Genomic DNA, 125,331 nt, shown 5'->3' with positions numbered 1-125,331 from the left:
AGTTTTAGTAGTAGTAGTAGTAGGAGTAGTAGTAGGAGTAGGAGTAGTAGTAGTAGTAGGAGTAGCAGTAGTAGAAGTAGTAGTAGCAGTAAGAGTAGTAGTAGTAGTAGGAGTAGGAGTAGTAGTTTTAGTAGTAGTAGTAGTAGTAGTAGGAGTAGGAGTAGGAGTAGTAGTAGTAGTAGTAGTAGTTTTAGTAGTAGTAGTAGTAGGAGTAGGAGTAGGAGTAGGAGTAGTAGTAGTAGTAGTAGTAGTAGTAGTAGTAGTAGTAGGAGTAGTAGTAGGAGTAGGAGTAGTAGTAGTAGGAGTAGCAGTAGTAGAAGTAGTAGTAGCAGTAAGAGTAGTAGTAGTAGTTTTAGAAGTAGTAGTAGTAGTAGTAGGAGTAGTAGTAGGAGTAGGAGTAGTAGTAGTAGTAGTAGTAGTAGTAGTAGTAGTAGTTTTAGTAGTAGTAGTAGTAGGAGTAGGAGTAGGAGTAGGAGTAGTAGTAGTAGTAGTAGTAGTAGTAGTAGTAGTAGTAGTAGTAGTAGTAGTAGTTTTAGTAGTAGTATAGTAGGAGTAGTAGTAGGAGTAGGAGTAGTAGTAGTAGTTTTAGTAGTAGTATAGTAGGAGTAGTAGTAGGAGTAGGAGTAGTAGTAGTAGTAGTAGTAGTAGTAGTAGTAGTAGTAGTAGTAGTAGTAGTAGTAGTAGTAGTAGTAGTAGTAGTAGTAGTAGTAGTAGGAGTAGCAGTATAGTAGAAGTAGTAGTAGTAGTAGTAGTAGTAGTAGTAGTAGTAGTACAACCGCGTAGCCAGGATTTCATTTTGGAGGGGGCGGTAAATGCACGCGAAGCGTGCCAACACTTACAGAGCGCGCGAAGCGCGCTCCCTAGGGGGTGGGTGCAGGGAGGGGGAGTTTCCCCCTCCCGCGCGAAGCGCGAAGCTTTTGGTGTTTCATAAATTAAAATGAAAAGGAGCCGTCTCTCTTGTCTCTAGTGCCTATTTCAGCTCCAATTCAGTTGACTCATTGTGATTTTGAATATTGTTTTCATGAATCTAATTTGTTTTCAAAAAGTGATTGTGAACGCACAAAAAAGGAATACATTGGAGGAAATTAAAATAATAATACCCTCGCGCGAAGCGCGGAAGCTAAAGCGTTTTACCAGTTTTTTTGCCATGAAAAGGGTCCCGACTAAAGGGTTTTCTCAAAGATATATTGAATACTTCCCTTGGAAAGATCAGATTTGATTACAAACAATTTAGCGACAGTGCATATCTTTAACTCGCAAAATAGAGGAGAAGAAGTGTATATATGCCGGGAGAAAGATATTCAGTCCCGCGCAGAGCAATGAAACTCTGAAATTTCAAAGGGCGGACGTTTCATCAAAATAATGCAGATACGTCTAATACCACCATCGGCTCTAATTAAAATGATTTTCTAAGATTATTGAACTTCTTTATGAGGAAATAGTGCGCAAAAAGTTGAAACTTCTGTGATTTATTGAAATTGAATTAAAAAAAAAAGAGGATTCCTAATTTCTTTGACTTATCATCCTGAAGTGCTTCATTTTGAATAATAAAGAAACTTAAGTGTCATTCAAAATTTCAAACTGAGGGCGCAAAACAGGGCAGGAGATGAATGTGAAGGGAAATGACATGAAGTTTAATAGAATTTGATAAAAAAAATATTGTACTTCTTTATTTAATACGACGCGAATTTTAGGAACCTGTTTGCCCCAGAATTATGGTTGTTTGGTAATGAGCTGAAAAGCAGGAGAAGTTGACTTTATGGAGGTTGCGGCAGAAATTGATATAAAATTTTACCCGCCCGGAGCCGACCCGACCAGAAGTTGCACGATCAATTAAAAAAAAGATAACTTCATATACTTTGGCGTAGCCTTACTCTAATTCCATGCCCTAATGGATACATTTGAACTTTAACCGGTAAGAAACACATATACCTGAGGTGGAAAAACAGGGTTAGAGAAAGGGTGGGGAAACAATGGAGAATTGCAATATTGTCATTTAACCGCGCGCAGCGCGGAAGAAAAATTCATATATAAATTTAAAGCAAGAGTGATGGAGTTTCTCTTTTAAGAAAAAAAAAGAATAAAAAGAAAAAAAACACAAAGCTACCTTTCTTCCCTTTCCTCCCTTCCCTTATTCTTTTCTCCTCTCTTTTTTTCCCTTCTTTTTTTTCTTTTTGGGGACGTTTTGGGGGGGGGGGCGACCGCCCCCACCGCCCCCCAGGCTACGCGCCTGTAGTAGTAGTAGCAGTAAGAGTAGTAGTAGTAGTAGTTTTAGTAGTAGTAGTAGTAGTAGGAGTAGTAGTAGGAGTAGGAGGAGTAGTAGTAGTAGTAGTAGTAGTAGTAGTTTTAGTAGTAGTATAGTAGGAGTAGTAGTAGGAGTAGGAGTAGTAGTAGTAGTAGTAGTAGTAGTAGTAGTAGTAGTAGTAGTAGTAGTAGTAGTAGGAGTAGCAGTATAGTAGAAGTAGTAGTAGCAGTAAGAGTAGTAGTAGTAGTAGTTTTAGTAGTAGTAGTAGTAGTAGTAGTAGCAGTAAGAGTAGTAGTAGTAGTAGTTTTAGTAGTAGTAGTAGTAGTAGGAGTAGTAGTAGGAGGAGTAGTAGTAGTAGTAGTAGTAGTAGTAGTAGGAGTAGCAGTAGTAGAAGTAGTAGTAGCAGTAAGAGTAGTAGTAGTAGTAGTTTTAGTAGTAGTAGTAGTAGTAGGAGTAGTAGTAGTAGTAGTAGGAGTAGTAGTAGGAGTAGTAGTAGTAGCAGTAGTAGTAGTAGTAGTAGTAGTAGTAGTAGTAGTAGTAGTAGTAGTAGTAGTATAGGAGTAGTAGTAGTAGTAGTAGTAGTAGTAGAAGTAGTGAAACCACTCATCCAAGGTCCTTCGTTTCAAAAATACTTTTTTTCTACAAGCTTAGGCGGCGATTTGCGGTTTAGGTGCAATTTGCGGTTTAGGGCCTTAACAGGACGTACGAGCTGGTTATGTTTAATCCATGCCGTGACCTTGTTTAATGCAACAGTTAATTTTTCTTCCAAAACTGTCGCATCGTTCGCACTGACGGTAAGTGTCGTGTCGTCAGCGTATACCTTCATGAATACATTCAGGTAAACTATTTACATATATTGAAAATAAAAGGGTACCAAGCATTGAACCTTGTGACACGCCTAGCTAATTTGACGATTGAAGGGTGCAATTTGGCTCCTTTGAATTGTGTCATTTCATGTCGATCAAGTAAATATGATTTGAACCAATTACTACAACCAATGCAAGCTAATGGTCCACGGTATCAAAGGCCTTCCGAAGATCTATGACCGCACCTCCAGAAATTAAATTGTTATCAATGTTTAACAACCACTGATTTACAAGTTTTGCAAGGGCAGTAGTTGTTGAATGCATGTTTTGGCCGAAAACCAGATTGATTTGGGTGTAATAAATCATTCCAAGAATTCACTTAGCTGTTGGTGAACAGCCCTTTCTAAAATTTTACTCACGATTGGTAGTATGGGGCGGTAATTATTCAACGAAGACACATCATCATATTTAAATATTGGTACTACCCGAGCCTTTTTCCATTCACGAGGAACAACTCCAGTAGAAAGGCATTTGTTAATAATATCACAAAGGGACTCTGCGATAACATTTTTTTTTTGGTAATAATGAAGGTAAGATTATAGTAATAATAATTGATAGTAATAAAGTAGTAATGACGACAATAATGATGATAATGATCAATGATAACACTCATAATAATATCAATGGACAATTATAATGAATATACAAATAACAATGATAATAAAGAAACAAAAACATATAGGCAGTAAATGATTATGACACTAAGAACAAAAATGTTATTGCATATAAAAATATGCACGTTGTAAATAAAATGAACGATGAAATGAATTAGATATAGTAATAATAATCATAATAATAATAGTAATAATAAGACTAATCCACTGGGCCACAACGCTCCATATAGCAAAAGAGAAGAAAATAAGGATCAGCTCAAATCATGCTACAATACATAAATCGATAAAGTCATAAAAAACAAATCGATTGGAGATTATCAATCTTACGATCTGATATCCACTGTCTTCTCCTTCTGATGAGGTTTGCCTGATTCATTGTCAAGAAGAAGACATTCAGCAAAATAATTGTCAAAAGCATGAATCGGCTCATGATTTTGAAATGACACTGCTATACAGTCTGGCTCGATATCTGAAAATGATGACGTTAATCAGTAGGCCCTATCGTTCATTCAGACTGTGTAAAGATTTAGATTGGTTTATACTTAACATAGCCTGTAGCTCGAATAAATCACCAACAGAGTATCAATGGCGTAGCTACGGGGGGGCACGTGCTCCCCCCTGAGATTTGGTGTGCCCCCCCCCCCCCAGGTGCCCCCCCAGAAAAAATTGGCAGAGCAAAAAAAAAGAAAAGAAAAGAGGGAGAAAGAAGAAAGAAAAAAGGAGAAGAAGAAGAAAGACAGAAGAAAAAAGAAGAGGAAAATAAGAGGAAGACGAGTGAATGAAATAAAGTGAGGGGAAGACTTGCAATTATAAAAAAATCTTTTCATGTTTTACTATATACAATTTTTGCTGGCGCTTCGCGCCATAATTGCCTGTTCGATGGGATTTATATCTTGCTCAATAGGCTGATGTGGAGCAAGTTTTGAAGTCAATATGCAAAACACATTTTAGCTCGGACATCGAGCTTTCATTATTTTTTTTTTATTTACAAATTTAAGTGCTCTGTAATATGTCCGTTTTATGGTCAACATATCAGCATTTTAAGCTCACGCTGCGTGGTCACAATGTTTGATTTGCCAAGTTCATATTGTCTACGTGTATTCCATAATGTTCCATTAAACAAATGTATTCAGAATGCCCAGATTTTAGGTCTAAATATAAAACATGCGCAATAGCCTGCATGTTCTTTATTTAAAATGTACTTAAATTATCCAGTTTCACATCAGAATATCAATAATTGTCTGCTCACGCTTCATGATCGCATTATTAATGATACCCAATTGACTATATCTTATTTATGACTTATAAAATATGAATAGAGTGTCCCGCTTTTAGGTCTAAAATCTCAATTTTCTTCCTCTCGCGCTTCGCGCTCGCATCAATTGTTTAAATATATACCGTCTTCGTGGGTAACTGTAAGCCGTCCTTAACAGGTCCCTTTTTGATAATGCTAGAACAGTTGATAAAAAAATTCTGTTCGCGCTTGGGGGTATATACGAATCTTGTTCAGGATCACACATAACCGTTGCCCAGAAAATTAAATTTTCAGGAAAAAATATATTGAAGTAAAAAAAAAAAAAATCGCTCGCGCTTCGCGCTCGCACTTTTTATAAGGCTTATGAGATTATTTTATGTTTATGTTGTTTTATAAGAATAAAACTAAGAAGTGACTGATATAGGTGAAGATAATTTTGGGCCCCGTCCCCTATTGGCGAAAGTCGGATCCGCCCTTGTGGACACACACCGGGTATATTCCCGGTGCCCCCCTCCCTGAAAAAGCAAGGACCCCCCCAGTGCCCCCCCCCCGGGAAAAAAATCCTAGCTACGCCACTGCAGAGTATGAAAGTGGATGGATGTTCAAAGAAAAAAAGAAGAGAGAGAAATAGATCAAGGGATAGAGGGGGAGGGGAACAATTGATTTTTACTTCCTGCTCCATTTCTTTGTCCCCTTTGTAACATGTTTATGGAAAAACATGGAGCGAAACTGAAATTTGATTGTGACAATTCCAAACCAACTTAAAATATAATTATTTGTGCCAATCATTTCAAGAGAGCTGCTGACAGTATTTGTTTCATAATTGAAATGTTGCACTTTCGCACACTTGCACCTTCTCTTTTATCAACATGATTATAACTTCGTCGATCGTTTTAAATTTCCTTTCCCTTTCTACTTTTTTGGTAATATTCCTATTATTTTGTGCAGTAAAGGATAAGTCTCTTTTATTGCACTGTTTGTCTGATTTTCCTTCCCCTTACTGGGAGGAAATATTTCTTCCCGCGAATGGCTTGAAGCTCTGAATTTTTAGAAATTTCTTTGAAATTTTAACCAGCTCTAATTTTGATATTTCTATAAATAACACGAAGAAAATGTGAAAGGGATGATGCCCGGATGATGCAAGCTTGAAGGGGGACTTTTCCTTTGTATGCACACGAAGCACGAAAAATTCTGTGAGTTATTTCAAATTATGTAATTTCACTCAATCGCTCATATAATATTAAGCGCTTACTACTTTTGTATGATTAAGAAACTTATGTGATATTCAAAATTTCTAGTCAATGGCGCAAAGCAGGACAGGAGATCATGTAAAGTGATATAAATTTAGGATATAAAGCTTCATCGTACCAACGTAATTTGCATATATAGCACGGCACGAATTCATGCTCCACCTTAGAGGAGATACTTTGCCAAAAAAATTGCATGATATCGATTTTGTTTTTAATCAATAAATTTTGGCAGAGCAGAAATTGTATTTCTTTGGTCAAAAAAAATAAATAATAAATTGCATGCTGAAAAGCGGAAGGAATGGCATTTGGGACTTCCGGCCGAATCGGGATCGAGTGATCGTACAAATTAAAGTTTATCCGCTCTGAACAGAAGAGCCGAAATTTTGTGTCAGTGCAATTAAAAAATTAAAAAATATACTTCTCATACTCTTATACCCATGTATACTTTATAATTCTGGCAAGAATGCGATTCCCATGACCGGGAAGGAGAAAAACGGAGTAGCAAAAATATGTGGGAAACAAAGGGGAAAAGGCAATTTTGATATTTTTCTCGCGCGGAGCGCGGAAGCAAATTGTTGTATGAAGAGAGAGAAGAACATCTCGTTTACTTTTCTTCTTTTGACCAAAAAGAAAGAAAACACAATAAAGCTGTACCCTTCTTGCCTTTTCTCGCTTTTTTTTCTCCCTTAATTTTCCCCTTCTTTTTTTTTTTTGGGGGGGGGGGCGACCGCCCCCACCGGCCCCCCCGGGCCTTCATGGACGCGCCTGTCCATCCATCCATCATTCATTCATTCATTCATTCATTCATTCATTCATTCATTCATGCATTCATGCATTCATGCATGCATTCATTCATTCATTATATTCTTTCCTTCTTCATTCATTCATTTATTCTTTCCTTCTTTCTTTCTTTCTTTCTTTTTTTCTTTCTTTCTTTCTTTCTTTCCTTCATTCCTTCCTTAATCCTTCCTTCCTTCCTTTCTTTCTTTCTTTCTTTCTTTCTCTTTCTTTCTTTCTTTCTTTCATTCATTCATTCATTCATTCAATAAGCGCATTGCATGAGAGAGCAAGGTACAGTAGCTGGATAGATAGAGGAATTAGTTCTAGTAGGTCAAAGGTCATTACCGATTACCGTAGTTAAATTGGAGCCCTGCATCGCCATTGCCGCATCTTACAAGAAATAATAGGGTGATTTTATAGACCACGGACACTTTAAAACTTAGTTAACAATTATAAACTGGAATTATAAGTCATTAAGGCAGCGTTAGTCATTCGCAAATGAATGTTATGAAATGTGATCCGGAAAAATGACAGAAATCGCGAAGCTAGAAAAACCAGCAGATGAGGACACCGGCACAGCATCTCATGTCTCCGCCCAGCCGCCGGGGACGGGGACACCTGGTCCAAGTCTCTTGTACCAGCTTCGACGGGTCGGAGCGGCAGCCAGCATGCAGGGAGTCAAAGATGTATTTAAGTAAGTAAAATGCCAAGTTATTCGTGAACATTTATCTTAGAGGTGGTGATGCTTACGTATTAAAATATATCATCATGGATGATGGAGTCGGCCTCAAGCTTCACTTCAGTTCAGGCGAGGAAATTACCATTTTACGACTTACGATGCGACGTTACGACTTTACGTACTGTTTTGTTTACATGACTCAGTTTAAGTAGTAATATGAATGGGGTGACTAAAATAGTGAATTTCCAATAAATTTTTTTTACAGTTCACACAGTATTGATCAAAATCATATAGGCCTATACCAGACGGAAGGCAAGTCAAATTTGCTTGGCGGAATTATAGAATAGGTCTAGTCTTGAGTAGCCTGGGGCGTTTTGGGGAGTGAAAGTTATATACTGTACGTATGGAGTCACTCCCCACTAACGCATGGGATTCCTCCCTATACTTCCCCACATACGGGTACAAAACCAGAAACTTTCGCCCCCGAGAATTCTACTTTCCCTCTAAAAGATCTAGCCCTAAAACATGTACATGGGGTCCAACTTCATTTCCAACATTTCAGCGATATTGATTTCATTTTTAAAGAAGAATTCATTAAAAAAATGAGAGATTTGTTTTGAAAAGATGGAAAGAGCTTACTTCCGTGTTTACGTCGCCATCTTGATTTCTTTGTCTTCCGCTTGGCGACAGCACGCAAATCGCTGGATTTGGAAGTGTCGTTTTGAAAAAAAAATCATAGATTAAAAATGTTTATTATTAAATGATAAAATGTAAATACCGGTATTGATTGTAAATAATTATTCTTATAATCATTTTATGATTCATATGGACCTAGCATCATGGCTAGGTGCATGGAACTTTTCCCACATTGGATCTTAAAACCTTCTGTGGCTACCCGACTTTCAGATTGTATTTTGTTAATAAATATCACTTTTTTGTTTTAAACTTGCATCCATCTTGATAAGAGAAAATATATGAGAAATTTTGTACCTTAGTTAGACTGCAGTTAGCACTAATTCGTTTCAAATAATGATCAAAACACAGTCATCCTCAATCCTTTCGTTGGGCATCGTAAATTGCCATCGTAAATGATTTCATCATGGCATCACTATAGACATCTTTACTGGTCGCTATAAATCACAATTTATGTCGCTGTGTTGCCCTCATCTCTATATCTTGAATTTGTTTATGTGCGAACAATCAGAACTTGTCGCTCACAAGGAGGCGCGATACCTCAGTCGGTAGAGCGGGGGATTCGTATTCCGGTGACCCAGGTTCGATTCCCACTTGGTGTGCTAATGCCCTTTGGTAAGGCATTAATCCTCAGTACCAGGTCCTTCGGAGGGGACCTTAAGCCGTCGGTCCTCTGGTTGCTTGCTTACAACCATTCATGCTTTCTTAGCAATCAGGTAAAAAAAAATCACCAATAAATCACGCTTTCTTAGCAATCAGGTAAAAAAAAATCACCAATCAATCACATACATGTTGATTGGCCTGGATATCAAAAAGTCTATTCATTGAAAAGCCTCAATGAAAGCCGAACTACAAACATGACAGACTCTGCTGCTAGTTTTTCATCTCCGGCAATCAATTTTCTAAAGTAAGAAATAAAACATTGTTAACATATATTTTCAATATTCGAAAATCAATAGTATCAAAAGAAAGAGTATAATCTAAGAAAAATGTGGACCATTGTCAAAATAATATTTTTTTCATTTAGAACTAGTAAAATGGAACAAAAAACATTATAGGCCCGAATTGGGCTGACATTAGTACCAATGGAAGCTCGCACTAAAGTACTGAATGGGGAAGATAGTGATTAGTAAAATGTCAGAAATTGTTGAATAAATATCCAGAAACAACAGTTATTCCTGTCTAGATACACTGTATTGTGCAGGAAGCATTAATAAGGCAAAGCCTCAAATGATTTTTTTTTAAATTTCATGATTTGTTAACAGATTGGGGATTAAAAAAGACACATCACTTTTCGAGGACTTTTGTGCAAAACTCAAACCTACATGTAAACATTGCATGTTAGGCTGCCGTAGTAAGGTCTGCTCCCCCCCCCATCAATCAGTTTACAAGAGTGAACTGAACAGTCAACAATGAATAATGGCATGTTGCTCTTCTGATATTATTTTCTTATGTGAACAGACTAACCAAGCCCAGGACCATCATAGGAAGGAATACTTCAGAGGTGGACTGTTTCGTAGATTCTTCTGTTCACACCAGGCTCATCTCTCGCCAACATGTTGAGATCCTTATGGAGATGGATGAGAACCAAAGTCCAATACTCTATGTATTAGACAAAAGCCTGAATGGAACATTTGTCAATGATATTAAGGTATGAACATTTTGGTGCAAAGACAGATTAAAGAGAAATGCCAGTAGTTACAGTAAACACTGATTTCATGAGAAAGTCTGTAAAACCAGGCGTAAAGGTCAAGTCCACCTCAGAAAAATGTTGATTTGAATCAATAGAGAAAAATCAGACAAGCACAGTGCTGAAAATTTCATCAAAATCGGATGTAAAATAAGAAAGTTATGACATTTCAAAGTTTCGCTTATTTTCAACAAAATAGTTATATGAACGAGCCAGTTACATCCAAATGAGAGAGTCGATGATGTCACTCACTCACTATTTCTTTTGTTTTTTATTGTTTGAAACCAGGCTTATACAATATTTCAATTTTTACAAATTTGATGATTAGGACCTCATTGCCTGAAGCACAAACTGTTAAAATAATGGAATTACACGTGTTCAGGGAGGAATGAAACTTCATTTCATATGACAATGACGAGAAAATAAAAATATTTCATATAATAAAATACAAAAGAAATAGTGAGTGATGTCATCAGCTCTCTCATTTGGATGTAACTGGCTCGTTCACATTTCTGTTTTGTTGAAAATAAGCGAAACTTTAAAATGCCCTAACTTTCTTATTTTACATCCGATTTTGATGAAATTTTCAGTGTTATGCTTGTTGAACATTTCTCTTTTTATTCAAATCAAGTTTTTGTTGGGGTGGACTTGTCCTTTAATTGTCAGTATATCAGCGAGGATCTAGATCTGGTACAGTTACATAAACTTAACTTTGTGAAATCTTGAAATCTACGCTCAAAAACGTTCACACTGAAGATCACCAACACAGATAGGCACACATGGGACAGTGTATTATTATTGCTGGAATAAAGACCCGACGGAAGTGACCGAATCCGCGCTTATTTTGCTTATTTCTCAGCAATTACACAATTTCTCCCAGAATCCTTTGGCGCATATTTTGTATTCATACAAACAGACACCTGGGTGGTCATGATATTAGATTCTGTAAAAAGTCATTTTGAGATCGTTACCAAAACTGGAATTTACCTTTAAGGACAATAATAAGCAAGTACTGTATGTACAGCTGTAGCACCATTGATCTAGATATATTTCATTTCGAGGCACGCTTTTAGTATTATCCCAGCTTAAGCCCGAGCTGCCGTTTCCAGCACACAGTACGTTCAGGAAATTAATCCTCCAAGAATTCCCAAATTACGGGTTGAGCACAGCGAAATGTGTGAATATCCTGCGTAAGGAACACATTGGAAACAAAGAAATACCTTGCTTTGGATAAGCCAGTTCGTAGTTCCTTTCTGCGCATGATCAAGATTCTACGCATGATCAGAAGAAGGTCATTTGTACTAAAGTGACATGGTGCTTTAAAATCTAATGAGATAAGCACCAACTTTGATGTCATGATTATTCATATATTCTTTTGAATTGTCGTTTTCATTTACATCCACAAAAAACAACAATGCTTCCACGAACGACTGGTATTTCACAGTTCGTAAAGTACATTGTGCAACATGCTAAGATATGCATTCAAAGTAGGAATGCAACAAATACCTTCATTAAGTGCATTGTGTGCTATTCTAGTCACCTGGTCTATTCAATTTCTTCATCCTGCTATGTAAGGCAAGCTTACGTAATATCTTGCTTTGAAATCTGCCTATCATGATGAAAGAAATGAAAGGTCATTTGACCAAAATTGCCCATGAAGTAATTACGAACTTGTCTATTCAAACTCACAATCCTCTGATTGAAAGAGGGGGATCAGAACCATTAGACTACTATGCCACCCTATATTATGCATTTTTTACATTTGTCTCCTTATGACTGAATACTTTGATACTTAAAAAATGCCACATTTTTAGATTTGTTTTTTGTTATAGTTGTTGTTGCTATGTCTGAACAAAACTTGAATGTTTATTCCTTCCATTTCGGTATCAAAGATTGTGACTGTATTTGTAGGTAGCTTGCGGAATATTTTCTGTAACCCCCCCCCCCTCACTTTACTTTATAACCTGATTCCATAGCAAAATAACAACAACAACAAAACATTCTATAATGATCATGTATCTGTACTAATGTAATAACCATGTTTTTGCAAAATATGTTTGAAGTAGTGAGTTGAGTCAACTATTTTGTCTCAATATCTTGTCTTCCTTTAAGATCTCGTCGCAGACGAAAGTTCCCCTGAAAGAAGGAGACACCCTGACCCTTGGACATCTTAGAGGGGTCCAAGTCAAGCAAGGTACCTTTGCTGAACAGGAGACCTCAGAATTTAGATTCAGGGTGAGACTATGACCCGTATTCTGAAGTTGGGTTTAACTTAAACTCGGGTTTAAAGTTGTGGTTTAAGTATGGATGGCCAAATGTTACATAAATCAGTAACAGTAGAGATATCATATTTCTCCTCATTTGGCTCTTAAGATCATTCATTATTGTCTAGGAAGTATAAATAGATCATTGTCTCCACCATTGATGAATCAGGAAAGAGCACCGTAAACTTAAGAAACGTACAATATAATAAAAATTGTGATACTTTTGTCTTCTCATAATTTTAGCACATAGTGAGACCATGGTCTAAGTTAAACCTGACTTCAGAATATAGGCCTATACCTTTGTGTGTGTGTTTTTAGCATTTTTATTGATCTGGGGTGCATTTTGTGATAGGACTTGTCGGCCCTTTTATCCAACAAGTACTGTTTTATCCGACAGTTACCATGGTAACAGGGACTCATCAAATCATTCTCAAGGAAAGTTGTCAGACCTGACAACTTGTTGCATGGAAATGTTGATGAAACACTCCCCAGTTGATTGATTCTTTGTATCTTCAGATTTAAGGCACAATTGCTTTTATAGTTAACCTTCTATTAGTTCAATAATCACTTAAGTTGAGGTTAAACCAGGTTATGCACAGCATGTTGTGTAAATTTAATAAATACTTCCAAGTAAAAAGAAATTCTCTGGTTCCAAGATATTAAATGTACCATAAGCAGTTACACCTGTAATTCATTTCCCTGTGTGTGTGTGTGTGTGTGTGGGGGGGTTATGGATGGGCCAGGGGGGTGGGGTGGTATCTTGTTTGTTGGTTAAGCAAGGCTTAGGGAACATTTAAATCAAACCAGTTTATCTCCCATAAAAACATTTATACAAAATATATACACAGATACAAAAATGAATATATATAAAGTGCGTAAGATTGAAAGAAATTTACATCATTGTTATTACAACAAATGCGTTATTCAGTATTATTTATTTGTGAGTGTTAAACCATTTGTATGTTTTGTATTTCTTCATGAAAGCTTGTATATGCCCCTGTGGAAGAAGACTGCACCGAGGATGGCGAGAATACCCCAACAAAGAGGAGACGGAAAGATTCCCCCAAAGTGTCCAAGAAAACCCGTATCCTCCACCCACCGGACAGCAACGTCACCTCGCCAACGTCGCAAACTGCCAACAGAGCTGCCAGTATCCCTCCTCCGTTCCTTCAGAACAGTATCCACGAGGACGACTCGGAGAGCGGTGCGAAGATGGCGGGAGAGAAGGGAAAGACTAGGGTTGATTCCACGCCTGCCTCGTTCCTCCAAGACAGTGAAAATGAGACTTTGAAAGAGGAGGAGAATACCCAAACCTCAACAAAGCCAGATTCCTCGAGAGGGAGGCTGAAGAGAGGGCGGGGTAGGGCTGCCGTGATTGGAGCGGCGCGTGGAAGGGCAAGCACACTGAGTGGTCGAGGAAGAGGAAGTAGTAGAGGATTAGGGCGTGGTAGGGGGAGAGGCAGGGGACAGGGTGACAGCAGTCGGAAGACGGAGGGTGCACCTGTGTCCGGGAAGGATGCTAGGCAGGGTGCTTCAACAAGCAAGGGAGCTGAGGACACTTTTGAGTTCGAGTTAGAATCAGGTACATCTCATCATCTTTCTAAATTGTCTGTGTCATTGATTGACGAATATCGGAGCCTTGGAGATTGTCTTGATAATGCTGCCATCAAAGATAGGCTGTGCTTGTGACACCCTTACACATGTCAACGTCCATTCAAAATTTTGCTTTAAATTTTCTCAGCCTTTCTAAACCACAGCAAAATGTTGGTCTCACTTTTTCATGTGAGCAGGGTAGTGTGAATTCGATTACTGCTCTTAATGATTATGATAATAATTATATATTTATTTATATAGTGTCACCTATTCCGAGGTGCATTGTTTTTATTATTACCCTGGCATTAGCTCGAGCTGCCTTTCAGCACTGATGCATTCAAGGAAATAATCCTTCCGGATACCCATTCATCTCACCTGGGTCGAGTGCAGCACAGTGTGAATAAATTTATTGCTGAAGGAAAAAATATTTGAAAGGCAAGAATCAGAACCGCTAGACCACGACGTACCCGACGACGCGCTCTTCATTAATACCATCAATCATGAAATGTAAATCACTTTATTTCTATATTCTTCTTTTCAGATAGCGGAGGTGAAGAAAACTCCAACTTACACCGTCAGCTTGATTCAATATGTAAAAGTTTAGACACCTCGGATTCGGATTCAGTCAAGAGTAAAGCAGGGTCGTCAAGATCGTCTCGAGGGAGACCACCTAAAAATGCTGCATCTTCCAAGTCCGAGCCTAAGCACACAGATAAAAAGAAAGGTAATAACTAGTTTGGTTTTCACTTGTATTTTACACACATGTAAACTTGCAATTGTAGACCTTCCATTTGTCAAGTATTAGCCTGTGTCAAAGGATAAAGGGTTTCATCAACATTACTGTAGAGCACTTTAGAGGCTTCTGATGAAGTAAGTGTAAAGCACTTATAAGCAAATTATTATTATCATTATTATTGTTATTATTATTTTAAGTATAATCATATAATATTGACTGGCCTTGAGGGGAACATCAAATATATTGCCAGCAAAAGAATCATATTGGCCCGAGTCTTTAGACGAGGGCAATATGGGTCATTTAAGGGCAATATATTTGATGTTCCCCGAAAGAAAAGCTAGTCAATATTTTTATTATCATCCAAATCAGATATCTAGAGCAAAAATCATGATAATGGGGATATTTCTTTTTAAAATAGAGTTCTATTGTGTCATGTTAATATCGGTCTAGGCTCTGCACTTTACCATTATGACGTACTTGCAAGCGCTCGGATCCAGCGTTGTCTTTATTATGACGTATGTTGTTGGTGCGCAGATCCTTATGAAGCGTATCTCTTTATACGCATCCACAAATGCCCGGATGTGAGACCAGGGAAAATACAAAAGTATATTTTGCGTCTCTGCATGCAAAGTAAATACGCGCATTGAGACCGAGGAAAATACAAACAATATACCTACCCTTCCCGATATTCAGGAAATGTAGGGCAATACGGTTTTGTAAATGACCAGCTCAGATGTCTGATATGGGTGATAATTATTATTATTATTATTATGACATGCTAGCTGATCTGTAAGCTGTGTTACCAAACGTATCATAATTCTAGCTTGCTGGCTGTAAAGTAGGTATCGCAGATTACTGCAAGGTCTTTTTGTTTTTTCTTTGCTTATCTCAATGTGCAGGAGAGAGTGCTACTGCTACACAAGGTGTCCGGAAGAAGAGAGCGGCTGCCCCCAAGAATGATGATGATGATGTAGAATACAACTCCCAGCCTTGTTCTGCGGCTAAATGTTATCGACCTAAAGATCGCACAGTGACATGGGTGAGCATTGCTCCATATCTGATAGAATGATTTGATCACAGTGTTACTGGAATTTAGTACTTTGAGGAATTAAAGGAAGCCAAAAATTAAGGAGAGAATGGAGAGAGTAAAATAAGAGGCGCAATTTCAAACACGCTTTATGAAAATCGGTTATTAAAAAAGAGAGTTATGGAAGTTTGAAAAGTTTTGCAAAACTTTCTAGAGGGATTCTCAAATCCACAAGATATGTTGTGCTTAGAAGGAGGCAAATGCAACTTGAAGAATAATGTGGGAAAATCTAAAAATGTGTGCACAAAACAAATAAGAGTTTTCCACAAAATTTAAAAAACATGTTTGCCATTTTGAGAATCCTAATCAAAAGTACTGGAAGACTTTTTCAAAATTCCATAACTCTCTTATTCTATAACAGAGTTTGATCAAACTACTTATATTTTGCTCCTCTCATTTTACCCTTTCCTCTTAAGATTTATTCTCTCCTTGGGCTTGGGGTTTCACTTTGAGTTCTGTACCATGAATCAAGTTTACATGCACCATCCAAACTGCATGTCTAAAACATTTTGACGTCAATAACATTGTAAAGTTGCAATCAAACAAATGTATTATCTTTGAGACAATGATTTGTTCAAGATGTTTTGTAGAAATGAAGAAACTTTAGCTTCACGACACAAATTTCGTAATAGATCACAAAACACATTTTTGTGATTAAATACAAGTCGAGTTGCAAGACCCTGTACTAGCTTGACATTGCTTTTTCCTGAAATAAATGTTAGTTTTGATAACATTCGCTCCGGCAATAATTGCTCTGATGGAAAATCTGCATGTTACGCCAAACATAAAACCTATCCTCCAAGACTAAATAAACCTTAGTCTTGATCTTTACATTATTCTTAACCAAAAACTATATTCCATTCCAACCTCTAACGCTATGCCCTTTGATGTAATAATTAAGACCGGAGCAGTTGTCACAGGAGCAAATGTTGTGTCACTGTTAGTTTATATTACTCCAAGAACAGGGGGGATTTATCCCTTTGATTACTTTTTAAGCAGTTGAATAACATTAAACAGAGGAAATAAGAGAAGAAAATATTTTTAGAATATGGAAAATACTTTTTAAGAGTGCTTTTCGAAGCCCCATGGTTGCGCCTGGTATCCACTCGTCAATGGAAGTGCCCCTCCCCCCCCCCCCGGATGAGGATGGGTTATCGAATAACAAGGCTCCACATCGAGCATCAGAATAATCATACACATTTGTTGCCTTTGAAACAGCCCTAATGCACTCTGCCATGCCTTAGAACTCTTCAAAAAGTACCTCCTGTGTGTAATTCAATAATAATTGCTTGTGTATTGTTTTGTTTTCAGGTCCAATGCGATGACTGCGACAACTGGTTTCACGTGACATGTGCTGGGTGCGATTACAACAAGGTCAAACAAGCGGACTATCAGTTTTTCTGTGGATGCAAACCCAAGAAGTTGAAAAAGTGAGACAAACTCTATCATCATTAATGAACAGTTAATGAAGTGATCAAATGACTAAAGATTCAGAATAAAGAGTCAAGGACGTGCTATATCTCTAGACCTCCAATGCAAGGAAAGGTGTCTGCAGATCCAGAGTACCGTAATTTTGATATTCTGTTCTGATAAGATTATGCAATTTTGTGTTTGTCAATTCTGACATATACAAGTGTTAAAGGTGCTTTCTTTTTGCATTTGCTTTTTATTGGAATGACCCATTTAAAAGCTCATATATTTTTTTTGTTTTATTGCTCGAAGAAGAATGTAGTGTTAGGATGAAAACGTATGGAAACAACGGAAGATTAGTCAAAGAGTCTAATGAATTCTGGTGAGTTTTGAAATAATTTGTTTGCTTTGAAGTATCGGATCAAATTCAGTGTGCATTTATGAAACCATGAATTTCCCAGACTCAAGATGGGAAATATTTCATAACAAAAAGGAGTATGTTTCAAGAAGAAACATATTTCATAAAGGTATTTCACATTTACAGAATGTGTTCGAACTTAAAAGATTCCAATACAGGTTTTTACAGATGATAAGTTGTATTCAAATTTCATTTATGTTTCATGCAAATTTTCTAATAACTTTGCAAGTTAGAGCAAGAATGACACATTTGTAAGGTTGATGAATATGTATGTTTTAATGATGGTAGATTTCATTGCCTTTTTCTTGCTAAGAATATTGCGTATGGACCAAATTTCTTTTGTAATGTGAAAGTACTAATTATGAACCTTACTCTAATTATTTGCCTATTATCAGGCATTTCAAAGCAACTTTAACAGCTAAATGGGTTACTGTTGTAAATTTGAGCAGTTATTAAAAGGTAAAGTAAATTATAGTGGGAAATTTTCCCTTTTTTGTATAAGCTCTAAATGTTTAAAAGGTACTCCAAAGAATTCTTCTCCAAAATACAGTACAACTTATTGCATGTGAGTGATAAGAGAAAAACATAGCAAGGATATTTATTTTCTTTTTGAAGGAGCATTAATTCATGCATAATATCTGTGTGTACCATAGTTTCGACCACTTTATAATGAAAACTGCCTTTTTTATTTGTCTTTGGTAATCAAACACTATATTGTTTCTCAATGATAATTCAAAACAGGATACAATTATACTTAGATTTTTGGGTCCCTTTATTATTTGTAAACCAAAAGAGATGCTTATCAAATGTCTTCATTTAAAATTTTTGCAAATTCATTCCTTTCCTTAAGACAGGGGAAAAGATGGTGCAAGAAATGTGAAGTACTTGTATTTCTGTTTTGTATTATGTTTATGCACCTATTTCTGTGATCATCATTTCAGTTTTGTATGGAACATGTAAATAGTGTTTTATAAATTCTTTTGTAAAAATTGACAGGAAGAGGATTCCTTTTACCAATGAACACTTGTAAAAAGACCTCTTTATTTTGATGGGATGCGGATGGAGAAGATGGTGGTGTTGTTGATGTAACTGATAGGTGATAATGATTGCAAGTCCGTTTGACGATGATTGTGATGGCGACACTGATGAAGATAATAGTGGTGATTTTAAGTGATAGCATAAAATGGAGGTATTGATGATGTTGTGGTGATGATAGTGATGGCAACACTGATGAAGATAATAGTGATTTTTAGTGATAGCATAATATGGAGGTATTGATCACGTGGTGATGATAGTGATGGCGACACTGATGAAGATAATAGTGGTGATTTTAAGTGATAGCATAAAATGGAGGTATTGATGATGTTGTGGTGATGATAGTGATGGCGACACTGATGAAGATAATAGCGGTGATTTTTAGTGATAGCATAAAATGGAAGTATTGATGATGGAGATGACGATGCTGTGGTGATTATAGTGATGGCGACACTGATGAAGATAATAGTGGTGATTTTTAGTGATAGCATAATATGGAGGAATTGATTGATGATGCTGTGGTGATGATAGTGTTGGCGACACTGATGAAGATAATAATGGTGATTTTTAGTGATAGCATAATATGGAGGTATTGATGATGTTGTGGTGATGATAGTGATGGCAACACTGATGAAGATAATAGTGATTCTTAGTGATAGCATAATATGGAGGTATTGATCACGTGGTGATGATAGTGATGGCGACACTGATGAAGATAATAGAGGTGATTTTAGTGATAGCATAAAATGGAGGTATTGATGATGGAGATGATGTTGTGGCGACTAAGTCGTGATGGTGACCACGATGATTGTGCATTGAAAATTAGGTTTCTGACGATGATAGTTATCATGGAAGTGACGATACAGTAATTCACCATACAAGCCCTTCAGTTGTGGAAAGTGGTATTGATTTGCAGCGTAGAGGCCCTGACTGGACTAAAATTAGCAAAAGGTGTCTTTGTGCAAGTCTTGCGTGAAGACCCACTTGTTGATTTAAAGTTTCATCAGGGTCTGTATATGCAGACTAATGGTAGCAATGAATATGTGGATACTGATGATGAAAGTGATACTGATGGTGGTAGGCGTAATGATGAAAGGTACATGATGATGCTATTGATTTTGAGGATTGATAAAAGTTAATGCCAACAATGATGATAATATGACGATACATGCCATTGATAATATTGATGCATGATGAAGAAAGAGGTGCCGATGTGATGATGATGATGAAAAGAGATGATGATAATGAAATTAAGGAGATGATGATGAATGATTGTGATGACGACGATGATGATAATGATGAAGATAAAACACATGCTTATGATAAAGACACAATACTGATTAGTGATGCTGAAGATGCCAGTGATGATGAGAAGACACATACTATTGATGATAGAGATGAAATAAGATGTCAATGATAATGGTGATGATGATAAAACGCATGCTATTGTGTTATGGAGCCCTTGTCTTAAATGCTTTGCCTTCAGTAATTATCTGACTTATGCATACTTACTAGTACATCGAAATAACACAGAATCCTCACACAATTCATTGTATCAAATATTGTATCTAATTTTAGCTCATCTGTCGTATCTAATTTTCATAAATTATCATCTACACTGTACAAAAACTATACATATTCTTACACAAATATGACATTACATTTCAACAATATACAAAATAAAAATAATACAAGTATTTACAATAGTTCTCAATATATTCACAAAGATTTATGACCAGAAATTGTGTAGACATGGCAGTTAATTCCAATGCCTACTAACATAAATAAACTGTATACATTTACATCAGCCCTCAATCGATTATTACACAGAAAGGTCAATATTTGCAAATTTGTACTCGGTTGGCACAAGATGAAAATCGGCGACTACACTGATGGTTTCATATTGCTAATGATGGGCTGGTGGATTGAACATATCGTCGCATGCACCATCAACCGTCCTCTGCCCACATCGATGCGAAAGTTACTTTTGCAGAAAATGCATTTAAAGAAAAAAAAATTTAAACCAGCAATAAGTGCACCTACAAGGAGAGCAAATTATTTACCAGTGACTTCATTAAAAAGTTCAGGTTCCAAAGTTTCATCCCGTTTCTGTATATTTTCTTGAAGTTCATTATTTACCCCACAGTGGGCAACGTAACAGAGGGGACGATTCGTGGAATAGATACAGTGCGCTTAACTTTCGCATCAAAGTGCGCATAGAGAACGGTCCGTGCGAGGATATTGCTAATGACAGGCTGGTGGATTGAACACATTTCCTATGAAAGGGTAGTCATGAGTCTGAATCTCTGCTGAAATAATACCAGACTTGCCTTTACGCTAGGTGATTGGAATAAGCGATCGACAGAGCGCAATGAGGAATAACAAATTCATTCTAAAGATCATTTACCAAAGAAAAAAATACTACATAACTCACTGAAACAAAAGTCCCAGTCTTTTCCGAGCACCTCTATTATATTGCCGCCGGATTTGGAAGGGGTCCTAATGCTACGGAAGTCAATGCAGTGCAAGAAACAGCATATTCTGTGACATGATATCTAAAATCTATTGATATGACTACGAAATAAAGGAATTCAAGAGAACTCCAAAATCGCATACACTTGTGACATTTTTTTCCACTTTGTGTGAATTATTGCAGCCTCTATGAACAGAGCAGTAACAATGCCACATATTTTGACACTGAAACTGATACATAATTATGCTTTTCACACCACACTTTTTTTTCTTTAACCCCAGGAAACTGGTGGGGCTAGGGGGGGGGGGGGGTCTAAGCCCCATCAATATCCTGAGGTTAAGCTTAGCTCCTTTCGTTTTCAAACTGTTTTGGCAAAGTGGGCTAGCACAGTTAATAGAATGGTACTATCTGGCCCTGAAAAAAAGCAGGGTTAGCCGCCTTTAATATGGTGGTGCTAGGGGTTAAAGCTTGTGTATAGATTTGGTAAATCCACCAAAATGCACCTATCACTATTCCAATTCATTGCTAGCTAATATGAATGGATATGCCCTATAACAGTTATGATGTGGAGGATATGAAATGAAAATGTGTTTTACAGGATAAATTTTGCGATTTTACATGGAAATTTAACTTGATCGGGTCACCCGATCAAATTAAAATATCTGTGTGTTTTTGTCTTTCAATTAAATCCTATTCCAAATCATGGAATGGGCTGAAACTTTCAAGATATGTTCTTTGTCTGTAACTTTTGGATATCTAATCACTAAAAAGTGCTTGAATGCCCATTTTTTAAATTTAAAACAAGCATCGCCGAGAGAGGGCGCTATATATTCAAGATTTGAATATTTGAAATTTTCTCAGAGAAGTGCAGTTGGAAAAATATCAAACGGTCTCTATGCTTCAGTAAGACTGTCATAGATGATATTCGATTATCAATCACATTATTGACCCTTTACCAAAGCTATACACAGGTTTTAAGGAAATGCAGTGTGAAAAGCGTAAATGAGTGGTGCCTAGCATTATGACTCTTGATTATAGAAAAGGTTTGAGAAAATCTATCATTCTTTGAAATAATAATAACAATAATGAAATATTCTTGTATAGTGCACTACACATAGGCAAATTTTCATGTCTCTATTAAAGCCCTTTTTTTTAGAAAAGGAGTCTAGAGCACTGGGTTCCAAATTGTTTACAAATGCTAAATAAATGATACCAAAAATTCAACATCAAATTGCAGGCATCAAGTTATTGCAAAATATTTATTTTGTTTTCTTTTATATTTTTGTGTGTCTTATTTGATTACTACTGTTTCATCATGCAAACAGGTGCATCTGATATTTTCATTAAAATACTGAAGACACAATTGCCACAAACATAACGGCTATGGTAAAAGCCCATTTCTCTATCATCAATAGATTATTTTTACCCATGTAAATAGAAAAATCTATAGCTGTTTTGCACAGGTACAAATATCTTCGCCAAATAGGTGTGTCCTTTTCTCTGATGAATTTCATTTCACGCTTGGATGTCTTTCCTCCTCGAGGTTGAGATTCCTTTTTTCTTGACTCAGACAGCATTTCATCAACATTTGTCGTCTGACAGACAAGTTGTCAGATCTGGGGCCCGTCTTATTAAGAGTTGCAATGGATCCGGTCAGTCGCAATTTATCAGGAGAGCAGAGACCCAATCAACTTTTGAGTCTTACCTGAAGACCTTTCTGTTCCCTACTCCAACATTATTGCAAGAATAACTCAATTGTAGCATTACTAGGACAGTACTTGAACTGAATAATGATCCTAAGCACTGTTTGAAAACATTGAATTTTGTGAGATATTTCCTATTTTTGAGCAAGCGCCATGAGCGCCCGGCTGAGGCAGATACCGGCACTATACAAGAACCCATCATCATCATCATAATGTATAGCCATAAATTCATTGATTTCTTGACAATTTGGCATGTTCTCCTTTGTTTACAAAGGACATACTGCAAATTTCCTGTAGAAAAAAATTATGACAATGATGGATTTCCATAGAGTTACGATTGATTGGATCAATCGTAACTCTTTGTAAGACGGGGCCCTGGAAACTTTCCTTTGTTTTGGTTGGCTGAGAAACATAGGTGTCTGACTGTTACTATAGTAACTGTCAGATAGAATATCTGACAATCCCTTCATCAAACGCTCCCAAGGAAAGTATTTTCATCAACATTTTTTTGTTTAACAAATTGTCAGATCTGCGCCCCGTCTTACAAAGAGGTACTATTGATCCAATCAATTGTAACTCTGGAAATCCATCAGTGTCATAATTTTTATGCAGGAAATTTGCAAAATGTCCTTTGCAAATAAAGAAAAACACACCAAATTGTCAAGAAATCAATGAATTTATGGATATACATTCATATCTATAGTTTTTTTTTTTAACAAACGTGCATTTTGTATATAGACTTTGCTGACTTTCCACATTTGCACGATTGATCGGATCAATCGCGACTCTTGGTAAGACAGGCCCCCTGATAACTTTGATTGGCTGAGAAGCACATTTTTTCATGGGAACTGTCAGATAAAACAGACTTTGTTTGGATAACTGTCTAACAGGTCCTTGCATGAAACACTCCTCTGGATTTCTCGTGACGGAGCCCTTGTTCTTGGCTACATATTTATTCTCCATGTGTCCTTTTCCTGATGAATCTCATTTGACCCTGGGAGTCTTTCCTCCTCTAGGTTTGGGTTCTTTCTCTTTCTTGCCTCCTGGTTTGCTCTTGATGGAGCCCTTGTTGGATTCCCGGACTGAACTTGGGGTGGCTTTACCTACATATAAACAAACATCAAATGAGGTAGATCTCAATCTCTGTCAAGCACGAATCAATAGAGACTACAGAATTCGCATTTTTCACAATCCTTGCGCCCATATTACGACATCACTACACATCACTACAATTCTGAGAAATTGGTTTTAAAAAGTGTAATAATAATGATAAGCATGTTTTCTGAGGTGCACTATTATTTCTACCCAGGCTACAGCTTGGGCTGCCATTTTCCAGTGCTGTGCATTCGAGAAATTAATCCTGCTAGGTATGTATTCACTCCACCTCTCTCTTAAGCACGTTTCCCTGACTGAATGTAAACAAAAGATAATATTGATGGCACACTGCACCATATATTTATGAAAGAGAATATCATTTTGAGTAAAACTTTTGAAATATATGGCACTTCAGTGATTTTAGGTATTGACGCAAAATCTAAGAGCTGTTTATTTTCAATTATGCATTTGTAAATGTTCTCTGAAAACTTTGCTCTTTGACCTCAAAATATAATAAGATCACCATTACTCCCATAGCCAGACAGGAACCAAGTTTGGAGTTGATCTGTCGATCGGTTCTTTTGTTATCATGAGAACAAAAACGGGATAGACAGACGTACGGTTGTCTGTCTGTAAAAATGTACAGTAGTTCACATTTTTGAAGTCCGGTTAAATTCGGAGCTAAAATCATTGAAAGTCGAGAAAATGCCAACATTTTGTCAACATTGTATGTTTCTTACGTTCACTGCGCTCTTCCATCATGCGATATTGGCAAAGATAACTAATTCAGGTATCCTTCCCAGACAGTTCTGAATGATCTGAGAAACAGATGAGCCGATGAACTAAACCTGTACTGCATTCAAATTCATGCACCGATTGGCTTTCCATAGTAAAACCACAACCCTAGACCACAGTTTAAATCAAACCAGACCTCAATATACAGGACAAATGTCTCCCTCAACTGCCCACGTTGGGCAGAGGCATAAATGTTCAAAGTATAGGTTATTATTACAATTCTCTCACCTCTTTTTAAGTAGCTTTCCCTTCTCTTGCTGGCTTTACAACCATCTTTGCTCATTAGATGTCTCTTCCAGCTGTCCTCTCCTTCTGGTATATTCAAATGACAGTATGGACATCTTGCCGTTCCTGGTTTTGATGCTACATGGGAATAAAATCATACTAAATTAAAACAACGTGAATGGTTATTAAAATAACAGTATGGAATTGACGCTGCACGTGTAACTGACTTTGATGCTACACAGAAACTTAAAATCTAACAATAAATTAGATGCTCATTTGTGAAAGTTTATCATTTATTGACAGTGAGGATATGTAGCTATTATTGGCTCTGATGCGACACAAAATATTAAAAAATAATAATAAATTACTTTTTGGTTTAAATAACGGTATGGACATCATGCTGTTCCCAATTTTAATGCTACAGGGAAATATTTAAAAACAGTTATACCACATTGAATTAAAGTGAAAGGTTATCATTTAATAAGAGCATGAATATGTCGTTGTAACTTGCTTTGATCTGACACATATTTTTTAAAAAGTAAAAAAAAAAAACATTTGCCATCAAACTCAATTGTATGATTGTGACAATAGTTCCAAATCAGCTCAGAATGGAATAAGAACTTACGCTGGCAGAGTTTCTCTGATACATATCGATCAATGTCGGCCTTGCTATGTGTTTCTGAACAACGAGGGCACTGTGCAAAGTTGGCTCTCTTCTCACATTCTGTCAAGATATGCTCAGTCAATGTCGAGATCTCAACCACCTATCAATCAAACATTCAAAGACACTGGTTCACAAAACTATTTTATTACAAAAGCTGTTATAAGCTACAACAATTACAGCATTTCATTGGTTAAAAGAAAATTTTTATCAGAAATCTTTCATTTGTTATTGATACAAAATTTCAATGACAACTGACAAAATAAAAAGATTGCATTCAGGGATATCACAAAAATATGGGTATTATAATAACTAAACTGAAGCCAAATTTATTTGTAATTCCATTATTGTTTGTTCTCTCTTTCTTCAACATAGTATTTCGAAATTCAAACTAATGTGATAGCAGCTGAGTATGCGATTCGGGTGAATATTTATTACACTGTAGACAAAGTTAGACCTCCAAACAATTTAAGGGTGAATCTGCTCCAAAATACAATACAAACATTTCCTATTCATGTGGGAGGGTGTCATATAATGATCCAGAAAGGAAGGAAAACCATGTCATAACATGTTGAAAGTGGTCTTTTTTTTTCCTCGAAATTCTTAATGGTTAGGAGGCTTACTCTTACAGTTGGTAAGCATATTGCAATATGTAGTGTTAGTTCAAGCACTAATCTTTTATTTCCAGGGGCCATTTCATACAGCTGTTCGTAAGTTAATAGCGACTTTAAGAATGAATGGCGATCCTTTCTTGTGGTGAATGATATTCACCATTAAATGTTCATCATTGATTATTAAGCACGTAAACAATGTTAACCAGTCGTTCTTAAGGCCGCTCTTACGAACAGCTTTATGAAAAGGCCCCCTAGTCTGTTTCTGAAACAATTATGCTTGCTAAAAAATAAAGTGTACCTGTTTGCAATTTTGACACTTGGTGAGCATAGGGCAGTACTTCCAGTAATGGAGATCCAGACCCTCCTCTTTGAACTTAGGATCTTTCTCTCCACAGAAGATGCACTGCTGGTCGATGTCTTCACCATACTCCGAGGCATCAGCAATGCTTGGGGCTCTGGGTGGGATCTTCTTGTTCTGAGGGGCTGTCAAATAATAATAATAATGATGATTTTATATTGAAGACAAAAGGTGTTCACCTTGGAATATTACTATCCTCAAACTGTTACACATCCTTATATTGTTATTTTGTCTTTGATTCATGAATCCATTAGGCTATTTAAAAAAGGACTTTGAAATGCACACAAAATATTAATGATAATCCTTATGTACATGGGGCAGCCGCTGATCTTTCAGCGAGACCTGCATATCATTACTCTTCTCCATTCTCATTCGTCAAAGGCCTTGCAAGGAGCCGGGTGGGTGTTTGATAAAGCTGTTTGTAAGTGAAGAGCCACTGGAGATCCTTTCTTGTGGTCACTGGTATACACCAAAATGTTCATTAGCCATGGTTTAGCGTGTATGAAAGGTTCAACAGTCGCTCTTAGTCACTCTTTATCTTGCCAACAGCTTTATGGAACGGCTCCCTGGTCCCATTTTAAAAAAAGACTTTGGTATGACTCAGCCAGGGATAGGACCCACAATATCCCATTTACACGGCAGAGACCCTACCACTTTAGCCACCAGGCAAAGGCTGAGTTCAAGTTGATTTTGTAGTATCAAAACATCTTGCATTTATTGCACATGAGCTACATTGATGACTGCAAACAAGTTTCTTGGAATACATTCCAGTCATCAGAACAATCAAAACCATTCTAGAAATATTTGAATAGCTGTAACGTAAGACATTGAAAGCTGACCTGTAATCAAGAATGAAAATGCAACATAAGGCATATTGTCATATCTCAAAACTGGAAAAACAAATCTTGTTAATTTTCTTCTCAAATATCTGATAAGTCATAATTACCTTTCAATTTGTTCTTGTCATCGGAGGGAGCCTATATCGGATTATACAAAATGAACAGGAGAAGATTTGAGACAATTATCAGAAGAACAAGACAGAGAAGAAGCAGAAGAGAAAAAAAATAGAGTAGGAAGAAGAAAAAGTAAAGGAATAATGAGAAATGAGGGAGAAGATGATGGGTGTGAGGAGGAAAGGAAGAAAATATATATACTTGATAAAAGAATTCTAGTATTAATTGTAATAATTCAAGGTTCACTCATGATTAAATAATCTCAATAAGAAAACACAAAATACTCCCTCTCCTAATATAACATAACAAACATAACAATACAACACAAAACCGCCTGACACCATTTCATACTTCCTTGAGATATATGTTTATGTGAACACTGGATCAACTTTGACTATCAACAAGAAGTACCCGGTAGGATGCGAAAGATATTGTATGTTTGATTTTGCCAGCGCCATAATGAGGCTGCGATGAATGCAAGGAATGCTCCCCAGGGAGTGGAAATTGTGCACTTTTCGTGCGGGATTGAAATGAATCCAATGACCTGGGTAATAATATGCTGTAACGCGCTTTGAGCCATTCTGGGAAAAGCGCTCTATAAAAATTTGCTATTATTATTATTATTATTGGTATGAAACATGTACATGTATATATCACTTTATTCATAGGCGGTGGAAGCGGGGGGGGGGGGGGGGGGGGACAGGGGGGACGTGTCCCCCCCTAAATTTGATGTTGATGACCTTTTTTTGGGGGGGTTGTCAGTTTATTTGCCTACGTCCTCCCTAGAAATTTTTGGTTGAGAACTTTTTTTTTTTTTGCTTGTCAAAAAAACTTTGGTTGTCCCCTCCTAAAATTGTTGGCTTCCGCCGCCAATGACTTTATTAGGTTTCTAAAGCTCTGTTATAACCCTGGCTTTAGCACAGGAACCCCGATCATCAGCTTGGGCATTCAAGAAATTCCTTCCTACCGGATTCCCATTAACTACACATGGACCCTGATGCATATTAAAAAGAAAAAAATCTAGATTTCTCTTGGTCAAAGTTTTTAAACGTGTCAGTTTCAGTGGCACAATTTTGTTTGCCAGAGTTTTGTTTCATGGCAAAAGTTTTATGCAACAGGTCCCTGGGTGGAGAGTGGCAAATGCAGATAATCACCTTACCACAAGTTATTAAACATTACATTACCTTCTTGTCTGAGCCTTTGTCCACACTCTTAGCCACGTTTTTATCTGGAGTCTTATCGTTGTTCTTCTCGGCATTCTTTGCTGCTGCGGCTCGGAGTTCAGCGAGCTGGTTCTGGAGCTCGTCGATCTCCGCTTTCTTAGCTTTCTTCTCGTTGTCCTTGGCAGCTTTCGCCTGAGCCTACAGGAGAGAACGAATAGTAACATATAATAAATCCTTTTTAGGTACACTTAGAAGTACGGTAATATCATTATTTAAAGTGACTCTTGTCAGAAATTTATCTAGCATCACAATGATTTAATTTATCGAGTGAGCATGCAAGGCCAATGAAACTTATGAATATGATTTTGTTACCCTTATAATTTCTTCAGAATGATTGATTTTTATTTGCTATTCTATGTTTCCAATACATACAATCTCTTTGCTGGAAGGAGAGTATGGGTAAAAATTTAATAAGTTAGAACATGAGAGGTTATTATATTTATGAAAGCAAATAAACTTAAATTGAACAATTGAAAGTCAGCCATTTTAATGATTTAAAGAAATAGACAAAAGAATGAAGTTGGGAAATAGACATGTATGCTTTTCATTTGGTTTTATAGGACTTTTCACTATCTCTAAGACATAACGTAAGAGGTGAAGTAGGACAAATATATACATGAACTTCAGGAAAAGGAAATGAGCACGGAGTCTGTGAGTAAATCTTTGATTTTGAATATTTATGCTGTGAATAAAAACACTAATAAACAAAGGACAACCAGTGAAAACATAACTAAACAGTGATAACAATGAGTAAACAATTTATAAACTAATATAAAATACTTAAAGCATACAAATGATGTGAATTAGAGGGAAAATGAAGAATTCGATGGAAATAACAGGTTGGAATTCATATTACCACCACATAGATTTGAACTGCTATTGTACAATCATATTATTATATTTTTAATAGGAAGTTTTAACTTTAACCAGTTAATGTTTTAGCTTTCCAAAAGTGAAATAAACAATTCAAACTTCCTTCCAGGCATACAGTGCCTTAGCAGTTCATTTCCAAACGGAATCTGTTCCTATTTTTCAACAGCTAAAAACAAGATTATTTTTTTTTCCAATTTATAAGATTTTACCAAAAATTTTAATAGTAGGCCTATTTCATGTCGATGGAGATACATTCTATATAAAAAAACTAAGAATGCTGTTAACATTTTCATTTTGTCCTAGCCTTATATTCATATTTGTTGAACATGACACCATGAAACAATGATAACACGATGAAATTCACTGTAGTGTAAAGAGAAAGCGATACTTTCGAATAACACCAGTGTCATAACAATATCAATATGAATATAGAGAAATATGATTCAAAGTATTAATATGTACAAATATTTTTTAACAATTACTAAGACTTGTGAAGTGCCAAGCACTTGTAATCAGTGTACAAAAAATGTATATCATTCACTTACACATGACCGTTATGATGGCAGAAAGAGATGCAATACGAAGAAAATCAATTATGCTTTATTAGTCAAACCTAATTTTCAAACACTAAAGGGATAAGTCCTTGAGAAAGATATATGAATAAAGCATATGTCTAATGCATAAACATGAAATGCTTCAAACCAAATATCCCATTAAAAGGGCATTTATTTTTGAAAATTTGTCAATATATATATTTGTTTTTATTATATGTCGTCCTATCTCATTTCTTCTATGACTATACAGGCCAAATTTTAACATTTTTATCTTAAATTATTTTTGTATGATGTATTTGCTTTATTATTAATCTGTATACTTGATGTAAATGTTTTTAGAGATGATATAAATACGAACTGAATATGAACTGAACTGAATTACATTTAGAAATATAAATATATATTTTGTAAATTGACAGATACCATATGGTATTATGTATCTAATCCCACTAAGAAAACCACCTTTTTTTTCAAGATAGGGAAAGTATTTTTTTATTATCAATAATCATTGATTATATTTCTATCATCATCGTTCCCATCATCCTCATCATCATCATCAACATCACCATCATCATCATCACCATCATCATCATCATCATCGTCATCATCATCACCACCATCATCATCATCGTCATCATCATCATCACCACCACCATCATCATCGTCATCATCATCATCACCATCACCATCACCATCATCATCATCAATAATCACCATTATAATCATCATCATCATCCTATTTTCATTGGAAAAGATCAGTTAATCCATACAGATTACATACCTTAAGCTCAGCTCTGGTAGGTTTGCCATCAATCTTATCAAAACCATCATATATCCTGACATAGAGGGGGTTCTTCATGGTGGAGGGCTGTTCGGAGGATGGAAGATGGTTCATGACCTCTGACCCCTTGAGTTTATAGAGTTCGAAGATGAGGTTGATGGAGGCATCTCTCACGATACCAGCTGGATGCTCTAACCCACGATTTGCAAATTTCATGATACTGGATGTCGACATACCACTGCAGATAAATGAACCAAAACACATTGTAAAAGAACTGGAATCAAGTGGATATTCTAAAGGAGAAGTTCACCCTGATGATGGAGGTGTTTTAATACAAACAGAAAAACAAATTTGGTAATGGTTTGATGAAAATCTGTAAAAGAATGAGAGAGTTACGATATTCTAAAGATTTAAATTTGTTATGTTATATGCAAACAGCCGCTCTACATGTATAAATATTTTTTTTCAATGGTTGATGACGACTGAAAATGTTTTTTTTATAAGAAGCAGGTATGACATGATTTTTCTGATGATATAATGAATGCAAAAATAAAACATTTTCCTAACATCAAACTTTGCTCTCTTCAGAATCAATAGACGACCCTGATATCTTCAATCAATTACTGGTTATTATAGGTTATAAATTTGTAATACATCACGATTCAATTACATTAAACGGAAATAATTATGGCTCAGACAAGACAATTTCCACTTCGTCTTCTTTCTATTTTTTACCTCATTAAATGAAATTTGATTGGTAAACAATTCATCAAGTCATGAAAAAATAAGTTGTGTTAAACAAAGTGGAAGTTAGACAGAGTGGGTATCCTAATTGGAAATTAGACAAACTGGTACATGGACTAAATGGTTATTAGACTATTAATGGATATTAGACCAACTGGTTGTAGATGAACTAGGCTTAGATCATGTGGGATAAGACCAAACAGAAGAGTAGGCAAAGTGGGTGTGGACCAAGTGGTAATTTACCACATGGTTAGTAGACCAACTGGTTGTGGATGAACTAGGATAAGACCATGTAGGATTAGACCTAACGGAAAAGTAGGCAAAGTGGGTGTGGACCAAGTGGTAATTTACAACATGGTTAATAGACCAACTGGTTGTAGACAAAATAGGATTATACCAAACAGAAAAGGAGGCAAAGTGGGTGTGGACGAAGTGGTAATTTACAACATGGTTAGTAGACCAACTGGTTGTAGACGACCTAGGCTTAGATCATGTGGGATTAGACCAAACAGAAGAGTAGGCAAAGTGGGTGTGGACCAAGTGGCAATTTACCACATGGTTAGTAGACCAACTGGTTGTGGATGAACTAGGATAAGACCATGTAGGATTAGACCTAACGGAAAAGTAGGCAAAGTGGATGTGGACCAAGTGGTAATTTACAACATGGTTAATAGACCAACTGGTTGTGGATGAACTAGGATAAGACCATGTGGAATTACACCAAATGGAAAAGTAGGCAAAGTGGGTGTAGACCAAGTGGTAATTCACCAAATGGTTTAGTAGACCAACTGGCTGTAGATGAACTAGGATTAGATCATGTGGGAAGAGACCAAATGGAAAGTAGACAAAGTGGGTGTGGACCAAGTGGTAATTTACAACATGGTTTAGTAGACCAACTGGTTGTAGACCAACTAGGATTAGATCATGTGGGAAGAGACCAAATGGAAAGTAGACAAAGTGGGTGTGGACCAAGTGGCAATTCACCAAATGGTTTAGTAGACCAACTGGTTGTAGACCAACTAGGATTAGATCATGTGGGAAGAGACCAAATGGAAAGTGGACAAAGTGGGTGTGGACCAAGTGGTAATTTACAACATGGTTTAGTAGACCAACTGGTTGTAGACCAACTAGGATTAGATCATGTGGGAAGAGACCAAATGGAAAAGTAGGCAAAGTGGGTGTGGACCAAGTGGTAATTTACAACATGGTTTAGTAGACCAACTGGTTGTAGATGAACTAGGATTAGATCATGTGGGAAGAGACCAAATGGAAAGTAGACAAAGTGGGTGTGGACCAAGTGGTAATTTACATGGTTTAGTAGACCAACTGGTTGTGGATGAACTAGGATTAGACCATGTGGGAAGAGACCAAATGGAAAGTAGACAAAGTGGGTGTGGACCAAGTGGCAATTTACAACATGGTTAAAAGACCCACCGGTTGTGGATAAACTAGGATAAGACCATGTGGGATGAAACCAAACCGAAAAGTAGGCAAAGTGGGTGTGGACCAAGTGGCAATGTGCCATCCAACCTACCTGTTCTTATCAACCCCTAACTCTTTGATCAGCTTCTCAACGATCTCCACCCGCGTGACGGCCATCTTAGCTTGAGTGTTGTTCTTGAACGGCGTTTGGCAATGGGTGGGGATGGTGTGAAGAGGGCGCACTTCCGGAAAGCTGGCCATCTCCACGATGAAGTCGATGGCGGTTGTCTTCAGCTTGGCATTCTGTTGTTGGGAGAATGAGGAAAGATATCAACAACGCTGATGTGCCTCGACATCCTTCCATTTTAATTGGTGCAAATGTTAACTGCCACAATGCACCAAGGGATCAATAACCCATCAAGAAATTTCACAAGGCAATCATAAACTCCCTAAGAAATGTGTTGGTAGTAGATGTCTAAAAAATCATTTCAGTGACAGGCCATAGTTTTCTGATGAGCGGGTACACTTTCAGGGGAAGTGGGTGATTGACTGACTGGGATGTAATCTTTCTTTGATCAAAAACATTTCATCAGGCATCAGTATTCATATTATCTGAAATTCATTCATTTTTATTACAGTGATCATTATCAATACAGAAATTCTACAGAAACGATCTTGAGGATTGCAAAATGCTCTAACATTAAGAACACTTTCATAATATTTGTAGAAGATCTGCCTCTGAGATTCCGAGAGGGCAAATTTTTTCTCCAACATCCCAGCTTTAGTACTGCCAATATAATCTGACTAGTTTGAGTTAAGACAATAACATTATGTTGCTTCCATTGGAAGGGGATGGTTTCATGGACAGACTTGTCAGTGATTTTCATGGACACATTTGCCCCCAACCAATCATATGCAAGGATTTCAATAGCTTATGACAGTTAGAAGTGAAAACCCTTGCAAAGATACTCACCGTGTCACCTATCCTTGCCATGAGTTCTGGTAAGATCCTATCAACTCCCTGAGATGTTTCTCCTTTGCCAAGTTTCTTATGAGATGGGATGAACTCAGTGAAGAGGAACCGGGTCAGATCCACTGCATTGTTGAACACCTATGGAGAAACATCAACAAGTTCAGAGGGTTTGTAGAAACAAGGATGAACCTTCATGAATGGTTTCTTTTGTTTTACCACAAAGTTGCTAAAAAAACAGGAAATTAAAATTCTGCAAGTAACAATACGTTTGTTTCTTAATTTACACAACTATGTGAAATTTGCATTGTCGAAAACATTAATTTTAGCACATTTTACAGACTTTGTCATTGAGATCCTAGGCAGCCAAGAATAAGGCTACTTGTAAAATGGCAAAGACTTTTCAAGTTTACAAGTCTTTTAACTTATTACAAACATTCACTTGATATTTTTACAATAAACAGGAAATTAAAATTCTGCAAGTAACAATACGTTTGTTTCTTAATTTACACAACTATGTGAAATTTGCATTGTCGAAAACATTAATTTTAGCACATTTTACAGACTTTGTCATTGAGATCCTAGGCAGCCAAGAATAAGGCTACTTGTAAAATGGCAAAGACTTTTCAAGTTTACAAGTCTTTTAACTTATTACAAACATTCACTTGATATTTTTACAATAAACAGGAAATTAAAATTCTGCAAGTAACAATACGTTTGTTTTTTAATTTACACAACTATGTGAAATTTGCATTGTCGAAAACATTAATTTTAGCACATTTTACAGACTTTGTCATTGAGATCCTAGGCAGCCAAGATTAAGGCTACTTGTAAAATGGCAAAGACTTTTCAAGTTTACAAGTCTTTTAACTTATTACAAACATTCACTTGATATTTTTACAATAAACAGGAAATTAAAATTCTGCAAGTAACAATACGTTTGTTTCTTAATTTACACAACTATGTGAAATTTGCATTGTCGAAAACATTAATTTTAGCACATTTTACAGACTATGTCATTGAGGTCCTAGGCAGCCAAGAATAAGGCTACTTGTAAAATGGCAAAGACTTTTCAAGTTTACAAGTCTTTTAGCTTATTACAAACATTCACTTGATATTTTTACAATAAACAGGAAATTAAAATTCTGCAAGTAACAATACGTTTGTTTCTTAATTTACACAACTATGTGAAATTTGCATTGTCGAAAACATTAATTTTAGCACATTTTACAGACTTTGTCATTGAGATCCTAGGCAGCCAAGATTAAGGCTACTTGTAAAATGGCAAAGACTTTTCAAGTTTACAAGTCTTTTAACTTATTACAAACATTCACTTGATATTTTTACAATGAACAGGAAATTAAAATTTTGCAAGTAACAATACGTTTGTTTTTTAATTTGCATTGTCGAAAACATTAATTTTAGCACATTTTACAGACTTTGTCATTGAGATCCTAGGCAGCCAAGATTAAGGCTACTTGTAAAATGGCAAAGACTTTTCAAGTTTACAAGTCTTTTAACTTATTACAAACATTCACTTGATATTTTTACAATAAACAGGAAATTAAAATTCTGCAAGTAACAATACGTTTGTTTTTTAATTTACACAACTATGTGAAATTTGCATTGTCGAAAACATTAATTTTAGCACATTTTACAGACTTTGTCATTGAGATCCTAGGCAGCCAATATTAAGGCTACTTGTAAAATGGCAAAGACTTTTCAAGTTTACAAGTCTTTTAACTTATTACAAACATTCACTTGATATTTTTACAATAAACAGGAAATTAAAATTCTGCAAGTAACAATACGTTTGTTTCTTAATTTACACAACTATGTGAAATTTGCATTGTCGAAAACATTAATTTTAGCACATTTTACAGACTATGTCATTGAGGTCCTAGGCAGCCAAGAATAAGGCTACTTGTAAAATGGCAAAGACTTTTCAAGTTTACAAGTCTTTTAGCTTATTACAAACATTCACTTGATATTTTTACAATAAACAGGAAATTAAAATTCTGCAAGTAACAATACGTTTGTTTCTTAATTTACACAACTATGTGAAATTTGCATTGTCGAAAACATTAATTTTAGCACATTTTACAGACTTTGTCATTGAGATCCTAGGCAGCCAAGATTAAGGCTACTTGTAAAATGGCAAAGACTTTTCAAGTTTACAAGTCTTTTAACTTATTACAAACATTCACTTGATATTTTTACAATAAACAGGAAATTAAAATTTTGCAAGTAACAATACGTTTGTTTTTTAATTTGCATTGTCGAAAACATTAATTTTAGCACATTTTACAGACTTTGTCATTGAGATCCTAGGCAGCCAAGATTAAGGCTACTTGTAAAATGGCAAAGACTTTTCAAGTTTACAAGTCTTTTAACTTATTACAAACATTCACTTGATATTTTTACAATAAACAGGAAATTAAAATTCTGCAAGTAACAATACGTTTGTTTTTTAATTTACACAACTATGTGAAATTTGCATTGTCGAAAACATTAATTTTAGCACATTTTACAGACTTTGTCATTGAGATCCTAGGCACCAAGAATAATGCTACTTGTAAAATGGCAAAGACTTTTCAAGTTTACAAGTCTTTTAACTTATTACAAACATTCACTTGATATTTTTACAATAAACAGGAAATTAAAATTCTGCAAGTAACAATACGTTTGTTTCTTAATTTACACAACTATGTGAAATTTGCATTGTCGAAAACATTAATTTTAGCACATTTTACAGACTTTGTCATTGAGATCCTAGGCAGCCAAGAATAAGGCTACTTGTAAAATGGCAAAGACTTTTCAAGTTTACAAGTCTTTTAACTTATTACAAACATTCACTTGATATTTTTACAATAAATTACGAGCCTATCAGTTACAAAGAACTTAGCTCGAGGGATTCTCAACATCACGCAGTCCATATTCATGCCTCTATCATTACCAGACCAAAGATATATTACTCACACAAGTTCCAAAATTTCCAATGATTTGTGAACTTTGACCTTGTAGATCATGCTCAATCCCATATGCATACATGAGCCAAGCTACATTGCGATGTATTTGAAATCTTTGACCTATGGCCTTTGACCTCATGAACCCAAACTGTAATCAAAACATCATCTTATAAATATGCATACATGAGCCATTTCTGAAGTTGATCCCATAAACAGATCTTCATTCATTGTAAGAATTAAATACTTCACTGTATATGATCTATGTAACTTTGACCCCGAAATCTACTCTGATCATTGTTCTCCTATATGCTCTGAAAAACCAAATTTGAAGTTGATCCTGAAACAGATAATTAGTTCTCGTGGGAACGAACAATGCACTTTTGAGTATATAATGACTACTATGAAACTAATCTGATCCTCATCACTCCTATAGACATTATGAGGCATAAATTTAAGTTGATCTTTAGTTATTTATAGAATGAAATTTATAGAATTTATAGAATGACAACGGGATGGACAGATGGACGGACAACCTGAAAACATATTGCCTCTCAGCAACCACCTACAATGGGCGGAGGCATAAGAAAAGATGATGGGCGCAATGGTCTTACCGTGAAGACTTTATCCTTGAGCCCCTTGGTGGCCAGGAAGATGGCCGCTCGTAGCATGGCACGGACCTCCTCTTTGTCTTTGCCTTCTTCCAACTCTTCTACCTGAGAGCGGACATCTCCAAATCCTTCCTCTCTCAGAGCCCAGCTCTTCGAATATATCTTCATCACCTGTAATCGTGATGGATATGTTGAACAGTCATTTGATCAGGTAAATTGCTACTTGGCCGACATACACTGGACTGTATTCTGAACTTGGCTTTAATTCATAAATCTGGCCAAAGCTTTTCTTTAACTATGGACAGCCAAATGTGTAACAAATCTCAAACAGTAGAAATTCAATTTGACAGCGCATTTGATGTATAATTCATTCAAAACCTTTAGGAATGCTAACTAGAATAGTTTTCTTCACCATTAACAAATGGGGAAAGAACAGATTGATAAAAAACATACAATGTAAACACAATTTTAACATATTTCAGCTTCCCATAATTTTAGCAGAGTGAGACCAAACATACACAGATGTATACCATGACATGACATGTGCTCCTACATTTCATACTCTGGTCTCAATATCTCAGGGGGCATGCTTACAGTTAGGATTGTCATATACCTTTTGGTTCAGAATATTTAAAGATAAGGATTAGTAATATTGAACGAAACTTTATTTATTCTGATAGTGTAAACACCATCGAGTCCATCTAAACACATTGTTAAATTCTCAGCTTAACTTTAGTTTTGACCTACTCTTGCTTCTAACCAGTTGAGACTAACCTTATCCCGTCCTACCACCTCCGACGCAGCATCGAGCTCCCTCATGTTGTTCTCTGACATAGCACCAATCTGTTCCCCACCAAGGGTCCCTCCCCCTGGAGCGGCTCCTCCCGTGTCATCCTCTGTCCTAGCGGTCTCCGGCTCCTCCACAGGGGGCAGGTCTGGGGGAGGATGACGAGGTGAACTGCAACAAAAATAAATCAAAAGAAAATGAGCTTTTATTTACTCACCCTTTGAAAATGATTTCAAAGTTCAAAATGATTTAATAACACAAGTTGGCATCACACAGACATCCAACAGAAAGGTGAATTTTCATGTGATTCATTTGTATGCGATAGGCTTTGATCATTGAATTCAATTCATATTTCATGTGGAATGTGTGGAAATTTGTAGACTTAGGGACTTCTTTAAGGCCAAGTCCACCCCCCAAAAAATGTTGATTTGAATAAACGGAGAAAAATCAAACTAGAATAACACTGAAAATGTCTTCAAAATCTGATGTAAAATAAGAAAGTTATGACATTTAAAAGTTATTTTTCACAAAACAGTGATATGCACAACTCAGTGACATGCAAATGGGACAGACGATGCATCCCTCACTCACTATTTCTTGTTTTTTATTGTTTGAATTATACAACAATTCATTTTTTGCAGATTTGACAATAAGAACCAACTTGGCTGAACCATTACTACAAAATGTTAATTCCACGTTTTCAGGAAGGGATTTATCGTTGTTCCACTTGACGATGAGGAGAACATTAGATTATTTCATATTTAATATAATGAAATATAACGTAAATACTGAGTGGATGACATCATTAGTCTCCTCATTTGTATACTGATTGGGATGTGCATATAACTGTTTTGTGAAATTAAGCAAAGTTTAAAATGTAATAACTTTATTATTTTACATCCAATTTTGATGACATTTCCAGTGTTAGACTTGTTGGATTTTTCTCTTTTTATTAAAAACAACTTTTTGTTGAGGTGGACTTGTCCTAGAGAATTCTGATAACATTTATAAAAGCACTATATAAAGCAAGTATAGTTATTCCCATCATCTCAGGCTTACTTTTTGAGTGTAGGTAGTGGCCTGTCATCAGCGTTGTACATGAAAGAACCTGGCTGGAAGTTTCCGGAGTCTCTAGGGCTAACTCCTGGAGACTTGTGGTGCTCCTGGTTGTTGGGAGGTGGAGTAACATGATCCCTTGGGGTTGGCTCCTGCCTCCTGGGCTCTCTCCTGGGGGAGACCTCATCAGGAGCGGTGCTCTTCTGAGGATGCTGGTGGGTATTGGGCTGGAAAAAGCCAAAGAGAGGGGGATAATGATCAGATTCCTGTATCAGGTATTGTACAACGCCTACTTTAGCTTGTTGTATGCTAGCAAATGGGAGGCTGAATGTCAAACATTTGTACCATTGCAACTCCCATCTTTTAATGTCTTTTGGTCTGACGCGGCCGGGGTTTGAACCCCCGACCTCCCGGTTGTGAGACAGACGCTCTACCAACTGAGCCAACCCACCGAACTGAATGAGGATTCCAAGCACTGTTTAAAGACATTGAAACTTGTGAGACATTTCCAATTTTTTGTACAAGTGCCATGAGCGCCCAACAAAGGCGGATACCGGAGCTATATAAGAACCCATCATCATCATTGTGGTTGACAATTTTTTTCCTAGATTGTACGCAAAATAAGTGAAAATTGAAACATTAAAAAAATGTTTAATTGAACAATGAATCCCAACGCAGGATTAATCAGTAGAACAACAAAATACAACAAACAAACTACAACTACAAACCATTAGTGTTTAAATGAGGTTTGTAATCACTTTGAAAAGAGAAACATGGTATTAAGAGGCATGATATTGTAGAAATAAAATAAATGAAATATTTGGTTACTCATTCTCATGACATTTTCACTGAACACAATATAATATTTACTTCTGATGTATACTAATGCAATAGTTTGTTTCTAATCATTACATGTATTTCAAATGAAATTTTCAGACAATAACATAATTACAATCTAAAATGGCATGAACAACCATTTTCACTTGGAAATCACAAGAAATGACACAGATTTACAGGTTTGAATACAAATTGAAAACCAAATTGTTTTAATATTTGAAATTAAAAGTTAACAATTTTTAGTCAGACACGTGAAACAAAATGTGCAATGTTGGTGCCATTCCCAGAGGAAATATGAATTTAAATCTAACAATGCTGTGAGATTTCAAAAGAAAAAAGGTCAACCAAACGAACATCAAAGAGTCTACAGCATATTATTTAAAATATCCTGAATGGGGTGGGGGTGCATGTAGGGGAAGGCGGGGTAAGTTGAGCATAGGGGCAAGTTGAGCCACCAGCCCCAGGCCAATAATGAATGAGTCAGACATTGTGGTGGTGTCATGTATTGATGACCCATAGCATAACCCCTAACCCCACCATATTGTTTTCAACTTTGAAACAAAAAGTAGTTTTTTAGAGGGAAAAATATGAATTTCAGCCAAAAAAGTAAAAAAGAGTGTGAAATAGATAAGTGCTTTATAAACACACACGTCTTTGAATATAATAAAGACATGATAACAACATTATTAGTCCAGGTATGGATCTTCATTCTTGTCATAGTCTTTTATATGATGGATGCATAATAAATGTGTGGATACAAAATATCGCACTAAGTTCGGACTGGGGTAAGTTGAGCCAAACAGCATGGGGTAAGTTGAGCCATGGTAATTCCTATGGTAATGTATCTTAAAAAACAAACAAACCATAAAAATCGATTGAAATGCTGGTTGAAAGGAGCAAATTTACATGACTGCTCTTTTCCTTTCTAAGGATGTTAGTATTTATAGAGAATTAGCAAGTGAAAAGACTTTAAACAAAAAATTGACATGCTGGTTCTCCCCTCATACATTTTGTACATAGTGTTTGTGGCTCAACTTACCCCAGAAGGTGGCTCAAACTTACCCCATATATGGGGCAAGTTGAGCCATTTGACATCGTTTTTTTCAAAGGTCACGATGAATTTCAGTGTGGGGATAGAATTTTATATATAGGTGGAAAATATTTCAGAAGAATTAAATTTCAAGGCAAGGTAATTATTTCGACAAGATTATTAATCATATCAATTCTAACATGCAAAAAGCAAAAACTGTCACAACTTACCCCGCCTTCCCCTACTTATGTTCAGACTACCTTTTGAAGAACCGGTGAAACACTGGGTTAAATACCAATACCACTCTAGGGCAAAGAAATGAAGTTTCAAAATTCAACCTTGCTTGGATGTAAATATCAATATCAAACAGAAAAGAAAGAGAAAAAGAGGTAAGAGAGGGGGAAAAATAGAAAGAATGACGATAATAACAATAAAATTGATAAATGATGGCATTCATGGAAAGAAGCTATACTTTAGTATGCTGCGATATAATCATACAGATGCATGAAATTGAGGGCAGAAAGTTGGATTGTTAAAAATAATTCATGCATGTGTTATCAACGGTTTCACAAACGACGGCAGCAAATAAGATTATTGATTGATGAGTGCTATGTATTTAACGAGAAGCATAGTAAATAAGAACATAAAGATATGTGGTGGATAAAATTCTACCGTCAATGACAGCAAATGAAATAAAATAAAAGGGTAAGGGCACCAGCACACAATTTCTGCAGATGAGTCAAACAAAAAGCTCACACAAAACAGAGTTCCTTGGAACAACTTACATCATTGTTTTGCATGGACCAATCTTTAAGTGGCCATACAAGATTCTGAGTGCATGCAAAATAATAAGGATTATAGGATGAATAACGATCAAGAATATGAAATATGGAATGAGACAGGAGGTAAATAGTATATTGTTAAAGAAAACATAACATGCATTGATGCAAAAATGTACTAGATTTCTTTAATACAATTCATCTCTCCATACATATCTAGGTACACCATGCTCAAATACACCAGCAAAAAAAAAATTCTCCATCACAGGTAACGAAAAGGTTATATTACTTTACATTTCTTCAATTCCATCCGGAATATACATATCAGAGTTGGGAATATTCTTGAGCATTAATCATAACTTGATTGCAGGATAATTATGAAGAATACAAATTTTTAAAGAATGGTACATGGGGTTAGGCTATACATTGACTTTGTATGCTTTGAAGAATCCAAATGACTTTGCATCTACAGACTAGTCTCATGAAATATCATCCAAATTTAAAACTCTAATATACATATGTAAATTATTTGGCAAAGCCAGACTGCAACTAGAATAGGTAATGCCTTGCCCGAGGACAGTAGAGATGCAATAGGCCAAATAGCATTCCACTACAACTCATTCTCCACTCCTTGGGGAGCAATCAGTGAAGGCAAAATTAGAATTTACAAAGCTGATCTATTTCTATTCATCTCTCGTATTTTAGAAATAATTCCAAAAACCTGGGTGCAGGGTGGCAAATACACGTCAAACTCATGCCAAAGGACATTAACAGGCAATGTCATCAAATAATCAACCTTTTTGTGCATCAAACCTTTATTTTTCTCCATTCTTACTTCACTTCATTAACTGGTCAAGCCATAATCATTTGAGCTCTTTACAAAAATTAGAGACAGATAATTTCATGAAGGTCCCACATAATGGGGATGGGCTTACATAATTCCAAGAGTTGCCCAAGTGTCGTTGCAAATACGAAATATACTGTACATACCTTACTGATGTCTAGTAGATCGTAGAGTTCCAGCTGCTTGTAGATTTGTAATCGATATTCTTCCATCTGTATCTTTTTTACCTTTGCCAGGTCGTAATCCTCGGTCTCGATCGCTCGACGCTTCTCAACTTCATAGCGTCCTAGACGCTCTCCAACCTGCAAAGATAAAGGTGTAAGACAGTCAAGTGCTAGTTGAATAATTGTTTGTTGTATTTTGAGTTTGAAGAATATATGATTGATAAATAATAAAATGATGGAAATGGAGCACCATGATTCTTAAAATCGGGCTAAGTCATTTAAAAAAATAGATTGTTCTTCATTCCAATTTTTAGATGACAGAGTTTTGAACATAGTTAAAAAAAACAAGAAGAAATTCTAGAATTTTACAAGTAAAAAAACCCTCACCTTTTGAAGATCGGATACTGCCTGCTTCAATCTCTTGGCAAGATCAAACTCTTCCTCTGTAAAAATGACAACAACAAAAAAAAATGCAAGAATTTTCATTTACATGTACATGTTAAAAAGGTGATTTACCAGTGATACCAATCACAGCCACTCGAGATTGATCAAAACTATTATGTTATTTTCTATGACATATTCCGTGGGCCACTTCAAAGTTGGTTTCGTTGTTGCATAATCAGGCAAGGAATCTATTGGGGAAGAGGAATAAAACAGATTCCAACCCTTCATTTATATATTGTGACTGTCATTCATGACAAAAAAATGTTGGTCAGCTAAATGCAGAATATGTCAGACACTTCTTCTTCTCAACCAAACAGATCCAAAAAAAGTAATCAAATATGTCTACATGTACTTGCAAAGTTTGATAAAACACTCCCATTGTGTGAGGTAAATTTGAAAAGGGAGGTCATATTTAAAATTCCAGATGCGAGCAGTATATAACGCATCATGCATTGGTCAACTCAATGCTCAGTCAGAGGTGAAAGGTGAAATTGACCAGGGAGTGTCATATTCAAAATCCCAGTTGCAAGCAGTATTTAACGGATCATGCATTGGTCAAATCATGCTCAGTCATGCCTAAATGCCAACCTGCACACTGAATGGAACAGGTAACCTTAGAAATGATTACGCAGTAGTGCGTGTCCTCCTAGCATGATGTGACCAATGCAGTCATACAACATACCGCACACAAATGAGGATTTAAGTGTGATTTCTTCAAAAGAACGACACGATACTAAATTGAAGACAAAAATAAAGAATAGAACATAACATTTTAATAAACGGAGTGTGATTTATTAGCCAAACTTTAATCTTTGTGAAAATCCCCCTGGTTTATTATTACAGTCACTTCTAGCTTTCAGCTGAGGGCAAGTCACAGCAAAGAACTTACGAATAACAGCTTCGTTCTTTCTGTTGTCTAGTTTTCTGATGATATTGGCCACTTCCGGATCTTGGTACATATCAAATGCCAAGTCATCCATAGGAGATATGTAGTCTGGTCTGAAAGAAAATAAGAGTGCATTTTAGTAGAGAGTATATGATTTATAATTGCATGTATGTTTGAAATATGAGTGAAGTCATGTATAGGATGAGTGAAGTCATGTATAGGCCTACAGTGAGACGTGGTGAGTCTACTCACACACACACCGTCATCTGTCTGTCAATACCTTACATCTAAAAATTTCTAAGACATCTTAGAAAAGGCTTTATCTTGATAATGGCAATGGTAGCAACCTTATAGCACTCTATCTAAGCAAAAGAAGACTCACATTTGTGTCATAATTCTGAATGGCGCTGTTTCTGAGTTGTCCTAATTTTCTTTTTAATTTGTAGAGATAAGGTTTTACCAGGCCACCAAGGACAGAACAGTCACAAACACAAGTGTATTACACTTATAACGTTACAGTAGTCAACAATATATGTATCTACATTCTGGCTCCATTTTCCGTAAACAAGCAAGGTGTGCAGATTATATGATTTTTAATCAGTCGTATCTTACTTGTTGATAGCACCGAGGACCACCGGATCCACCTCCCCCGTCCTCCCCAGATCATCTTCATTGAATGATGAGCCCGGTGGCATGTGTTGGTTGATGACGTCATTCACACGATTCCCTCCCACGTCGTTCTTATTGTCATTTCCCAGCTCATCACCGATGATGTTGACCGCAACCAAACCAACCTTTTGATAAAAAAAAAGAAAGGAGATGAAGGAGAAGGAAGAGGATGAAGAAGTGCATGAAGAAGAGGGAGACAATGGTGAAGGATAGGAAGAATACAAGGAAAGGAGGAAGAGCAAGAGGAAAAAAGGAAGATAAGGATAAAGAAAGGGAAGATGGAAAGGAAGGTGAGCAATAACAAGAACATGAAGTAGAAGAGGTAGAGCAAGACGAGGATGGGGGGGGGGGGTAAAGAGGAAGACAAAGAAGGAGATGAAGAAGATAAAGAAGAGAAGAAAAAGAAGAAGTAGAAGAATAAAAAGTAGAAGATAAAGAGAAATAGGAAGAACAGGGAGAGGAGGAGAAAAAGGATCAGGTAAAGGAGCAGATCAGGAGGAGGTAGATGACAAAGACAAACGATAGAGTCGAGAAATATGAGAAAGGAGAAGTAAAACGAGGAGAAAAATATATGTAAAATGCAGAAAATGGGAAGGATATAATAAAGGAGGCAGAAATGAAGGAAAAAGAAGGATATATTACGGGAATATACAACAAAAATAGGAGAGAGGGACAAAAACAATATGAAAATATTATTAAAAATTGTAAATAAGAGAGATATCTCTTCAGACAAGCAAAGAGATACACCACCCTCTCATAAAAGCCAAAAAGTATCCAATAAAAAGTATTATATCTCTTACTTAAGATTGTTGTATTGAGAGTGTACACAAGGAGAAAAGAAATAGTTTTACACGTAAAACGTTTGCCGATGACACTCGGGAGAATAGTACTATGTGATGTTCCTTCGATGCGAATAGTTTTAGCCAGAGTGTCATTGTATATTTGTATACTAGAACTCAACATACCTGATTATAGAGATTATGCTTGTTGACATGGTTCTTGTAGACTACTAATCGAAGGTACTTTCCGACGGCATCCACGTGTACCGACTTTAGCTCTCTTGCTTTGAAGCTAGTTTTGGCATTGTCAGACAGGGTGATGTACCTGTGAATAAAAAAAAATTACCCAGTATGAATTGTTTTGGGGTATCTATTTCTTATCTCTTGTACAAACAAAATAATCTTGGATGGAATTTCGAAATATGGCCTCATTCGCTAATAAGCCTAGGATATTTTGTTGTTGTTGTTCTGTATTTATGTGAAAGAGATACAGAAAGACCTGTTTATGAAAAGGTGTGAAAAACCATCTAATGGAAGTCAAAACAAAATCAGGGAGGTACTTTGAGTCTTACAAGTAATTTAGCATGAGTCAAGAAGATATTAAAAATAAACATTCTTTTTTCCTGCTAAAAGGAGTATCCAGATTTGGTAGAGAATAGGTACCCGTGCTCATCCAAGTACCCCAAAATTGAACCCTAGGCAGCATTATCCCAGTGTAATCCCTGGAGTTTAAATTCCACCCTGAAATAGCGTAAATGGTGTTTAGACCGGGCATGACATTAGCAGTGGCCCGGGGTAACAAAAAAATGTGAGTTGGGCAACCAAAATTCTTCGAAACCCACACTTGGTTGCCCGATTTGGCCATCAAATTGCTTTGCGGGCCACCAAAAAGATGAAACTGATGATTTTGGTGGACTGATCGGGCCACTAAGAAAAAAATTTACCCTTAAATTTCATACATGGCAAGATTAGGTAAGAATTTACCCAGTAATATAGTGTAAAAGTTGAGGGACAAGCAAAAAATAACCCATTTCATTTAAAAAATATCATATTAAGACTGAAAAACACCATTTTTCCGAAAACTTGAGTCAGAAATCATGCCAGTCCGAGTGGGAATATTTCACAAGAGAAAACATGAATAGAAGTGTTAGCGTGATATGACAGAAAGTAACCCTTTCTTAGAAAGAAAATGATCTAATATTGTCAGGGTCTTGAGTCTTTCAGAATTCATGACCAACACATCTGTTTGTGGCAAGATCTTAGAAATGACATGAGCTAAAAGAAGACGGGAGTTGGCACCAAAAAGGTAGAGATTACCCACTCTAGGCGACACCGCAATACTTACCCGTGTTAAGAAACTGGGACTCCACTCACGCGCATTTGGGCAGCCCTAGCTTAGAACTAAGCTTTCTTTCCGTAAAAAATCTTTATTCTTATGATTCAATAAACGTTAATGAATATATAATTACTCTTAAATCGGTACTCACCGGTTCTTTTCTTGAATTTTCTGCCAAATTCCCACGCTTCTGGCAACAATTCTGCCTACGATTCTGTCGCCATAGACAGCTGTTCATGCAACTCTATTTATAAATGGAGCGCCCCTTACGAGAGTTGTTAATGCCGCGGAGAAATCGTTAGGCATTTTGGCCTGTGATCAAGGCTTAGCTGTTCTATTTTTTTTTATATGTGTGAGATCGAAATCACAGCGAGTAAACACTCTTCCATATGGAAGAGTGTTTACTCGCTGTGATATGATCCCGATAGGGAGGCGCAACACCCCCACCCACATGGGCGCAAATCCCAGGGCCGGGGGACATGTACCCCTCACCCAAAATAGTAGGGGGCACATTATGAAATATCCCCCTACTATTTTTGGTCATTTCATTCAAAATCGAAATAAAACATTTGGAAGAGACGATCTTACTTTTGGGATGCCCCCCTTTTTTTGCTTGTTTGCTTGTCAAATTTCTTTTGGTTAAGATGACCTTCTTTAGGGGGTGATAAACCTTCTTTTTTTTGTTTGTTTGTTTGTTTGTCAAATTTTCCAGCCCCTGGTCCCCCTACCTTTGGGGAGAGATTTCCGCCCTTGCAAGTAGACATACTCTTGATATTGTTTGCGAATCTGCACGGGCGTCGGAGGCTGGGGGGTGAGGAAAAGCGGTGAGACGAGAACAAAAATAGAAGCGGAAAAGAGGACAGAAAAAAGTGAAAGAAAGAAAAATTAATGGAAAATAAAAGGGAAGAGAAAATAGGGAGAAATGTGATGGGTAAAAAAAATTGGGGAAAGAAGACAGAAAAAAGTGAACGAAAGAAAAATTAATGGAAAATAAAAGGGAGGAGAAAATAGGGAGAAATGTGATGGGTTACGTCGAGATTTATGTGCCCGTGCAAAAAGAAATGAGCAGAGGTTGAGATGTTGTCCGTTTGGGCAAATGCCTAGCCTGTCTGTTTCTCGGACTGGCGCCCGTGTTGCAAAAATTATTACCGTAAGCTGATGGAATCACTGCTTCATACCGACAGTGACAGGATTTAGCGGTTGTAGGTATAAATCGCGCTCTAACACTCTAAAACTGTGTTCTTTATCAAAAAGCTGTCCTTCATATTCATTTTCGCAAAAGAATATAAAGTTAATTTAAATCATTGTCTGTAGTTATCCTGTTTATGTTTAAAATACTTAGAAATTGGGTTAGGTTATAAGGTTACCAAATTATCAGGGCAGAAAATATATATTTCTTCTGATTTTGCGCGTCGAGCTGGCATTATTTCATCTGTGAGATTATGTTTTTGATGACATTCATTGTGTTCACAGCAATAATTATTAAACATTGCGCACGCGCCGTGCGCTGAATGAATTATGTAGATCAGTGAATAACTTACCGCTACACACGAGCAGTTGCATAATATATACAGAGCAACTGCCCATGTTTAATGGTCCATAATATACCGACTTTTTTCTTTTTTGGAAAGAGTATGAAGTTATCTACTGATATACTGAATGTACAATAAAAGTCATTATCATGTATTTCTTGACATTTCATTTACTTTTTTTCCCATCCCATAGCTGCTCGGATAGACCTACGCCGTCACAAATAACAAAACAAAATCTCACTTTTTTTCTTTTTTGGTGGGGGATGGATTTTCCACTGGATACGCAACGGTACAATTTTTCAAATTATTTTTTTCTGCTATTTTCATAATAAACTTTAAATGATTTCGCCTGTGCACTATTATTTTTTTTAAGACAACTTAACAAAATTACATCTCGTCATCATCATCATAGCATCGTCACCAACTTCATTCTCATCTTCATCACCACTACCACCATCATTATCATTATCATCATCATCACCGCCACCATCACCACCACTATCATCTTCACCAAGATAATTTTCATCATCATCATCATTGCCATCATCGTCTTTCTTTTTTTCTTATTTTTTCCCCTTCCCTTCTTTTTTTCCTTTCTATTTTCCTCCTTTTTTTAGAGGGGCATACCACCACGCCCCCTCACTGGATATCGGCCTCTAAATATGTTTGTTGTTGTATATAAGTTGGCGGATGCCTCATGAAATGAAATAAGAGAAAATAAGGAAAAGGAAACTAAGAAGAAAAAAAACAAGAAATGAGGAGAAGAAAAAAGAAAGCCAAACAAACAAGAAAAAACAATATCAAAATTTTGTTGTAAAGTCTTCTACGTCAGTTTAATAATTATGTTTTCAGTGAAATGAGAACATAAAAGAATTGAAACAAGTAAGAAGGGCTATACATCGTAGCAAAGAAATAGAGGGAAGCTCCGAGACAATAAAAAGGGTGAGAAAAAGAAGACTTTGAAAACCTCACAACACGTACGAACATAATAAAAAAACTGGAATAAGCAAGGTCAAGTAGCTGAGGGACCCTCCCCCTATCTCTCTATTTATTTATCTATCAAACTCGCATATACAAGAACTTCTTACTAATCAAAATATTGCGAGCAAAAAGCACGAGCTGACATTTTTTTTTAAATATTCAAAACTTATAGAGAGACGCATTTTAAACATTATTCATGAAACTTATTAATCATTCATTTCCAATCATTCGATTGCGACAAATGATCTGAGAATTTAGTGTTTTTAGGAATTCATTAAAAGCATAAAGTTGTATCTCAACATTAAAATATTGCAGGCGCAACGCATGAGCTAAAGCTTTATACAAAGATTTTAAAAAATGACATTTTAAGTATTTTTGGTAATCACGAAAAAGATTGATATTTCATGAAAGAAAGCTCAAATCCCGAGGAGGAATATTTTTATGAATTGACTTTAAAAGCCGGGGGCCACTTCCATTCACGAGTGGATACCATGCGCGATCATGGGGTCTCAAAAAGCACCCTAAACACGTAATTTCCTGATTCTGAAAATGCACCCCTTAACAAGTATTGACGTGTACCGTACCCTTGACAAGAATTGGAAACAAAACGATACTCTTTAAATATTCCCTGAAATGCACAAGTACAGGAATGTTTATTGTTACGGGTCCTTCGGTCTTCGGCTTTTTTACCTTTAATTGGCTTAGTACGACCCCACCTAGCTTCTACACCTTGCGCAAATTGGACTCTAAACACGAGGTGTTGGGGAAAACAAGGACATCCTTTATAAAACATTTTAATCTTGTTTTATCATCCCCTCAAATTCGACCCTAAACACGTAATTTTCCTAGCGAAATAGATATACCCCTTTTCCATTATTTTTGTGTTTTTGACACCCTTATCACGTTACGTACGTAACGTGCCCTATAGTGAAAAAGATTTTTTTTTTGGTCGCGCATATGGTATCCACTCATGTAAGTGGCCCCCGGGCTTAAAAAACTGTGGAAGCCCCATTTAATATTTGATTATGGGATTATAAGTCGAATAAATAAAAGCTGAAAAAATAAAGTATTTTGTGTTCCTCTATCATAATTCTCTTTCTCTTTAACACTAGTTCCCTTTTTTTTTTTTTGGGGGGGGGGGTATTTTGGTTAAAAAAGCTAGGAGAGAAAAAAAAAATCATAATTTCTGGCTATAGTCGTTGAAGTGGTAGGGACACCCCCCCCCCCCCGTTGTTATGCATTACGCCAATATGGGACCAAATGATCCTTCATGTCCGGCGCGAAACTTATGCAATAAATTAAACTTTATTTTTTGAAAAATTTAAAGCTTGCGCTGTTAACTCCAATCGCTTTCACCTGAATTTGCGATGAATGCTAGCGTTATGAAATATATCATTATCAACGTCTGGCGAAAAGAATAACCAACCGATCACCTGACGAGAAAGCGTATCACGTGATCTGCATAACAGCTTCGATCGCGAGTCAGAAGTGAAGAGCAACTGCCAAGAAAATCAGGAAAAAGTCGTCAAAATGTAAGTTTCCCTTAATATCTTTCATTTTATTTTTGTTGCTTACAATGAATTTACGATCCTTAATTATAATATTGGCCAAAAAAAGAAATAGAGAGCGTACTTGTGAAATAATATCGAAATATCCTGTACTCAAAGATTTCTAACCCCGCAATTCCACTGATGTCGCCTATGAGGTCCATACATGTAATGTTTGGACCTCATTGGTACTAGGAAGGTGGAGATTACCAGGGATACTGAAAAATACAATTTGAATTTCTTACCCTAATCGTTTATATCTTTGTCCACTTAGACTGGTGATGTGATCAGGAGGCAGGCTTCCAACATAAAACTCAATTTTAGTTGCTGTGTGTCAAGAACAATGAATGAAATTCATTAATAATAAAAAAATACTGTTTAAAATTGAGATAGAATTATGATTTGGCATAATGTATAGATGTTTAGCCGCATGCTCCTCATCCTACTACTTCTCTTCAACCTCTTTCTCCTTCCTCTTCTTCGTTTCTAATTTTCTTATGATTTTCTTCTCCTCCCCCTCCACGTTCTTCCCTCACTGTTTTTCCTTCTAAAGTTCAGTTTCCCTGCAAACTATTTGGCAAGCCTTTTGCCTACTCAATACACATAAGGGTCAGGTGGTAATTGTCCAAAGAATATTGTAAGCACTACATTACATAATTCTAATTACTTCTCCCATTTAAAAAACTACCTGTACTTTTATCAATTTCAATCAACTCACGTATGAGGAACTGATGGGCCAAGAGTTGTAGCTTTCTAATCCTGGTCTTGTCCGGCATCCGCAGCACGATCTCCTGCGGGTAGAGGCAGAAGCGTCCCCCGACCCACCCCTTGACCAGCGGGTTGTGTATCTCCAGCTCTTTGCAGTTGAAACCCTCATCCGTACTGCTTGCATAGATCACGCTAAAAGGAATCTTATGAGGCATTTCACCTCGATGCAGTCTGATTCACTTTATATGTCTGTTCGCACCAGAATTTAAATGTCGTTCCACTCTAACAAAAATATGAACAGCTACATGTATGTCCTATTCATGATGACTCACATGATCCCCGAGTGAACATTCAATGTAGGTGTAATGACTATCATCTAGAGACTTCACATTGAATGCAAGACTTTAATGTTGCAGAATACAAGAGACTGTGTTTTAATTTGTATGCGATGGTATATGAAGAGATCTGCTCTCAATGAAGATTCAGCGGCAAACGAAGGAGGCTAGATCTGCACAGGGAGATTTAAACAAAATGAAAACAAAGGTAGACCTACTATTATTTCAAAGGTAATATGCCACAGTTTATGTGAAAAGCATCAGCTAGAGCCCCCAAATATCCGCATAAATCTATCTTTTTCATTCCTCAGAATTATATACACAGCATAATCTCATTTTGGAAAATGGATACCAAGAAGCCTTATTTGACAAGCTTTTATTCATCAGCAACGTTAGTGATTTTCACTGCTACATATTTAGGGACAGTGATTTTCCACGATCAAAATACACAGAATAGCAACAGAAATTACTCCAAAATAACAACAAAATGAGAATATTAAATGGCCACAAAACCCCAGAAAACACGATCTCACTTCGCTACAATCATGACAATTCAAACATCGTGATTGCTCTCGACATCAGCACACTCGATAGTACCCCGCGATCGTACCCGGCCGGCTGGATTGAGCTTCACATCGCTTCAGATCGCTCAACTGCATGGTCATGTGTTGCTGCCCTCTACGTTTGAAGATGTAACAGCACGATATCGTGGTCTTAAAATCCAAGATGGCGGATTGGCGAAAGTCGTTGACTGATGATAACGATGTCCAAAAAAAAACCCTAATTATCGATGAAATTTAATTTCACCATAAAATAATGCTAATTATGTGAAAGGTGAGGATGTACATGTATGCATGCTAAATCAGTTAAAAAAATCATTAAATACACCAGCATAGATCCGATTAGAACAGATTCTATTGTGTTGTTGGTACAGTAGCAGATACAAATTTTGGCCAGTGCGAGTGTATGCGCTTTGATTTTGCTATTCAATGTGTTAAAACGGAATTGTCACTTTTCCGTGTGTACAACGTCTATGGGAAAACAGAATTTCCGTTTTCTGACGTGCTGAAACGGAATTTGAGATTTTCTGAAACGGAAAAGGCAATTTTTTTAAACGGAAAATCACTGTCCCTACATATTCCTTTAGTTTATTACCATTCTGAATTCCCATAATTACAGCCAAGACTCATTCATGGCTTATATATTAAAGCAAATTTGAGAATATGGTCTTAGAATCATTGTATCAGAAATAAACATATGCAATTATCATAAGCGCTGTCATCTTCCAAATTAAAAAAGATTGTATCGAGGAACAACATTTGTCCACTGCTCACATTAATGTTCTACATGTACAGTCACTTCGAGTGTCTAGGGATGATAGTAAAATGTCAGAAATGAAGTAACAAACTGATGAATATATTCCCATTTAAGTTCTCTTTTTTAAACTAATCTACGCCTAATTTTTTCTTGCGTGTTGCTTTAAAATAATTTTGACAAGGATATACACCAAATTACCCAAATTTAAATTTGAGCAATCTTTCCATTAAATACGGCTCATAAAAATGTGACAATTGTCTGCCATTTTTGCGCCATTTTTTTATGTAGAAAGTGGTCACTTGTCCCCCCATCTCAAAATAAACGAAAAGTTCTCTCCTTCTACCCCAGTCTCGATCGGCCATTTTGTTATGATTCATAACAAAAATGGCCGATCGAGACGGGGTAGGAGAGAACTTTTCATTTTTTTGAGGTTCCAGTTTGTGCCCAGATGTCAGGAAACTGCCACTCGTTAGACCTTCATCCATATAATCGTGGTAAGTGCTTGATTTCTGTTTTAATTATTTATTTGGAGAATTATTTTGATCATACTTCACGCTAGTCTCGTGAGTATGGTCAATTACACGGTAAGGTCCTGGGCTCCCGCCCGCTACGCGGGCAGGAAGCCAGGAGTTCCCTGGGTTACAGCTGGGCAGACAGCTGGCAATGGCAGCCATCTGTTTTGAGGAATTTAATTTTTTTTATTTGTTTGAATTCTCCTCGTACACAGATAGCTCAAGATCATACATACAGCCGCCATAAACTTAAACTTTAAAGCCAAAGGCATTTTAGGGGTCAATGCAAAGCCACGGGGCTCATCGGTTTTTGTCTTGGCCATGCGTTTTAAGTTGGGCCCGCAAATAGGTGGTATCGTTACATTTGCACGACAAGCACAGAAATAATTAATGGTATAAAACTTGAAATACATGTGCTACATGGGTATATTTGGTATCATATTAAAGGGAATCTTTATACCAATTACTTAAAAGAAAAAGAAATACTTGAGATTACTTCGTTTACCAGTAATTAGCAGTTATGTAACATCGATTGGCCATTTTTGCATGGTGGTAGACGAGGGGAGCATGACGAGGGGAGCATAAATTTTCATTTCATTAAGAAACTAAATGTGTAACATCACAGTACCTAAAATATGTAATAGTTTTGGAGCTCACTAGCTTATTCTTCAGTCATAAGTGGGTCAAATTTGAACTTTTAAGTTTAAAGGGTACCTAATTAAGCTAATTAGTATAATTAATTGATGTAAAACATGAAATTAACATGATTGAAATTGTGACTGTCTGATGTATAGGAAATGAGGAGAGATAAATACAGTTGTGGGTTACACCTTGAATAAAATTTAGAAGCTGCATAAATTTCAAAAAGAAAAGCACAAACTAATTAAAGGCTTCAGAGATAAATCAATCTATTGTTTTAATAATCATGACCTCATGGTTTCAATATCGACAGCGTAGACCGATAGTGATAACTTTGTGTCAGAATCTTCAGATTACTCTGGTATCATAATAGATACAAATACACCTTTTATGCAATTTTAATTAATGAAAACTTGTTTGCTGCAATAAAGTCCTCATCTGATTCTATTTACTCTTTTCTTAATGTTACATCACACTGCTTCTATAAATCAGTAAATGACACATATTTGGCTGGCACAAAAGTGTTCAGAGAATATTTTTCCAAATTATAAAAAAATCTAAACAAAAAACTACTTGAGAATGAAACTGGTACAAAGATTAGAGGCAAATGTACCCATAGAAATATGTTCTGTGCATTGACATTCAATTGACCCAGTACCAAGAGACCATGTCCTGCAGAATGTTGAGCAAGAGGCACTCACACAACATGCGAGGTTAGTAATACTAACCTCGCACAACGCATGTGGTTTCATAGTGGACTTTGACGTTTTCATTCATCACACGAATGTGAGGGAATGAAAAACGCCAAACATTTGAGTATTTCTCCACTAATGGAAATTTGTTTTTATGATTTAATTTTTTTTTAATGAATTGGAAATTATTTATAAAAGTGTTTTTATCGCTTACCTCCAAGTCTCAACCAGGATACTCCGTTCGATCCGTCCTTAATACTGCGGTGGAAAGTACGCAAACAACAATCGAAAAAGCAATTTTTCGTATCGAACATTCTCAATTCAAGTCGTCAGCGCATAATAGGAAATTGTACCAAAAATCAACAGGTTGCATCTCATGTATATACTTATTGGTAAAGTACGCCATCTTTTGACAAGATGATGATGAAAGTGGATTGAACGAGCAAGAAAATAATGCTGATCACCTAGAATGCAGCTAGCTTGCAACACCGTAAACAAAGGTACCAAACTTGGTTCTTAAGTGCCTACCGACTTTGAAATAATATTGCGCGCCCTCTTTAGGCAAAAGTTGATATCAACGCTGATCAAGAGGCATCTACGTGAAGATCACGAAAAATGCTCTTATTTTATTAAAAACAACACCAAACAGAATTCAACAAACGATCCATATGGTTCGGTAAGTGTCATAGAATAAATATAATGCTTAGCTACGATGTAAAGTCACTTATTTTAGTAAAAAGGGTGTGAAAGATTCGCGTGCACCAGGTGCATATGAATCCTTCACACACGAGACGATTTGAAACCATGAGTGAGCAAGAGGGTATATTTAAAATAAAACACCCTAAAATAACATAAAGTATTTTTGCCAAGTGTCTGGATTTATTTATAACTTGTCAGTTGTTTTTGTTGACACTAATTTTAAATAAGCTTAAGCAGTAATGAGAACTTTTCATTGTGCATTCACATTTTCCCTATATTTGTTAAACCTGACTCTCAGTTGTCAACCTGTGGTCCACCGGTCTTTGAGCCAAGAGGTGACAAATCCCACAATTTGAGTCAATTGAAATAATTTTTTATTCATAATAACCACAGTAAATATATTATAATATACTGGTTAGTGTTTGCAAGTGTATTTATGCAACTAAAGGCAAGACTAATTAATGTTTTAGGGGTAAATCAAGCATTGATACATATTTACCCGCAAAAATTGTGATGTGAAATTTGGTCTTAAAAGATTATTGCGCCCAGTTATTTTGGTAGAGTTATCCCCAACAAGTTACATATCACTGGAAAGGTCTCACTCTAAAGAATTGAAATATGCATGTTATTTCCCTATAGGGTGTAAAATTTATCCGATTCTCAGATTTATTGGGAAGTATGTTTTTTTCAGTTTTCCACATATTTTGACCTTTAACTTTTTATGAAATTACCCTATGCCTTTTCTGATTGCATTTTTTAATTCCTCAGACAATTTCCTTTCAGAATATATATACTTTTATGGGTAAAGGATGTCAAACATAAGAAAAAAATACAACTGTATAAAATGGTGCGATTTTCGAAGAAAATTTGAGACCGAAATGGGCCCAACTCAAAACGCATGGCCTCTTAAAAAATAAAAATTAAAGAACTGGACCAAAAATATAAAGATTATTATTCCACTTTGACCTGGTAGTAGGTGAGCCAAACTAAATTTTTAATAATTCCAGCCCTAGATTTATTGTTTCTAGATCTTAAACTTCATCGTCTCACAGTCACACAAACGCGTTCGGCCAACACAAACGGTTCGCCAGCAGCAGGTCGCTACGCCGCCGCACCGGGGTCTCGCGTCATCAGCGACATGGATGCACGACCGAGCCCGAGCGGCTGCTGAGAACCATCCAACTTCTTCAGAAATGCAACTTATATCAATTTTCAAACATGAACTTATTATAAATATTTAAACAAAGGCACTTCTGTATCAATCAATCATAATCAAATTCACAATCTTACTTATATTCCATCAAAATGTCATTACATCCAAGCGTCAGATCACTAGCAACTAGATCAATCAGCGTACCGTTTCCAATGGTATTTCAATATTGCCAATCGGTAAGATTTTTTCTATTTAACAATTTTTTTATTTCTAATTATAAAAATATGTTTTTGACCATCAAATATAATTAATTTAGTGATTTATATTATTTTTAAATATATTGAAAAGTAAAATACATTAAAAAAATAATTTACCTTTATGAGACACCTCACTTCGGCAATCAGATCGCACTTTGTCACGTCCGTAAAGTATGTATATCAGAGTGGGCTACGCTCATAGAGATGTATACTAATCCAACTCTATCAGACCATTGATCAGACACATCATCGTGATTAATAGAGATGTAGGCCTATTACTAAGTTTGCTATCTCAATAGGCCTATGATGTAAATATGTCTCTCTTAGAGGACATTTAAGGGGGGGTCCGGGAGGAAAATATTCATGTCTAAATAGATTCACAGAGCAAACTGCAAATACTGCTGAAAATTTCATCAAATCGGATAACAAATAGCGAAGTTATTGAATTTTAAAGTTTACGCTGTAAAAACACTGCTTAAAATTTTAAGCCTGTCATTAACAACTACTGTTTAAACTTTTGAAACAAATGTTTAGACTTTTTAAACAACTGTTTAAAATTAAAAAAGTTGTTTAAAAAGTTTAAACAATCACGAAACAGTGCAACCTGTTGTTAGAGTGATATATAAGCTTAAACAACGTGCTATTTTTTTTAAAAGTTTGTTTACTGTGTATGATTATTTTGTTAAAACAGTCATATGCACATCTTCATGAATATTCATTAGGTAGGCTGATGTCATAGCCCTACTTGAAACCATTTCATTTTTTTCATATAGATGTGTAAATGATGTGTCTCATAGTTGTCAATCCAATTGTTTTAGTTCTTGGTAGAATTTTTTTGAATAAACCCAATTAAAACACAAGTGGGGATATGACATCATCAGCTAATTCATGAAGATATGCCTAGAACTGTTTCACCGCGGAATAATGAAAATCTTTAAACTTCAATAACTTTGTTATTTGATATCCAATTTTGATCAAATTTTCAGCATTTTGCTATGTAAATTTTACTCTATTTATTGAGATATAAATATCTCCAGCCTGGACCATCCCTTTAGGCCCCGTCTTAACAGACACCTTTTTTATTGCCATACTCCCGACAAAGGCAGGAAGAACAAATCACCCCTTCCTATATATATAGATCTAGATGAGGCTTGTAACGTATCGACTGTTCATGAGACATAATTATATACTAGTCTCTTGATTCAATTCGATTTCACTTATGTTAACAAAAATGAGAAGGAAGATGCATGCCTGCATGCCTACAGGAGGTGTGTGTGTGTGGGGGGGCGGGACCTCGATTAAGGTGAATGTTTTCTCATTTGAATAAAAGCGGTGATGTGAAGAGTAATCTGATCTAAAATTTACAACTGCCCCCTCCCGCCTCTCCTGGGGTGTCCCCTATAAATACATATGAATTTCATGGGGGGGGGGTACCCCTTGCATATACGCAACCCTTGTTTCAGGGACTCTATCTGATTTACAATTTAAAAGTTTCTATCAATGGTGGTACCTGCATGGCCGGGGGGGGGGGTGGGATTTGCCCCTATCAGGGGCGATCATTCCCCACATTTGCAAACCGCCCAACCGATTGTTTTTAAGACTGAAGAACTTCAGAGGTGTATAGTTAATGTACTTCTAGTGTATGTTGTCCCCACTTGCCCCCTCCTCCTAGTTAAAAACGATTCTGGTGCCGCCTCTGGGCTCTATGACTCTATGACACGATCAATCTTCACCAAGAGTATTTCAAGAATGCTACCCTCTTCGACAGAAACCTCCCTTGCTACCGCCCCCTCCCATTATTTCCATCATGCCCCCCCCCGCCATAAAAAAGACACTCGGTCCTTTCATTTAAAATATAGGCATCCTGCTTTTATTTAATTGTAATTATGGGGCATATTTCAATTAATAAGTATAACAGAAGAATTAACACTAACCCCCAAAATATGGTGCAGCTGCTCGTAGGCCTATCTGATAGCCCAAGTAAAGGTAATGTTTAACTTTGTGAATAGCCAATTTAAAAAATTCTTAAACCAAGATGAAACATGTGTACAAGTGCATGTATTAGAACTAAAAACCCTGAAACCAACCATTATTGAGAATGAAATGCTAAAACTACAAGGCAAACCCCGATTTTGTAAATAGGCGTCTTATAGACGCCTAAATAGCGCACATAAGTGTATGGGATGAAATTAAGATGGTGTTTCCGGTCACTTCATATTTCAAATTTTGAAGCACTAATTAATTATTTTCGAACACAATTTTTTCTGGGCTTCATTTTTGTAATATATCCTAGACACAGGTGACAAGTGTGGCCTTCCGTAGCTCAGATTTTTTAAAAGTCAAACCAATGTTAACCAATCACTTTAAAGTTCTAATAATTTCAAAAATCTTTGATAAATTTTCCTTAAACTTTCACCAATATACATATATATTCTGGCATTTTGTACAAAAAACTTTTCGTGAGCGTAAACTGCCCTTTTTTGTAGGATGAGCAAACTGATCAACACATTTCATTGCTATGGCCACATGTCGTATGATACTAATAGCTTTCTTAAACACTTTGGAGATACCATTCATAATAAAGAGAATATTAGTCGATATTTAAGCGTTATAGCGAAACTAAAATGTTTTGAGATGGAGAGTATCAGCTAATACTCTACATCTCGAAACATTTTAGTTTCGCTATTTGGCAACATAAATATTGCGGTATGAATGCATTAGTGAACTGGTGTGATATCTAGTGTAGATTACAAGACAATACTGCTTAGATTTTACAATGTTAAAACAATTATCCTTAAAATAAAGAAGTTCCTGCAGCAGAGTCTCGAGAACACCTGTAATCTTACCAGATTGCGTAATTTTTCAGGAAATTGGTAGGCCTATTTGGTGTATCTTAGAAATTTCCTTAAATAAAACACAATTTTTCCCTTTTCAAACAGACCTGTTCTGTTAAATTGCAGAAAACTTCATGTTTTATGAATTTACAGAATGATTCTGTTATTGCTTTCTGCAAAATCTCCCTTTTCTGTATACTCACATTTTTTAACAGTGTTGCATTATGGGTATAAGGGACCTAGCCATATTTGAGAAGTGGATGACTTGATGGTGCTATAGGTTATAAGGCTGCTGGTTTTGATTCGCTTTAACCTTAGTCTCCTCAGTCATGGGTGTCTCATTTATCCTTACGTACACATTCTCCTCTAATAAATCTGAGAGTCCAAAGTTCTGTTGTCTATTGCATAATCAGGTACACAGTGACCTACACGGAATCATAACGAGAATCGGATAATAGTAGGCCTCTTCAGCAAAGTTGTAGAGAATAGAGTTAATTTGGGTGACGATTAAACATTGTAAGTATGTAGCATAATTTTATTTCAACGACATATAATTTCTTAATTGTCGATTAGATTCACGTGGATAGGAAGTCATAAAATTTGTCCACCAACGTTATTTACAACTTTAATGCATGTTTATTATATAGCTGGTTTCGAAATATGATGTGCCACTTATAACAAGATTTATGTTCTAACTTCTTTGCATTGTTTCCGTACGTTGTGTAATTGCGAAATATGTGTTATGACTCATCTTAATTGCTCGGCGTTATCTTTTTAAGTTGTGATAATCGATTTCATGCTTTGAATGAAAGGGGAGTACAACTTGATTTTAATCGCTGAAATACATTTACTGTACAAGTCATTGTTGATAGCGAGTCGTCCGCGGTATGGAGGAGAAACAAAATGGCGTCGCTCCTGACATTGGACCCGACTTCGACGTCGAGTTCAAACAGGCGAATGGGAAGAACGGAACGGTGAATGGGGAGGTCAATGGCTCCGTCAACGGGACACTGGTCGAATCTAAAGAGAATAATAACGACTACGACAAGCATGGTGGTGATGACGATAAGTTAGTGAATTTTTTTATTTTGATTCTTTACATTTAAAGTAATTTGCCATAAACATATTTAGAAAGGACTCAATTGGTCAGAATAAGCATAACTAGGTACACACCTTAAGAGTCTTAAATATTTTACCCCCTCCCACATACAAACAGTAATTTTCGTATCAAGGTAGTACAATTAAAAAAATAAGAAAAAAATAACTCAGCGACAGAGAGAGTTATGATAACATATTCATTATTTTAATAGAAATATTAATACAAGTAGAATCAAGCTAACGAGAAAATAAATGGCATTTTTTGTTGGTGTCGAGAAAAGTGTTTGTTGTAAATACAATTTTTTTACCCAGTAGTATACATTAGAAATTGTGCAAGTAATTAATACTTGATTACATATTTTGGGGTATAAAACACGATTCATGTGATTTGTTTATCAGTGCAGCGCTATTGTAATTTTATTCGACGCAAGTGAATGTTTTCTTTGACAGCGGTCGAATGTTGATTTCTGTCGACCAATCCTCAATAGTAACATGTCCCGATTATCCCACACTAAGCCCTCCCTCGCTATTTTCTGTCTTTCTGCATCAAGCCTGCCTACTGTCCGTTAGTCTTATGTCTCATTTTCTTTGCCTTCTTTTCCAGAATTGATGAGAAAGAAGAGGATAAACCCAAAGTAGCTATGACAAGACTGGTATGTTTCAAAACAATGCCTCATTGAAACCGACTATATTTAGTGCCTTTTCACATAGTCAGGCAGCATATGTCATGATTTACCGGCTACTTCGACAAATTGGCTAAGTCTGATTTTTCACTTTTATGTGATTGGTGACATCACAAGGAACAACTTCCAACTTGGTGACAAATTTCTAATGGTCATCTTGACCATGTTAGGGGTCAAAATGTGGTCAATAGGGGTCAATTTTTTAAATTGCCCCAATTCTGTCAAATGACACATCAAATTGTTTGTCTTGTTATACTGAACAAAAAAATGTACACAATTATATACTCTTGACCTCCCGTTAAAAAGTTATGACCGGAAATGTCAAAGGTCAACGAACTTTTGTTCAATGGCAAATTACACTGAAGGTGTTAAGAAAGCTTATTTTTTCCGTGTTTTTATGCATGTGTGTACTTTTTTATTTTCGATTTTGATAAGTCCATCGTCAGAAGTCCTTATCCAGAAGATATAAAGGGTCAAGACAAGGTCAGGGAAAGGTCAAAAGATCAACAAACTTTCATTGGAGGCCAAAATACACGTCTAATATAGCGGTTAGAAGTTTAGAAGTCTTATTTTTCGTGGGTTTTTTATTTTGAGTCTATATCTAAGAAGATATTTTATATACAAAGGGGGTCAAATATGCTTATTTAGGAACAATATAGATAAACAGAGATAGACGTCAAATACATTCAGTGTGGTATGGTATTGCAGGAATACTTTGAAAAGACTTGACAAACCCTTATGCCCTTAAAATCTTATGATCTTCAAGATGTGATGAGTGCAACCAGGGTGTTTTTTATTTAGGAATTCAATTCAAGTTCAGTTCACTTTCCATTTTCTAATCTTTGATATGTAAAGAAGTATTTGCTTTGTACAGAATATCTTAATTAACAGAAATTATTGTAATGTATTGGGGTATAAGTATAATACTATGTTAACAGAAAAAACACATCGATTGATCAGTGCTCCCAGCTCCTAAGAAAGATGCCCAACATTTTATTTGGATTATCTTGCAAATAAGATAATGAGGTTAGGATTGAGGATGATAAGTTGGGCTCCAATTGCTCCTCAATTAATTCTAATGTCTGACGGTCATATTGTTTCTGACAAAGAAGCAACATCGTGTATGCATGCTCATTGTAGTCATGGATGTCCATTATGCTGATGTAATATATTCTGACCATTACTCGATCTCTGGAGTCAAGAAGGACTATATTCACATTTATGGTTCATGTGCTGTTCTAAGCTTATCATTGGGCCCTTTTGCATTTTGTAAAGTGAAAATTTATAAGGATTTCGTGCATACTTTTGGTCAATTGTATTTATTTTTTTAGTAAAAATGCAAGTCTTCACAATTTCTGGGGGCAGCTGCCCCCCCCCCTTCCCGCTGCGGTATGGCTGTGGTTTACTTCAATTATATAATTATTCTTTCTAGTAACATGCAGGTAATTCAGCAAGTAGGAAAAAAACAAGAGCGACAAAAGAACGAAAACAAAATCTGCATCTTGTATTAAGTTTAGTTTCACATTGTATACTCTGGAAACACACACTTGATAAAATAGTACAAGCCGCGTTAATGTCAGCACATAATCAGGAATGTGTAGTCGTTGGCTCCAGAGATCGAGTAATGGTCAGAACATATCACATCAGCATGATGGATACCCATGACTACAACGATCATGCATACACGATGTTGCCTCTTTGTCAGAAATAATATAACAGTCACACATTAGAATTAATAGCAATTTGAGTCCAACTTATATCATATCATCCTCATTCCTTACCTCATTATCTTATTCGTAAGTTAATCCAAATAAGATGTTAGGCATCTTTCTTAGGAGCTGGGAGCACTGATCAATCGATGTGTCTGTTAACATAGTGCACATAATTATATTCCCCAATACATTACAATACACTCTCTATTGATTAAAATATTATGTACAAAGCAAACTAAGTATTAAATGTATCTTTACATATCAAAGACGAGTAAATTGAAAATGAACTGAACTTAAATTGAAGTCCTAAATCCAGAAACTCGGAAAGAGCTGGTTGCACTTATAACATGATGAAGATGATTTTAAGGGCATAAGAGTTTTTCAAGTCGTTTCAAAGTACCACACTGAATGTATTCGACGTCTATTTCTGTTTATCTATTTTAAATAAGCATATTTGACCCCTTGGTATATAAAATATCTTCTTAGATATAGTCTCAAAATAAAAAACCCACGAAAAATAAGACTTCTAAACTTCTAACCGCTATATAAGACGTGTATTTTGGCCTCCAATGAAAGTTTGTTGACCTTTTGACCTTTCCCTGACCTTGTCTTGACCCTTTATATCTTCTGGATAAGGACTTCTGACGATGGACTTATAAAAATCGAGAATAAAAAAGTACACACATGCATAAAAACACGGAAAAAATGAGCTTTCTTAACACCTTCAGTGTAATTTGCCATTGAACGAAAGTTCATTGACCTTTGACATTTCCGGTCATAACTTTTTAACGGGAGGTCAAGAGTATATGATTGTGTACACTTTTTTGTTCAGTATAACAAGACAAACAATTTGATGTGTCATTTGACAGAATTGGGGCAATTTAAAAAATTGACCCCTATTGACATCATTTTGACCCCTAACATGGTCAAGATGACCATTAGAAATTTGTCACCAAGTTGGAAGTTGTTCCTTGTGATGTCACCAATCACATAAAATTGAAAAATCAGACTTAGCCAATTTGTCGAGGTAAATGACATATGCTGCCTGACTAACACGATGTGAATCCTTAATCATCATTTTAAAGATGATTGCAATTTGTCTTCAGCATCATCGGACCTTTCACATGGAAAATTCGTACCGTAATTTGAGTGAAACTTAAGTGGAAGTCGCCTCCGGAATGGAAATTGAATTCGTGATTGTGATTAGCGTTCGTGATTGTAGTTTGGTTTCACACGTGCTAAAAAAAAAATCGTCATTATTTTTCACTGGAATCATGAAATTACGATTTTTTACCACGTGAAAGGGCGGATAAAAAGACCAATTATCTATAATCATCATTGGTAATAAGGATGATAGCCTTTGTCAGTTTGGAGTTGGTTTCGCCTCCATTGAAATGTCGCAGGAAATAAGTCGCTTTAAGTCTCCACATCAATCATACACAGCAAAAAATGTGGTGTTAACCGGAGTACATAGAGGACCACACCAGTTATTTTACACCGGTGTTAAATTGGTGGTGTTAGTTTTACACCTATAGGTGTTATTACAACACCTATGGTTGTTACATTTACACTCTTTGGTGTTATGTTCAATCTCTAGGGTGTTAATTTAACACCTTAGGGTGTGGTTCTCTATTAACACCAATTGGTGTCAGTTTTAACACCACAGTTTTTACAGTGTAAGTGTAGCAATCAATTTCAAATTCGCAATATTGATCCCTGCTCTGCTTCTCGTATAAATAAGTATAAATTGGTTTGCTTTAGTAGAAATTGGTCGTCTATCACTTGTAAATTTGCAACTGAAATGATTACAAATATTTTCTTGCAACAACCCCTTTGACTGTGGTTTCAAATTGTTATACATGTATTTATTCAAATGATAGGCCGGCAACAAATTCACAACTGTAAATTACACTGCATATTCGTTTTTTTTTAGAATAAAAGCAAGAGCAGATTTACAGGGACAGGATATGGGGTGACTGCCAATCCCCAAGCAACGATCTTTCCAAATAATGAAAAGAAAAAAAAAAACACTTAGGAAAATTGATAATTGAATTTAAAAAATGAGACAGAATGAAATGAAGGTGAAAAAGGTTTTGCTGTGTTTAACCCGAATATAAAACATACTAATATTCTCACCAGGAAAAAAAAACATGTATTTTTATTCTGCTTTATTAAAAAAGATTGGTCTTTTCACTCGTACCTCAGTAAAGACTGCTTTACAAAAGAGCCCTGTAAAACATAATTTAGTCCTACAATATAAAATAAATCATAATTGGAGGAAACACAAACAAAATTACATAACATAATGATGCAGTCATATTAAACGAATTATATTTTTAAAAAATATCAAAGCCTTGATATGAATAATATTAAGGCTGACAAAATCGAAATAACCTTTTCTCCCCCAAACTGGAAATTAGACAAAGTGGTTAACGGGCTTACTGATCATGGCAATCAAAACAAGATGTTTGGTATACAAACTGATTTTACATGAATTAGAATTACACCAAGCGGGATGAGGTCAAACGATAAGCTGGTGAAGAATATGAAAATTTGCATATTCAAAAATATATATTTACTGTATGCCGAGTGAAACTCGGGCAAAAAAAAAGTTTCAAATTATTATCAATATGAAGTCAATTTTCTGTAAATGTACTTTCGACAAGCAACGTCATTCAATATAAATTTCGTTGTTAAGGGGGGGGGGGCAATAATTGTTATATACCAAACAAAATTAGGAGAAGAAACTTTTTTTTCAGTATATATTATGATGCTAAATTTCAAATATGTATTTTCCTGCAGTTTCGCTATGCAACATCGCTGGATGGATTTCTGATGTTGATCGGGTCGGTGGCTGCAATCGTTCACGGCTGCGCCTGGCCTGTGCTCAATATCATCTTCGGTGAGCTCGTCGACAGTTTCACCGACTTCGCAAAGAACGGTACCAACGTAACGACGACGTCCCCGACGGCGTCGTCGAACCCTGCGAAGGATTTCGATGACCAGATGCAGCAGTATGCTGTAATCTTCTCTCTCATCGGGGTGGCGACCGTTTGTTTTGCTTACATTCAGGTGACTCGTTTTTTGAAAAATATTTTCTTCTTAGGAGCGGATGTGAAATCATTTGTGTATTGATATAAGCCTACCGAAGGTACAATAAAAAACATTTTTCATTTTATGAGAAATGACATTTCATTTTTTACCGTACGATGATTCTGTAAGGAAGCTGCTCGCATATGACGTCACAAATATGATTAAAATTCTAATAACTTTTTTTTATTCTTGGATGGATTTTCACCAAACCCTCTCCTATATTTTTAAAATAATTTTTTCTGCTATTTTTACAATCACAATTGAAATCACAATTTTGGGTTTAAAACTTATGCCCTCTTTATCCTCATCGAATTGAAAAAAAAGTTAATAACTCCATTATCTCGAAGAAAGACAGATTTCAGTTCATTTCATATTCAGAGGCTTGCTTTATCTTTTGATATTTGCTTTGCCTTATCTAGGCATAAATGCTGTTATTTTTAGCTTGTGACTCATTGAAATATACGTGTAATGCAAAATTGGGAAAAATACTTAGTTTTCATTATTCATTGTAAAGTATATTTTGTTAAAATAAAGCTATTTGTTTATTGCTTATTAGAATTCTATGTGGACACTGGCTTGTGAGCGGCAGATCTACAAGATTCGCAAGGCATTCTTTGACGCCATTTTGTACCAAGAAATAGCATGGTTTGACGTTCATAAAAGTGGAGAACTCACATCAAGATTAGCAGAGTAAGCAAATATATTATGCTTGTGCTCAGTCACAACAATTAAATCGACTCCAAAATTTTAATGAAAATAACATGTATAGGCTATGTGTTCGACTTGGAGTCGATTTCGTATGTGACTGCACTGCGACATTAGTCACATCCAAGCGTCGAAGCGTCTTCAAAAACTTCCCAATTCGTCTACTGCAAACTCGTCCACTCACCACATGGTCCACCTTCATTTAGTCTAATGCAATTCCATCCATCAGCATTTCGTCTAGCAACCATTTTGGTCCAATCATCACTTCGTCTAATCACCAGTTCGTCTTTTTCGTCTCATAAACAGTTGGTCTAATATCCGATTTATTTTCATTTATTTTGCCCAATTAACACTCAGTATAATTAGACTAAATGGTACTGTAGCAACTGGCTATTAGATGAAATGGTGAGTGGAAGAAATGGCAGTTAGACCATGTGGATATTGGACGAACTGATGGTTGACCAAAATAATGATAGTAGATGAGATGGCAATTGGACGAATTGGCATTAGACTATATGAAAACCTCCAAACCCACTGCTGGAAATAATATAAATATAATGATTTATCATAGAACTTTACTTTACTGAATAATAAGCAAAATTGAGTATTTGGATTAACCAATCTACGGAATATTTAATCCTCCTGAATAATTTACCTTTGGTATATTGAGGTGTAATCTACTTAATACGTCAGTGGTTACGTACAGGCCTATGATAGTACATTTGATTTGGGGTTGTATTCTGTTTTGATTGAGCAAATACTATTCCATCCTTCCTTGAATGACTTAAATAAAATTATTCTCATTCATGTTTTGCTTTATTTATAGTGATATGGAGAGAGTGAAGGAAGGACTAGGAGACAAAATATCAATCAGCATGCAATATCTCGCCATGTTTTTCGCAGGTAAGTAAGGACACTACCCGGGGCTGCGCCAAGATAGGGGGGGGGGCAAGTCGATCTTGAGCTGACGTCATATTTTTTCCATTGAATAATTCATAGTTGCATCGTACAACCCCCTCCTTTTATACACCTCTTCCTTTCGTCCTCCTTTTGCTTCCATTTTCTCCATTTTCTCCTCTTTCGTTCTATTTTTTTTAATACTTGAAAATTATAGGGGTTGAGGGCCACTACAGGGAACACTGTAATATTCTTTATACAACCTATGGGATTCTGTATGGTAAGGAGAGTCCAACTAGTTTTTTATAGCGTTATTTACACAATCAAGAACTCATAGAGAAAATTAAAAGGCTCCTTGTCACACCCCTCCCCCCCAATCGATAAAGGTTCTGCCTCTCCTAGCATGTAGAAGAACCTAAAAGGTTCCAAATACGGCACAAAGAAATGTTCTAAGATTTTCAAGAGTGTAAACACTTATGTTACGGAGCTCAGTTTTTAAAATTCATCATTCCGTTTTTTCCATCTTCACCTGAATTTTAGGTTTTGCTATCGCGTTCTTCAAGAGCTGGGAGTTGACGCTGGTTCTCCTGTCAATGACGCCGCTGGTAGCCATTGCTGGAGCATTCATGTCTAAAGTAAGTCTTCTCGGTTTCATTGGGGGAATTTATAATCGATGAAGGGAACCATTCTGACTGCAGGCAGGAGAAAGAAAAGGGAGGACTTCAATCGAGCTTTAAAAAGTGAAGTAAAGTACAGGGGCCGCCGAACCCGGGGGGGGGGGGAGCTTCAGCCCCCACTTTTTTCCAAAACTGTGTACAAAAACGTAAAATGACCATATGATTGTGATTTTTATTAGCATATGGTCAGCCCTCCCCCACTTTTGGCTCAGCCCCCACTTTGAAAACCGTTCCGCGGGCCCTGAAGTCAAATTACCAAATGCATTGTTGGATGTTGCCTGTGTTTGTATAACAGGGAGTTTCCTCTCCGGGACGCAGAACACTTTTAAAAATATAGAAAGTATATTGTCAAATGCTCTTCATGACAAAGACTAACCAACGAGTCTTTGTCGAAAATAGGTGAATAAAAATACCAGTTTCGTCCTGGATAGTGTTTCATGAAAGAACCTGTCGGGACATTCTATCCAACGAGCCCCATTTTGTCCGACAGTTACCATAGTGACAGTGTTTCTCAGCCAATCAAAATCAAGGAAAGTTGTCAGATTTAACAACTCGTCGGACGGAAATGTTGATGAAATGTCTCCCCATAGCTGGACTCTGGAAAAAAGACATATTTTCAATGTTTCGTCAGCTCCGAAACCATGGACGAAAAAGCTGATCAGGTTCACCAATTTTCGACAAAGACCTCCAAACTGTTCATTGTCATTGGATGGGCACTTTCAATGCATTTACTGTGTCGTAGAATTGAAATCCCGCGATTATTTAGACAAAAATTGTGTGTTCTATAATGGAAAACCAACGCGTTAAGAATGTAACACCATGTGCTCGAGCAGCTCGACTAAACTTGAATAATTAGAATAAAGGCCTGGTCATACCGCCCGAGCGTTGTTGGAGCGGTCGTGGAGCGGTAGGGAAAGAGGGTTGAATTTCGCTCACAAAATTGGGGGAAAATCGAAAAAAAAAAAAAAAAACAATCGAAATCGAAAATAGTGAACGGTAGCGAGCGGTGATGATTTTTTCTCTCTGTTCCACGACCGCTCCAACAACGCTAAGGCGGTGTGACCATGCCTTTACAGAGGTTATGCAGAGGTCTTCGGCGTCATCTATTTATTGTCTTTCAAATTTACACCCCAAAACACACACACACACAACCACACACCCACCCGCACACCCCCACACACTCTTTAAATGATCTCAATTCAGATTCTGACATCGTTCTCGAAGAGAGAGCAGGAATCGTACGCCGATGCAGGTAGCGTGGCCGAGGAGGTTCTCTCTTGTATCAGGACTGTGGTCGCGTTCGGAGGAGAACAAAAGGAGGTCGACAGGTAAAGACCTTGGGATACATGGCTAGAGAGAGAGAGGGGGGAGGGGGGGGGGGAGGAGGTAGACAGATAAATACATCAATATTAGAAAGAAAATTAAGAAGGAATGAAAGAATGTCAGAAAACAATAAGGAGCAATATATGTAGATATATTGCTTTATAGAAAGAAAGAAAGAATGTTCGAAAAAATATAGAAATAAATAAATAAATAAATAAATAAAGAAGAAAGAATATATAGAAAAAAAACAGACAGAAAGAAAGAAAAAAGAGAAAGAAAGAGCGGTAGACAGATAGAAAGAGAGTTAGATAGATAGATAGAAAGGAATGGAGAGATAAAGAATGAGGCAGAGAAATAGAAAAGAGAAACAAAGGGGAGACAGAATAAGAAATTAGATGCATGTCAAGTAAAAAGACCTTTCTTCCCAAATCACCCTCCAAAAAACAATATAAAAAAATAAAAGAAAAACAATAATTAAATGAATAAATAAATAAATTCGCAGTACCGGTATGTCTGCAAAGGGAACTGCCTATGCTGTACTGCTGTCACTATTCAGGTTGTACCATCAGGTAATGAAGTTTTCAAGCAATGTTGTTCTGTTATGCATAGACCTACTCCTACAGACCTGTAGTGATGCTGTACTGCTGTCACTATTCAAGTTGTACCATCAGGTAATGAAGTTTTTATGATTACTAATTGAAACTATGAAAATAATATGATCACTGAATTCCTTTATTTCTTTTTATATATTATTTTTTTTTTTATTTATTCACACATATTTAAACAGGTTCACAAGATCAGAGATAAAATTACTGTTTTGCATCTTGGTCCTGGTGTATAATAAGACATGATAAATTTATCTCATTTTTAATTCAACAATCAGGTATGGGAAAGAACTTAAAACAGCACGTAATCTTGGCGTCAAGAAGGGAATGACAACCGGCATTGGAATGGGATTTACAATGCTTGTCCTGTATGGGTCCTACGGCCTGGCATTCTGGTAAGAATTCTATTTTATGTACTTAAAGGACAAGCTCACCACAGAAAAATGTTTATTTGAATAAATAGAGAAAATCAAACAAGCATCAAAAGGGCCGCCGAACCGGGGAAGGGGAAGTGGGGGGGGGGGAGCTGCTGCAGCCCCCACTTTTTCCAAAACCGTGTACAAAAGCGGAAAAATTACCATATGATTGTGATTTTTGCATGGTCAGCCCCACCCCCGACTTTTGAAACCGTTCCGCCGCCCCTGCACTTTACTGAAAATGATTTCATCACAATCGGATGTAAAATAAGAAAATTATGACATTTTTAAGTTTTGCTTATTTTTCATAAAACAGTGATATGCACAACTCGGTGACTGCAAATGAGACAGTCGATGATATCCCTCACTTACTATTTCTATTGTTATTTTTTCATTGTTTCATTTATATAACATTCAATTGACAGATTTGACAATAAGGACCAACTGGATTGAACCACACAGCCTTAAACCATCCTAATTGCACATGTTCAGGGAGGAATTAATCGTTGTTTCAAGCGATAACAGGGAGAAAGTTGTAATGTTTCATATTTCATGTAAAAAATAAATAGTGATGTCATCAATCTCCCTCTATTTGCAGACCGACAAGGATGTAAATATAACTGTGTTTTGTAAATAAAGCGAAAGTTTAAAATTAATTGACATCCGATTTTGATTGAAATTTTCAGTGTTATGCTTATTGGATTTTTCTCTTCTTATTCATATTAACTTTTTGTTGGGGTGGACTTATCCTTCAAAGGCCATTATGTCACTGCAAGTACTGTTTATAGCGCCATCTCATTATACATCATGGCAACCCTGCATCCTGGCCCAAGATGCAATATTTTATCCGGCACCCCTTAACATAAATGTTTACGATGAATTGCCCCCATAGGCGGCGGAAGCGGGGGTATGGGGGGACGACGTGTCCCCCCTAAATTTTTTTTGATAACCTTTTTTTTTCCTTTTTTTTTTGCTTGTCAAAAATTTTGGGTTATAGCCACACCTAAATTTAGGTTGATAACCTTTTTTGGGGGCGCTTGTCCAACTTTTTACCTGTGTCCATCCCAAAATTTCAGGTGGACACCCCCTAAATTTTTTGGCTTCCGCCGCCAATGAAAGCCCCCCCCCTCCCACAAAAAAAATGAAAGGACTACTGCGATGGGGTCCTGGTAAGACCTTTGAACAAAGAGCACATGCAGGGCCAAAGGTATGAGGGGCTCCGAGTTATAAAGAGTGAACCTTTCTATGTTATCATCAAATCTGTTTCTCCCCAGGACAAATTCAGCAAATACGAGGGGTGTGGGGGAGAGAAATTTTAATCTACATTTTCCACGATCGGCCGCTTAAATGAATAATGCAAGGACAAGCTAATTTTTTAAATATTTTTTTATATATTCTGAAAAATGAACTCAGAGCAACAGTCGTAATGGTGATCAAGATGGGAATCTAAATAACTTAGATCTAAATAATTTATGTGGATCCATCCATGCGAGCTGAGATTTGAAGTATACTCAACTGAAAACTGGAAAGGGTCCTGTTTAGGACTGTTACAAGTGACTAATGGAGAAGGTACTTATCTCACCAACCAAATAATACGAAAACAATTAACATGCTTGATATTCTGACTTGAGAACCTAACACTAAAAGTATTTTTTGTACCAAGGATCAGGATATTATCTGAAGAAACAATTGATGCGCGTGAGAAGTGCGAGCTGAAATCTGTAATAAACTGACCCGAAAACATGTGGAGCGTTGTGGCCCAGTGGATAAGTCTTCAGACTTTGAAACAGAGGGTCGTGGGTTCGAATCCCAGCCATTTCCTTCAGCAAGAAACTGATCCACAATGTGCTGCACTCAACCCAGGTGAGGTAAATGGGTACCGGTAGGAGTAATTCCTTAGAAAGCTGTGTGCGCTATGAACGCCTAGCTTAGCCGGTTAATATAGGAGCGCCTGGAGCACCTAGCAGGGTGTATATGCCCAATATGAATACCCTATATTATTATTATTATGAAAAGGGAGCTGTCTAGGACTGTTTGCAGCGACCCATGCGGAGGATAAATAGTCCACCGACCAAATAATGCGAGCGCGAAATGAATCTTTTTTATATTTTGACCTGAAAGCTTCACATTTAAACACTTTTTGTAGTAATGGTCGGGAGGGGTATCTAAATGACTATTGATGCAAACGCGAAGCACGAGCTGAAATTCTTTATATTCGATCGGAAAAATGACACTTAGCGGACGTTTTTAATAAAAAAGCAAGATGTACATTATTATCATTATTATTCATTATCGTTTGAATTTATTCATACAGGATAAAACATGATCAGCACAGCTGTATTACATCATGGTCCTGATACAACAGGTTCAAAATATCAATGTAAAAAATAGCAATATATTTCAATAACTATTATAAATAACAAAATGACAATAGGGAATTCATGATCGAAAATAAATGACAAGAGAACAATATGCAATATGTAACTGTAAATATGTTACAAATTAAAACAAAGTATATAAGTTCCGGGTTGAGTCATTAAACAATCTGTAGGAAATAGACAAATATTCAAAACGTGAGCAAAACAAACGATAAAAGAATATGAATTACATTAGTTAAAAAAGGCAGCTTTATATACACGTTTAAAATATTGCAGGATTTGATATTTTATGCACTGATTAACATCTAGCATCATTATGAAGAGGACCTTTTCGTTACTATTAATGATGCAAGCGCGAAGCGCGAGCTGAATTTTGGTGAGGGATTTAGATGTAACAACGGGTTATCTTAAGCGCCTATTGTAATAAGGAATAGGATGAGTATCTAACTAAATAATTAATGCGAAGGCAAAGCGGTGAAAATATAGATAGACTTATACTGATCTGAAAAAAATGATATTTCAAAGACTCTTATTTGGAATTCAGGAATGGGATAGGTATCTTGTTAATCAATTAATGCGAGCACATATCGAGACATGAACATTTTTACATTTAGCACTTCTGTAATCATGAGCAGGATGCGTAATTGCATATCTAACTAAAACAAAATTATGAAACTCGAATCGCCAGCAGAATAATTTGTGCATATTGACTTAAAACTAGATATTTTAAGCGTCTTGTTTCTTTCACCTTTCTTACGGTAATAATAATAATAATAATAATGAAAAAAAAATGATAATAGTAGTGCCTACATGAATAGCGCAGAGGTCCACCTTTCGGTGCTCATGGCGCTTGAAAAAAAGCCCTGCTATTATTTCCCCGGCTCAGCAAGGCAACCGATTAAGGCCCACACAGCTTTTGGAGGAATTACTTCCTGCTGGTACCCATTTACAGCACATGGGTCGAGTGCAGCACACAATGGATTAATTCCTTGCTAAAGAAAATAACGCCATGGCTGGGATTTGAACCCACGACCCTCTGTTTCAAAGGCAAGCGGCTGCATGGTTGCGCGGAACAAAGGAAACCCCTGGCTACAACTTACTGATCTTCATTGGTCACTGACCATGTTAGAATTTAGCAATATATTACAACTTTTATGTTACGACGCACTACACCGTTTCCCCCTAAATTAGTTCTACAATACATAAAACTAAAATGGTTTGTTTTATGTAGGATGAAAATTAGTTGAGGTCGAACACCATTAAAATCCAAACTGAAAGAAATTTAAGTAACCATACCAATACAAATTTTTTATAATGTTTTTGTCAATTCAAACATTATAGATTTGAAGAAAAAAAAACGAAACAAAAATGGCATTGCTCGTGATAACCCCAATACTTTGCATTCAATCCCGGGCATGCTCTGCCCCAGCCGATATTTCTATATAAATCTCACAATTCACCTGTGCTAGTTTCTCAAAATTATTGATTTATAGATATATCGTTCATTTAAATTGAACATTTTCTCAATATATGCAGCAGCAGGGTATTTTTATAAGGGCGGGGAAAGACGAATTAAGGTGACGTCATTTTATCTCCATTGCACAACAAGAGTTGTGCAATCAAAATCAAAATCATTTCAGAAAATACAGCTTATATAAAAACCTTTGGAAAAAAACATATGTAAAGAAACATGTGAAGAAGCTCATGTATATACTATGTGACGTCAGGAATAATTTCTTTTTTGGTGAGAAATTTGGCAGATTTATAGCTCCTGCCATTTCAAGACTGACTTTATCTATGCTCCGTGTTTCTGACTCAGTGGCGTACCGTGGGTCACGGTATTGGGGGGGGGCACCATCAAAAATTTTGAGTCACCAGGTATAGTGATATTTGAAGGACAGTGCCATTAAACGGATATGTATCTCACTGATCATGCGAGCGCGAAGCGCGAGCTGAAAATATTTGACATTTAGACCTAGGAAGGGACATTATAAGCAAATTTTTGTTATCATGTTACACACCTGTCTCGCTAAACAAACAATACGAGCGCGATCGAGCACAAGCTTAAATTGACCCCAATCAGGGACATTTTAAGGACTTTAACATATCTCACCATATTCATCTAATGCGAGTGCCAAGCACTTGCTGATTTTGTTAGAATTATATCTAAACACAGGAAGCACTTGCAATCATTGTAATCATGATTCACATACGCATTTCACTAATCAAATATTGCGAGCGCGAAACGCGAGCTGAAAATATAAGTAATTCAGACCTGAGGAGGGACATTCTAAGGCTTGTTTGTAGGAATTCATTAAGACCATAGTACGTATTTCACTAACCAAATGATGCGAGCGCGAAGCGCGAGCTGAAAATTTTTGATATTCAGATCAGAAAAAGGGACAGGAAATGTTTTATATTAAGACCTTAAAATGGGGCGATCACTTTAAGTAGTCATGAAAAAGAAGCATATGTCACTACATTAAACAATAGCTCAAAGTGCGAGGAAACATATTTGGTGTATATTGACTGGATTTGACAACATCACATCTCTCTAATATACTTGAAAACTATAGTATTCCGAAAAAAAAGACATGAGCCCTGAGCAAATCATGTTTCATAAAGTTATTACAAAAAAGTTTATGTAATATGCAGTAATATAACATAATTATGATATAATATAAAATTGATCATTTCTTCTTTCCCACTACGTTTCCCTTCCTTTCTCCCTCTTTTTCTCCCTTTCCCCGTTTTTTTTTTTGGCCAGCCGATTGGGGGGGCACGTGCCCCCCCATGCCCCCCCGTAGTTACGCCACTGTTCTGACTAATACTGCTACCAAATCAGCGGTGTTTCAAATAAAGCATATAATCTAAATGATATATCTTGAAAGGATGTAGCCTCTTGTCGAGGCCCTGGCGGCTGCTTCCCGAGCAAAGCGAGGGATTTCCTAATTCGCGAATTAGGCCTGGTGCGAGCCAGGGTCTCGCGGCGCTCTGCATCGCTGTATCCCTTTCTTCGCCATGTTCGCTCGGAAAGCAGCCGACAGGGCCTCGACAAGAGGCTAGAAAGGATGTGGACGTTGAACGAATTTAATTGAAAACATATTTGGAAGCAAGTGTTTGGCTAAATAAAAAAGTATTTTTTTTAACATAATCCTTAAATTTATTGTATCAGATGGCTTTAAGTAATTCATAAGTAAATTTTAAGAATCTGATCAATCGATTTACGACATACTGGGCACTTGGCGTTGTCTCTCTCTTGGAGTCTCAGGGAGCAATTATAGCATGTTTCAGTATGTCCACACGGTACCAGAGCAGCGTCTTTGACGTCCTCAAGGCATATGCTACAGGGAGTCTCTGTCTTCTGTTTCATCTTGGCCTTTTCATCCTCAAGAGCTTTTTGAGCCGTTCCAAGTTTCGTTTCAACTTCCTCGAGTTTCAAAGCAGTCGTATAATTTTGTCTCTTATGCATGTCATTTCTTCTAGTTTCACATTCAAGTCGGTTGCAGAGACTCTCATTCTCGTTCTTCAGAGTCTCCATTTCTTTTAGGGTTTCAGAGAGTTTCTCTTTGGCTTTTATCGTTTCATTCTGCTTTTCAGAAAGTTCAACCTTACTTTTATTGAAAGATATTTGGGTATCAAACAACAGGGATGTGAATTCGACCTGCATTTCATTATAGGCTTCATTTATTTTGCATAGTTCAGCCTCCGATCGTTGGAGTTGCAATCTTGTCTCTCGGTGGCTTTTACACTCTGTACTTAACTTTGCTTCATAAGTTTGGATGTGGTCACGTAGTATAATAATGAAAGTATCCTTATCATGCTGTTTAGCATCTGACGTTTCTCTCAGCTCAACCTCTGCAACGTAAAGTCGGTTTATTAGAAGAACTGTCCAAATGCACTCAACGAATAGCAAAAATGGATGACATGACACCATGTACTGCAGAAGCAGCACCATTACTGCACCTACATACATATAATTCATCGTACTTGCTCTGTCTGTTTCCATAGTTTATTATTAAATGTCCGTTTTGAAGATTTAGATTATTCCAAAGAATAATTAGCTACAATGATAATGGATCGTGCGCTAATGATAATGCCAGTTGTGGTGTAGAAACCTGTATAAAAACTACAAAGAGACAACGCCACCCTTTAACCTGATAACACAGATTTGCTATCGGAGAGGCATCTTGTATGTTGCATTTTCCTTTTTTTCTGTGGTAATGGGGGAATCTTATGCGTTTGTCCTTTTACTGTAGCAAATCAGACTCTTTTCATGCTGTCTTGTTAAGGAAAGAAGGCAGTGGGTCTTCCTGTCTTATATATAAATAGAAAACACCTTAATTACTGCTGGATGCTCCCTGTTGAAATGAAAATAAAGAAATCGTTTAAGAAAATCCTTTATGAGAAATTGAAAGAGAGGGATGGCATTGCTGTACGTCATTTAGTATTTACCAAATATAAAAGAAATTCGTTCTTAGAGAAATATTTCACACGAAGATTTTATAATAATTATAAAGCAATTCGTTTTGACTTGGAGAAATATTTCAGGAATTTCAAGAAGAATTTATTGAAGTTATTGATGCGAGTCTACTAAAGTATATCTTTGACTAATATTGTATGACAAAATGTGCAAACGATGAAATACTTCTATAAATGTTGAATAATATCAATTCAGAAGACCTGACGAAAAGTGTTACTATTTGGTCTTTATCTTAACATTCCACGACAATTACAAATTACTTATCATACTATCTATATGCAAGGTTGCATGCAGGTGTATAATGTCGGGGGGGGGGGGTCTTTTCGACAAGGATTTGTGACGCAAATATCTGAAAGTAATTATGATCTCAGGATTTGTGCAACATAAATGTATAAAGCAAATTTGATCCCAGTTTATAAACAAAGACGCGCAGCAAGACGGCTTAATAAGGCGTGGTGGAAGAATCAACCATAGCTTTGACGGATACGTAACCTATCAGATTTCGACTTCCATTTACTACAGTATTATGAATGTTTGAAATTCGTTTCATGTATACTTACCATGCTTGTATTCAATGCGATAATCGGTATTCCAGTAAAAAATGGTATTAGAAGGTTTATGTGCATTTATTCGGGAAGACATTCAGTTGGCTTCTCCAAAGTACAGCCTGCGACACAGAAACAAACAAAACTACGTGAAACATAATTTGGCCGTACTCTTAACGGGCCACTTGCTTTGAAATGCAAAGCAAAAAAAAAAATACTTTCAACAATTCCTTTGTGAAAAGACAAATGCTGGGAATACCCAACTTTACTTCCGGGCTTTACTTTTGTCAAAAAGAGCTTGTTTGCAATAATTATTGTAAGTCCAAAGTTCAATTCAATTAATTCTTTAAATTCATTCAACGGACTCCTCCTCACGATACATTCATGCCCCGATACATTAAATCATCAGTTTATATTTGGCACATGGATTACTAGTATTGCGCTTATATATTATATGAAATTTCAATGTTATTCATGAGGCTTTATACTAACGCGTGCACACGTACGTGCAATCCTGAAATCTTATGGGCGCCGCCATTAATTTTCCATTTCGTCGAACTTCGCGCTGATTGCTGGATCCTTTTTTGGTCTCATGAAATCTGAGCCAATCACAACCATCGTTTCCTTACAAACATGAATATGCATGATTATAAAAGAGATTTTCACCCTCTTTCTTATCATATATATTTTGTTATGGTTCTTCGTTAAGAAATAAATTAAAATATCGCTTTAAATGACCTATTTTTCTCAAGAAAAAAATTAGTTGAAATAAGGTATATTTTAATTAATCATATAAAAAAATGCAACTTTTTTATGAATTCTTTAAAAAAATATATTATTCTAAATGATCATCCCGATCTTTTTCTCATTTACAATTACAAGTGTTAAATCAAGTCAGTTTCTCCCAAGGACGAATACGAGGGGGCAGGGGGAGAAAATTTAATCTACATTTTCCACGATCGGCCGCTTAAATATAATGCAAGGACAGGCTAATTTTTAAAAATATCTTATGTATTATGAAAAATGAACTCAGAGCAATTTTGGTAATGGTGATCAAGATGGGTATCTAAATAACTTATAGATCTACACAATTTATGTGGACGCGAGCTGAGATTTGAAGTATACTAAACTGAAAACAGGAAAAGGGTCCTGTTTATGACTGTTAAGTGACTAATGGAGAAGGTACATATCTCATCAACCAAATAATGCGAAAACAATAAATATTTTTGATATTCTGACTTGAGAACCTAACACTGAAAGTATTTTTATTACCAAGGATTAGGATATTATCTGAAGAAACAATTGATGCGCGTGAGAAGTGCGAGCTGAAATCTGTAATAAACTGACCCGAAAACATGTGGAGCGTTGTGGCCCAGTGGATTAGTCTTCAGACTTTGAAACAGAGGGTCGTGGGTTCGAATCCCAGCCATTTCCTTCAGCAAGAAACTGATCCACTGATGCACTCAACCCAGGTGAGGTAAATGGGTACCGGCATGCAGGAGTAATTCCTTAAAAAGCTGTGTGCGCTATGAACGCCTTGCTTAGCCTAACAGGGTGGATATGCCCAATATAAATACCCTATATTATTAATATTAATATGAAAAGGGAGCTGTCTAGGACTGTTTGCAGCTACCCATGCGGAGGATAAATAGTCCACCAACCAAATAATGCGAGCGCGAAATGAATCTTTTTTTATATTTTGACATGAAAGCTTCACATTTAAGCAGTTTTTGTACTAATGATCAGGAGGGGTATTTAAATAAACAATTGGTGCAAGCGCAAGCACGAGCTAAAAGTCTTTATATTTCGATCAGAATAATGACATTAAGCGGACATTTTTATTAAAAAAGCAAGATATACATCATTATTATTATTTATCATTATTTGAATTTATTTATACTGGATAAAACATGATCAGCACAGCTGTACATCATGGTCCTGATACAACAGATTCAAAATATGAATATAAAAACTACAATATTATTTCAATAACTATTTTCCATAATCGATAATGTTGTTTACGGTACACCGTGTGCATGGTGTGGAGTATTATAGAAACAGTGGATAGAAGAAGAAAAAATGGATAGACGAGAGGGTGGAAATTTGAAAGTAGAGTAATCTTTCTTTAATGTAGTCCTGAAAAGGACTGTAAACTAGAAGAGATTGATGAGTTGAGAACAGCTTTAGTAGTAGGTTGGATGAGGAGATGCTGGCTTGAGTCGACGACTGAGTAGAGATAATGAGTTGAAGCAGTAGAGAGACTCGACGTTTCGGGAATAATTGAATGATTTTTGTTTAATCCACCCTACTACTCAAGCTGTTTCAACATTAAAATCCAAACTGAAAGAAAGTTAAGTAACCATATCAATACAAAGTTTTTTTTTAATGTTTTTGTCAATTCAAACATTATAGATTTCGAGAAAAAAATCAAACAACGAAACAAAAATGGCATTGCTCGTGATAACCCCAATACTTCACATGTAATCCCGGACAGGCTCTGCCGCGGACGATATTTCTCTATATAAATCTCGCAATTTATCTCAGCTATTTTCTCAAAATTATTGATCTATAATTGTTCATATAAATTGAACATTTTCTCAATATACACAGCAGCAGGGTATTTTTATAGGGCGGGGAACGACGAATTAAGGTGGCGTCACTTTATCTCCATTGCACTACAATAATTATCAAAATCATTTCAGAAAATATAGCTTATATATAGAAACCTATGGAAGAAGACTTAATATGTAAAGAAACATGTAAATAAGCTCATGCATACACTATGTGACGTCAGGAATAATTTCCTTGTGGTCAGAAAGTTGGCAGAATTATAGTTGCTGCCATTTCAAGACGGAAATTAACTATATATGCTTCGTGTTTCTGAAATAAGTCTGCTACCAAATCAACGGTGTTTCAAAGAAAGCAAATAATCTAAATGCTATTTCTTGAAAGGACGTGCATGGACATTGGACGAATTTAATTGCAGGCATATAGTTAGAAAACATTTGCTTGGCTAAACAATAAGGTATTTTCTTATAAGATAGCTCCGGTCAACGAGAAAATGTCGGAATACTCATTTTACAGAGTAGTGATGAAAGATACAAATGCATTTTTACATATCTTGGCTGTAGCGTATTCTCATTACAAGAAAATCATTATTTTCACCTATAATGTACATATAACTTCATAAAAAAAAACTTCAAAAAAGTTTCGAATCAATTCGATCGAGTCGAATTCAAGGAAACTGTATCTTTGAACCAAATAAACACTTCAGACAACATCGATGAATGAATGCTCAACACTGCTATAATGTATGAATACTGTTTTTTCACAAATCCTTAAATTTCTTTTATCAGATGGCTTTAGGTTCATAAGTAAATTTTAAGAATCTGATCAATCGATTTGCGACATACTGGGCACTTGGCGTTGTCCCTCTCATATAGTCTCAGGGAGCAATTGTAACATGTTTGGGTATGTCTGCAAGGTACCATAACAGAGTCTTTGACGTCCTGAAGGCATATGATGCATTTCATCTTTTCCTTTTCATCCTCAAGAGCTTTTTGAGCCGTTACAAGTTTCATTTCCACTTCCTCGAGTTTCAAAGCAGTCCTCTTATTTTGTCTCTTATGCATGTCATTTATTCTAGTTTCACATTCAAGTAGGTTGAAGAGACTCTCATTCTCGTTCTTCAGAGTCTCCATTTCTTTTAGGATTTCAGAGAGTTTCTCTTTGGCTTTTATCATGTTTATCGTTTCATTCTGCTTTTCAGAAAGTTCAACCTTACTTTTATTGAAAGATGTTTGGGTATCAGTCAACAGGGGTGTGAATCCGGCCAGCATTTCATTAAAGTCTTCATTTCTCTTGCTTAGTTCAGCCTCCAATCGTTGGAGTTCCCACCTTGTCTCTCGGTGTCTTTCACACTCTCTACGTAACTTTCGTTTACAAGTTTTGATATCGTCTTGTAGGCCTAGTATAATGGTTGAACTATCTTCACCATGCTGTCTAGCATTCTGAGTGTTGAGGCAGCAGCCCATCCTCTCGATGTCTATCACATTCGTTGTCTATCAAAATCTATGGGCAATAAGTCTATTTCGTTCGGATTAAGACTTTCATTTTGCATGTTTTTTTCGACGTGTTCGAGGTTACATTTCGTTTCTCTCAGCTGAACCTCTACGACGTAAAGTCGATTTATTAGGAGAACTGTCCAAAGGCACTCAACCAATAGCAACAATGGATGGCATAACATGTACTGCAAAAGCAGCACAATTACTGCACATAGGGCCTACATACACATCATTCATCGTACCTGCCCTATCTGTTTTCATAGTTCATTAAATGTCCGTTTTGAAGATATAGATGATTCCAAAGAACAATGAGTTACTATGATAAATGGATCTTGTGCTGATGATGACAGTTGTGATGTAGAAACCTGCATACAAACTACAAAGAGACAACGCCATCCTTTAACACAGTTTTCTGGCATGTTGCATTTTCCTCTCTTCTTGTGTAGTAATGGGGGTACCTTTTGCGTTTGCCCTATTCAATGTAGCAAGTCAGGCTCTTTTCATGTTGTTATGTTAAGGAAAGAAGGCGGTTGGTGTTCCCGTCTTAATAAAACAACACCTTAATTATACTGCTGGAGGCATCCTTTAGAAATGAAAATAATAAGATAGTTTTTTATGAGAAACTAGAAGAGAGGGGCGGCAATGATTTACGCAATGTAAAAGCAATTCGTTCTTGGAGAAATATTTCACGAGAAGAATTTATAATAATTATAAAGCAGTTCGTTCTTGGAGAAATATTTTCATTTTTAAGAAGAAATTATAGAAATTATTGGTGCGAGACTACTTAATCTATTACTAGTTACAAGTTGGTCTATATCTTAACATTCCACGACAATTACAGATTACTAATCACACTATCTTAATGCATGGTTGCTGATGTATAACGGCGGGGGGGGGGGGGGGGTTCGTCTCAACAGGGATTTATGTGACGCAAAAAAAAATTATGATCCCAGGATTTGTGCAACATAAATGTAAAAAGCAATGTTGATCCCAGTATATAAACAAATACGAACAGCATGACGGCTTATTAACATGATTAAGGCGTGGTGGAAGAAATGGACCATGGCTGTGACGGATACGTAACCTATCAGATTTCGACTTCCATTTACTACACGTATAATGAATGTTTGAAATGCATTTCACGTATACTTACCATGCTAGTATTCAATGCGATAATCGGTATTCCAGTAAAAATCTGGTTTAGATATGTATATCAAAAGGTTTATGTGCATTTATTCGGGAAGACATTCCATTGGCTTCTCCACTGTAAGCCTGCCACAAAGAAACAAGCAAAACTACGTGAAACATAATTTTGCCGTAGTCTTATAACGGGCCTCTTGCTTTGAAATACAAGGCAAAACAAAAATTAATAAATAACGAGTAGCGAATCTACTTAATCGATTACTAGTTACTAGTTGATCTATATCTTAACATTCCACGACAATTACAGATTACTAATCACAATATCTTAATTCATGGTTGCTGGTGTATAACGGCGGGGGGGGGGGGGGGGGTTCGTCTCAACAGGGATTTATGTGACGCAAAAAAAAAATTATGATCCCAGGATTTGTGCAACATTGTAAAGCCTGCCACACAGAAACAATCAAAACTACGTGAAACATAATTTTGCCGTACTCTTATAATGGGCCTTTTGCTTTGAAATACAAGGCAAAAAAAATAATAAATAACTTTCAAGAATTCCCTTGTGAAAAGACCAAATCTGGGAATACCGAACTTTACTTCTGGGCTATACTCTTGTCAAAAAACGAAACCTGTTTGCAAGAATTATTGTAAGTCCAAAGTTCAATTCAATTAATTCTTTAAATTCATTCAACGGACTCCTCCTCACGATACATTCATCCCCAATGCATTAAATCATCAATTTATATTTGGCACATGGATTACTAGTATTGCGATTATATTATATACATTTTCATTGTGATTCATTAGGCTTCTATAATGCGTGCAGCAATCAATGTAGATGGGTATGTGTGTGCGTGGTGTGAGAGGGTGGATGGGTGGGTGTGGGTGTGCATGTGTGACGACGGATGAGGATGAGCGTCAGTGCGTGACGATGACACGATGCTGCATAAAAAATGCTTTTATAATTTTGTTTAAGTCGTGAGTCAGGGATAATCATTTACGACTAGCTAGGCCTACCATGAACCTTAATTTCAGAAAGAAGCCCCTTCCCCTCCTGACATAGTACTCAAATTGATGTAATACCGTGAATATTTGAAATTACACAGATTTTATCAAATCATGAACATAAACTCCATTGGAATCTTCTTCTGATTTTTCACATGTGTGTCTAGTTTGTTGTTATTGGTCTTTTTAGATAATTCATGGGAACTTCATTTGTTGCTGAATTAGTCTATCATGTATTCATTGTCACAGGTATGGACCCACGTTAGTGGCAGAGGGACGCCTGACGGGTGGCGATGTGATGACAGTCTTCTTTTGCGTCATGATTGGGGGCTTGTCTCTTGGTAACATTACCCCATCGCTCTCAGCTATCACCACAGCCAGGGGAGCCGCCGTCATTCTTTTCGGCATCATTGATGCTGTAAGTCCACAACTGATCAATAATCAGGGCATATTTTGGTTATTTAACTCTTTGTTCTTTATGCATTCTTTAATCCCTTATATGACTTTTGTAAATCATGATTCATATCTGGGGACATAATGGGTAAATGCCAACTTAATTCTAATTCAAAATTTATTGTCTACTCTATTCTTAAACAAAAATTCCAAACCACAAAGTCTACAATTCTACATTATATACATGAGGATCGCCACCTCATTTTGAAAATGATTTTAGATTCAAATTAAATTATTGGAAAATAAACATTCAATATGATTTGAATTTTTTCCACAATTGTTTTACCATTTATATTAAACTTATTTCAATGGAATGTCAACTTATGACACGTATTGAGTTTTCTGCAAAGAATAAGTTTCAAAGATTATTGAAATAATAGACAAATTACCTGATTATCATAGAATCCTATGTAATTATCTATACAATCTAGGTAACTTCTTAAGTAACTTTAAGCTTTGTTACTCAAAAAGTTTTTGACTCGAGAAAAAGAATAAAGAATTAGCCATAGTATCTAACATGATCGAGGAAATATATAGAAGGTAAGATGAATTGCATAATCATTTTACCACAGACACCAGAAATCGATGCTCGGTCCAAGAAAGGGGTCATTCCACCGAAGATGACGGGCAACATAGAGTTCAAAGGAGTGAAGTTCTCGTACCCCACCCGTTCCGATGTACCGGTTTTGAAAGGGGTAGATCTGAGTATTAGCAAGGGGCAGACCGTAGCCTTGGTGGGGTCCAGCGGATGTGGCAAGTCTACGATCATCAACCTCCTTCTCAGGTTCTATGATAAACTATCTGGAAAGGTAATCAATCAATTTTATCTTCATTAAGTTTGGTCTACAAAGGCAGTTCGTCTTCTTCGCAGAAGCTTTGTAATTGTCATTTGTCTACACTCCCGTTGGTCTCATTCTTATTCAGCGTAACACCCAGGCAGTCTAGTACGAACTGGTTGTAAACAAACTCGGGGTTTTTTTTGGTGTAGACCGATCGGAAATTAACCGCCTACCCATTTTCAAGATTGGAAAACACATATATGATCTTAACTATGGAAAGCCAGTGGTTTCGTCATCTAGAACGTAATTTCAAACAGTTATCAGTCACTGGTCTCACTGCTTTGAAGGTAGTACCTACATGAGGTCTACACACCGAAAAAATAGGATTTCCATGATCAACAAAATTGCTTTGATCAATTGAAACTATTTGTAAGAAGAGGTTGAGGTCATGGAGGTTCCCATCCTATATTCGTCTTCTTCTTTTATTCATTTTCTTCACCTCGTCCTTCTCTTCTCCTTTATTCTCATATCATATTTCTATAAACATCAGAAGGTCTGCGTGCGGTGTCATGCGAGTCACAGTGAAATGGCTTTTAATATGATTGTTATCAATAATTACGTTTGTTACCAGAGTTAACCATCTTATATTTTTATTTGTGCGTCTTCCCCTTTGAAGATTTCAATTGATGGAAATGAAATCACCGAGATTAACCTCCGCTGGTTGAGAGAGAATATCGGTGTCGTGAGCCAGGAGCCGATCCTCTTCAACTGTTCCATTGAAACCAACATATCTTACGGACGAGATGGGGTCACCAAGGAAGAGATCATCCAGGCTGCCAAGATGGCCAATGCCCATGACTTCATCTCTAAACTGCCAAAGGTAGGGTGTAAATGTATCATCAGGTATCTCTCTTCCCCTGCACCTGTCACTCTCTTTCTCTTCCTACATCACCTCCTCTACACTCTTAAAACAAATCAGTGAAATTGACTAGACCAGTAGTCAGCTGGGAGCAACTGATATGGCAATCACTGATATTCACATTTCTGACATATTCTAGTCAGAAATAACTCTGTTCTAGTAAAATATGACTAGAAACAGTCAAATATGACTAAAATAACAGTTGCACCCAGCTGACCCTATTAACTAGTCATTTTTGACTAATTGGTTTTTAGAGTGTAGCTCGTACTCTCTCGCTCTGTCCCAACATTTCAACAAATGACTTAAAATGAAAGGGTCAGCTCGGTGTAACTAGTTTAGTCATATTTTTACCAGAATAGTCATTTGTGATTACAAAAATATGCCTAGGCACATCAGCTATACCAAGCTGACTACTGATCTAGTAAATTTGACCTATAAGTCTTTAGAGAGCTTCCACCCCTATCTCCACCAAGGGTATTCCTTCTATCTCTCTACCATCGCCATATCCTCTTACGATGTAATTTACCTTGGGCAATATATGACATGTCTTCATTAAGGCATATCCTAAATCATGTAATTTCCTATCTTTCTGTAGGGTTATGATACAATGGTTGGTGAGCGTGGAGCCCAACTGTCTGGTGGTCAGAAGCAGAGAGTAGCCATCGCCAGAGCTCTGGTCAGAAATCCACCCATCCTTCTACTGGACGAAGCTACCTCAGCCCTGGACAGGGAAAGCGAGAAGGTCGTTCAACAGGCTTTGGATAAGGTAGGCCAGGGTTGACATGTGGAGGTATTCATCATGATCATGGTGCGGCTGGGGCTTGATAGGTACACACGGTAGGTTCCCGGTATAGGAAGATCTCCTTAAAAATGCACACGCGCGTCTTTGCTCAGCAACCGTGCATGCTTAAGCCAGATACTTCAGAATTTATGATGATGATAATTGGTAATATTTACTCGCTGTACACTGATATTCCAATTGAAACTCGTCTTGCACGTGCGGAAAAGACACCGTATTTCATCTTATTGTTTTTCATGACATCATGCAGGCAAAATAGCGTGGGTTCTATGAAAAGGACGAACCTTGCCCTCCCCTCCATTTACCGCGAATACTTCCCGGGTGTGGCAACCATGTCATTTGGCGATGCCTTTACATAGTGTTGCTACTATTGCCACTCAGGACTGCCCCTGTAAAGTGGAGTCAATAGTTGTTGCTCGGTTGTCGGTTGCCAATCCTGACACATTTCTGTAACCATCAATTAGGCAAAGTTAAGAAGATGCACATCATTTCATACTCAGATAGTGTTTTCCAACTTCCATATGAGCCCTACCGCAATGACCGTTGATTGATACGCTTAAAACATGTTTAAAGTATGTCTGGCTATTCCTAAATTTGACGTTTTTAAACTTTTCATACAGGCCTCCGAAGGTCGCACAACCATCGTGATCGCTCATCGACTGACCACCATCAGGAACGCCGACGTCATCTACGCCTTCGAAGGCGGCAGAGTCGTCGAGTACGGTAATCACGCCGAGTTGATGAAAAGAGATGGGGTGTATAAACAGCTTGTGACACTACAAACTCTCGATGGGGCAGGTACTACTTCTGTTCATTGTTATTTTTTCTGGTTAATTTTGGGAACAGAATGTGTATCATTTGTTTTCAGGTTTATATTTTCTTTATCTTGTTGTTATCTCATTAAAAATAAATGCGGTTTGATAATGAAAGGCACCAACGAGGGGAACTAGAATTTGGGATCATCACGATCATGTTGGTGTACAATGTACAACATCACCAATACTGCCGACCTATGACCAAGAAAACCACAGCATGTTGATGCGCTTTAAAAAATATTCGTAGAGGAAATCGGGGAATAATATCACCGGATAACTTTGCATGCTTCGGCTCGAAAATACCTGAGCTGAATCTGGAATCGACCTTATGCTGTGCTGACCTTGATCTTTTCTTGTATTTAGGTGAACCGTCCGAAAGTCTCAAAGAAAAGATGGCATCCATCAGTTCACCTACCCGCCAAATGTCACGGCAGGCATCCAGACAGGTCTCAAGACAGATGTCACGCCAAATCTCGAACGCCAGTAGTGGTAAAGGCAGTCAAGTCGATGAGGTAAGTTCATGAATACTTCTTCAATTTGTCCAATTGGAGGAAAAATGAACATTAATTTGTTATGCAGGTGTACAGTCGTATGATCCACATAATGTCAAAATCTCGAAACATACAAGAGGCAGTACACAGCAAAAACTGTGGTGTTAACCGGTGTACATAGAGGACCACACCAGTTATTTTACACCGGTATTAGATTGGTGATGTTAGTTTTACACCTATATGTGTTATTACAACACCTTTTGTTGTTACATTTACACTCTTTGATGTTATGTTTAATCGCTAGGGTGTAATTTTAACACCTCAGGGTGTAGTCCTCTATTAACACCAAATGGTGTCAGTTTTAACACCGCAGTTTTTAAGGCGACGAGGTGAGTTCTTTTTACTTCGTAATAATATTTCAGTGCGGACTATTATCCTGTGTTGTGTAATTCCAAATAGCTACAAACATTAAGTGCGGGCGTGTTACATTTTATATATAAATAAATATTAAAATCGATATCTGAATCAAGTCATGACAAGGCATCTAAAGCATTATCTTTTAGAAAGGAAGTAGTTTCGATACACAGTCATGCTTCTGTGTACATCATGTATTCTCTTGTGGACATTCAAAATGTTAGTCGACATACTGTCAACTGTGTTGGGTAATGTATGTTGGTAAAAACATCTATTTTCTTGGCAATTATTATCCAATTGGGTTTATTACCCAATTATTGGTTTTATTACCCGATTCGGGCAGATATTAACAAATATTTATGTTGACAGTATGTTTCCCATGTTTGGTTAAAATTTTGGCACTTTTTGCCCAACTATTTTAAGAGTGTACGTTTGGTCTTTAAAGCCTGGCGACGGAAAGGGGGGGGGTTCCAAAACCTTCGAAAGAATATGAAAATTACCGTATGATTGTGATTTTTTTATATGGACAGCCTCGGTCCCTGAAAAACGGACTACTAAAATTCGACGCTTCGGGAAATAATATATATCAAGAACTTATGTATTGCGTAGATTTGTTAATGATTAATCCTTACTTAGTTTTATTTAAAAAATGGAAATGAATGTATTTAATTTTATCAGGTATTATATGCTTGGCAGTACCTTCCTGTAAACCAGCATATTACAATCACTGACGAAGCTACACTATACTCTATATAACATGATAAAGACGCATTTAACAAACCATGGATTTTGAATAAATCAATTGAAATCAGGGTCAACATTTTTAAAATGAAATTATCAAAAGGCTTTTAAACATATATATTTTTTTACTTATTATCTACGCGTAGGAGGACGAAATAGAGGAGGAAGAGGTAGAACGAGCGAGTTACATGGAGATCTTGAAGCTCAATAAACCTGAATGGCCATACATTGTAGTCGGGATCCTCTTTGCCGCTGTTCTAGGAATTGCCTATCCAGTGTTTGCTATTCTATTCAGCGAGGTTGTAGCGGTAAGAAACATGCTTTGAGACGCAATAATGATTCCAGTTATGTGTATAATGTACTTCTGACGTTTAAAGTACTGCTGCTATCACCTCTTCTTCTACTATACGTCTACTTCTACTGTAGAAGTAGTAGTAGAAATAGAGGCACAGATAGGAGTAGACAAAGATGTAAAGGTAGAAGTAGACATAGAAGTAGAAGTATACATAGAAAAAGAAGTAGACTAGACGTAGAAGTAGAAGTAGAGTAAACGGAGACGTAGAAGTCATGCAGAAATGCACGTATGTGTGTAAGTAGTAGAATAAGTAAAAACAGACGAAGACATTAATAAATGTAGAAATAGTAATCGAAATAGACATATAAGTAGACGTAGATGTAGAAGGAGATGCAGACTTAGTAGGTGTTGAAATAGTAGTAGACAAGTAAATACATATAAGTAGACGTAAGACGTAACAGTAGAAGTAGAAATTGACGTAGTATTAGACGTAGAAGTAGACAAAGACGAAGCAGTAGAAGAAGACGTAAAAGTAGATGTAGAAGTAGTGTAGAAGTTAGGAGTAAACGTAGATATAGAAGTAGACGTAGCAGAAGAATAAGGCGTAAAAGTAGATGTAGAAGTAGGCGTAGATGTACAAGTTAGAAGTAGACGTAGATATAGAAGAAGACGTAGTAGACTAAACGTAGACGTAATTGTAGACATATAAATAGACGTATACGTGGAAGTAGACGTAGAAGTAGGAGTAGACGTAAAAGTAGAGGTAGACGTAGAAATAGAAGCAGAAGTATGAAAGTAGACGTAGAAGTAAACCTAGATCAGTAGGAGTAGACGTAAAACTAAAATGGAGAAGTAGACGTAGAAGTAGAATTAGACAAAGAAGTAAAAGTAGAGATAACAAAAGAAATAGCCGTAGAAGTAGAAGTTGAAGTAGACGAAGAAGTAGATGTAGACTTCTACTTCTAATTTCACTTCTGATTTGACTACTATGTCTAAGTTTATTTCGTCGTCAACTTCTACGTCTCCATCTATTTCGACTTCAATATTTACTTTTTCCTCTACCTTAACGTCTTCTTCTATTCTTCTACTCTTACTTCCACGTCTTATCCTATTTCTATGTCTTTTTTCGGCTACCTTTACTTCTACTACGCCTACTTCTACTTGCAGCTCTACGTCAAATCCTACTTCTTCGTGTTCTTCTACTTCTAAATGTACTTCTATTAAACTTTAGCATCTAATTCTTCTGTTTCTACTTCTGTTTCTACTTCTATACTACTACTACTACTACTACTACTACTACTACTACTACTACTACTACTACAGCAACTACTACTACTGCAACTACTACAACTACTGCTGCTGCCGCTGCTACTACTACTACTACTACTACTACTACTACTACTACTACTACTACTACTACTACTACTACTACTACTACTACTACTACTACTACTACTACTACTACTACTACTACTACTACTACTACTACTACTACTACTACTATTACTACTATAACCTCTGCTTCTAATAGGATACTGCTGCTACTTTTGCTGCTGTTGTTGTTGCTACTAATACTACTACTACTACTACTACTACTACTACTATTACTACTATTACCTCTGCTTCTAATAGGATACTGCTGCTACTGTTGCTGCTGTTGTTGTTGCTACTCTTATTCTGATTTATATCTACAACTACAGACTAGTGACCTTTTGATAGTAATACTGATCAAGTATGAAAGATCTCTTCTGTGTTACTATGTCGGCGCTCTTTTCTGCTCCGAACCTTAATCTGCTTTCTGATTCATAACTTGTAGCTCACTCCAAGACAGAATCAAGGACCAATCATCGATCTTGTTTCGTTTTCTTTTCAGGTGTTTAGCCTCCCTCCGGACCAGATAAAAGAAGAGGCAACCTTCTGGGGTCTAATGTTCGTGGCCCTAGGTGGCGCCCTGTTTGTTGCTCATACCATGACCGGCATATGTTTTGCTGTATCCGGGGAGGACCTGACCCTGCGGCTCAGACGTAAAGCTTTCTGGACCATACTGCGTCAGGTTATTATCAATGGACACCAACTTACCTATAGGTTGGGGAGGGGCAGAGTGCACCGAATGAGAGCAATTCAATTACCTCCTTTTGTGACTAGGAGGGGGGGGGGGATTTGCCAGAATATATTGTGATGGCTGCTTCAGGAAATGACGAATGCCGTTGAATTTCTTTCTTGGGGCCAGTTGTTAGGAAATGTTTTCCCCTCATGACGAGGTCTTCCAGCTACCTCACTGTCAAGGGAATCACTCAAACAAGTGTTCAATGACGGAATAATTCAGAATATATATATATGAGAAACGTGGAGGGAGATATATACTTAGATCAATAAAGAACTTATGCATTCTATTGTTAAATAATATTTGATTATTTTAATCATTGAATAAAGTAATTTTAAAAGTAATAGATACGTTGGCAAATTCAGAAATTGTATCGCTTAACAATGAAGGTATGAGTGATATTCTGTCCAATTGACTAAAGGGAGCTTTCAGAACAAGACGAAAGTAAAGAAGATTTGACATTTAAGATTCAAGCATGATCAGTCCAATAAAGCATGTTCCAGTGTTCAGTCTCCCAACAGTGGGATTGAACATGCTCAGATTAGTGTCAATATGTGAACCTTCCGTTCTCTCTATCTCCCGACCTGTTTTCTACATTACCACGATGGTACAGTCACACAAACGAAACAGATTCCAAACCCCGGATCAAAACCGACCAATGATATGTCATTGGTCGTAGTAGCTTTGATCGGTCTGGAACCGGTTTCGTTGGTGTGATTGTGGCAAAAAGACACCACGGAATCATACGACTATGTTCAATGCAGGAACTACTATTGCTTTGTTGCAGGACATTACTTACTTCGACCAACCTTCTCACAGCACCGGTGCATTGGCAACAAGACTTTCATCCGATGCATCCAACGTGAAAGGGGTAAGACTTGTCTTCAGTTGGGGGAGCGTTTCAGGAAAGGACTTGTCGGATGTATATATCAGCCAATCCAAATCAATTGATTGATCAGCCAATCCAAATCAATTTTTTAGAGATGATCCAGAGGCACAAAGCTATGTTGGTTTATGGGCCACTTCTAAACTTTCTCGCGGAAATACTATGATTGCATACAAAAGTCATTGGGGAATATGAAAAAGGCAAGCTTGATAAGGATTACCTTTGACAAGATGCTAAAATAATCGGTGAATATATTCTTGTTTAGTAATAAGAATCATGGTAGTATCATAATACAAGTATAATTCAATTTCATTACAGCTGACGAAATATATCGAATGCCCAAATCGCCACCCCTCTTAGTACTAAACTTTCCGTAAAACAGACGCACATTTCTGTCCTATTTCAGGCAACGGGAGTTAGGTTGAGCACCGTCCTGCAGTCTTTGGTAACGATGACTGCTGCAATGGCTATAGGCTTCATCTTTGGATGGCAGCTAGCCCTCCTCATCTTTGGTTGTCTTCCGTTGCTATCGGCAACAGGAGCCATTCAGATGAAGGTGCTTCAAGGAGCGCAGGCCAGAGACAGGGCTCTTATTGAAGAAAGTGGAAAGGTAGGGTAATTACGATGATGTTGGTTATGATAATGATGATGATGATTATAATAGGATGATGATACTAATACTGATACGGTTGTTGATAACGTTGTTTCTCTTTTCTTTGAATTTCTAATGCTAGGACGATGACGATGATGCTATTAATGATGACGATTGTGCGCGGCGCTTATTGTTATTTGTGTTATCTCTATGGCGTCCAAACGAATGTGTCCCTTATTGCCAAAGATGATGATGATGATGATGATGAAAAGAAGAACAAAAAGAAGAAGAAGAAGAAAATAAGATTAAAAGAAGGAGGAAGAGGAGGAGTAGAAAGAGACGAAGAAAAGAAGACGAGGAAGAGTAGGAGGAGAAGAAGAACAACAACATAAAGAAGAATCAGGATGACCTCTCTAACACGTAACCTTTGTACCGTCTAAATTAGATAATTATTCTACTCCATCATGTCAATTGTAGATTGCCGCAGAATCGATCGAGAATGTCCGCACTGTTTCGGCTCTTAGTTTAGAAGACAGAATGATCAGGAATTACTCAGAGAAGTTGGAACAACCATACAGGTTTGTATTCCACAAAATGTGGTCAGATCACTTCCTCCGTATGAAAAAGGGCGTTGAATTGGAGAAGCTAAACGCCTTAAACTCAAATGGTATCATTTCATATCGTATTCATGTCTTTAAAGTCCATGCTAATTACAATCCAGTCCGAACGTCATCTGCGACAAATCGGATGTGTCAGACCTATTCTTAAGCTACTTGTACATCCAGTAATTCTTACTTCGGTCCTTGACGATGAGTGTCATTTGTATATTCTCCTTCCTCATTCGCCTTCAGACAAGGTAAAATCAACAGCCAGATGATAGGTCTAGGGTTTGGTGTATCCCAAGGAATGATCTTCTTCGTTTATGCCGCATCGTTCAGGCTAGGAGGGTATCTGGTCTCCATTGGCGAGATGAGTGGGGATGATGTTTTCAAGTAAGTATCGGGTTATCAAATAAAATGATAGTTTGATTCTTAGAATTGATAGATCAGTAGACAGATTGGCGGATGTGATAAAGAAATATAGAAAATGTGATATTCAAATATATATTTGAAGAAAGAAATCGACATATATTTTATATATTTCATAGAGAGAGAGGTGGCAAAGAAACCCAATCATTTCTTTAAAACAATTACTACCCTATTTTTGGAAATGTGACAATATGTATTTGATAGCTGATAAATTACTCGAGTGCTGCATAATGTTGGGCGAATGATTGGGTGAGCATAGTCTAGTGTGTGGACATGAGTATTAGCGGTTGTGCTTGCCGTCGTGTGCGGGAGAAATGCAAGAGAGGATGAATACGTTCTTTTCCCGTCAAGCTCATTAAAAAAACTGTTTTGGAAGATCCGACTTGAACATAAAAATTATCATCATCACAATCACCATCAATATCATCATTATTATCATTATCATCGTCATCATCATCGTCATTATCATCATTATCATCATCCTCATCATAATTTTTATGGTTTGGTCCTCTTTTTAGAGTTATCTTTGATGTGGCCGGTACAGGAATCTCCCTAAATAGATCAAGCTATGGTTCTACTCCCAGTTTACACGATTTGCTCCACATGGTCATAATCATGCACTCATCATTGTCATCATCCTCATCATCTTCACCGTGGTCATAGTCGACGGCGTTATCATCGTCATCCTCATCATCTTCATCGTCACCTTCGTCATCCCGGCACTCCTAAGTATCATTCAGTGACTTGATTCTTCGTTATTCTATGTAGGGTTATCTTTGGTGTGGCCTTTGCGGGGATCTCCCTGGGTAGAGCTATGGCTCTACTCCCAGACTACGCCAAGGCTCGCCATTCTGCAGAGATAATGCTTCATCTCTTTGCTACCAAGCCACTCATTGACAACTACTCCACACAAGGAGAAAAACCAGTAAGATTTTCTTTCTTATTTTTAAGAATCAATTTGTTAGATTCATTTCAACTCTCAAGTCCTACCCACAATACAAATAAACGTTAATATTGTTACAGTCCCCAACTAAAAATGTTACATTAACACGGCTTCCTTTTTTTGGACCCCACGACATTTGCCCCATGCGAATATTACGCCCTGATGAATATTACGCCAAACTATAGGCCCAAACTCAAACCAAAGGTTTACTTTGATTATACCACTTGATCCGAAACCCTACCACAACTCCCATTGTGTGACCAAAACGGCAATGCTATATCTTCAAGTAATACAGAAAATAGATATTGGTATCACAACGGCAAATCTTGGTTACCATCCCCTTCCCCGACCTCAAGAAGATATTGTAGACCATTGGGTTGTAGGAAACGAACGATATAATGAATTAAATTTCTCCTCTAAATGCATAGAAACAAGTGGAGGGAAGGATCGAATACAGTAATCTCAAGTTTGCCTATCCAACAAGATCTGACGTCACCATCCTCAAGGGATTAAATCTAACCATCAAACCGGGCCAGACTGTGGCTCTTGTAGGAGAGAGTGGGTGTGGAAAGAGTACTTTGGTATCACTTCTAGAGAGATTCTATGATCCAGAACAAGGCTCTGTGGTAAGATATCAAACTTATACAACATATGGGATGGATTAGAATAGATTAGATGAGATAATAGATTAAAATCAAACAACTCCAGACTGTAGCCTTGGTAGGAGAGACTTGGTGTTGAAAGAGTACTTTGGGATCACTTCTAGAGAGATTCTACGATCCAGAACAAGGCTCTGTGGTAAGATATCAAAATTATTCAATGTGGGATGGATTAGATTCAATTAGATTAGGTAAGATAAGAATAGATTAAAATTAAAAAACTCCAGACTGTAGCCTTGGTAGGAGAGACTTGGTGTTGAAAGAGTACCTTGGTATCACTTCTAGAGAGATTCTACGATCCAGAACAAGACTGTGGTAAGATATCAAAATTATTCAATGTGGGATGGATTAGATTAAATTAGATTAGATTAGATAAGAATAGATTAAAATATAAAAAAAACTCCAGACTGTAGCCTTGGTAGGAGAGACTTGGTGTTGAAAGAGTACTTTGGTATCACTTCTAGAGAGATTCTACGATCCAGAACAAGGCTCTGTGGTAAGATATCAAAATGATTCAACAGGGGATGGATTAGATTAAATTACATTAGATTAGATAAGGAAAGATTAAAATGAAGAAAAAAAATCCAGACTGTAGCCTTGGTAGGAGAGACTTGATGTTGAAAGAGTACCTTCGTATCACTTCTAGAAGGATTCTATGTTCCAGAACAAGGCTCTGTGGTAAGATATTGACATGATAATAGGACAAAGGATTAAAGTGAATTTACTTTTTAGACTATATTGAGCAACATTTATATCAAACAAGGACACACTCTAGCTATGGAATGATAGTATTGGTTTGGCAGTGGTATCCTTGACCCCATGAGAGATTTTGATCCAAGAGAGGAACCAACGTCCACGTCGAGGAAAACTGGCAATCATGTCTTGAGTGCACGTTTCATAAAAGAATGCCAACTGTTGTAACTTTGCCGTAACCGTAACGGCAACTTCCATGGTAACAGGTCTCAGCAGTTAATCACAAATTAAGGTTTTCATGGCAGTTTTCATAATGGTAAATTCGAAAAAGATGTATCCTTTCATGAAACAGGCCTCTGGACTGTGTATTTCCATTCTTTTATTAATGTAATTATTAATACGAATAAAATAAAATGAAGTCAAGATGAACCTTTGAAGACGTCTCTCTTTTAGAAACCTCTATTTGTATTACTCGTTTGATCATCAGTTTCACAATGGTGATTGCTTAACTAAAATCATATTTCTTCGGATAGAGTGTTGACGGAAAATCGATCAAGGACCTTAACATCCAGTGGCTTCGAGCGAACATGGCGATCGTGAGTCAGGAACCAACCCTCTTTGCCTCATCTATCGGGGACAACATCCAATATGGCGTCGACGAGCCGATGGCCAAGGCGGATATCGAGAGGGTTGCCAAGATGGCCAACATCCATGACTTCATTGCTTCTCTTCCTCTGGTAAGTACTGCCACAGTCACGCCAACGAAACCGACTCCAAACCGACCGATGGTCAGCCATCGGGTAATAACGTACTAACTTTGGTCGGTCTGAAATCGATTCGGTCGGTGTGGCTGGAGCATATTTCAGCAACGGGATATATTCTCTGATTAAGCTACTCTCCATTAGGGAAGGGGTTGACTTTTTGCTATAGCTTTTTTCCCGAATGCGTTATGATGTGCCACAACAGCCACATAAGCGAAAGCGATTCCAAACTAACAAACCCTGCTGGAGAAATTCCTTGCATGCGCTGAGCGCCGGTGATGGTAACTCGAACTTAAGCCGGGGTAATAATATCAGCGCCTTGTATCCCTCTGGCAAAAAGCGCTTTATAAATCCAACTATTATCATTATTGTTAATTCAATTTCTCTATTTTCAAGAGTGCAACCATCAGTCTGTTTTGAGTGTGTTTCGTTGATGTGACGGTATCGTTATTGAGGATTATGTGTTTACGAAGGGCTTGGGGATAGATGAATGTACTGATTTCTAGAAAGAGTTACTGTATGGCACGACGACCAAAAAGTCAATGAGTTAACCCTATCTATAGGCCGGGGTATTTTGGGAGTTCTTATGGCCGGGGGGGGGCCCTCCCAGGCCCATCCCCCCCCCCTAAGCACGTGGGTTGCCTTGGGCATAATCTACAAAATTGTATAGTAATTTATTTCATGCGAATCGCTATTAAGTAATTATGCTAATTTATGCGTAATTAGTATGCGAAATCATACTTTTCCCTCTAACTCCCTAAATAAAGCTCCAAATGTACTAATTTTTGGTACAGAAACTCTTTGTGGTGTCCTTAACAAGTGTACATGAAAAAAATTGTGATATCAAATCATTTTCTTATGTATTATATTGTTTTTTGCAATTTCTTATGTATTTCTTTGTTTTTTGACCTTTTGTTTTTCATTGTTTTTTCAATGAAATTTGTTGGGGACTCTTCTGTGATCATAAAAAGCATAAAATGAATACATTTAGACTAAAAAAACTAAAAATAATCATACATTTATGAATTTTGGTTGAAAACACAATTTGCATTGACTTTGTACACGAAATCACGTTTTTGAGCAATTTTCAGTCTGACATGCACTTACATAATGTTGCGTAATTTCGGAACCACGTACCCGGGTGATGCAAAATTGGTCTCAAAAGTTGCGCAAGACTTGAAAGTAAAAAGTCAGCGAGCGGCGCGGTCAAAAAATTTTGCACGGCGAAAATATCGCGCGATTCGTTGAGGGGGGGGGGCCTCCGAGGCCCCCCCCCCCCGGACGCGCGTTTCCGTTTTACACCCTGGCGAAGGCATTTTCCGGAAAAGTAGCCAAAAAGCGACTAGTGAAGAGTCTACACACGTCGCTGGTTGCATGCAGCGTGCGACACAGGCGAGTCCACCACCGCATTCAATTTGCACAGTTACTGATCAGAGCACAGAATTCCTCGGCACTTCATGTACAAAGAGAGCGGCAGTCAGGAGTGAAATCCGAACATGCTTTTGCAGTCGCGTTGTGTTTATGATAGTTTTTTTTTTCTAAAAATAAATTATTAACTAAATGAATTGAATGACAGACAAAATCAAAATAAACAGATACTTATAATGGAAAGACAAATTGGATTGATACACTTAGAAGCTGCCGAAAGATAGATATAGAAGACTGATAAATAGATAGAGACAAGATAGACAGATAGATAGAGAGAGAGAGAGAGAGAGGTGGATAGATAGAAAGAGAGAGAAAGAGGGAGAGATGGATGGATAGATAGAGAGAGGGGGAGAGACAGAGAGGTCGATATATAGAGGGAGAGGGGGGGGGAGAGAGAAAGAGAGAGAGAAGGATAGATAGAGAGGGAGAGATGTTGTAGATAGAAATATGGACAGACAAAGAGAAAGAGAGAAAAAAGACAGACAGATGCTAGAGAAGGAGAGAGATAGAGAATTTGAGAGACAGATATAGATAGATGTTAGATAGATAGAAAGATAAAGAATGAGAGAGACAGAGAAGATAGACAAATTAACAGATAGATAGATACATAGATATATAGATAGAGAGAAATAGAGAAAGACAGACAGATGGATAGATAGATGGATAGAGAGATAGATAGAGAATTTGAGAGATAGATAGATGTCAGATAGATCAAGAATGAGAGAGTAGAGCGACAAATTAACAGATAGATACTGTAGTTACATAGGTAGGTAGAGAGAGAGAAATTAAGACAGACAGACAGATGGATGGATAGATAGAGAGAGATAGAGAATTTGAGATAGATGTTAGATAAAGAATGAGAGAGACAGAGAAGATTATTAGATAGATAGATAGATAGATACTGCAGTTACATAGATAGATAGAGATAGAATTTGAGAGATAGATATATAGACAGATAGAGAGAAAGACAGACATCAGCAAATCGGCAAGGCAAATGATCAAGGCAAACATTCGTATTGAACCTGGAAAGTATAAGCTCAGCTGCATTTGCAAGTATACGGTATGTTCTGCGGATAACTTCGGTGCGGACTTCGGATCGCGCGCCCAGCTGATAATGTAAACAAACGTAGACGTAGACTCTTCACTAGTCGCTTTTTGGCTACTTTTCCGGAAAATGCCTTCGCCAGGGTGTAAAACGGAAACGCGCCCCCCGGCCTAGATAGGGTTAAGGATGGTGGAAGCACTGAAGCGGGCAAATTTGGAGGAGGGGTTCAACATGGTAAATAGCCGATTAATGCGAGTGAGAGAGTAAAGCCGTCAATTCAATTCAATTAAATTTTCGTGGTTAATCATGTTAACCATATTCTAAATTGAGAGGGGGGCATGAAAAAATCCGAAGAAATGATTGGTTTTGGATATGGAAATTATGTTTTACCCAAATGAAATAGCAAATTTTGTTTGTAATACTCTTAAAATATTGTTTTAGATAAAAAGAAATACTGGCTTGTAGTTTTTCGTTCTAAAGAATGTGCATGTCAAATTTCGTCGCAATCGAACGAAAAGCAGCAGAGATCACAAAGGGGAATAATGAAATAATGTACATTTTGACGAAGATTAATTTTTGTCTCCATTTTTTAAAGGGTTACGATACTCTAGTAGGAGAGAAAGGAGCCCAGTTATCTGGAGGTCAGAAACAGAGAGTAGCCATCGCCAGAGCTCTGGCTAGGAATCCACGGATCCTACTCCTTGACGAAGCTACTTCAGCACTTGATACGGAAAGTGAAAAGGTAAGAATTGTCAGTTTTGTTTATTCATAAAGCCTATTTTTAGTTTTTTGAATGATAAAGGCAAAAACTTCAAAGCCCACTTCCGTCATACTTGGGTACCGGTAGAAAGTAATTCCTCAAGAAGCTGTGTGCGCTGTGAACGCCTAGTTTTGCCGGGTAATATAGGAGCGCATTGAGTACTTAACAAGATGGATATGTGCGGAACATAAATACCCTATATTATTTTACTTAAGTGCCTATCATAGATGTTGTCATGTGTTATGGGCAATATTATAAAAATGTCTTCCTTTTTACACTTCTTTGTTAGCTTTCCTACTTAAAACATTTTCCATCATCATTCTGATATAATTTGTCTTTTAGGTCGTCCAAGCAGCTCTGGACAACGCCATGAAGGACCGGACATCGATCGTCATCGCTCATCGTCTCTCCACCATCCAGAACGCTGACGTCATCGCCGTACTAAGAGAGGGCGTCGTCGTCGAGAGTGGTAGCCACCAAGATCTCCTGAAGAAGAGGGGGCACTATTATACACTCACAGGGGGACTTGCTGCTGTTAGTGACGTCGATGAGAAGAAATCGATGACGCGTGATTAAGTTTGAGTCTGCGTCGTTTGTAGTCTCAACAAATTTCTTTTCAGGGTGGGGCTGTTATAGGCCTACTTGGAACAAACAGCCAATTCGCAAATTCGCAAGATTCAGATCAGAATAAACTCAATGAAGACAAAATAATTGCAGCTCACTTCTATCAGTTCCTGCTACATTTTCCTTCAATATTATTTTTATGTAATATCATTTGACTGTCTTCATTATTTTGATTATGTATTCTTACCTCAATTGTATTTTGTTTATTAATTTTGTTGAACGTAAGTTAATAAAATCTTAATCTAACAAAGCCAGGTTATTTAGACCAATCTCGGGGGGGTGCATTTTTTCCTTCATATCAGTGGGTGTGCCACAATCACAAGAGGGCGCAATGATGATTCAATTGGGATCTTTTGCAATCCTCACCGACGCTAATATTGGGGTCCCCTAACACAAAAGTTAACGCTTATTCATACACTTGATTTTTAAGATTGATTGTACATTATAGTCAATAGAATCAAACGTAGAAAACTGCTCTACAATCAATGCTAAGCTTTGTGTTACAGGGGGGTTACAGGCCCTACAAATCTGCTTTTCGTGTGCAAAATCCTTTCCCGCGACACCCGCACCATACATACATGTATATTACGACTGATGGCTGGACATATTCGAAATGCAGGACCTAAAATAGATTATCGCATGGAAAAAAAAGTGGTTTTTCAAACAAATCGAGTACATATTGAGTGAGGAAAAACTTACTGAATGAAGGCTTAGATATAGATCATTACAGTCCATCGAATCAATATTGCATTTAATGTGGATTATTGGTTGATCACTGGCAATTGATTTCATGGGTCAGATCAACCTCTTTAGCCGAAACCATTTCTGTACACATCATATATGCAATACGTTTGAGCATGGTTTGAGCTTACGGGTTTCTTATGTTCTATTGTTTACGCCTTCTACACAAACGATATGCCTCTAGCACACGGTGTAATGGGCATTATGTTTTACTTTCCCCAGAAATGGGGATTAGATTCAAATTCCGGGGGGACCACTTCCATTGATGAGTGGATAGCACGCGCGACCATGGGGTTTCGAAAAGCACCGTAAACAATGGAAGCAAGTCTTTTCCAGATTATGAAAATGCATCTCTTAATTAAGTATTTGGGTTGTGACACCCTACAAGTATTGGATATATATCCCTTTTTCAGCATTTTAAACATCGTTTTGACACCCTTATAACGTTACATAGGCCTATACGTAACATACTTGCCCACTCTGTCCCCTTTTACGCATGGTCGCTCCTGGTATCCACTAATCAGTGGAAGTGGGCCCCCCGGGCGGCCTCTCGAGCTCTAGGAGGAGTCAAATGTGGCTTTGGAAAGTCGTCCTCAATAGGATATATCGCTGTTACCATAGTAGCAACCAGAATTTTGCACACGAAACGCATATTGAATGTTTCCGTCGCAGATGCGAAACGAAAAAAAAAATCATGTCACGCAATATGCATTGCAGGACAGAGTTTTACGACCATGATGACGGGCCCCAAAAGTCCCTTCCAAAATCAACTACCGTTGTAAATTAGCATGCGCGTCCTCAAACGAAAGGTTTGTTTGGAATGTTTTCCACGTGCAACTTCCTCTACGATTCTTCGCACATTCTTCTTGTTCAAATATTTCTGTCATGACACAAAGAGTAATGAGTGTCGTTAAAATTAAGAAAACAGATTGTTCTACAGTACAAAAGGGTTGATAATTTGATGGAATTGCCCAATAAGTCGGAATAATAATGAATTAATCTTTATTTGAGTGATACAATTTTTTAAAAATTATTAAAAAAAATCATTCGACTGCAGGCCATTTTTTCTTTTCTTGTACTCGAGCAAAGAACAAATCCCCATTTTTTTTCAAAAGTTAAGTGATATTTCAACATTTGTTTCGATAAATTGAAATATATCAATTTTATCACACAATGTATTAGACCGATTTTCGCACTTTGTAATCAAAATGAAAATATGGTAATTGGCGGGGAACGCACGACGCGAAAAAAATATTATATGCATGGATGATCCTCGTCAGGGTGACACCACAGGGGTCGGCAGAGTGTCGACCGTTCCGATACTCTTTCCTATGAAAATTATATAAAAGGGGATAAGAATATATTACGTAACATTTGTCCTTAATGACCTCTTGCCTCGTAATTCAAATACCCATGGGCTACCCCTTGATATTCATGGTGTTAAATTTGAAAGGGGTGAGAATACTAGAACCAGTGGTAGCCGAGATGTCACTCATGATCATTTAAACATGAGAGTTTTTACTCTGCAGTACAATTTTGCTATTGAATAAAAAAAACAAGTACATTTCATTGTTTTAATATTCTTATTGTCCAATTTAAATTAAATTACATAAAAAAAAACATGAAGGAACGTTGTGAGAATGACAGTAGTGTGTTTCTTTTATTGTTTTTGTGCATTTTATTTCGAATCGACCAAATTATAATTCCTGAAAATTGATCATCTAATGTCAACATTTTGATCTTGCGTGCCATATATACTTATAGCTCATTGAATATTGGTTGCATTTTGAGAAAAACGAAAAGGATAAAGAGAATCGGAAGGAGACTGAAGGCAGAGTGCAGCAACACTCGCTCGTTGGTAAAAGGGTTGTGGGTGCGCGTGTGGGTGAGGCAGAGAGAGTGCGGGAGGATCTAGGGAGAGGGGAGGGGGGGGGTGCAGAGAGGGAGATGGAATGGAGAATGAATGAAAAGGATAGAATAAGATGGAGAAAAAGGGGAAAGAGTAGGGGGGGGGGGAAGAAGGAAGAGGAAGTAAATAGAATATAAAGAAGCGGAGAGATGGAAAGAAGGATAGGACAAGGAAAGAGGGGCAGAAATAAGGAAGAATTCATTTTGTGATCGTTAGGCCTACCACAACGGGTATTTATCTTTAATTTAGATTTTTAAGTCTACTTACGTAAACCAATGAGATAAAGTTTATGCACTAGCATATTATACAGTCTAGGAAGGATTAGCCTAGCATTTTGTCTTGTCATTAATGGAAAGTTTGACAAGTGTTGAAGAATTGGATCTATATCATCGGCGGATCCAGGGGGGGTGCGCAGGGTGCGCGCGCCCCCCCTAATATTTGAGCGGCGCCGAAGGCGCCGCTCAAAATAAAAAAATAAAAAAAGTAAAAGAAAGAAAAGGCGCCGCTTGAAAAATTAAAAATAAAGGAAAGAAAGGGAAAAGGCGCTGCTTAAAAAAATATACACTGATATAACATTAGCAACAGTAAAGGAAAGACTATCCCCAGCAAAGCGTAATCATATCATCTTCCTTATTTTTTCTTTTAACTACCCTTTTCCCAACAACTTCGCCGGTAGCAGTGCGCTGCCTGCATATAACTGGCGCCAATCAAGAATAATCAGCGCCACCTTAATCTAAATCGGCGCCGGACAAGAATAATCAGCGCTATTTAGTTATAAATCGGCGCCAGTCAAGAAAAATCGGCACTGCCAGAGTCTTAACCGGCGCCGATCAAGGATAATTAGCGCCACCTAAATCTAAATCGACGCTGGACAAGAACAATCGGCGTCATCTGGTTATAAATCGGCGCCAGTCAAGAATAATCGGCGCCTCCTGGTTCTAGATCGGCGCCAGTCGATTATGGATTGCCGCTGCCTGAATCTTACGTAACGTCGGTAAAAATAATCAGTACTACTTGTTTAAATCGGCGCCGGTCAAGACAAATCGGCGCTGCCTTTGTCTTAACCGGCGCCACCTAAATTTAAATCGGCGCCGGTCAAGAATGATCAGCGTCCCCTGATTTCAATAAATAAGCGCCGGTAGAATAATGAAGAAGGGCCTATTGCTAACCAAATCTAGATCGGCGCCGCGGTCAAGAATGATCGTTTTGCCCTCCCCCAATAATTCCGCATGTGCAAAAACAATAAGATGGTAATGTTACACAGAAATCAGCAAACGAGATTGAGCTACACAACTCGTTCTTTATTAAAAAACGTGCTCAAATTATCCGCTTTTCAGATTGGAACATAAAAATTTTCAGCTCGCGCTTCGCGCTCGCATCATTTCTGTAGCAAAACCCCATACTTTTCATGATTAAATAGGTGAATAGAATGTCCCGTTTTTAGTTCTGAACCTCAAAAGAACTCCCGCTTCGATTTGCAATAATCTTTTGTTGGATATAATCTTTTTTTAGATACCCATCTTAATCATTGGTACCAAGAATGCTTAGAATATCAAGCTTTCTGGTCAGAATATAAGTAAATTTCAGCTCGCCCTCGGCACTCGCATTATCTGTGTAGTAAGATATGTATCCTCCTCATGAGTTACTACAAACAGTCCTAAACAGGCACCTTTTTCCTGTTTTCAGGTCAGTATACTTTAAAAATTTCAGCTCGCGCTTCGCGCTCGCATTAATTTGTCGGTGAAATATGTGTCTCTATCTCATGAGTCATATATATCTATATGATATGAGTCATATATATATATATATATATATATATGCATGTGTGCGTGTGCGTGTTTTGACAGGATCAGGCATTACCCCTTTTTCTTTTTCAACATTTTCTTTTATGGCGCCGGTGAAGTGCAAAAATATGTGCGCCGCTCGGCAGTGCGCCCCCCTTTCGCCAAAAGCTGGATCCGCCTATGTATATACAGCCAAACCTGAGGACTATAAGGGTACCGGCATTTTGGGGGTGCTGATTCTTTCATGGCATGGCATGCAACACGAACAATCGCCACAATTTTGTCCACGCGCATGCCTACTCTTATTCCACTCTCTCTCTCCCTCTCTCTCTCATACCGAGGTTTTACCTGACTGACTCCGAGAACGCAAGTCATGAATATTCATTGGGGTCTGGAATTCTTGTGGGGGAAAATAATTTCGCGGGCGGGACATGGGGCCCCCATCGTTTTTTTTAATGGGGCTGATCCAAAGTGGTGGAGGGGAATGAACATGGCAAAACATTTGGGTTATTTTCTTCAAATCATTTCATAGGGAAGGGCAAATGATTTTTTTTAAATTGATATTTGATGGGCTCACTCGAGGAGGTCCCTGGAAGTTGATATAATATTGATGACTTCATTCTGTTGCATTGACAATCTACACCGAGGAAAACGCTAAAATACTTATTTTTTCTTCGTCTGAGCCTGCATGAGGAGGGGCAAGCACTGAAATCATACTCAAAATGAAAAAATAATTTTTGACACACCTTGATCATGTATTTGATTTGCTTCTATGAAAATATGTTTAATATACACAAATATAATGGCAAATTCTTTTCGTTTGTTGGCCATCAGAATAATGTTTCTTGTCTGTTATCTTCTTTTATCTCACTTTCAATTATTTGTTTTAACTTCCCCTCCATTTTCCCAAATGCTGTGCCCCCCCCCCCCGCCCGAAAGGGAGTCGAAGGCGGGATGGTGGTGATGGGCGGGGGGGGGGGTTACACCGATTTACTGTTGGCGAAATGACTAAATGATACATCACATAGCGTGTGCTAACAAAGGGTTAAACTGAGGGCATAATTACCAAGACCCTACTCAACCAACGACCCGGATCAGTTTCATTGGCGAGGTTTCAACGGCCAACATCGACACCAAGAAACAGCACAGACCCAGCTATGGATCCAGGGAATACGACAAGCTGCATGAATTCGAGCGGGGATTCCGGGGGCATCCCCCACGGACCACCGGCCTACGTCGAACACCTGAAAATCGCAAACCAAGTTGTGATCGCTGTGACTTTCTCTATCGTTCTTTTCGCCATGGGGGCTTCGATCACACCGCAGAATTTCAAAATTGTCGTGAGTTGAATTTAGAACAAATATGAATCAGTGAATTCCGAAGTAGACCTAGGGGATTGATCCCCCGGGATTGATCCGCACTCGATTGTAATTATTATTACATTTATTTTTTTTTTTTACTTAAATCTGTTGTCAAACTCACTCGTAAGTCGTACGCAAACTGAAGGCCTACTTTACCTGAATTTATTACCGAAAGGTAATCAACTCAAGACACTCTTTCAATTTAACTGAAAGAATAAAGAAAATCTTATTCTCATAATTTCAATAATCTAAATTTTATTAAAAATTCTCTAATCATAGCCAAATAAGCAAAACTATCTCACATTGGACGTACGGTCTATACTTCTAAATTGATACCTCATTAGGTTGTTTTGATTACTTATTTGATATTGTCAAATTTTCGAAAGTAAAGATTCTCATTAATTTTGTGTACCTATACAGGTCTCTAACAAATTTGTGTTTACTGTTGTGAATAATACACCTATATTTAACAATAATGCCAACAAGAAAATGTCATTTTACGTCAAGATCACTTTTTGTTTGTTGCTTTGTTCATTTTCCTGATTATTTCATTTTAAAGCCCATAGGAAAAAAGATGATTATCAAAAACCATACCCAACGACAATCCAACCACTGTAGTAGTATCCACGGAGATGTATCCAACGTAAATGATCATAGATCATGTATATACGATTCTGTGTGAAAATTTAAAGAACAAGTCCACCCAAACAAAAAGATGATTTTAATTAAAAGGGAAATACCTATCAAGCATAACACTGAAACCAAAATCGGATGTAAAATAAGAAAGTTATTACATTTTAAAGTTCCACTTAATTTCACAAAACTGCTACATGCACATCCTGTATGGTCTGCAAATGAGGAGACTGATGACGTCATCCACTCGCTATTTCTGTTATATATTTTATTACATGAAATATTCTAATTTTCTCCTCTTTGTCAAGTGAAACTACGATTGATTCATCGGAGTCCCTGAACATGCGGAATTAGCATTGTTTAATACTATATTGTTCAGTCAAGTTGGCCCCTATACTTGAATACACATACATGTATATATATATATATATATATTATGTATAAATAAAAAGAAATATTGTACAATTTAAAAAAATAAATAGTGAGTGAGGAACATCATCGTCTGTCTCAGTTGCATGTCATTGAGTTGTGCATATCACTGTTTTGTGAAAAATAAACGAAACGTTATATTTCTTTCTTATTCTACATCCAATTTTGAAATTGTTATTGTTATGCTAGTGTGATTTTCTCTATACATTCAAACATTCCACTTTTTTCTGGGGTGGACTTGACCTATGAATAACCCTGTACTCATTGAAAGATTCTTTCGTTTCGTCATGCATTAGTTAACGTACAAAGCTGTTTATTTCTTATGCCACATGATGACTTTATAACGGCATGTCACCTAAATGATCCCTCCAGCGAATTTCCTTCAAATGTTTTCTTAATAATTAGTGTTCATGTGCCACTTTCGTTATGTTGATCAATTCACATGACCTATGTCGAACCCATGTTGTATAGGTTTAATAATGACTTTTACATGAAAGCAAGGTTGCGAAACAGTCAGGCTAATTTTTGTTTTTATTTATTCTTATTTTTTTCAATTTGAAATGCGTTTTAAAATGTCTCGTCTGTGGTTCCGTCGTGGTCCGGGGTCGTGGTTTTGTGGTTAGGACTCTCGTATTTTAATCTTAGGGCATAGGCGGCGGAAGTGGGGGGGGGACGTGTCCCCCCCCCCTAAATTTTAGGTGGGGGACGGTCCCCCCCCCCTAAATGTTTTTTTGATAACCTTTTTTTTTTTTTGCTTGTAATTTTTTTTTCATGCGTCCCCCTTAAAATCACTTGGACCCCCCCTGAAACGGGTGTTGTCCCCCCCCTAAAATTTAGGTTGATGACCTTTCTTTTTTTTTTTTTTTTTAGTTGTCAAAAATTTTTGGTTAGCACTTGTCCAATTTTTTACCTGTGTCCATCCCAAAAATTCAGGTGGACACCCCCTAATTTTTTTGGCTTCCGCCGCCAATGGGCGTGGATTCGATTCCCAACCATGGCGTGTTTTCCTTCAGCAAGAAATTTACCCACATTGTGCTGCACTCAACCCAGGTGAGGTGAATGGGTGGGTGCCCGGTAGGAAGTAATTCCTTGAATGATCCGGGCCATTCTATGCGGATTCCAATATATCACCATGGACCTAGTCACGTCAAATTTGGTATAGAGGTTTTTCGTCACGCACTATTGAAATATTGGAAGAAAATGCTGAAAATATTACGACGTTATTGTTTATTATTCTATAGGCATGTTGATGGATGCTTCTTTTCGTTTCTTTCACTGACATATTATTTGAGATAATTAGGGGAGGGAGGTTGGGGCGCTCAACCCCCAAACTTTCAACGAACAAGAAAAAATGTATGGATGAGGGTGAAATTTGATATTTTTGTGAATATTTCATTTTTTCATTTCATTCGTTTATTTCCATTTTCAACAATTTTCAACAATATTGTGTTGACATCTATCACAGAATTAGGTTTTCATCTTTAAATGGTCAGAATTGTGTGTTTTTTTAAATAGAAATTCTGTCCCCTCAAATTGCGATTCACTTCCTATGAGCCATCAACATTTCATAGGGTTTTTCCAATTATTTTCGATGCCTTGCACCCTAAATTTAGATATCCTTTTGTATTATTCACACTCTTTTCTGTCATTCTTTATTTTCTCATTTTGCTTTCGTATTTTATATTTTCGCATCATCGACTTTTGACGGAGCATTCTAGTATTGCCCTTTATGTTATGCAAACCATACATTCTACTTTCATTATTTTACTGGTACCATTCTTGATTTCTTTTCAGTTTATTACTCTTTTTCACGTTTTCTTCCATTATCATACATTGTAGAGAAACGTTAAAGAAAATACACAAAGTTGTATAGAAAAGGAATAGTCTACGTCAAAAATGAAAAATACACTGCCCAACTTAATTTCAAACGACACAGATTTGAGAAAAGATGGTTTCGATTGAAAAATCTCTTTATTGTTTGACTTCCACGTGTAAAATTATTTTGTAATACTTGTCAGTTCATTGTTTATATTAGTGATTGTACTATTCATTGTACTCTGTATCTATTGATTTTTGATTGCCAATAAAATCCCTGTGGAGGGGAAAAATATTTTTTTTTAAATAGTCTACGTCTATGGAGGGGCGTTTCGATTTCATTTTTCATCTCTTCACTACATCTCTCTTTCTTTTTCTTTTCCATCTCTTCAGATATTCTATTTTCTCTTCCATCCCTTTCACATTTTCCTTATTTTTGCTCGCCATCAATTCCTCCATTTTTATTGTATTGAATATATGAATAAGTCGACTATATTTTGTTCATTTCCAAGGGGGAATCCACACTTTACAAGCTTTGCTTTTTAGTGCATGACCCCCTCATTTCCATTTATTCTCAATGTTATACCGTTGTTTGTTTTACGAAGTAAGAATTCTCGTCTGTAAAATTGTACTTGATTTGTAGGCCTATTGCTTTATATTACTATGTATTATGTTTTAAAATGGAAATGGAATAAAGAATTGAATTGAATTGTATAAGTAAAAAAACATATAATGTTGTTATCTTAACCCATATCAAACATCATCTTCCTTATTTGTATCGACTCATTCGATTGAGCTAATTCACACAATCTTATTTTTAAAACCAATGCACATTTTATGTTTTAAAAACCAAAGACCTTTCTTTACGCAGCGGCTCTGTCTTTTAAATAATGACATTGTTAAGTCTATTTATTAATTTTAGGCCTATAATTATACTGTTATATTATTTCATATTCGTTTTCGAAACATCGCCGTGACTTTACCAGATGTATTTTGTTAACCAAAGTAGTTGGTTTTACACTCTAAATTCAAAACGGCTTTTGTTCATATCAACATCTTTTCTTGATTTCTGAAGCTTCGTCGACCGGTCGGCATCGCAGTCGGATTCGTCTCACAGTTCGCAGTGATGCCTCTTCTTGCTTTCTGCTACGCCCTTGCCGTGGGCTTCGAGCAGACCATAGCCCTGGGGTGTCTGATCCTCGCTTGTTGTCCAGGGGGGAGTCTCTCCAACCTCTACACCTTCTGGACCGATGGAGACCTGTGTCTCAGGTGAGTATAATACTGTAATAGACAGTGTTAAAACACCATTGATTTCTTAGGAGATCACATTACCAGGTATTTAACATATATACACCATGGTGCTTGAACAAAGCACCAAACAGTGTGGAAATAATGAGTTGAAAATTTTGCATTAACACCAATTGCTAAACACCATGAACTGTTTACACTGGTTTGAAATGATTGGTGTGGTCCCTCTCAACACCGGTGGTGCAGTGCTTGTAACATCCTCGTATTTGGACTGCATTTCAAATGATTAGATTAAGAGTCAACAAATTAGAGAAAACACACACATAAAAAAGACGAAAAACAAAACTCTGAACACCATTATAAACTTTTTAATTCATAAGGGGTAAACGAAAAAATAATGACATTTGGGGCGTCATAATATTCTCATTATGAACGAACACCTAACATCATACAAGAACAGCAATACAAACCAAAATAGCTGTAATTATCATATATAAATAAGAAAAGACATTCAATTTATCTGGTTATTGTAACTTGAAAGAAAAAAATTAAATAATTATAAAAATGTAAAGTAAATAGGGCGGCGGAGCGAAGTTGAAAGCTAGGGGGGGGGTAGGCAGGGAAAAAAGGCACTATCTTAAAATAAAAGAGAAAAAACCTTATCTACCATACTCGCATGACTCATGAAATTTAGGTCACGATTATTTGTACAAGTTTTCATATTAGGGGCACCGATTCGAGAAAGGGTACTTACAAGAAGGCAAAGGGACACTAGTTAACACATAAAATGTGTCCTTCTTATAAAAGGGTCACAGAACAAATTCGCAAAGGGATTACCCACTTTTCTTGGGTAAAGGGAGCACTGATACGATAAATAAATTGTACTTGCTAACACATAAAACGTGTCCTTATAGGTGAAAGGGGCACAGTACATCCAGGGGATATTTTTCCTGCATAAACAGGACACTTTTTCAGTACGCCAAAACTGGGGGAGGGGAATTGTGCCCCCGGTCCCCCAGGATCATCGCCCCTGAAACTTAACAATGATAATGAAAATTGCTTTTATTTTCAACTATCACGGTGGAATCTAACATTAACGCAATATAACTCGGGGCGATAAATCACATTGGCTTTTCACCGTTTGAAAAAAGTACAACAGTCATGCGTTCCGTCCGCCCGCTTCGTAATTACACCCCTGGAAAGATACAAAGTATTATAATTCTTCTTTATGACTAATTTCATACAATCTTGCTGGTCGACTTCCTCGGATGACTGTACCCTTATACTGATATCATGTGTCACCTTGGATGTCGTTTGATGTAATTATAAACGATTTAAATTGAGTCCAGACACGCGAAGTGCAGACTCGGCATGCAGAGGTATGACGAGAATGGTGAAACGTTTGACAACGTCAATCATTTTGATGTTGTTCATTTATTTGATTCTTCATTTATAAATGGCATAATTATGATGAATAAAAAGGAAAAGGGTGTAGTATGCAACCTTTCTTTGTATAGCATTGTTTATATATGCGCTACATGCTATTACAGCGATGGTCTTCCATGAGGCCGTGTTTGATACAGTTAAACCGTGGATGCTACTAAAAAGTATAGTGAAAGTTTGTTAAATATCCATGGGGAGTGGGGAGGATATATGTGTATCATACACAGCAAAAACTGTGGTGTTAACCGGTGTACATAGAGGACCACACCAGTTATTTTACACCGGTGTTAAATTGGTGGTGTTAGTTTTTACACCTATAGGTGTTATTTCAACACAGTTTGTTGTTGCACTTATACATTTAGGTGTTATGTTTAATCTCTAGGGTGTAATTTTAACACCTCAGGGTGTGGCCCTCTATTAACACCAATTGGTGTCAGTTTTAACACCGCAGTTTTTACAGTGTATATTCTCAATTTTGGGGGAATACAATTAGTGTAATTTGTCAAGCCCGCTGTGAAGAAAACGCCCCTGTCTTAATAGATGAATCCAATTATATTCGATTAATAATTGAATGCATTGAATACAATAAAAAAAATGATATGCAGTGATGAACTTCACCATGCTAAAGAAACATACTGCCTTGGCTTTCAACAATGACCCGTCTCTCAGAGTTCAACCACAGAACGACTAATCTCAACTCTCAATCATATCAGCAACTGTTAAAGTGATTGTGCACTTATTCATCAAAATATTTGCAGGGGCCTGGGAACAGGAATTGAAGAGGGGTGCTTGTTTTGAATGATTTTTTCAGCCCATTTTCTTTTTCTTTCATGCCAAAAGACAGTAATCAATATATTATGTTTGTTATGTAATGGTGTCTTATTAGAATTGTATGAGTGCAGAAGAAAATAAATCAAATCAATGGGGATTTTGTTCTGATAATACCTTTAAAAAAGGGGGGGGGGTCGCTCCAAAATGAAGACGATTTAGGTCAAATCACTATACATTTTACATAGCTCTATGATTTTACCATACCAAACTCATTTACAGGGGATACTGCGTATGGTGTATAACAAACGCAGCACCCCAGATAAATCTTGTTGGGAGGGGGGGGGGGGGTGGAAGCACCCCCGATTCACAGGACTATGAATATTTTTTTTTCTCTCAAATTACGCTGACACGCAACTAAGAATGTCTAACAAATCGAATGTGACATTATTCCGCGCGCCCATAAAACATGATAAACATGATAAAATGTTCAAGTTCATCTTCCACGGTGTAAGCTCGAAATTTTGTTTCCTATGAGTAACCGCTTAGGGGTTAATAATTTCCGTTGATACATCGTTACGTCCCCGTGGTCATTGCAGCCAGGATGACCAGATTTCACAAAATGAAATACGGGACAATTGACAAACGAAGATCAACAAAGAAGCACACAGAAAGTGTTAGACTTGTTAAAAAATATATAAAGAAATGGAAGAGAAGGTGTACGAAAGAATGAAGGAGAGAAAGAAAAGAGATGATTGAGAAGGAAAGAAAATAAAGGAAAACAGAAAAAATAACAGAAAGTTAGAATAAAAGAAGGATGAAAGAAATAATAAGAGATAAAAAAGAAAGGTTTCCGTCATTCTTTGAAATGAATATAAAAAGAAAGAAAGAAAAAAGAAAGAAAGAAAAAGAAGGAAGGGAAGATGAATAAATGTCTGAAAGACAAAATAAAGAAGATGATTAAAGGGGGAAAAGGTAAGAAAAAGAATGAGGAAAGAAATAATGAAGGAAATAAACATGTTTCCTTCATTCTCTGAAAGAAAGAAAGAAAACTGGAAGGAAGGAAGGACGGGAAGGGAAAAAAGAGAAACAAAAGAAATAAAGAATAAGGAAAAAATAAGAAGCGGAAAAAATAAAGAAAGGAAGAAAGATCGGAAGGGAAGAATGAAGGGAGAAAATAAAAAGAGAAAATAATGGGAGGAGAGAAAGAACAAAAAACACAGGAGACGAAGAGAGAAGGAAGCCAAGGGAAATAAAAAAAGAGATATTTGATAAGGAAGGAAAGTAAGAGAAAGGAAAGAAAGAAAAATGAACAGAGAGAGAGAAAAGAAAATGTGTAGGAAAGAAAGAGAGGAAATAAAGATAGATGGAACAAAAAAGGGCAAGCAGAAAAGATAGGGTATATATAAAGGAACGAAAAAGGGAAAAGTTGAAACTTCAAGTAAACAAAAAAATCCAATCATCTAATAAAAATCATAATTTTATTTGGTGTTTTTTTTAAATGTATTTTTTTAAATAAAAAAAATAAAATGTTTTAGAAATTAATAAAATTTCAAAGTGAAACATATTGTCAAAGTTAAAATTAAGGTGAAACCTCGCAGCATCGTATACACCAAGACTCAAAACGAAAGCTGAAACAACTAGATCTATGAAAAGTCAATAACTTGTTCCTCCGATTACATCTCCAAATCATTAATCTGAAAATCCATAGTATAATTATAAAAATTTCCCGCCGATTTTGTGATTATTTTGGTGGAAAAACTGTTTATCATGTGAGGTTGTTTGCACCATTGAGAATTTGCTTCGATCCTACATACCTAGCTAGTAGCCCGCCACACACAGGCAGGAGGCCAGTTCGTTTGCAATGCATTGGGTTAGCAAGAAATCACTGCAGAACTTGCAAAAGTTTACAGTTATCGATTTAATTGTTGTCCCTGCTTCGTCAGCTGTTGGTTATTTAATGAAAATTCGTCACTTTTAAATGTCTAACTACATTTTGTTCAATATTCTGAAATACGGGACAAATAGGGGTTTGTCGGGACGCCGGGACAAAGGAGCAAAATACGGGACAATCCCGGGAAATACGGGACGTCTGGTCACCCTGATTGCAGCCCCCCCCCCCCGGTCATTGAATATCGGCTATTTTTTAAAAATTCTGTTTTAAAGGGGCTTCCGAGCTGTGGATATCACAAGGCTTCAAGTAAAATTGTCAAAAATGTTCAGTCCATATACAATGCTTGAAAAGCGTCGTAATCTACAAAGAAGAAGAAGAAAAGAAAAAAAGACGCACAGACAAAGAAAAAAAAGACGCAAATATCTACTGTGATTGGGTCCCCGACCGATCGAAATAAAATTTCCTGTGCATACGCAAATTTTATTACAGTAAATAACCTTTTTTTCATATCCGCCAAATTACTTATTAAGGGCAAACGCATTCATATAATCATGGTGACATGCATTTCGGGGAATATACCAAAATTCAAACATGTTGGATTAGTCATTAAAAGTTTTCGAAGGCGTAGCCATTGTATGCTTGTAGGTCAAGTTTATTTATTCAAAACCAAAAACATCACATCATAATCAAAATAGATGTACATAGAATGTAAATGAGTACATGAACATACATCAATTAGACTATAGCATATACAAATTGGTTTTAGGACCCCTTTAAAAGCAGAGCTTGTGAGTAGGGCCCTGGAATACTTAGTATTATTAACAAAGGAGAAAGAAAAAATGTATAATAAGGTTAAGATGCTAAAAATAGAATGGAAAAACTATTACAAACACACATATACACACACCCCCACACATATAAAAGCACACATATATGATCAAATTAAAGGTCAAGTCCACCTCAGAAAAATGTTGATTTGAATCAATAGAGAAAAATCAGACAAGCACAATGCTGAAAATTTCATCAAAATCGGATGTAAAATAAGAAAGTCATGACATTTCAAACTTTCGCTTATTTTCAACAAAATAGTTATATGAACGAGCCAGTTACATCCAAATGAGAGAGTCAATGATGTCACTCACTCACTATTTCTTATGTTTTTTAGTGTTTGAATTATACAATATTTCAATTTTTACGAATTTGACGATTAGGACCTCCTTGCCTGAAGCACAAAATGTTAAAATAATGGAATTCCATGTGTTCAGGGAGGAATGAAACTTAATTTCACATGACAATGACGAGAAAATAAAAATATTTCACATTTCATATAATAAAATATATAAATATTTTCCCTGATCTCCACTTTTTGGCAGGCAAAATACAAATGTAGATATGACCGTTTCAACCACCGAGGAATTAATCGCAACTGTTCATTTTGGTTTTCATCCCCAATATATTTACACAGTATCACTATGACGACACTGTCGACCCTGCTAGCTATCGGGATGATGCCCCTGAACCTCCTCATCTATTCCCGTCGATGGACCGATCAGAATACATCAATGCCTTATCTTGATATCTGTATATCCCTCATCCTCATCGTCGTACCCGTCGGGCTGGGTATGGTACTTAGATGGAAGAAGCCGCGTTGGGCGCTCCTTATTGCAAAGGTATATTTTAAAGGGGAAGTTCACCCTGAAGAAAACTTTGTTGTAACAATAGCAGGAAAATGGTAAAAAATATTGGTGAAGGTTCTAGGAAAATCCGTTCAAAAATAAGGAAGTTATCAGAGTTCAAAGTTTTGGATTTGTGACGTCATAAACGAGCAGCTGCCCCATTAGTTATGTCATATAAAATGCATGAATTTCAAATTTTGTATGGTTCCTGATGACTTAATTTTGTTTTCTATTCATGATCGGGTGTGAAATGATTCGTCTATTGATATACAACAGTGAAAACCATTTTCAATTTTCTTAGAAAATGACATTTCATTGATTTTTTACCATTCGCTATGTAGGAATGTCGCTCGCATATGACGTCACAAATCAAATAATTGAAATTATAATAACTTTTTAATCATTTGATGAATTTTTCTCAAACCTTCGGCAATATTTTTTTTCATTATTTTTTTTCTGCTATTTTTACAATAAACTTTTTGTCAGGGTGAACTTCCCCTTAAATGCAAAATGCAAAAGTGTCCCCAGGACAAGCTCCGTTGCTTCGCTCCCTCACTTTGGGGTTTCTTCGAAATGTTTTTTATTCATCCCAATAATAATAGAAAAAATCTGCGTACGACCATGAATAATTGAGATTCGCCCACCATTTAATTTGATTGGGATTTTAGATTGTATTGATTTCCGTTTGATTTTTTTTTTTTTTTACAAAATGTCATGAAAGTATAACATTACAAAGTCAAAGCAATATAGTTTTACACACCTACCAGAATGTCTCGACAATCTTTTTGTTACTTTAGGTGTGTGTACATTATGCACCCTAAATGGTAGACGTGTACACCCTCTAAGGTGCACACCCAAATAGGGGTGCACACTGTACACCCCTATTCGGGGTATACGTGTGCACCGCTAGGGGTACTCGGATGGGGAAAAATCTGTGCACCCCTAGGGGTGTAACATTGAAACCGAATTTCTTAGTGTGAATGACGTCACACTTATGTCGTCTTGTACCCATCTCTCCTACATGTATCTACATCCCTGTTTAGATTTTTAAAAAAACGTGCAAAAGCTTTCATGATGATTCATATTCAGTACTTGCTATACATTTCCTACATTTACCCTCACTTGATGTTATGTTGTTTCTTTTTGTTAGTAGTTTATGATGTTTTTCTTTAATGAACTTTATGTTTATGATGTTATGATTGCTTGTATTTTGTTATGATGCCATTTCCTGTGGAATGCTATTAAAATGCAGGGCGCCTTTGTAAAGCAGTTTCTCAAAACTGAACAGGGGCCCATTGCAGAAAGAGTTGCGTTTAAACGCAAGCCAAAAAATCAATCGCAAGTCCCAAATGCGCGCTGTTGATTGGTTGAAAATCAAGTTGCGCGTGACTTTTAGAGTTGCGATTGATTGCAACTCTTTCTGCAACGGGCCCCTGGGGCCCGTTGCAGATCACTGAAGCCCGCAGTATAACATAAATAAAACAAAAATGAATAAAACACAAATAAATAAATGAATAAAAATAAAACATAATAAATGAATAAATGAATGAATAAATAAATGAATAGATAGATAGATAGAGAAATAAATAAACAAATAAATGAAAATATCACCACTTGTGTAGACTAATTTTAGAATATTCAAAAAGATCTTTGGTCGCTGAAATCCACATTTGTATCATAAGATCAATGAAATATACATTATGTTTGTTTATTTTTCTGCAGCCGTGTAGCTTAATCGGATTCATCGGTGTCGTATGCAGTATCATCTTCGTGAGTATCATGAACCCACGGCTCTACAGCTCACATTGGACCATCTGGCTCGGAGCAATCACCCTCTGTTGGTTCGGATTCGCCCTCGGTTACCTCCTCTCATTCATCTTCCGTCAGACACACTCCCAGTGCCGGACCATCGCATTCGAGACCGGCATCCAGAACGTCGGTCTCGCATTCGCAATCATCGCCTTCTCCTTCGCCGGGAATCCTAACATGGTGCACATGATGACGTTCCCGGCGCTGTTCGGGCCGATGAGTGTGGTGTCCGGGTTCGCCTGCACCGCGGCGTACAAACTGCATCAGAAGGTCTACGGCTCGGATGAGGTGGAGGATAAAACGGACGGAGGAGGAGAAGAAGAGAGAGATGGAGAAAAGGGCAAGGAAGTCAGAATGAAGGAGAAAGAAGCTGAAGCGAGTAAACAAGGAACTGTTTAGAATATGATCATCTAAAAGGTTACAGAGGTAATCGATATTATGGAGAATCTGAGGTGGACAATAATTTGTTCATGGAGTAGCTAACGTTAATGGGAACCGAATTATCCGGGACTCAATCTCAGTTAGGGTAATTAAAAATAGGATAGAACAAAAGATACCACTAACTTTCACTGTGAAGTTATTATTACACAGTCACTTTAGAAACTGACGTATTAGGCCCCATAGTTTTTGGTCTATCGCAATAATGCTGCAGTATTTAAGTCTAGATTTTCTTGTCAGGTGCCTTAAATTAGACCGCTCGGCCACGCCACGGCACCTTCATTTTACGTTTTAACCAATGTCTGAACATAATCCCTGTTACGGTCAGTTCAAATCAGGGTAACCAGATTTGGGTCGTCATGCCTCTGGCATCATGAGCCCCCAAAATTGACGTAGCCAAACATGGCGTGAGGGGGGTGTCTAACAAGCTGCGAGGAAGCTAAGCGACCGAGAAAAAAAATATTTTCTATTCTAAAATCTAATTCCGTGTCAGATTTGGAAAAGAAATACATTATATTTTACCAATTCCTTTCACTTTTTTCTCTTTTTCATTTTCTTAATCCTGATTTTAAGGCCCACCCCATCTCTACGTCAGTTAGTCCTACAGTAAATTATGTACATTGAATAGAATTTAACCTCCCTTGCCGGGCTGCCGCCCTATTTTTAAATGATACAAAAATTAATGGCTTGAAGGAAATGGCCTAAAATAAGTAAAAGATGTATTTATTTGAACATTACTTTCACTCTATTCATTTTCACTTTACGTATTGTTTACAATCTCCTCTGTATTGTATAAAAAACTTATCATATTCATGTATTATACACTCATGTTTTATATATATATATATATACATATATATATATGTGGGTGGGTGTGTGTGTGTGTGTGTGTGTGTGTAAAGCTTTACATGTACAACAGCTTTTTGGCAACTCTTTTTTAAAATTTAAATATTGTAAAGAAATGGATGAAGAGAATAATGGTAGGCGTAGCTTAAATCAAGGTTCCCCAGAGCTATCTACCCTTTAGAAAAATTGGTGATGCCGAAAAATGTCTCTGCCGGGAATCGAACCCGGGCCCCCAGCTTTGAACGCCGGTGCCTTAACCACTAGACCACAGAGACGGGTTAGTGGCTAGGGTGAGCCCGATCCGATTTACCGTCAGATAGACAGATTTTCGACACTATACCAATTATATTTTCCTTTGTCGGGTGAAGGTGAGTTTTGAACAATGACAAACCGCCATGCCTCAGCTGGATCAAAGCTGTTGCTTTGATACAGTACACGTATGAGAGAAGAAATACAAATGTGTAAAGCTTTACATGTATTACAGCTTTTGTTTATATACATATTTATATATCAAGATCAGAATACATTTACGTTCATTTTGACTTTTCTGTTCACTCAATTATTTTTTTCTCTGATGGGTGGAAGTCGTAAAGTTTCTTTATGTCCGTTTTCATGCTCTTGTGTATTGATTAGTGTTATCCTGTTATCTGTGCATATTATGTTTGATTTATTAAAGAATACTACAGGCAATTCCAAAGCGTTTATTCATTCACTATCTGCTTGTTTGAAAACAATACGATGAGAATAGAAACTTGCGATTCAATCACCTGTCCACCAGGTCCCCGTCTTGTAAAGAGTTGCGATTGATCCAATCAACCACAACTATGGAAAGCCAGCAACCTCAACATCTATAATGCATGTTTGTTCAATATATTTTCTTCCTAAGATGTTTATTCATACATCAAAGGTTTTCTTGAAAATTCAGTGTGCTCCTTTTTGTTTAAAGAGGACATTTTTTAAAACTTTTTGTAGACAATATCATGACAATGTTGGCTTTCCATAGAATTGCAATTGATCGGATCTATCGTAACTCTTTGTAAGACGGGGTCCTCATAATGAGGTCTAAGTGCACCGATTTGCACCATGGGAAAGGAATATGGACAGACGAGCAATCATGTAATATGAAATATGTGCATCACTGTTTATAATTTCCATGGGACATGTAAATTTTCACTTTTGAAACAAATTTGGTTTTATTTAGTTTTATAAAAAGAATTTTTAAAATCGATAGTGTCTCATCGGTGCTCCGTTTCACTAAATCAATAAGTGTTCAAACGCCCTCTCGTGCTTTTATTATAAGAAAATGATCACAACTGGGCGTTGTGGCGTGCGCCTGTATTCCTAGCTATACGTGGGCAAGTTACAAATTGATGCAGAAGTTCGAGGTTCGAACCCAGGGGGTGTTTCATAAAAGTTGTCACCACTGACTAAATCGTCAGTGCTAACTATTTCAGGGAAATCCTTGGTTTGGATTGGCTAAGAATCACTGGCCTCTGACTGTTGCTATGGTAACTGTCGGAGAAAGACAACTTATCAGTAATGAAATGGTCCCCTATATAGTCACGTCTTTCGGATGATGACGTTAAAGGTCGGTCCCAGACGTAAATAATCATATCTGATTGATACACGTCTGACAAAACTCAAACACACACACTCATGCTCGTGCAACAACAAGACCCGTCTCATCTGTTATATTATATCACGGGTAGCAGTATTGGTATGTACACATGCATGGCGTTTGTAGTCCTGTCGATTCAAAAATTCAAAGTAAAGGTTTCCTGATCATGTTCAAAGGATTACCATACTTTCAAAATCTGCTTAATTTAAATATCGACATAAAAAAAATTAAACAAAAATTTTCTTGGTTCTCAGGGGTAGCAGTATTGGGTCAAACACTCATCCGAGGGAACAGGGAGGGGCAGCATTTGTCAGAAAGGGCAATTATATTTCTGACAAGCAAAAAATGTTAATTTCAATTATCCAGTTTTTCACCATTCTCCCTCAAACTTTTTTTTTTTAAATAAGTGGTGACGTAGTGTCTCCATCGGGCCTGTACAAACTGTTTAAAAAAGAAAGAAAAACATATGTTATAACTCGATGTTATTTTTCATGATCCAATATTGATGCAATGTGTCGAAAGTTTATTTATTCAATATGGTTGATTTTAGGCTAGAGGAACCAGTGAAAGGTTATATTCGAAATATAATCTATAACAACGCAAGAGAAGCTTATAGGAAAGTCATTCTCATGAGTAACAGTCACACCAACGAAACCAGAGTCCAGACCGATCAAAGCTATTACGTCACTATCACATGACACATGATCGGCCAGTTTGAAGTCACTTGTTGGTGTGACTATAACGCTATAGGTCACAAGATGAAGCTTTAATCACGAATAGTATAAGATTAATTGTTAAATCTAACTAAATCTGTAATCACCTTTCAGACATAGGATTTTATTTGATACAGACCTTGCCAGCGTCGGATTACAAATAAATCGGGGAAAATACAAAGGGGTTTATATATCACAAAGGGTTGTATGAAAGAGAGTCGCATGTCTCTTTTTCATCTGTTACTTTCAATCTGTTAATCCGCTGTGCAAAAACTATTGGTCCGTAGTATGAATGGTTTTGACCAATTTGGTTCGGCGCTATAGTGCTATTTTATGTTATATTCTTACACGGAGGGGGGGGGGTGCAAGTGTGTCGAAAATGCGTGCCAGCCCACCCTGCATGCATAGTTGAGTGATTTTGTTAGTTCTTGTACCCCCCACCCTGCTTTAGTCATATACATGTACACACTGTAAAAAAAATAATACCTATAGGTGTAAAACTAACACCACCAATTTAACACCGGTGTAAATTAACTGGTGTGGTCCTCTATGTACACCGGTTAACACCACAGTTTTTGCTGTGCACAAACGAAACCGATGGTATATATAATGAACCAAAATTGGTCAATATCTGGTTCGCCGGGTTGACTGTGGCATATCAAAATTCACATCTCAGTACAGAATTCAATGAATACACTTAAAAAAAATCAATTCAAATAAGAAAATATATGTATTTTTTATGATCAAACATGTTAATAACTATCTCACTTAAAAAAAACTGCCGGCGCTGGAAAATTCATGTTTACAAGTTTGTGTTGGCACAAAAAATTACATAGTAAAAACACATTTCGACACAGTCTCAGCGGGTCAAGGTCAATAGTCACGACGACCACTAGTCAAAATGATCACTAGTCATAATTTTCATCAGTCAAAATAAAGACCACTAGTCATAAAGAATATTAGTCATAATGACTACTAATCATAATGACCACTAGTCATGATCTCCGAGTAACTGTTGGGAAATATGAAGTGGGCACCCGATCAAAATGAATATCATATGAAGATAAGATATTTATTCGTCTTTCTTTCTGCACATACATTTTGTCTTACAAGTGTTAATTTACATTCTACAAATGCAAATCAATAAATTATAAACCATTGTTACAGTAGAAAAAGCAACACAGCAAATAAGTATACGTATTGAACGAAATATCAATAATAATAGTAAAGTAAAAATGAACCATGACAAAGGTAAAAGAAACACAAGAAGAGAATACAGAAAAGGAAAAAGATGGGTTAACCCTCTGTAGGAGAATCCAGTTAGGTAAGATACAAGAAAAAGAGATATTGATATATCATAACATTCTCCAGTCGGCTATACACGTTTTATAGGCTCCAAAGTAGAATATCATAGTATATAAATAATGAAATCAAAATGTTGTGAAACAAAACACACACACTTTTGCATATTCCACATCATAACTGTTTTCGGGCATGTATATTCACATAATCAAGTTACCATGTTGTCAGAATGAATTACAAATAACACAATAAAAATATCACATGTAAGTAAGTGAGCTTTTCTGGACTTTATGGTACATTATTTGAGATTTTTTCATCAGATTGACGTCAATAATCTGTTTGTTAATACTGCATGGATTTACGGTCACATTTGAATGAATCAGAACAAGACACCA

At 36.8% G+C, this 125,331-nt stretch overlaps 4 protein-coding genes across 5 annotated transcripts; 3 read left to right on the top strand and 1 right to left on the bottom strand.

Annotated features, from left to right (window-relative positions):
- Positions 1-7,356: 7,356 nt before the first annotated feature.
- Positions 7,357-19,243, top strand: LOC121427520 (uncharacterized protein C01G6.5-like). The gene is made up of 7 exons (XM_041623956.1): positions 7,357-7,704; positions 9,844-10,033; positions 12,185-12,307; positions 13,321-13,918; positions 14,471-14,653; positions 15,565-15,704; positions 17,064-19,243. Exons 1-7 carry the CDS (start codon positions 7,538-7,540, stop codon positions 17,184-17,186), a joined length of 1,524 nt encoding a protein of 507 aa, XP_041479890.1. The 5' UTR covers positions 7,357-7,537; the 3' UTR covers positions 17,187-19,243.
- A 4,193-nt stretch (positions 19,244-23,436) lies between these two features.
- On the bottom strand, positions 23,437-57,587 carry LOC121427510 (centrosomal protein of 104 kDa-like). Of its 2 annotated transcripts, XM_041623941.1 has the most exons (21): positions 57,500-57,587; positions 52,026-52,523; positions 51,553-51,634; positions 46,098-46,236; positions 45,076-45,257; positions 44,467-44,576; positions 43,521-43,576; positions 43,116-43,271; positions 42,132-42,176; positions 39,483-39,706; positions 38,411-38,594; positions 37,640-37,807; positions 34,063-34,200; positions 33,202-33,392; positions 30,924-31,161; positions 28,677-28,853; positions 27,486-27,516; positions 26,480-26,664; positions 25,532-25,670; positions 24,910-25,044; positions 23,437-23,894 (listed from the first exon to the last, which is right to left on the bottom strand). In XM_041623941.1, exons 2-21 carry the CDS (start codon positions 52,228-52,230, stop codon positions 23,776-23,778), a joined length of 2,904 nt encoding a protein of 967 aa, XP_041479875.1. In that variant the 5' UTR covers positions 52,231-52,523; positions 57,500-57,587; the 3' UTR covers positions 23,437-23,775. The 2 variants fall into 2 exon arrangements, with proteins under 2 accessions (XP_041479875.1, XP_041479876.1); XM_041623942.1 differs by lacking the exon at positions 42,132-42,176.
- A 3,295-nt stretch (positions 57,588-60,882) lies between these two features.
- Positions 60,883-102,967, top strand: LOC121427619 (ATP-dependent translocase ABCB1-like). Its single transcript, XM_041624114.1, has 26 exons — positions 60,883-60,969; positions 61,313-61,522; positions 62,156-62,204; positions 66,749-67,018; positions 67,596-67,729; positions 68,571-68,647; positions 69,182-69,276; positions 70,522-70,646; positions 71,525-71,641; positions 85,530-85,698; positions 86,306-86,542; positions 87,189-87,392; positions 88,027-88,197; positions 88,851-89,028; positions 89,409-89,557; positions 90,838-90,999; positions 92,860-93,039; positions 93,878-93,961; positions 94,383-94,586; positions 95,046-95,146; positions 95,420-95,560; positions 96,365-96,521; positions 96,968-97,165; positions 98,425-98,628; positions 101,721-101,867; positions 102,228-102,967. The coding sequence occupies exons 2-26, from the start codon at positions 61,341-61,343 to the stop codon at positions 102,459-102,461; spliced, it is 3,969 nt and encodes a 1,322-aa protein (XP_041480048.1). The 5' UTR covers positions 60,883-60,969; positions 61,313-61,340; the 3' UTR covers positions 102,462-102,967.
- A 4,970-nt stretch (positions 102,968-107,937) lies between these two features.
- LOC121428105 (ileal sodium/bile acid cotransporter-like) lies at positions 107,938-121,157 on the top strand. Its single transcript, XM_041624693.1, has 4 exons — positions 107,938-108,283; positions 112,257-112,450; positions 118,000-118,204; positions 119,933-121,157. The coding sequence occupies exons 1-4, from the start codon at positions 108,101-108,103 to the stop codon at positions 120,416-120,418; spliced, it is 1,068 nt and encodes a 355-aa protein (XP_041480627.1). The 5' UTR covers positions 107,938-108,100; the 3' UTR covers positions 120,419-121,157.
- The last annotated feature ends 4,174 nt before the right edge of the window (positions 121,158-125,331 follow it).

The sequence above is a fragment of the Lytechinus variegatus genome, chromosome 14, assembly GCF_018143015.1.
Source record: "Lytechinus variegatus isolate NC3 chromosome 14, Lvar_3.0, whole genome shotgun sequence".
NCBI classification, from domain to species: Eukaryota; Metazoa; Echinodermata; class Echinoidea; order Temnopleuroida; family Toxopneustidae; genus Lytechinus; species Lytechinus variegatus.
Note: the sequence above shows the minus strand (reverse complement) of the source record. Positions and strands in the feature narration are given on the sequence as shown.

Excerpts from the sequence above, each read along its gene's own strand:
- LOC121427520 (XM_041623956.1), top strand. The coding sequence starts at position 7,538 with ATGACAGAAATCGCGAAGCTAGAAAAACCAGCAGATGAGGACACCGGC. Across the intron at positions 12,308-13,320 it reads CCTCAGAATTTAGATTCAGG|CTTGTATATGCCCCTGTGGA; the intron begins GTGAGACTATGA and ends TCTTCATGAAAG. Across the intron at positions 13,919-14,470 it reads TGAGTTCGAGTTAGAATCAG|ATAGCGGAGGTGAAGAAAAC; the intron begins GTACATCTCATC and ends TCTTCTTTTCAG.
- LOC121427510 (XM_041623941.1), bottom strand. The coding sequence starts at position 52,230 with ATGCCTCATAAGATTCCTTTTAGCGTGATCTATGCAAGCAGTACGGAT. Across the intron at positions 44,577-45,075 it reads GTCCTCGGTGCTATCAACAA|ACCAGACTACATATCTCCTA; the intron begins GTAAGATACGAC and ends ATTTTCTTTCAG. Across the intron at positions 42,177-43,115 it reads ATCTACTAGACATCAGTAAG|AATCTTGTATGGCCACTTAA; the intron begins GTATGTACAGTA and ends GCATGCACTCAG.
- LOC121427619 (XM_041624114.1), top strand. The coding sequence starts at position 61,341 with ATGGAGGAGAAACAAAATGGCGTCGCTCCTGACATTGGACCCGACTTC. Across the intron at positions 67,730-68,570 it reads CTCACATCAAGATTAGCAGA|TGATATGGAGAGAGTGAAGG; the intron begins GTAAGCAAATAT and ends CTTTATTTATAG. Across the intron at positions 71,642-85,529 it reads TCCTACGGCCTGGCATTCTG|GTATGGACCCACGTTAGTGG; the intron begins GTAAGAATTCTA and ends TCATTGTCACAG.
- LOC121428105 (XM_041624693.1), top strand. The coding sequence starts at position 108,101 with ATGGATCCAGGGAATACGACAAGCTGCATGAATTCGAGCGGGGATTCC. Across the intron at positions 108,284-112,256 it reads CGCAGAATTTCAAAATTGTC|CTTCGTCGACCGGTCGGCAT; the intron begins GTGAGTTGAATT and ends TGATTTCTGAAG. Across the intron at positions 112,451-117,999 it reads GATGGAGACCTGTGTCTCAG|TATCACTATGACGACACTGT; the intron begins GTGAGTATAATA and ends ATATTTACACAG.